Source organism: Lathamus discolor, chromosome 10, assembly GCF_037157495.1.
Source record: "Lathamus discolor isolate bLatDis1 chromosome 10, bLatDis1.hap1, whole genome shotgun sequence".
Lineage (NCBI taxonomy): Eukaryota > Metazoa > Chordata > Aves > Psittaciformes > Psittacidae > Lathamus > Lathamus discolor.
Genome location: NC_088893.1, coordinates 9800922 through 9944701, shown reverse-complemented (window position 1 = coordinate 9944701; position 143780 = coordinate 9800922). Strand labels below are relative to the sequence as shown.

Genomic DNA, 143780 nt, shown 5'->3' with positions numbered 1-143780 from the left:
GCCTCGTGGCTGTGCAGCTCAAGGTGTGCGCCCACAGACAAGAAAGGGGCTGCAGCCAGCTCAGACCTACCAGGAAAGCTCACAGACAGACCTGTATCTTGTTACGTGGCGATTCCTTCTATGTGCGTTTCCACTGCCCATATTGTGGCCCAATGCAGAATAACAGGGGAAAGACAGGATGCCAGCATCCTCTCTTGTGATGCATTCCTTTACAAATTGCATTGTGGAGAAATGAGCACCCCAAGGCAACTTCGGGTGCTAGACAGCAAAGCTACTCACTCACCTCCCCAGATGTGCAGCAGTGGAGGTTATGGCCTGATTGCAGCAGGGGTGAGAGCCACCAGTCCCACTCGCTCCTTCACTCACTAATGTATATTCAGCTTTTGCCACCTTTGTTTTTGGACTGCCCGTCTCTTCCCACACAGCCAGAGTCAATGCGGGAAACAGATTGCAGAGGCTCATTTATTTTCCAAAGACCCTGCTGCATGGAGTTTGCAGCTCTTCAATGGCCACAAAACAACAGCAACAAGCTTGGCAACAGCAAAACACTTCCCTTACAAAGAAACAAAGGAGTTTCAGAGAGCTGCATGGGGTTCATTGAGCTGACATTGCTTGCCTTTTGTGTTGTGAGCTGCAGGGGAGGAGAGGCGCCTTCCCCTGCTGTTATTAATAGACAGGGGTTTACACGACTTCCATGGCTGGAATTACAGGTTTCCTCCCCAGAAAAGGTATCTGAGATCCCCACCTGCTCTTCGTACACTGCAAATCAGGAAACCGTGTGCTGCAGCTTGCAATGGCCACGGTTCTCCCAGCGTCTGGCAGAATCTGGGCTGCCTTCCACATACGCAGCTGGATGCTGTGCAGCTGCATGCACAGTGCTGTCACTGTCACTGGTAGCAGTGGGGCAGGGCAGTCTCGCACCTCCAGCACCACTGGGTGTGCAGCCGGAGGGAGCCTTGAAACGGACACAGGGACTTGTCCTTCTGCTGGGCTGGGATGGGCAGTATGCTGCTGGCTCTGCTTCTGCATCCTGAGGGTGAGTCCCTGGTGTGAGCTGAGAAGGCTCCTCAGTATTGCCAAGTACGAGAATAGCTTTTATTTCATTAGTTCCATCTGTAAAAACACCTTCTATGCTGCATATTTAGTATGTGAATATTCCCCTGGCCTCATCCTGGAAATACAGCACCAAAGATATCCCACTGAAGGGAGCTCTAGCTTTGGCTAGAGCCACTCAGGAGCCCAGGGACAGGAATCTGTTGTAAATAAAGTGTATGGAAACAAAATCCTACTGGCTCTGCTCAGGAAAATGTGTTCTTGTGGTCAAAAGTCTGTTTCAAATGGATTAAAGAGCATGGTATGCCCAGCTGCTTGCAGGTCCTTGGAGCAAGGTTGTGAGTGTCAGATGAAGGTAAATTGACTGAAGAGGCCAGTATGAGCCTTGCAGGGCTGGATGGACCAGGCATGCTCAGTGTGCCCCGGGTGCAGGTGGGGGGCAGCTCTTGGGGCACACTGCACCTCTCTCCAAGGGTCCTTGCAACCCATCACAGCAAGTCCTCAGGGAGGCTGCATCAGGATTTTGCATCAGCCATGGAGCAATGAGTAATGGGGCAGTTTTGTGCCTGAACAGCAAGTCAGTAGAGGAGAAAAGTCTTGTTAGCTGCAAGGATTATGACCTTCCTTCCCCTTTGGAATAGCATTACCATAATATTCTTTATAAGACTGTTTATGGAGAAAATCAAATTGGTTTAGTTAGACTTTAGATGCTTTTATGATCTTGGTGGGGTCATAAAGCCACAGCAGGATATAAAACCATTGCTGATAATTCCTGGGTATAGCCTGGTGCAACACAGTGCAGAGGGGATTACTGTCAGAGTGGCTGTTAACAGCTCTCTGCAATGGGACATGGCTGTTTGTGAGCAGTTTCTGCTAGAGCTGAGAAAGCTGTGAAAATGCCAAAGAGATAAGAGGCAATTTTAATGGGATGCCTTCCCTGGGAAAGGAGAACTGAGGTGGCAACCTCCTCCCTCCCTCTCCTCTCCGGCCCAGAGCAGTTGGGATCTTGCTGGCAGACCTTGCCCAGGCTGCTTGCCCAGATCTGCCAGCTCCAGCATCGCCTTCCAGCCCTCAAGTCAAACATCCCGGTGACCCATCATTCCTCACAGATTTCCAGGGTAGATCAGGGATAACTGCTGTTCTTATTTCAGCTCCTATGGCAAGGCCTTGGGTTGTAAATGACGTGGAGGAGAGATGAGGAATGACAAATGGCATAGTCCAAGGTCAGCTTATAATCAGTGTCACGGGAGATCGGGCTGGCCTCCCACCACCTGCATCTCCTGGTGAGGCAGATGTGAGCATGAAGGGACCACAACAACAGCGGGCTAATTCCTGGTGGTGAAAGGGCTCCTGCTGAGGCCACAGGACCCTTGTCTGCCCCAGCACCCAACTGCAGCAGCCTGAGTGCCCATTTGCCAAAGGGCCTCAACATCTCCCACCCAAGAGGACCTGCCCTCGCATCCCAGTGCTGACCTGCTGCACCCCAGGGTGTCCTGTGTGCTTCACCAGGGCCCAAGGAAATGCCATGCAGCTGAAAGCAAATGTTATCCCTCCTGGTAAGCCAGCTCACTGACTCTTCTCTCTCTGCCCCCTGCCTTGCTGTGAATCTATAAATACTCCGGGAGTGTGATAAATGGAGGATTGCTGCTAAGGCTTTGTCAGCTGCCGGTGGAGCTGACTGTGCAACGGTTAATTATGCCGCAGCAGCAGCCGGACAGGTTTAGATCCTTTTGATGCTCTGAAATGCTCCTCTGAGGAAGCTTAAGGAATAAAGGTTGTCCTGGCTCAGGGGTGTTTGCTTCCCCTTCTAGAAAGTGTACGCGACACTGATTGCTTCATGGAGGGCTGTTCTCGCTCCCGTTGCCTGTTCCTGGAAACACATGCTCTGTTTAATGGCAAGAAGCTGCTTCTGCAGATCTGTAGCTGCAATCAAGCCGTTAGCACGCTGCCCACATGTGCGGAGAGTTTACCCATGAAAGCTTTCCCTAGCAGACAAAACTGGGTTGGAAGAGCCGTGAGCTGCAGGGGATAGCACTGGGTTTTCTGGGGGGAAATAATAAAGGTTAGGGCCAGTTAATACCTCACTGAGATAGCCTGGGAAAGGAGGAATCAGTGGACAGTGGCTCAGGGTAACATAATCCAGCTGTGTCAGGCTTGCCAGGCTGAGCTCTTGTGGGTTTCTGTGTGTCCATCTACAAGCTTCCTGCTCTGGGTTGCTTTCTGGGTTTGCTGTGCCCTATTTCTACTTGTGTTTCTCAGAAGAAAGGCTTTGCTCTGACACGTGCATGGCAGCTTCCAAATTCTTCCACTGAGTGAGGGGCATGCACCCCAGAGCTTACATCCTGGAGTTAAAACTTTCAAAGTCATGGGACAGCTACATCAGAAACTCCTCCTAAGCCACTGGATAAAAACCTCTCCTTTTTTCTGCCTCTCACCCTCACCCTTTAGTGCAAAGTGCCCTGGGTGCTGTGTGGGTGCCCTGTGCAGAGGTATCATCATGGATGACAGATGATGCCCTGGTGATATGAAAGAAAAATCCAGTCAGTGTCTCCAAAGCTGTTTGCAGAGCCAAGCCTGGAGCTGCAGGGCTTGGTCCTAGCCACCCTGCCTGAGCTGGGTGCGCAATGGAAAGACAGGGAGAGGCAGGAGGACAGCTCTTTTGTCCTGGCTGTTGCACTAGCTGTGCCAAGTTTTCATTGCGTGCTCCAAGTTCATTACTAACCTGAGCTCCACACGTCTGCTTAAGAAGTACTTTCCACACTTACTCTTGTAGAAGATTGTTCTAGGGCACTGTAAAGCACTGTTGAGTCCCTGTCACAAACAATAGGCTGCTTTCACAGATACTTCCTCTTGGACTGCTCCTTCCAACTTGATGACTGCATGTGATTTCTCTCGTGCCAGCAAATAAATGATGTTGCTGGCAAAGGATGCTGCCTTCACCTTGCTGGCAGTGTGCACAGGGGTGGGTACCCAGGCACACCAGCCTGTGTGCACACTCACACACATGCACTTACACACCCAGCCTTGCAGGTGTTCCTTCAGGCACAATGCTGCCGCACCACTTCCCAGCCTCAGGTCTCCAAGTCAGGATCCCTGTGCAGAGCTTTCAGCAGGACTGGGCTGTGAGGATTTGCCAGCAGAGCCTGGGGCCTTACTCTGCTGCAGTCACATGGAAAGGAGCCTCCAGCTCCCGTGTCTCCAAGTCCCTCTGTGGTGTTTGGACCCTGCTATGAAGGCTACAGAAGTGATGCAGCCTGAAGGTGAGAGCCTGGGGAGGGGAACGGGACCACATTGCGCTGTTCCCTGCACCATCCCTTGCACGTCGCTGAGCATCCAAACCCTCTTTGCCTGGAGTTTCTTTCCTCCCTCTACCTGCTGTAAAATGGAAGTGGTAAGAGTCACATCCCTGAAGGTTGCTGCCAGGGCTCAAACCAGAGAGCTTTGCAAGTGATGATTTTGGTAGCATTTCCAGATTTTCAGTAGTCAGAAACAGAAAGGGGAAGAGTCATAGCAGCTTTTGAGATGCAAAATCCCCCATATTACTTGACTGCGAATGTGCTCAATTTGTTTTCTCCACGGAATCTAAGAGATGGGTCTTTTCTCAGTGATATGCCTGTGAAAACGTGATGTTTTGATCTATTTTTTAATGACACAGCTCAGTAGCCTCATTTTAATCAGCCACCCAGCACCCCTGGGAGTGCTGGAGAAGCAGAGGTGACATCTGTCCATCAGCTGCCACTGGCCTCCCAGCAATCCTCTTCTCCCCTGCTTACAAACAGCTCTCCTCCAAAGGAGAGCAGATTTACATTAACAGCATGAGTGGCACCTCTTATCCTGGCAGCACCTGGAGCGATAAGGGCAGTTGCATGAGTGATGAACATTAATGTCTAAAGAAGCAGAGCAGCTTCCTGGAGAGGCTCGGAAATGCTTCCTCATGTCTACCGAGGGAGTAAATGGTGCAAAGAGCCTGCCCACTCTGCCACAGGCATAATAACAACCTTTGCATTACACACCCCATACTAGATGCTTTTCTGAGCACTTAACAACCATTTGCCTGGACAAATTAGCAGCTGACACACATGGTAATTGTACCTGCACACTGGGACATGGCCACTTTGGAAACATAGATGTGGGGAGAATCATCTTGCCTCGCTCAGGCTACGCAGAAGTAATTGGGAATGGTAGGCTCTGATGAAGAGAGGACAGAAGCTTCATTCCACCTGAGACAGGTGCCAACAAGTAGAGAGGATAACTCATGGCTGGACATGCCCTGGGGATCCCAGCTCATTGAACAGCCCAGGCTGGCTGCAGGTAGGGAGAGGGTGTTCTTGTACATCCCTGAAAGGGATAGCTGTGCCATCACCCACCACCCACACTGCTCTACCAGGAACAGTCATATCCTGCTTCCCATAGGACCAATGCCACTCCAAAGGGAGGTGCTCTCAGCTCTCACAGAGGGAAAGAAAAGGAGGAAGGACAGGGATTAAATGAGCTGAAGAGGAAAATTACTCTGTGCAAAATCTCTGCAGTGTCCAGGATACCCACAAGTAGCAGGAGCTGCTGATCTCTGTGGTCTCCTACAAAATAACAAAGTCAGCCCAGTGATGGGGAAATCTTTCTGCAATTGCTGGGTTGCTATTGAACTAGCTCTGCTCTTTGCCCTTGTTTCATCCTCGCCTGGAGAGGAATTGAATGGAGTCAATTTGCTCCACTTTGTGTCTGGTCATTGTCTGCCTTTTAGTAAGAAAGTTCGCCAGGGAGGGAGGTAGATCAAAGCACCTCTGTTTCACCACTGCAAGCCCAAGGCCTGCGCCGTTCAGCCAAGGCTCTTTAGTGACAAATAATGCTGCCCTCGGTTATTGCCTGGGAAATGACCAGCCCCACTCGCCTGGTGGTGCTCCCTCCTAGTTACAGGTGTCTGCTTTGTTTCTTGATGTGCCATTAGTCACTTAGAGGCTCACATCTCACTAGCTCTTAGGACACCTCACTGGGGAAAAGAGGTTGGTAGTTCCTCCAGCTCCATGTGGTTTTGCAGCTTCTCTTGAAGACCTGTGAGGACTGCTGAGATAAGCACAGGGCCTGCTCAGTGTGCCTGCAGGCTGAGCTGCAGACACTGCTCTGCTGAAGACCTCAGCTGGGGATACTACAACACTGCCCAAAGCACCGGGGCTGGGCTGGCCTCAGGAGGCATCTCCATTTGGCAACAAGCATCTCCCCAGGGGCCAGGTAGATAAGGATAATGCGTGCTGCAGGCCTACCCAGCCCTGCCATCCACCAGCACGGACAAGCTTGGCACAGCAGACCCCTTATGGGACCTTTTCTGAGGCCAGGGAGCAGCAACACTGGTGCCAGTGCATGTGTGACATCCACACCACCTCCATATGTACCCTGCCCTGGCTTGAAGGGTCAAACATTGCTGCTTCCCTGGGGATTGTTTAGCAAAGAGGAAAGTAGTGTTGGGTGATATGGGTTTGTCACGACAGCCATGGGCCAGCTCCCAGTTAGATACAGCATATTAGGGGAAGAGTAATCCACCAGGGAAACCATCGATGTGCCAGGAGGTTGAAAAGATCAAGGTAAACAAGAATGAGGGAAGAGCAGAGCTCTGCTGGTTTGGCACAGCCAGAGCAGCTCCTCAGGAGGGGGACACAGACTGCCTGGCCACCAGAGACATCCCAGCTATTAGCTAATGAACTGGCTCAGCTGCTGGTGGTGATGACTGGGAGACCCAAGGTGGGAACTGCGTACCAGTGGGACTGAGGATAACACGGAGGGGGCAGGACGGGAGGGGTTGGACACGGGCATGGACATGGATATGGACCACAGCCTGGGGATTGCTGAGCTCCACACTGCTTTCTTGGCAGCCACCATCTGGCTGGCTAATTACTGCATGTTATAACATCCTTTGGGAGTTTGAAGTACTTGTTAGTACTAATAATGACAGTAATAGTCAAGATTAAAATAATTAAGGCAGCAAACTGGAGAGATTGGATGCTCAACTGCACTGATAACCAAGGGGAGTCCCCCTGAATCCTTCCCTTGTTACAAGGTGATGGTCATGGTCCCCCTGCATGGGACAAGGATCTGGGGAGATTTCAGAAGCACCAAACTTCTGTCTCTGATATGATGTTATCTCCTCTTTTGCGGGCTGTTTGCCTCAATTTCTATGAAAAGATGGCAGAGGACAGTGAGTGATGGCCCAAATAACCTACAGCTGCTATCAAATCAAGCTCTGGGGGCAAGTGATGTTCCACAGAGGGTTTAAAGCAGAGGCTAGTGGTGTGAGCTCAGGTAAATGATGGTGTTACTGGGGTTTTATATGTAGCAATAATACAGGTCTTGGAAACTCAGAGAGAAACTTTTCCTTGGTGCTGCCATCACTGAAAAAAGGTGAGGATGAGAAATTGTTTTTCAATGCTCCCCTAACAGGCTGCAATCCCAGCTTCCAGCAGCCATCAGGTGTGTGGTGCAAAGGCGGTGAGGGCAGGATCTCAGGCAGCCAGGGGGTTGCACAGTGTTATCCTGAGGGGCAAAATGGGAGCAGAAAGTGCTTTGTGTTCCTCTGTTTGGCAGCAAAGAAAACCTCTGAGGTTCTCAGCCTTCAGGAAAGCAAGAGAAGCCTCAAAGCAGGATGAAGGTGGTACAGACAAATGGCAAGGCAGGGGGAGCAACTGAAATGAGCTTCATTTGCTTGGTCTAAAATAACCTGAGAGATGGAGGGAATGAACTTGGAGCATGAACATGAAGCTGGGCTTAATGAGCTGAGCAGCTCCAGTTGTTTGCTGACCTTGGCAGCTATGGCAAAATCCTGCAGTTCTGTCAGGTCTTGCAGTTTTGGGGCTCTTTGGTGGGTGCCTGAACAGCCCCTGCTCCTGGGGATCACTGAAGCCTAAGAAGATAGCTGTTGCATCGTTAAAAAAAGTATGTATTCTTCAATTAACACTGCTGCTTATCGTGGCTTCCTTGTGCTGCTCCTTCACTCTGTATCCTCCTGCTGCCTCTGGTGCATGTGATAAGGACCGTATTTCTGTTCTTTGCCTTTGCACAGTGGAGTCCTTGTCTGTGACCTAAGACTGCTGGTATGTCTAATAGTTTGCTACAGGAAAATGAGAAGGCATCAAGGAGAAAAAAAGTATCCAACATGCACAGTAGTATCCTAAGCACATCTTTGAAGAAATTAAATTGGATGATAACAGGTATTTTTCAGAAGCCCTTTTGAGGAGAATGTCTTGTGGAGAAGTTGTAGAGGACATCTGATAAATACCATGTCAGAACTGGGACCTGTGTGTTTGTGGTACAGTTCCTTAGCATTTTGTTTAAAGATTGAAGTTTTATTTCATACATTACATAGAAATTTCCATTTGTAGCCAGTTTTGGTCCAGCAACAATTTACAAATATAAAGTATTTGTACTGTATATTATTAATGTATACTTTATACGTTGCTATACTAAATGTTGCTAATTTTTCTTGTGTGGGATGGTTTAGTGTGAGGTGTCCCTGCCCATGGCAGGGGGGTTGGAACTAGATGATCTTGAGGTCCTTTCTAACCCTAATGATTCTATGATTCTATGATTGATTCTATGATTCTGTGTAGCCCATGGAATTAATGGGAGGAAGTACAGGAAAGGTGCTTTGTTAAGCTTAAAGGCTGAAAAAAGAGAGTCCAACAAGAAGAAAATCTTTCCTTTATTTTCTTTCTTTAGTGACCGAGAGATGTGTTCCAGCAGGTACAATTGTGGTTCCTTTAGAAACTAGAGACAAGATTAAATGTATTCTAAAATACATGCCAAGCCATACAGCAACTGAGACGCACAAAGCAGGTAATGGATAACAGGTACTGAAGTTCAATAAGCAGAGGAGAAATAACAGTGGTTAATGCTGACATCTCAAAGTTGTTCCCGTTTCAAACCGTCCTTGCCAGGGAATCTGTTCATCACTTTTCTGTGTTATGCTATTTTGTTTTTTTCAAGAAAAGAATGTTTAATTGAATCTTTGTGCTTCCAACAAATGCTGGCCCTCTCTTCCAGATCCGTATTTTCTCTAAAGCAGTTGGCAGTGCTAAGTGTCCCCTGCTACTGCAGCTCTGTGCTGTGCTGCCTGGGGTGTGAGCTGGTGGGAGAGCACTCGGGTACAGAAGATTTACTGTGGGTGTTTAAGTCTGGAGAGTGTTTCTTTTGAGACAAGGTAGTATTCCAGGTTAAAAATCAAAGCAGGTAAAGGTTGTTCTGGTTGTGGTGATGCACAACGAGGAGCCGGGCTCACCAGCCACTGGATGGCATTGTTGTTTCACACGGATAAAAGCTGTTGTGGCTGCCCTATGCAGTGCCCTGGGCACCAAGATTCAGGAGCCTCTGTGGTTCCTCTCGCCACGGTATGAAGGCAGTCAGGGCCTGGGTGACACGGTGCACTGACAGACCTGCCCTCGCAGGGCAGAGGGCTTGCGAAGAGCCTGGTCAGTGCCATGCTCAGCTGTCCCCATGGCTGCCACTGCTGAGGCCAGGCTGGTGTCAGCTCCCTGCCTGCAAAGGATGAGCACAGCGCAGGGCACTGCATGGGGGAACCCTTCTATGGGCAGCCAAGGGTGACAGAGGGGGCAACCTTCCTGGGTGCCTTTAGCATCCAAAAGGAGCTAACACAGCTGCTGAAGTATCCCCAGTGTGGTGCATTTAAGAAGAGGGAGGATTTAAGATTTGGGAGGTGAGCAGCCATGGCTTACATCAGTCAGAGGTTAAGGGCTGATGACACATGAGGTGCTCAGACACAATGGAACCCTCTGTGTTTGCTTAGGTCCTGTGCTTACCTCCTATCACCCTTCCTTTCAACCTCACCTGTCCAGGACACTGTGCCTCGAAAGCAATGGGGTCATTCTTCCCCATGGCCCGCTTGTGGGAAGGGAGCATTTTGCCCTTTGCTGTGGGGAAGAGGTGCTCAGCCAGTGTGGAGGGAAGAGCGCAGCGGATGGGAAGGTGCCTGTGGCAGACAATGCTGAGCAGATAACCTTTAAAGGAAAGGAGACGTGCTCCTCTCGGTGCATTGCAGAGGCTGGTGGCATGCAGGTCCCACCTTCACATGCAGGCTGGGAGAAAGAGTATTTGCAAAGGAAATGTTAGACTGGAGGGGTTTGCTTTGCTGGTGGGGCAAGCTCCTGAGAGTGCTTCCTTGAAGCGTGTAGGCAGGTCTGCTACTAATACTGCTTGTCAACTACCTTTGTAAGCAGCTCCTGCCTCTCCAACTTGAAGACATGTACCTGTTCATAGGCTCTTGGAGCTATCAAGATCTCCACATCCTATGCAAGCACCTCTGAAGCAAACAGGAACATTGGTGTATATTAAAGCATTGGCTTCATGAGAAGCCCCTGGGAGTGCTGTGTGAGCAGGGAAGGACTGTTCCCTGATTCTTTCCACATGAGGAATAGAAAGCACCAGCTGAAACAGGCCTGCAGTACACTCCAGTTACAGAAAAGGGCACCTCACACAAGGGGTAATTCGTGCAGGAATCCTTGCTGCCAGATGCCAAAAGTGTGTTTGTAATGCGGCGGGAGGAATTAATGGAAGAACAATTACTTGAGGCAGCAGTATCCCCTCTGGCTGAGGGACTTGTTAACCACAGATTAGGGGAGGCTTGGAGAGTCTTAGCCTTTTCCTCAGGAAGCCACTATAGAGAGAAAGCACAACATTAGATGGACTGCTTTTATTCCCCAAGCACAATAATAACTGGGCTGAATACTGCTGGGATGCTTTATGCTGCTGTGGCTAGACCACAGGCAGTCATTTCTTTCTTTTCTTCTATTTCTCTGTCTTCCTCCCCAGAAGCTGTGCTCACACAAATAACTCTGTGTGTGTAGCCTCGAAGAGGAAGTGCAGCAGCTGCTGCTAGTGAAAGGTGATTTCCTCTTGTTGAGCCCTTGCACCCCTGTGCCCAGCCATGCCCATCACTTAGCTTAAAATCTCTGCTGTGTTTGGGAAGCTGCATAATGAATTTCCCTTCCAGGCTGTGCAGACGTTGTGATGCGTTTTGCCAAAACCAGCATGGAAACTGCAGACAGGAGAAGTGTAAATGGCTGAAGGCTAACCCAGGACAACAAGGCACTACAGGTGTGTTAAATTTGGGTAGGGAATTGCTGGCATTTGTTTCTTGGAAGTGAAAACACTTCATTGTCTTCTGCACTTCTTAGCCCTCAGGCTAGTTCCGCAAATCCCGGCTGTGGCTTTCAGTCGTGGCCATGGCGGAGGACTCCATGTGTCCATCTTGTCAAAGCCTAGCCCAAACGTGGGTATCGCAGCTCTGAGATGGGCAGCTCTAGTTTAACTCTTGTTCTGCTGATCTGCTGCAGATCTCCCAGTGTCATCCTGGAAACATAAGAGCGCAATCACTACAGTGTTTGAAAGCACCGTTCTGGGAAGTGCCAGCCACCGTGGCTACTGGTGTGCAGGAGGATGGCCACAGGCTCAAGCACTTACTGCACTTGTGTGGACATTGGCTGTAACTGTGTGCTAAACACACACGCAATTGCCAGAAAGGGTTTGCAAACCACCTGCAGGCTCCAGTCTGTTCTCTCTTTGAACAGCTCTGAGTAAAGCAGTCTCCTTTTTTCTTTTGGGTTTGGGTTTGTCTTTGAAGATTTTTTGATGGGGAATTAATGGTCAGGAATAATGTTGCTTCACCAGGCAGGCAAAGGACTGAGGAAATAAGTTTTTCATCTCCAAGAGGAGCCTCAGTTTTCCTTCCTAAGTAGCCAAGGGCATCCCAGAGCAGTGCTGGGCTGCTGGCCTTGGCTCCAGCAGGCTCCCACCTCAGTGCTGACCTGGGCTGACCTGGCTGTGTTTCCAAGGCTGTGCGGTGCAGCATCAGTATGCGATGCCCCAAACACCACTGCCACTGTTCCCTTGGTGGGGAAAGCCACAGTGGCAGCCCAAGGTTTCTGGCGCAGAGCAGAGGGTGAACGCTCCTCAGAGGCCAAGGAGGGGGAAGGAAAAAGTTGCTCCCTGGGTTTATTTTTGTTTGTATTTTAATTTTAGGGCTGCTTACAAGTGGAATCGTCTACGTGCTGCCATGGAAACAGCAGCCTTGGTCCCCAGCGCAGCTTGCAGCCATCTGCAAGGGAACAGTTGTTGGCCTGTTTGTTAAAACCATCCGGGGTGCTGCTGGGCGGTGTGCGGCTGGCCAAGGGGAAGCCACATGGGACATGACAGGATGTGCTCGTCGCACTGAATAACACAATGAACAAGTGCCTGCAGACGGGATCCACAATGTCCTGTCTGGAGAAGCGCTGATGTGCAAAACCAGTGTGAATCACATTGGTTGAATGAGTGTTCGAGCCCCAGGAACTGCAGCACATGGCATGTGATGGCACATGGCATTCACGCTTATGGGTTTTGGTTCGTGTGGACCCTGGCAAGCCGAGGTCTGTGCGTGCAAAGTCTGCGAGAGGCCACAGTCTGGGAGCACTGAGCAGGCTGCTGCTTCCGAGGAGCTGGATTTTGACTGCTCCGGTGGCAGACGGAGCCAGGTTAACTTTCTGCACGCAAACCGTTTGACTGAACACACCAGGCCTCTTGGCGTGAAGGCGGTGCAGAAGGCTGAGCATCAGCCAGCATTTGCTAAAACTGCTGGGAAACCAGCTCCTGGCTTTACTCGGCCATGTGTTGGGCTTCAAATCTGTGAAGAAGAGGTTCTGTTTGCAGGCAGTTGCCCTACCTGAAGTGATGCACATGGAAATGAAATGCACAGAAATGGCAGAGAATCTGATCCACACTAACCTCCTCCCTGCTTGGGTGGGACTGTTAAGCCCAGCTTTGGTCTGCCTTATCATGACCTATATGTGCTCTGATGTTGAGCATGTATCGCTATGATTTCATGCTGATGCCATGTGGAAAGCCACGGGAGAGCCCTGCCAGAAGAAGGTGTCCTTCCTCTGCTAGGAATGGGTGAGGGTACAACTTGCTGGCTGCCAGCTCCAGCCTTTACCCTTTAGAGGTCCTTCAGCACCATCAGTACCCAGCTGTGGGCTGGCTTGGGTTTCCTCACCCTTGTCTGCCTGGAAGGCCAGCGCAGGCAGTGTGGAGGCTCAGGACTTTGCCTGGAGTCCACGGAGGAGCTGATTTCTCCCCATTGGCAGGAAGGGGAGCTCAAACAGCCTCTGAACACGTGTGCATGGAACTTGCTGAGCTGAGCTCGCACACCCACAGTCCTTCCCTCACCCAGCAGCTGAGCACAGCCCTGTCTGACACAGCGGCAGTCATTCCAGCTAGCTCATGAAGCCCCTTCATTTCTGCTTGTCCCCCTCTCTGAGACCATTTTCCGCTGAGATCCCCATGACTGCACTTTATGTTTGTGAATATTCAGGGGGAAAGATGGTGAAGCTTTTAGGCTCAGATGCCAGAGAAGACACTTGCTCTCTGTGGGAATTTGCAGTGGTTAGCCTGACTGCAACCATCCCATTCAGCCAAGCAAAGAGGAGAGAAAATACTTGGTTCTCATCTACTTCATCTTCAGAAATATTTAATGAAAGAGGGAAAACAAATTCAGGGGGGCTTGTGGGCATCCTGAGAGTAGAAAAAGAGGTAAAATTAATCCTATCAATAATCCATGATGAATGATTCACTCGGCTTTTTTATTCACAGTTGCATATAGTTATCCTCATTCACGTGGAGATGCAGTACTCATGGAAATATATACAGACTCATATGCATATGAATTATGAAGCCCAGCGAGGGCTCCTACGCAGCCAGGGTTACAGCTTGGTGTAGCGCACACGTGGTACAGGACTGCATGGCCCTCGCTGCTGCTGGGCTCTTTGGAGCTCCAGGAGGTTTCCACACAGCGCTTGGCTCCTCACTGCTTGCATTTTTCACATCAAGTTCATCCATGTGCTCTAGCAGGGATGAGGAGGGGAAAGGGTCTGCCCTCCCTCCTGGCAGTGGGGGTTTATAGGAAGAGGGGCTCCATGCTGCGTGGTGGGAGAGGTGATGCCGGTGTCCCCAGCACTCAGCTGCCTCCACGCAGCTCCCCTGCCCTGAGGCTTCCCTGTCTTCTGCCAGTTTATACCATAATCTGGTGTCTGGTTTCAGCAGTGTGGTCCCAACCTCCCAGCAGCAGCAGCCAGTCTCTCGCAGTGCAGAAAGACAAGCACCCAATCATGCCTTGGTGCTGGGAAGCTGGGTCCTCTCAGCACTGGGGGGAATGGCAGGAGGCAGGAGATGTATTGCTGCTCCCTAGGCAGGTCTTTTTCTTTCAAAACGTCTTTGCAGGAGAAAAGAACCAAGTGGAAAATTTTCATTAGAAGCGGGATTTTTAAAAACCAGTTAAAACAAAATGATGAAAAGTTCTGTCACACTTCTGTGGCTGCAGAGGGAGGATTGAGACGGACCAGGACTCCCAGGAGGAACTGGAGGAAACGCCAGATGATGCTGAAGAGCAGAGGACCCAACCCCATCAGACACTGCTCTGACCTGGGAGTCACTGTGCGAGTGCTAGAGAGGAAAACCCAAAATGTACCCAGAGCAAGCAGCAACGCCAGCCTGGGAGGATGTGGGAACAGACGTGGCCTTACTGGAGGGAGGAGAAGAGGCAGCCTAGGAGGAACAGCCCCAGCACAGGCGCTGCTTTGCATCCTCCCCAGCCGAGCTACAGCAGCATTCAGCACTTCTGCAGGTACCTACGTCTGCTGAGGATGCTTTATTATCAACTGTCATTTCACCTCTCTGATCCTTAAATCCCTTAAATAAAGGGATTATTTAGTAGCTTCCAGCTCATTGACTGTAAATGTGAAATTTGCCTCAAAAAAACATTATTTCCCATAAAAAAAGACAAACTTGTGCCCTGATACATGACTTATTTAATATTCCATCTGGATATTGTGGAATGTTATGCCTGGAACCAGGAAAGAGGTAGGTGGTCATACTTATCTCTGGCCATTTGAAAGTTGGGGCTGTGCAGCTGATGAAGAAAGAGGTTTTTGTAAAAGACAGCTCAAGCCACCCATTGTGGAGGGACTGCCTTGTCCTGCAGGAGCTGCCTGGCCCTGCTCCATCTCCAGCTGGTGATGCCGCGGTTCCCCCTTGCTTTGGTTTCTTCTTTGGTCCTGAGATAATAAATACCTCAAAGGGTTGCTCTGAGAGGGCATTTCAATGCTTACAAAAGAATTTCGTGCCCCTCAGATGAAACTTGCTTTAACGATGTCTGTATTATGAACAGTGGTAGTTACACTGTTCAAAGTGAATGCAAATGTTCTGCTTTAAACCTTAAAGTCAGATCTACCTTAAACTGGATATTAGGTTAATATATCCAGGTAGTGTGATAAAGTGTGGGGAATAAATCAAAGTGCTCTGCAAACAGTCAGGTTTCATACTGTAGATACAGGAGTTTATTTAAAGGCCTCTTCCTTTAGGTATCACTAACATGACCCTCTTCGATCACTTCAGTTTTGAACTTCTTCCCACCTTAGCTCAGGCTGAGCACTCTTATTATGAGTCTGGGAGCCTGGATACGTGGCAGTGCTGCAGCATCCAGAGTGCTCCCTGGACTAAATATGAGTAATGTAAAGAATAGAGGGGGTGACAACAGTGAGACATAATTCTAAGTAAGGACAAGCACCAAATCAGCTGATGCTGTGAATCAGATGTAGACCAGAATTTTCCTCCTGCCTCACCTCTTCACAATCATTTCCCTCACAAAATGGACTGGGATCCAAACTGCTGAGAAATCTGAAGTGTTCAGCTTCTGCATCTGGACTTTTCAGCTTAGGTCTGGGTACCAGGAGATGCTATGGCCCAGGCAGAGTGCTGACTTCAGAGGTAACCTCTCAGCAAGAGTAGAGAAGCTTGCACTTCAAATCAAATAGAAAGAGAGAAGTTCTACAAAATCAAATAGAAAGAAGGCTGAGTGAGAGGGCTGTATCTAATGGCAGGTAGAACCATAAGAAACTTCATTTATTCAGGCTCTCTTTTCAATAAAACCCATCCCACACAACTGGGCAAAGGAGACCGTGCTGTGTTCAAAGGCGACACACAGTGCACACCAAAAAGCTTCTCTTTTAACTTGATTTTATCTCCCTGTCTTATATCTGTGCCTGAAAGCACAACCAGTGATCTAAAGCAGCGGCTGAGTTACTACTGCAGGAGTGAAGGCAGTGAATTCCACTGCATAGTGACTGTGATTCAGTCCTGATGAATCACTCAGCCACTTTTCTTCTCAACTAGATCTTTGGCTTTATTATTATTACAGAAGGAAAAAAGGAGGAGGGAGAAAAAAGAAGAAAAAGCCACTGCCTTATCTCCCTCTCTAATCCTTTCCAATTTTTCTTTTTAATAATTTAATTACATTTTTATAGGCATCCCATTCAGGCTGAATAAACTCTTTGATAATCCTAGAGAGGAACTAGCATTAAAAGGAGATGTGATGCACTATGACCAAAACTGATGACGGCATTGGGGTTCAGCATGACTTGGTTTGGGGCTTCAGGAACACGCAGTGATGGAAGGGGCTTGCACTCCACTTCCTCCATGCATCAAAATCCATTCCCCACTTCATGGTTTGCATCTGATAAAGCAAAGAGAGTGCTGGGATCTTGAGACCAGGACTGCTGTGGAGCACTGGCAGGTAACCCTGCTCTGCTCAGGCACTGCGCATACTTGGATATCTTTATGCAGGGGTCTGCCTTTGTTCAAGCTTCTGCAAGTGACTCCCTTGGCTCTCCAGCCAGCCAGCCCACTCTGCAGACAGCAAAACACTTTGCTGTTGTAGCTATAGATTTTCCCTGGATGGGGAAATGGTTCCGTATACACCTGGAACTCATGGTGTAGATTATTCCTCTCCTTAGCCTATCAGTGTTACGGGCTCACCAAAGGGTCGGGGTGAGGAACTGGGTGGTTCAGAGAGCGCACCCAGGACCCAATGCTCCTGCAGTGGATGGGTGCAGGCTGGGATTGCTGCCCAAACCTCCAGCAGGACACAACCAATATTCCTGCCAGCAGAGCATGGTTTGTCCCAGGGTCTAACCACCGGTGCTAGGGAGATTGGGGCCCAAGATGTGAAGAACTTCCTCTGACTGCGCATTTTGAATCTGCCTCCTAGCATTCCAGTTCTCTAAGTGCACAACAAGGCTGGTGCAGGAGTTTGCTGCAGTGCCAGCAGGAAAGGGAGTGCTCGGTTGCCTTTTCCATCACTCTCCAACTTGGTGGAGCATCTTTAATCCTGACCCATGGTGCTGCTGGTCTTCAGTCCAGCGAAGCATTTAAACACCTGCTAGGAAAGTGCATAAACACATCCAGCTTCAGTTTGCCTGCTCACGTGCAAACTGCAGCATGTGCTTGGCTTAAGGCTCTGCACCCTGATGCTTTCCCTGTTATCAGGCTCATTAGTAGCTGCTGTTGGAGATTCTGACTCAGAACAATGGCAAAGGCAAGTAAGCAGCTTGCTCTAAGGACTCAGATCTTGTGAGAACAGCTACCACTGCTCGTTCTGCGAACAGACATCAAAACACATACATATAAACTCAGTATGAAGCTAGAGGCTAGAATAACGACTTGACCAGAAAGCTCATGTTAGTACTACAGAGAAGGAAATGAAGCAACACAAATTGTTTCAGGAACACTTTAGCTTCCAGTTTTAAATGACCCATCTCAGCTCCACCCAGGCCAGCCCCATCCACTTTGTCCTCGGTGGTGCAAGTCTAGAAAATCCAAACTATGACAAGGTGTTTCTTTGTGAATTTGATCTCAGTTTTACTTTTCTTAATGTTATTCTTTATCTGTCTTTCAGTTACTATAGTGATGAACAAATGCATGCAACAAACCCGAGGCCTGGCAGCCTGGGAAGGCGTGTGTGCTGCAACGGCTGAAAATACCGCCAAAGTTTTGAGAAATCACTTGAAAGATCTTTGCCAAAAATGCTCAGATCTTTAAAAAATGGGTCCTGTCAGATGAGTTGGTGATAAATACACAGCAAGCAACATATACTGCCATTTGTTGGATGCTCTGGTTTCTCCTGCCTCTATACACCACCGGGGATGCACCTTTTCCAGGTGCAAGGACCTAAATTGTGATTAAAGGGCATGAAATGGATTGCTACAAACCAAATTACTTCTCTGAACTTGTGTGCACTCTGGATCGCCCCGTTCCAGTGCAGTTCTGTTCTGAGAAAGGACAGCCTGAATTGCTCACAGTCATGTCCCTCAGGGTGACCCACAGAGCCTGAGAGGTGCTGGGTAAGAGCAGCAGTCTGCCTTGAATCCATGCCATGGATCTCACGCAATAGACTCTGTCTCTTGGAGTCGAACCTGCTGACATCTGTAGCCAGAAGTTACATCAAGATGGAGAGGCCAAACCAAAGGGCCTTGCCGTGTGGATTTGGATTCAATTTGTGAGTTACCCACATCAGCAGTGGCTGTGGGGCACATTTCTTAGGGCACTGCATGGAGTCCACACAGTTACACAGTGGGAATGGGGGCCACTTGTCTCGTGCAGACCTGGAAGCACCGGTGATGGAAGGGATCTAGCTAAGACCCTGGAGCTGCAGCTGAAGCTGAGTGCTGGTAGTTGGAGACACATCTCCTCATTTCCAAAAGCAGGTCTGGTCTGAAATCCTGACTGCAGCTATCAGTAGCAAGCCTCATGTTTACATGAGATGTTTACAGGCACTTTCCAAAGGAGAGGCTGCAGGAAGGCACTGTAGCTTGAAACCCCCAAAACACAAAGGGCAGATCCAGCTGTGGAAGGTGAGCACACCTGGAGATGCTGCTTTTATGCGTGGTCCAAGAATAGGTATTGTAAAAGTTCAGATGACGAGCTGGTTGTGGTGGCCCTGTCTGCCAAGTCTGAGGTTTGTTGAGGATCATAGGGCCAGATTTTCAGCTGCCAAAGCTCTATTTGTGCAAAGCAGCTGGGCTGACAGTGAGAGAAAAAAATGCCCTCGCAGTGCGGCTCCAGTTCCCTTCTGCCATTTTCACACACGCAAACAAACAAGCACACAGCCCCCCGAACCTGGCTTTAAAGGCCAAGAGGAGCATCACGAAGTCTTTGCCGGGATCCAGGGAGATTTGCCCTACCCAAAGATAAAAACTCGGGGACACGTGGCCGGGAGCGCTCCGGAAGGAGGCTGCGGGATGAGGCTGCCGGGGAGCTGCAGAGCCACCTCCAGCCCGGACAGGAAGGGACTCGACGGACCCAGCTTTACGCGGCGGGCGCAGCGGGGTGCGGGCAGCCCCTCTGCCCGGGGCGGGGCGGAGCCGTGGGGCGGGGGCAGCTCGTCCTGCGCTCCCGCCGCGCCTCGGCAGGCAGCGCCGCAGCCCCGCGGGCGGAGAGCGCGGTCCCCCCCTGCACCGCACCGCGCCGCACCGCACCGCGCTGAGCCGAGCCGAGCCGAGCCGAGCCGAGCCGAGCCGAGCTCAGCCCAGCTCCGTCCCGTCCCGCCGCCGCGATGAGGAGCCGCGCCTGGGGAGCCGCGCCGTGCCACTTACAGTGGCTCGGCCATGGTAAGGCAGCGGAGTGCCCGGCGGGTGGGACCGGGACGCGCTCCCGAGCGCAGCCCGTGCGCCTCGGCCCCCGGCCCCGCGGTGGTGCCGGCCGGGACCGCGCTGCGCCCGCCGCTCCGTGGAGCTGCCCCGGGTTGGCTTCGCGCAGCCGTTGGGTGCCCACCGGTGGGGCTGCGGGCAGCGCACGTGCGGGAAGGGAACGGGCGCTGTGGTCACCGCGTATCCGCGTTCCTGGGGGAAGCGGCGCGGCTCTGGGACGGTGGCTGGTGCGGAGGGGGCCGCAGCGCAGGCTGCCGGGTGTGAGGCACGGACAGGCAGCGGCTGGGCAGGAGGGCTGTTAACAACGGGTGTCGTTATCGGCGTGTGTGCCTGCCGGCTCCGATGCCTCTGCGCTTGTTCAACCCGTGGTACTCAGCGAACTGCTTGGAGTTGCCGGTAGAGAACCGCAGGAAGGCAGGAAGCATTGGTGCGGCTGGGGCAGGACAGGAGCCCGGTGCCACAGAGAAAGTTGCCAGGAAAGGAGCCTGGCCGGGATCTGCAGGAGTGGGAAGCTCGGCTTTCATGAAGGTGCTGAAGGAAGCGAGGTGTTTTCCAGCAACAGAGCTCTGGGGGTTCAGCCAGCTCCGTGCTCAGACAGCCATGTCCCAGGGTCCACAGTGCAAAGCTTTCCCTGTCACATCCGAGCTCAGTAGCTGTTCCAGGCTCGTGTTGCTGTGGCTAAGTGTTTCGTCACTGCCGAGTGCCGACCTGTCTCAGACTTACTCCGAAGCTGAGGAAAGTTAGCATCTCTAAGTGCTTTGATTCAGGTACTGGGATTGGAGCCAGTTTGTGGATCTAACGCCAGGAGAGACAGAGCTGTGTCTGAGTGAAAAACCAGTGTTATTTCCCCTACCCTCTCCCTGCAAGGCACCTTTCCTAGCTCCAAAACAAACTTCCCTCATAGAAACTTCATAGAAGGGTAAGTAATTAGAATGTGACGTAGCTGCAAGTTTCTGAGGCTTCAGGGCAGCCAGGAGGGAACTGGGTCCTGCTTTGCCAGCTGTAAGCTCCCAGACAGCAGTGGCGGTTGGCCTGGGCTGTACTTTGAAGTGTGTGATGTCATTATGACCTCATTTCTCTTCTGAAATAAAATATTTTCCTTTTAACGGGAGTATCGCCCTGTGTTTGCTCAAGGAGAATGAGTTTCCCTGTCCCGTGTTACAGCAGCTGACTGGTTTTGCTTGGGGTAGCAAAGGCAAGGTAGAGTTTCTTAGATTACTTGGATTTTGTCATTGCAGTAGTGGAGGATGTATAGCCAGGCTGAGCTCAGGCTCTGGGAAGCAGCTTGGGATTTGCATCCCTCTGTGCAGTACCGCTCCTTGGGGCAGATCAGTGGTGTGGGAGCTGCTCCCACCCTTGCTCCTAGGCAGTGGGGGACCCAGGGACCTGGTGTTCCCATCAGGAGAGGGACCTCTGCGATGTGCGAGGAGCAGCAGCAGTTTTCCTCTCCTCTGAAAAGATCTTCACTGCTTCTGTTCTCCCCTCCCAGCCTGACCTCGGCACTGTCAGTACTGTGCAGTAATGCCGTTGAAAAACAAACATATGAGCGAACCTGTGTGTTTGTTTAAGGAATTAGTACTTACACACCAGGTACGTTTATCTTAATTCCTTAAACAGTCCCCTGCTGGGGATAAACATAAATAGTTTAATTCCTCAGTACTCCACAAACACTGATTTAAAAGTAAGAGGAGCAAGTGCACTGGCTGCGCTTGTTGGCTCATTAAAGCCCTCTAGGAAGTCTCCAAATTGAACATGCGGCTCCTCTGCGCCAACTGTGTTCCTGTGAGTTCCATCAGTGGTTCTCCCCCACCTCCTCCTCCCCGTCCTCTGGAGCCAGCTGGCACACCTTGACTTTTCCACACTCACTCCCCTTTTCCAAGTAATCCCTATCTCCAGGAAATCTGAGGCAGGACGAAGAGCAAGGGTAAGGGTGCCTGCCCACAGGGGTCTAAGTCCTTTGGGTGAGAACTGTCTGTTCAGACCTGGTGAAAGGGGATTCAAGGTGAATTCAAGGGAGGTATGGCTTGACGTGGGTCAGAGGACTGCAGGCAGCCTGTGGTGAAGGGGGTGCCAAAGAGGAGATGGGAATTCCTCTCCTCTCTTCTGGAGAACACCTCAGGTCTCTCCTGCTTTCCACACCCCTGCTCCTGGGCAGGAGGCAGTGCCTGGGGCAATGTGGAGGATGAGCGAGAATACAGATCCTGGTGCTGTGATGCACTGGGACAGAGAAAGGAGCTGAGCATCTTGAGGTGAGAGGACCACGGTGTCCTCTGTGGTGACTCACCACGTTTCTGGCTGTCCCCCACACTGCAGGAGCAACAAGTGAAGGGTATGGTGTGTATGCTAAGAACATGTGAGGAGGCAACATATTGCCTTGCACATCCAACTGTCACACTACACAATATGGAAATACTCATTGTGGGTTTGTGTTTGAAACCAAAACTGTTGTGTGAGTGAGAAGCAGGAGAGTGTTGTCCTCCCAGCACTTACTGGTCCACAGGAGCAGAGAAGCAGGGTAGGATTGTTCCATGCACGGTTCACAGACACCCAGCTTGGGTAGATGGAAGTAATCTCAGTTATTTCATTGAGGAGCCATGCTGATTGAAGCTGCCCAAGGGTATAGCACAAGGACTGCAGTGCATGTTGGTATAAATACTGAGAATTCTGCGTCTGAACAGCTGGAGGGACAGTTTGCCAAGTCGATAGAGCCTCTTGTGTCAGGGCATGATGATCACTAAGCTCCTGAGGGTAAAGAAAATCTTCCCTCATGGGAAGCCTGCTAATTAATTACCCACTTAGGGCTTTCCTAGCACAGCTGCTGAAAAGGACGGTGATGAGTGCCAGGTTAGAGACATCCTCTGTTCGGGTGTTGTCATTCCTGTGCTTCGTTCCTCAGGTAGTCTCTCCAAAGTTTCCAAGTCTAAGAAGACCATTACACAAAATTAAATGGTATAGGTGTTTATTTGGAAGCTGGTTGGTTGCTTTGGAAAGCAACAGTTTTCACTCTGAGCACCGCCTAGAAGGATGCTGAGGAGCAGGGGGACCCTTTCTGCTTGCTCTGCACTGACTCCAGGTTTTCTCCCTGCTGGGCTCAGCTGGTGATGGCAACTTCTACCTTCAGGCCTGCACTTGTGGCTCACACTTGCCCTCAGCTGCCTTTTCACTCATTCCTCCTCTGAACTGATAGAGGAAAAAAAGAATGTGTGGCACCTTTTCTCACCATGCATGGATTATGTCTAGGGTGGAAAAGCAGCGTGGTACCTTCACATCTCCAGAAGGCTGAACGCCAGCATGTTTTCTGCTCCTGCCTCCTGCATGTGTGTGGGAATAAAGCCATAAGAAAGGTCAAAGACACAGTTTAGGATGAGCTGCAGCTCTGAGGTTGCTGTCATGTGGGCACCTTGCTGTGATGCAGTTTATGGGGAAGAGAAGGAAAGTGCGTTGTGGCTTTCACTTTTAATCTCCTTGCACTTCTGTTTCCTGGGGTTCCCTGTTCTCCCTGGTGCATTTTGTTGTGGGGCTGCCTTTTTGTCTGAAATAGCTGGTGGTTGCCAGCATGATCTAACCTTTGCCTGAGCTGGTGCAGAGGCTGGATCGCCTACCACAGGAGCCTTCATGTGTGGGTCATGAGAAAGGAGCGGGATGAGCCATATGCTTGTTCTCTCAGCTAATATGAAACCAAAACCAGTATGGTCAAAGCAGCTGACTTTAATATGGTCTTGTTGTGTAATTCCATTAAATTTATTTCTATTAGAACAAATAATCTAATTCAGGCCCCTCCTCAACCCTAATGCTTTCGAGTGGCTGCAGACACATGGTTTACAGCGAGACACAGCCAGCAGTGCATGGTGGAGAGCAAATTACTCTGTAAGAAGACAAATTGAACTTTGACAATGTTATGTGATTAGGGGAACAATTAGAGAGAATAGCTGGAGGTGCACTCACCCAGGGGCTTGTGTGCTGTGGTGGAGATGGGTGGTGGGGTGGCAGCAGCTCTCCAGGGTGAGTCATCCCTGAGCACAGGGCATAGTGGTGCTGGGTGCAGTGACAGCCCACCCGGCTCCTGCCTCCGGGCTGGGATGGGAAGGTAATGGTGCAAAGGAGCTTGCTGACCTCCTGCGCTGGTGATGCTGGGGTGTTCTTCCCATGTCCTGATGCAGACAGGAGGGTTTGCTTATTCACAGGTGATCTGGGTTTTACAGAGCCATGTCTTGGTTGTGCCTGGTGCAGCAGGGGTTGGATCTGGGCTTGTTGCACAAAGCTGAGCAGGGAAAGTGGTTTTTTTTCTGGGTTCTCCCTTTTGCTCCCAAGATCCCTGGATCTGTATTTCACAGAACCAAGGCAGGAGTTCGGTGTCCTGCCTTCAGTATATGTCACCCCCACCTACCCCACCCGGCCCTCATCTCCTCCATCTGTAGAGGTACCCACACCCACAGGATTGTTTAAAGTCTGTGTAGGTGTAAAATCAGTCCTGCGTGGTCCCGCTCGCACATGCACCCGTTCCCAGCAGCATCCCCACGCTCTCTCTGCCTCCCTCCCCAACTCGGTGCCTGTCTTCTGATCTCTGCCTGGGTGAGAGCCGTGTTCAGCCACACGCTACAAAGCTGAAGCCATGGTCAGTGGCTACTGTTCTGCATTTGCATTGCAGCAGCACAGCCTACAGCTGCACGCACCAGAGCAGCAGGGTAGGGACTTCACCCCAGCTGAGAGTGAGTGAAGCAAAGAGCTGGTGTGTGGTGGCAGCAGGGCACTGACTCCTCCATCTGCTCAGGCTCTCTTTGCTCCGAGGCTCGTTATTTTCTTTGACTCTTTCCCCCTGTTTCGGTTTGAGATGGCACAGACAAGTTCTGCCCTTATTACAGTTCCCATGGAGACAGGTTTGATGCTGTACATTAAAGGGGGTGAGGCACAGTCAGCTCTTGCTTGGGCCAGCAGTTTTGCCATTCATTTGCACTGCATCTCTCTCAGTGGGAACCCAAGCTCAGGGTCCCTGTCAGGGTCTTTGTCTTCAGAAACAAACCCCTAAACCGTGTATGTCCTCCTCTTGTTTGTGCAACGGGCACAGCAGCAGGGTCTGACTCTTGCAGCTGCTGGGCTCTGGCCTGGGGACACCTATGCTGTGGCTTGTGCTGCCAGGCTTCCACCTTTGAGCTTGGAAGTCCTTGAAATGAGTAAATTTCAACATTATCCCTTTCAGCATCTGCGCAGCCACTCTCACGGCACCTCTGAAAAGCTCACAATACTGTCTCCAAGTGCAGAAGGGTTAATTTGAATGGCAACAAAAGAGTTAATGTATTTGATCGTGTACCATGGCTACTTTAACATTAGGAAGGTCACAGATGTCACTTTTAAAGCCTTTCTCAGAGGTCTCCCTAAGAGGACTTGAAGGATGCAGATGAGCATTGGATCCAACAGATGAACTTTTCCATGCATGAGTCTGCTCGGCTGAACAAGAGTGTGTACAACCAGGCCCTTATAGTGAGCTGATTGGCAAGGTGAGATCCAGGCTGGTTTCAAATGGACCACAGAAGCTGGAGAAGAATATTTGTGGCTTCTTTAAGTGATTAGCAGCAGGATCAGTTAAAACCCTTGCTCCGCAGAGCCCCAGCCACAGCCTGTGGTCTAGCATTGTCAATGGCACAGGTGTTATACTCTGCGTTAGTGTGGTACTGCACTGATCTGTGCCAGTGAAAGGGGGCTCATCCATGGAAAAACAGATTCCAAAGCTGAAATTCTTGCCTCCCTGAAGTTGACAGTAATATTATCACTAATATAATCTGTGGATTTTTAAAGCCGGGAAAGGACTCCTGTGATTGTCTTGTCTGCTTTCCTGCCTAGAAAAGAAAGACACAAACAGAAGAAGAACCGTAGTTAAGGAAATGTCTCCGTGATTAATTCTAACATGTCAGATGGGGAGTAATAAAAAAGAAATAAACCAGTTGTTTTCTTTAATAATAATAAGAGACAAAAAACCCAACCCCAAGCCCTGCTTAAATGCTCACTTGACTGTGAAGATTTCCAAGCAGCCCATGTAACAGTGTCTGGAAGGACAGAATGAGGAAATCATTTCAGTGGTTTGACCCCTTCCTGGGGTGAACTCCAGGCTGTTCCTGGGAGTTTTGTTCAGGGAGAAGACACGCGGTCTTCTCGGTGCAGTGCCAGGTGGAGTGTGTATGGGGAGAGAAGAGAGTCAGGGCTTGCTGCTCGAGACCAGACCTGGCATGCTGCACTGTGCCTTGCTTTGTCGGCACGAATGAGCAGGGCACCTTGGGAAGGGAGGTCCTATTCACCAGGCAGATGAGTAGGGACCAGCAGGAAGGAGAACAGGGGAGGCTGTCTTTCTGGTGTGGGAGCGCTCTCAGAGAGGAGCCAGCCTGCAGCCGCCCTCTCCATCCTTCCTTCCCGCTGGGCAGCTTCTTTCCTTCCCTGCTTTCCCCATCCCTGGGGCACTTTGTGCCATCATTCACACAGGGTTCAGCTGAATTCTAAACCAAATTTATTACAAATGTGCATACGCTAAACATTAGAAACCAAAAGGTCCCAGTGGACATTTAAAGAAACACCTGCCTGTATTGAATGAATTCCAGGACTTACTCTGGAGACAGTATTTTCTGGGGTGAAGCCAGGAGAGTTAACTCATTGCTGTGGGGATGCTGTCCACTGGAGACATGGCCTGCTTGATGTCTTAGGAGGGTATCACAGGCCTTTCCTGCCTAACCTTAGGTGAACAGCTGGTATCCTGCTAATGCCAGTGAGAGAAACAGAACTTTGATGCTTCATCTTCTTGCTTGCAATGTGTCAGGAAGAGCACAGCACAGCAGCTTCCCAAGAGAGGTGGGTGCTGTTTGTCCTACAGGACGGCACTCTGCATGCCCCCACTGACAGCTAAAGGTGGAGCAAAGAGGTTCACCTCACAGCACCGTGCTGTGATCTAAAGCCCCAGAGCATGTGTGGGAAACAAAACGTTTTCTTGGCTTCCATAGGCTGCACAAAGCAGTGAATACTCGGATGTGCACAGTCTTTGTGCCTGGAGGAGCCGAATAGGGAGGAAGATGGAGGTTGGATGGGGCAGGCAGCAGGTAACTCAGTATTTGGGGTTTGTAGCATCCTTCTTGAATTTAAGAGATTTCTAGAAAAAGAAATATTTTCCAGGAAAACAAGTTTGGGTTTGTGTTGCTTTTTATTTTTTTAAAAAAGGAACAGGCAGTCAGCATACTGTGGGACACTTGTAAGGTACAAGAGACTTTTTTGGGCTGGATTTGCTTGTGACATGCAGTGCTATGGGTCTGGATGCCACCACTCTGGATGTCACTCTTTGCCCTCACTCTGAGGAGGGTGGGTGAGTATTTGGTAGAAGTAAATGGGACACCCACTGTGCAAGCGCATAGGAGCCAACTGCTGATGCCAGTTGTGGGTGGTGGAAGATGAAGTTCCCTTTCTCTCCTCCTCTTTGCCTTCATCCACTTTCCATTCTGGAGTTATCCATGTTCTTGGATCTGACTTGCAGGTCACGTTGCACATGGAGCTGCTCTCAGACACAGGCAATTCAGCACCTGCAGCTTCAAAAGTCTGTCAGTAGGAGCCAGGCTAAATAATCCACCCTGTCTTTTACTGTAGGGGCATGTGAGAGAAGTGCAAAGTATCTTCCTTCTGGTGTGAGCTGAAGAGCCTTGCTGGTCAGGGATAAATCACAGAATCTGATTGAAAACTAATTGCAAAGATGCCTTTTATGATGCATGGCTTAGAGTGCACTCTGCTTGGCTGCATTTTCTTACTGTTGGATCCCTTTTAACTGATGAAAGAAAACAACCAGCCCTATCTGCACTTCCGTTTATAGTTAATAAAATAAAGCAAGCATTACTTGCACAGTGATGATTAAAAACTAACCAGGGAAGTAGGAAATCAGAGGAAGAAGGGAATTTCCTTTCTTCTGCCCATTCAGCTCAGGATTTCCCTGATCCATTGAGTAACCATTGCCACTGAAGGAAGTAACTTCTAAAATAGAGGAGGAAGGCGGGCTCTTCATGAGACAACATGGTGTGAGACCTGTGCATTACAGTTTGTTGTAAAGTCAGAGCGAAGTGAGAGCAAATATCTGTGGAGACCTATGCGCAAGGTCCTGTGTCCATAGTTGTGATTGTCCTCAGTCTTCCAGGCCCCTTCCATGGGCAGCTCCTGGAACACCCTTCCTAAATGCCGTGCGTGCACCAGAACAATTCCTCTTTGCATCCTCCTTTGTACATATTAAAGTGCTCCAGCAGAGAATAGCACCTTCCTCTGTGGCTCCCTAGAGCATCAGCTCTTCTCCAGCTCCCTCTTAAACTGTACTGACCTGTGAAGGGTATGACATTTTCAGCTCAGTTTTAGGCACTACAGGGACAGCAGGAGGACGAACATGGGCTCTGGTCACTGCAATTCAATGCAACATGCATCTCGGATGTGATGTTTTGGGGATCATAACTTTGGGCTTTGCTGAGGTCTCTATTAGAAACGCTGACATTGGGATTTGAGTTGGTTTTGCCTGGAATATGTTCTTCAACAGTGACTTTAAAGTAGATATCCTGAAATTATCATGGGGGGAGGAGAGGGAGCACAGTGAAGTTTTTACATTAAAATGCCATGACGATGGGGTGCTGATAAACTGGCCTGAAGTTCACCACAGCATTATCATCTGGTGTATAAAATCTGGTTGGTAAATATACACTACATGAAAAAAGTGTCCTACTCAGCAAACTGTGTTTCCAGTGAATTGCATGGGAGATGTCAAAGAGAATTAGGGCTGTATTAAGGGCTAAGTTCTTCAAATTAACTATTTTTTATAAAGGGATTTGGGTCAGGCACTTTTTTCAGTTTAAGAGCTGGCATCATGAATTTAGAACCGACCAAAAAGTGAAGACCTAAGGGTGTTTGCATTTGAAGTGGATTAGTGCTAGCTGACAGCTTGAGTCCTGAAGCAAACCCAGCTGCAAAATGTGTTATTCCAACCTGCTCTACTCGGGTGGGGAGGGAGAGAGCAGAACACTTGAGAATCTTTTTCATTCCTTCGCTCTGTGTTTATTGAAGATTCACTTTTCCTTGAGCTACCAGCTAGTTCCATTAAATTTCCTGTGCAAGGGCTCAGTTCTGACCCAGGCCTATACTGTTGGGATGCAGCCCACCATCCCTTTGAGCAGGTGATGCTGCTGGAGCCTCCCCAAGAGGAACATGGCAGGGGCTGGGACATACAGGTCTTTGGTGGAGCAGGGAACAACGTTTTTTTGTTCCCTGACTTGACTTTGCTAAGCCAGAACACTGTCCTGGTTTTGCTTTAAAGCTAACTAGGTCGCAGGGACCAAAAAGGTGCTTGAGCTGTCTTTAAGAGAGGAAAAGATGTTGGGCTAAGGAGACAAGGCAGGGAAAGCTCCACTGTGCTCCCAGGTATCATTTGCCAGGATGATGCACATCACAATAACTAGGAAAGGTGGTAAATGAAATCGCTGATAGCAAATAATGGCAGGGAAATATGCAGGTTAAAGAGGAAATGCTGCATCTCAGTGCCAGGAGACGGAGACTCTACTAATACCAAAAAAGATTAGATAGAGACAAGAGTGTTGCGTGTGGATTTTGTTTTGGGCTATTATCCTTCAAGATAATAAATGAAGGAAAATGACATTTGGCAAATAAATTGGATTGCAGCTCTTGTACCAGACCTCAGGCAGTGCCTTGAAATTTTACTTAAACACCCAGCTCGGGAAGTTTTCAGCCTGGTTTATAACTTGCAGAGGTGATGAACAAACCTCGAGTGAATGCAGCTCTGGTCGGAGATGGATTCTTACTGCAGTCTAAGCAAGAGACTGGGTAAATAGGGGAAGAGGTAAACTTAACCACAATGTAACAGGAATTAATTCTGTATTGAAAATGGTTTGGTTACTTCTGCCAGTGAAATCCAACACCTTCTGTTTTGGGTATTGCTTGGGAATCACATTTTCCTGTCTTTAAAACATAACCTTTGATGAACACTTCAGAAACTCGTAGGCAGACCACCTTACAAAGTGGTCCATCCCAAATCTCAGCTTTATCATTCAATCATTCAGTTTTGCCATGTGCCACAATCTACCCCAGGCCTTTATTGAACACTAGTTATTTACAGCCTTGCTGTGATGATGCTGTTGTATCAATCTGGTTCTTGCTGGGTCTCCCTGGGCTTAAGTGCTGAAGGCAGAAGGTATGGGAGCTGGGGTTTGCTGGGGTTTTCTGGAACAAGTATGGGCATTGCTGAGTAGTTCTAGGAGAAGGCAAGAATTAAAAGGTGGGGAGGGGGTTGTACAGAGCATGGGCTGAGTATGGATGTGCAGAAAGCTCTGAAACCCCCTGGAAGGATGAGTAAGTGCCAAGATGATGCTCAGCATGGTCTGCAAAGGGGGAGCTCTTGAACACACAGCAGCTTTCTTAGCATCTCTTACACTTCCTAAATAATCTCAGGGAAAATGCACTGTTCTAAAGAGGACATTTCTGAACACGTTTTTGGCAGTGCTGAAAGCATTGCGAGGTGGAGGATGAGAGGTGAACAGGGTACGGTATGGCCTGAAGCAGATGGTGCCAAGTTTAGCTTCCCTGCTCAGTCTCAGGGGTATGGACAAGGCTGCCAGCTTTGCCTTCAATTAAGTCTTCAACTTTGCTTTAACCCAAAATGGTTGAGCTTTTAATTCCAGGACAGGCTTTAGGGTTGTCTCTTTCAAAGGATAGGATGAGGACCCAGCAGGCATCTCACATGTTTCTAGGTTCCCCCATTTGCAGCACTGCTTGGGTGTCAAGGTGTGTGTTCATCCCTCTGAGCCAAGCCTGCAAGCCAGGGATGGTGAAATTTGCTCAGTGAGGAGCCAAGCAGGCTTTGAAAGCTAATTTATATTTCAGGTTACTTTGTAATTTTGGGGTAAATGGGATAATTGCACATTTTGCATTTGATGTTACATAGTCCAGGCCTTGCCTGTCTTCCACCTACAGCCAGTGGCTCTCCAGGGAGGATTTTGGAGCCCGTGGTGGGTGGTTGCTGTGGAGGGTGATGGGGCACAGCCTGTGTACTCCTGTCTTGCTTTGCTATTCCGTGTGCTGCACTGCACCACCAGAGCCAGCACCGCCAGGACTCACCTGGCCAGGAAGAAGGGAAAGGGAAAGGCTTGGGGCAGATGGAGGGTCACCAGCAGCCAAGCGTTCCTGCTGCATGGCACTTTGAAGATGAGGACTGTGCACAATGGAGCAAGCACGCTCCATTGTTTATTATTAGCAAGAATGGTAATGGTGGCAGCAGCTTGACTGCTTCTCTTTGGCTCATCCATGTTTATTCACATTCCAAGAACCCCCTGCCTTACCCTTCTCAGCACCCCACCTGACAGGCGAGCTATGAGGTATTCTGGGATATTTGGCTCTGCAATGTTTCCCAGTCAATTCCTCTCTCTTCCACAGCCGCATTCCTTTTCTGCAGCAAACATCAGATCCTTCACTAATCTTTGGGTCCCTGGACATTTACTAAGAGAGCTGTTGTTTATTTAAAAACAAACACACAGAAATATTAGCAACGAGAGCCCAGAACAAGGATCTGATAATAGGGAACCCAAGAGAGACTGAAAGCTCTAATCTTGGCACACAAAAACATTTTTAGGTGATGAAGACTTAAAAACTCCAGCTAAAAACAACAGCAAGAAACACACCCCAAAGACTTCTGCAAAGAAAAATGGCAAACACAGCGCACACTGATTATCATCCTTCACTGAAGCTCCAGACCCAGGCAAAAATAGCATCAGGCATGGGATGCTGTGCAGCTGAGCAGCCAGCGCAGCGGGGCAGGCCTGCCCAGCTCCACATCACTGCTACCCCTCCAGGGACAGTGTCCCTTGGTGGGGCTATACAGTGACAGCCTTGTCTTTCTGTTCCTGCTGATGCAGCCCTGGCTGGATGCGAGGTGCCCCCAGCACTGATGGGGCCCAGCATGGTCAAGTGAGGATGTGGAGAGGGAAGATGTATTTCATCTGCCCAGCGCTGCAGGACAAGGAGAGGCACATGGGAGGCTTTCTCCAGCTCTCCCTACCCCTTGTCACAGCCTGCACATGCAGAGGTCTGCCCTGGCTGCTGGCCTGCCAGCCACAAGAGGTTGTCTTCCTCCAGAAGTTCGTGTCCAGCCCATTTCAGGTGTACTTTCATGTCCCCATGAAGCATCCACTGACCTCTGTGTTCCAGGGAGACCTCCCCAGCTTGGCAAAGGGAAGAGGGTATGCATTGCATGGTGATGGAGCTCATGGAGATACCTGCTTTTAAAGGAGATTTGCATCTTCCCGTTAAACAGGGAAATAAGAGGTGGGTGGGCAACACTGAAAAGGATTTATAATTTAAATCCCAGAGAATTTGTATGGATTGCTGTGGAGCACAGGGCAACATTATTTCCCTCCTTTTATGGCAATGTTATCCACGTTATCATATTAGATAATATGTTATCCACGTTGCTTGTGGAGACTACGTGGGGAAAGGTCTTCATCCCTTCAGCTTTCCTCCGGCTGTCCCTATACAAGAGCATTACTTAGACAGTGAAAACCTAGCAAGAGTTTAAATTCTTCTGCCCCCCTGCACTTTTCAAACAAGTGAATTAGGATTTCTATGCTACTCGGCTAAAGGAAGGCAGGGGTTCCTTATGTGCTCCACTGCTCTGTGGTTGGTAGGGGGGAGGCACTGCCAGACTATTTGGAGCCTCTTCTCTTGTAAACTTGTCTCCTCATCTATCTGGCCTTTGTGAGCAATGCTAAGCTGTAACAGAAATCATTAGCAGTGCTCACAGTGGTTGAGGAAAGAGTGTGGTCCAGGGAACACTGTCTTCTAAATTCTACAGTAAACAGCTGCATGTGAAGTCACATCTTAATGTAGTTGTGTGTGGTAAAGCTGTGCCCCCTCATGAGGACAAGTTCAGGCTGATGGCACCCAGTACCCCATCAGAAACGCAAGTTGTTACATGCTGTCTCTGAGTTTGTCAAAACACTCTTAAATGGAGTGGGCTTTGTCCTGGTACTATGTGTGCTGGGTCAGGTGTTGTGCATCCTCCAGCCAGCCCAGCACTGTGGATGGAGTACAAGGCTGGCGTAAATGTGGAGTCATGTGCTTGGCCATGCAAGGAAGATGAGATCATGGGCTCCTATCTCAACATCAAGATGCCATTTTCACTGGTGGGAGTGTACAGATCTCGTATGAATGAACATGAAGTCGCAGTCATACATCCAGGCTTGATTATAAATACAGACAGTTTTCCTAAACAGATTTGAAGATCGCACTGCGTCGGGGTTTCTGCTGAGCTTTCCCTAGCACGTGGCAGGCTTCCCTCTAGGGAATCAACCACGTCTGCCTCTTCCACTGGCATGTTGGATGTGCAATGGCCGCTGCAGTGTGGTCCACTCCGCTTGAATTCAGTCATGAACCATGAAAACCTGCTGGAAGTCACTGTGAGCCTGTAGCTCTTGGTGACACATCCTCACACCCCGGCTGGCAGAGGCGCATGCGTGTCATGTCAGGAACTGGGTGCAGAGAGTCTGCTTCCCATCAGCCCCTGGTGGGGGTCAACCTTATCACAACCCCAATGCCCACCTCTCCTGACCAAGAGGTTATGAGGCTGGATCGAGTGCAAAACTCAGAAGTCTCTCTCCTGAGACTTTCCCCGGGACCCATGCTGTATTCATCACAGTAACTGCTAGGGAAGATCCTCACATAAAGATTGATGGACCTGATGATGATGAGCTGCGCTCAGGCAGGAATCACTGACTGCACAAGAAGTGAATGGAAAATGATTGGTTTGGAAGGTATTGGATGGGAAAGGATATGGAAGTTATATACAGAAAGCAGGGAATCAACAAAACCCACCAACTAATGCTGAAAAAAAGAAAGCAAAGCATCAGCACTCATAGAGACGAATGTGATGTGTACTCATACAGAGGAATGTGATGTGCACTCATACAGAGGCCTTCCTTTCATCACTCTTCTCAGGTCTGGGAATTGCATTTTGGGGAAGGTAGGTATGGGAGAGATCAAGAGAGCTCTCATAAATCAGCAGGAGAGAAGAGCAGGGCTGGGGCAGGCTGGGCTCCGTGTCAGCTTTGGTGTGGCCAGATTCGTGGTACTGCTTGTCAGAGGTAGGGGTGTGCAGAAAGGAGAGTGATGAACAGATCTCAGTGTCTGTTGGGGGTAGGAAAAGAAGTCACAGCAATAAAATGCATCAAGAAAGATTTAGGGTAGACCCTAGAATAATCCCCACGTGTACTCCCCCTGGCAGACTGCGTAAGGAGAACGTGGAATCTCCATCCCCAAATGTCATTTACAGCAGGTTAAAATGTAGTTGGGTCTGATTAAACAGCTCCTCAGGGTCTCTCCCAGCACTTTTTCTTCATCTGATTTTTCTCTCCATGACCTAAGAATCTGTTTTACAGCCTGTCTGAAGGGAAACATGGAGCTGAAACAACTGAATGACAGACCCAGCAGATTTTCTTTGCAATGGTTTGTTGTTTGTTGGTTTTTCCAAGTGACAAATGGAAACTTCCTGTGGGAAAAGCCTGGTTTCAGCATAATCTGTATTTCTGTGAAAAAGCCAAGATCACAGAGAAAACTCATGGGGAAAAGCGGTTTACTTACTGGATCTGCTGACTTGATGGTGGTCAGAGGTCTTACTGGATCTGCTAAGTTGGTGCTGATGAAAGGTTTTGATGCTGTTTTCCATTAGGAGTTCTTCCTTCAGATCAAAAGCATGGTTAAATATAATAAACCAAAGATACAGATAACAGGGGAGAAGATTGTCTCAGATCAGTGCTTCCTGCTTCCCTGTACAGAGATAGTTTATGCTTGTGCCATGGGTGTTTTTAAAGGTTATGTTGTAACTGCAGGTGCTCCTGCTCTCCTCCTGAGTGTATCCAGGATGTATATCCGAATACCTCTTGGTCCTTACTCAGCATATAGTTTCCTAGCAGCTTTTTCCTCTGTGAACCCAGACCTTCTGGGAGGTAAAGGAGCAAAGATAGACTTAGTGCATGGGGCGGGGGGGCGTTAATCTTGTTTGTGCTGCTCCTTTCCACAGTGGGCTTTGGCAAAGCCAATCTTCATCCTGCCCTCAGCAGGCTGGGACCTGGCTCTGCTGGGGAGCTGGGGCTGCAGGAGCTGCGTCAGACATGAGGCTGGTGCAGGGAAAGCTGGGGAAGCAGAGCCTGTACGTTATTTGTTCAGCCAAGATAAATGCCGTGATAAATTGCCTTCCACTTCTCTCTCTCCCTGTAAGATGGATGTATTTTTTCTATGTTCACCATCATTCAGTAAGTAGGGAGTTTTTATAAGACCATGTCTCTAATTTCTATCATTAGCAACATATATGAAAACGTAAGGTTTTGGGTAGTCGCCAATCACACCATTTACTGGTTATTGTAATGTCCCAACACTTTCCCTCCTCCTTCACCATCCCAAAGCAATTAGCAGGAAATTCAGCTACTGCCTGAATGGACTCATTTTCAGCAATCTTCCTTAATTCTTTATTTACTGTAAAATAAGCAGGGAGAAAAAAAAAAAAAAGGAAAATCAGTTCCTCTTCTGAAGATGGATTGGTTCTCTCATCACATCTCAGACTATCTCCCCTGCCCTTTCCCCAACTGTATCTCAATTTCTGATGAGCTGCAATGAAAAGCAGGCAGGAAAACATCTGATTGCTGCCCATGAATTCCTCGAGTGAACTCATTTCAGAGGTAACCAGCGTGACAAAAGCTGAGCTATTTTCAATGAGCTCCCTTTATTAGAGACAATGATTTGTACTAAGTGAGCTGAAACTTTGCTTCTGGATCATTTATAGCAGGACCTGATGTAATTTCCTGCCACGCGAAGGGAAAATTAAATGCCCAATCTGTTGCTTTTAATGAGGAAGGTTTTTAGCAGTGTGGACGGGATACAGTGAAGCAGTAGAGGGACTGACTGGTTGAGGCAGGGAGAAGCAGCCCGTTGATGGAGAGGGTGAAGCAAGCTGATGTCCACTTTATCGGCCAGTATCTCCCTTTTTAAACAGAGCCTTGAACATCACTGCTTCAGGAATAAAGTAGTCTCTGCTGTGAGCACAGACATCAAAACCTGGCCTCACAAAAAGGATCTCAGAATCTCACTGACATTTCCTTTTGATGCTCTGCACAGCCGAGCAAACAGTCCTCGGAGTTGTGCAGTCATGGAGTTAGGCCTGAGGGAGCACCTTCCCCTGCATTCAGAAAACAGAGCGGGGATGGGGAGGAAGATGTCTGCGTTGCTGAAAAGCTTTAAGCCAGCTCTGGATAACTGAAGGCTGAGAGGGCTCTTCCCTTCCTGGCTTTCAGCCTGCCCTCCTTACCCTCCACTACGTTCACTCCTCTGCTGGAGCCCAGGATGGAGGAAGAGCACCAGGAGGCATGTTCCAAACCCCCCACCAGATCAACAGTTTGCGTTCTTGTAATGGGATAGCTGAGAGAACTGTATGAAAAAAAGGCATAAATGGGTTAAAAGACGTCACTCCAGGTTGCTGAAGCTCAGAATGTTAGTGCCTTTGAAAACCTTTGGTCTGAGCTGTAAAAACCACTGTATCACCATATTGCTGGATAATTTATCTGTGTATGAATGCTTTATGGGTTTTATGTCCTATGTCTCATGGTCCCCATGTAAAGGTTGGGGGAGTAATTACTTGTTACCTGTCTTCTTTATTACAGAAGATCCAATCAGTTATAAATCCACATTTAAGTCTAACAGCAAACTTGTTACCTATACTGCTTTTGTACGTGACCAAGAGCCACATGTGTATCCAGAGAAGGCACAGAAATGAAACTGGTTTGGGGAAGTAGGTTCAAATGGTGTCAACACACTTGGGATCTCCAAGGTTAAGGGCCAAGAGCTGGGGACTAAGGTCCAAAATTCCAATGAAACACATGCACAGATTGTAATATTCCTAAATCCACAGTCCCTGTGGCTGTCAGTCTCATGCAAAAGCCCTACCTATAGCTAGCTGCACTGCAGGTGATGTAACTTTGATGAGCCATTGGAGTCAGTGTTTACAAGTCCTACAAAAATGCTTTCATGCATCAGTAGGGATGTTAGAAAAGATCTGGGGGAAGTCAGGTGTGTGGGGAGGTTTATTACAGAAGATCCAATCAGCTATAAACCCACATTTAATAGCAGACAGCGTGACCTCCTCTGTCCCTTCCCAGCCTCTGCTGTAGACCATATGGTCTTCAGACTTTTTTACTATTGTTTGTCTACTGTCACAGTTGTTTTAATTGTATGGGGTCTGTAGGAGCTTCCTGAGCTAGCAGAGTGCACTATGCTTGTTTAAAGGCAGCTCCGTTATCCATGGAGGTGTAAGGAGGTGTTGTTTGCTGTACCATGGGCAGGAGGTAGCTGGTGGGCAGGGCAGGAGCGCTTCCTCTGGGAGGGCACAGGGCTAAAGGCTGCACCAGAGACATGTCGCTACTGCAGCTGAGATCAACATTCCTGTCTTTTCATTGTCCTGAAAGTCAGTGAAGAGCAATTTTGCTAACACAAGAAGCTGAAGCATCTGATTCAGTTTGCTGTAACTTGAGGGGGCTGCTCTTTATGAGCATCTTCCAAAAATCTGGTAGTTTCGTGCATTACTATGAACTGATTATGCATCTGAAAAAAACCATTTGAGACAGAACAGTATTGATGCATTCTGCCCGGTTTGCCTGCCTGTCTTTCCTGGGTTGCTGTTGATTTATTTTTCTGGAAAAACAAAAATAAAATTGAAGCAAGCGGCTTAGTTACTGTCAAAGTGTTTTAAGCTCCTGAGCACTAGTGGTTTGTTAGGATTCATGGATTCTTTTGTCTTCACTCCTTCCGTGCTGCTGAGTACAGAGAACACAACCCAACCTAAGAAACTGATGAATGAGAAATGATGAATATCAGTGCTGAAGTGAATATGTAGTGCTTTGTATTCACATGAACCTTTTGTGATGAATACATAATATTAACATCTACGATTATGATAAAAAAGTCGGTAAGTTGATACCAGCACTGATACCAGATCTGTGAGCTACGAGAGTTTCTAAGGGATTTACAGAGAGGTTATGGCCGTAGCACTGTTAGCTGGATCTCTTGTGCTGGTGAAAATCATATTTAATTCTAATGAAGGAAATAGGGAAATTGATGTAGCGGGAGAATCAACACTAGAGTTAAGATTTTATTTGTTTTTTCTCAGGAATAATTTCTTGAAAAGGGAAGTTAGGAACCAGTGACAAAGTGCAGTACTGCTGGAGCCAAGAGATTTCAGGGTAAAATAAACTCTAAGGAGAAAAGTATGTGATGATAAATGTATGTGTATGGAAGGATCTTAAAGGATTGCTGAGAGCAAACAGCTTGTGTGCTGCTCAGGGACAGAAGTGATGGGAAGAGATTCCAGAGGAGCATAGATCAGGCTTTCCTTGGATCCTAGAGAAAATGGCAAGACTTATCCTGAAGAGTTTTCCCAGGAATGACAAATAGGAAGGATAAAAAGACAGAAATGGTAAATTATTAGTCTTGCATGACCGTGAAAGCTTGCTTTGCTTGGAAATAATTTTTACAGATGGTTGTTTTGCCTGTGTTTCCCATTGAGAGACCATAAACTTGTGTCATGAACGTATGACAAGCCTTATGAGACCTTCTCCTTTTCTCAGTTTGTAAGGAAGAGGTGGCAGGTTTGGAGCTGGTATCTAGTAGTTAGATGTGAGAGCACAGTCACTGGAGGGCTGCCATCTCCCGCTGCGCTTGGCAAATCCTCTGTAGAGGGTATCTATTTCTTGACCCTCATTCAAACCTTCTGCGAGGTCTGGTGTTTTGTATTCTCTAGCAGGGACCCAGCCAACTTGTGGAGGCTGATGGCAGTGTTTTCCACCAGCTTGGCTGGGAAGGGAGTGTTCAGCTGTTCTTGCTGACTTCACTATGAATGGTACAACCCAAAGTGAAACTATCTTTTGAACTTTGGAAACAGCTAGTGAGCCCCAAGAAGGGCCTGGTTACATACTGCAAACAAGCCATCCCAGGGTGTACCCTAGCATCAGGATCTACCACCTTTTCAGGTGTTGCTGTACCAGGACACAAAACCAGAAGAGCAGGAGAGGTTCAGAAAGCTTTATGAAATATAAAGCTAACCATATTCTATATGCTTGAAGGAATTGTTCATGAAGGCAATCTCCTTGAGGCTTTTTATCCAATCTCATGCTTTCCAAATGCAGTATGATTCCATCTACCATGGCACAGCATTACTCCTGAGAGCTTGTTAGCCTGCGTATGTAATGAAGATTCTGGAAGTATGGTGGACTTTGAGAAAATGATGGGGTTTGGGGAGGATTAAACTTTTTCCCCTTTGCGTATGCTGCTGTGAAGAAACACCTTTCCTCCATCCATGAGTTTTGGCAGGTCTTTAGGGCAAAGGAAATTGAGGACACTGCCAAGTGCATATGGACTTAATTTGTCATGCTGCCACTCACACGTGTGCCCCTCAAGCTTCAGGTGTGCAGGAATGTGCATTTAGAAACGCAGTCATGGTACTTTGGAACTGAGACCATCAAATACAGTTGGCATAGGCTGCTGAGGCACTCTCCTGTTAGGAATGGTACTTCTAGCTCTATGGGCTGCTGCCGTGTTTAGACCGATGGTGAGACACTTGGTCTTACCTGAAGCTCAGTTGAAGTTCTAAGCTGCCATAGCTTTAGAACGCAAGTATTTTCCTCATGCTTTTGTTTTCCGTAAGATTTTCCAAGGAACACAAGAAAAGTCCTTTTCTCCTGTTATTGGACAAATACAATTCCATTGCTTAGTGTAGTGATCCTGTTTGCTTAAACAGGAAATAAATCTTAGTTAAAAGCCCTCTATGCAGTTGTTTTAGAGCAATCCTCCTCCAAAAAAAAAAAAAAAATTGTTGCTGTCCAGAATCATAGAATCACAGAATAGTTAGGGTTGGAAAGGACCTCAAGATCATCCAGTTCCAACCCCCCTGCCATGGGCAGGGACACCTCACACTAAACCATCCCACACAAGGCTTCATCCAACCTGGCCTTGAACACCGCCAGGGATGGAGCACTCACAACATCCCTGGGCAACCCATTCCAGTGCCTCACCACCCTAACAGGAAAGAATTTCCTCCTTAGATCCAGTCTAAACTTCCCCTGTTTAAGTTTTAACCCGTTACCCCTTGACCTGTCACTACAGTCCCTGACGAAGAGTCCATCCCCAGCATCCCTATAGGCCCCCTTCAGATACTGGAAGGCTGCTATGAGGTCTCCACGCAGCCTTCTCTTCTCCAGGCTGAACAGCCCCAACTTCCTCAGCCTGTCTTCATACGGGAGGTGCTCCAGTCCCCTGATCATCCTCGTGGCCCTCCTCTGGACTTGTTCCAACAGTTCCATGTCCTTTTTATGTTGAGGACACCAGAGCTGCACACAATGCTCCAGGTGAGGTCTCACAAGAGCAGAGTAGAGGGGCAGGATCACCTCCTTCAACCTGCTGGTCACACCAAACAATTTTTTACAGAAGATAGAAGTTAAATTATATTTAATAACAGAAATTTACAAAGCCTTATAAAAGCTTTTCAAGTTAGACAAGTGTTTGTAGCCATAACCATTCCAAAGCACAAGCTAATTTGCCTACAGAGCGAATAAACATTTCAACAGTTACAGCCATCAAGAGCTGTGCTAGTATTTAGTCTGTTTATAGTTGTTTGATCAGATGGTGTTGAATTTGGAAAGATTTTGTTTGATGCAGCAGGGTAAGTTATAGCTGCCACGTGGCTGGAGGGCGTGAGCTGGATGGCAATCAGACAGCAAACCGAGAATGATAAATCCCAATTGTACAGTGGGAGAAGGCTCTGGTAGTTTATTCTGGCATCCCATACTCTTAACAATGGGTGACAGTTCAACACAGAGATTTAATGCCACACCTCAGCATTGCAGGAGAGAAAAGTTCCGATGTTTTGGGTCAGTGACAGGCCCTGACATGGGGACCGTATCTAACTGCCCAGGAGCCAGATATTAAACTCAGCTGATCTAGAGGGTATTAATAAAACTGTTCTGCAACCATGGCATCTAATTTTCCATAGCTGAAAACAAGTCCAGCAGGTGACTTAAGGCCACTCCAAAATGTGGAATCCTGTTTGATACTCATGAAAGGAGAAGACGTCACTTGATGTTAATGCAGAGGTTGTGCAGGCTCAGAATAGGGAAAAGCTGATTTCTAATTCCAGTTCCAGCTGGATTCTGTAGTCCTTGTTATGACCTTTAACCTCCTTGTGTCTGAGTTTCCCCTAGTCCATGTGAATGCAGTACTGTTAACTTCCTTCACTTGCTAATTGTGTGGAGAAGTTCCTTTCTGTAATCCTGAAATTAGTTTAACATAATGTTTATGATTGTCATTATGCTTTCAGTGGTGCTGGAGATAGGAAGAACAGACCAGAATAGAATAGGACAGAATAGAATAGAACAGTATAGAACAGAACGGAATAGAATCATTTCACCCCATTTAGACTAGAAGAATTCGGTTATGAAGCAGGCAGGATGGGGAGGACAGGCTGGAGAGGAGCTGTACCTGGTTTGCCTCTACAGCTCTTCAGGAGAGCATCGCTTTTGTTTGTACTTTTGAACCCACTCTTATGCTTCTTCATTTCTTTCAAACACTGTGGTTCCCTCTCAGATGATTTATTTAGACACATGAAAAAAGGATTGCAGCCACTGAATGGAGGTGGCTGGCATGGGTTGGCTCCAGGGCGGTCAGGCATGAGATGTGTGTGGTCCCAAAGTTGCCTCGCTCTACTGGCACAAACATACCTGAGAGGGAGGTCCTAGTGAGTGCTTCCGAAAGCTTCAAGACTGAACTGATGTAATCTCATGGGCTTGAAGCATCGTCAGAGCGAACAGAACTGTGCAGGCACTCTGTGTTCTGCACTTAGCTGTGTGGGCAGTGAAGCAGTAGTGGGAGAGACATGGGCAGCTGGGGGTGTAGCTGGAGTAGATGCTGTGCCAGGTCATGCCTAGCTGTACATCTTGGAGCAAACAGAATACACTGAGGACAGCTCAGTGTGCACCCAGCCCAGCCCTGGGCTCACCCAGGACAGCACATGCAGATGCTTCTCTTGCACTGACATCACTGGGCTTTTCATGCTATAAACAACACTTCTCCTTGCAGACAGATTTGTAACCTTCCCATCTTGAACATTATACAAAACAAGGAAATAGGTTTTTAAATTTCAGTTTATAACACTTAAGATCTCTGTATTTAAGCTGGCTGAAGGTCAAATGAATGGTGCTAACAGTGCAAGCTAAAATCGAAGCCCTCAGTTCTGCTCCACACAAGCGGCACAACATGATGAAGCAGCAGTAGACATGGGAACTCTAAAATAAAGGTCTCTGCCTGGGCCACTTTCATGGAGGACTTACAGGTTCCCTTAGAGCCCTTTTCAGGCTGATTTGCTGCCTGGCTTGTTTGGTTCCTGGTGCTTCAAGGATGCCAAGGCTGCATTAAACACTGTCATCCCTAGCTTTTGATTCAGATGGATGAAAAAGATGAAAGGGGAAATAGGCACTGAATACATAAATTACTTTCCTAAGGGTGCAGGAGAACCACAAGATAGATATATTGTGATAAACCTGTCCTGATAACAGCAGGTGATAAAGGGAGCAGGAAGGAATTACCCATCCTGTGGCTTAGCCACCTTTTGGCAATAGCAGTTCTTGGCCATGCGTAAGGCAGGTGCACATGCAAACCCTTCATTTTCATTCTTTCCCTGTGGTTCTTCCTCTCGTGTCCCACCCATATGCTAAAGAAGACAGGGACTCCATATTTCTCATTAACATCATGTGAACCAAACCCCCACTGCCTTTCCCTTCCAGCCTTGGGAAACACATCCAGGGAGCGAGGATAGATATTCCTCTCAAGTGATTATCTGGTTTTGTTTCAACAACAGTGACATTTCTTTCCTCATATCCAGGCTGTGTTGTGGACCCTTAAATACTGCAGCTTTGGATGGAAGGAGTCTGGCAGACACATCTGGATCTTCTTTCCCAGCAAGAACATTTATTTTTGGCTAATTTAGTACTTTGCAACTTCTTAGGACAAGTAGGTTTTTTGATTTGCTTTATGATGGGCTGTGTAAGGATGAGTAAAAGTTGATTGTTTCACTAGTGAAGAAAATAAAATATAAAAAAAGATCCTTTGGCAAACACCCACGTGGAAGTTTTTAAAAGCAGTCTCAAAATACTAAACTGCATCTGTAGGCTGCAGCTACTCCACCACCGTGTATCTCTGTACTCCATAAAGGGAGTACAGAATGACAGGAAACCACAGTAGCAACTTTTAAAGCCACTTTTTGTGCTTTTATAAATAGCTACACAATTTGCAGAGCAGTGCTGTATTGTCTCTATGCGCTGCTATACTTGCTGTACTGCCACTGGAAACAAGGAGGGCATTATAGACTGGAGCATGGTACAGATGTGCTGGGCAAGGTGTGAATTCCCCTCTGCATCTCCTTTTGCTTTGCTGTTCCTGGGGCACAATTCAGTCTGTGCAGTTGTTCAGAGCTGGTCACACTTAGACCCCAGCTGATACTACAGCTGGTTTTGTTACATTTCCTGAGACATACGAGTCGCACACCGCTGATTCCTTTGCCCAGTTGTATTGCCTTAGTGGCTAAACCAGGTTTTCATTGCTAGTCTTTGCCATTGCAAAGTCAAAAATAATAAGTAGTGCACATTATTCAGTTAAAAATCTGCTGTTCCCATGCGCTTTCTTACAGGCTAATTTATTTTCTAGAGTATTTACAGTGGTAGCTCTAACTGCCAGAAATCAGAGATTCTTTGTGCTTGGGAATAAAAAGTGGAAATTTCAAAGCCTCTCATAAGAAACATGAGAACTGCAAAATGATTTTTTAGAAGTTTTTTTCCAGGAGGTCAAAATTAAATGGCGTGTGGCAGTCATCCCTGCTTGGATGGTGAGGAGTGGGAGGCTGGGCATTGAGAAGTGGTGGCCAAGTGGACTCAGGGTTTTTCAGTCTCCTGGCAGCGGTAGTATCAGAGAGAATGAATGTGAGCTGGACCTTCCAGCCTCCACAGGAGATGATCCAGAAAGGCTGCGATCCTTCAATCTGAGCACATCACTAGGGAGAGTGGCTGGAAAGCTTGCAGGGCTCGACCCACCAGTCGGTTTTCCCAAATCAACAGTTTTCCCAAAGTGCATATGGTGGGATGGAACATCTGGTGTTTGACGATATTGGTACATTGCCTCTAAAACATCATGTTTGGAACCCCACAGCCTGCTCCCAGACCTGTAGATCCTCAGCACTTCCCTTGCGGCTGCACCAGTCTGTAATTTGTTGGCCAAGGCAGTGGCTGTCCTGCTGTGCTGGTCCCCTTGTTAAGGTGAGAGGCAGGGCTGACCACTCACCAGGTCTGGCTTTAGGCACTGGTGCCACTGGGGACTGCTTACAGCTTCCAGTCGAGGCTAACTGGGAAATCAGATCTGTAAACACAGCTAGAGGAGAGTGGATATTATTTGTTTAGCATGATAATAAAACAGCGGTGGGTTAGTCAAACAGTAATTAGCAACAGGTCATGCTGTAATTAGAGAGTCTATTGCAGTTGGTTACCTCTTACTGAATGCCACCAGTAAGTCATCAAGTATTTGTAGTAAGTAGGAGATTAGTTTAGGATGCAAGCGCTTTCAGGCACAGTTAGGACTATTTGGGAACATGCAGATCTTTTTCTTTGCCTCCCTTTATCCTAGCAATTAACGTAACACAAGGCTCTGAAGTGGCACTTGCTTCTCTCTCACTTGCATGAAATCTTGAACAAAAGCTCCAAACAGTTCTCTTGAGTGATTAAATCTCATCTGAAAGAGCTTGAAGTCTCAAGGGGTACAAAGGAGTAATTATTTTCTCCCTCAGAAGAGGGGAAAGTTCTGCTCTTCAAGCACAGGTTTGTATTTTACATATGCCTTTCTTTTTTCCTTCTTGCTATTTTAAGAGTCAAGTTTCCATAATACTATTGTCTGAACATCAGAAGTTTCTCTTGCTTAGACAGGCAGTGAGATTCTGGCGCCTCATATGTGAAAGGAAAGAAAATACTTCAATCAGTTAACTGCATTCACAGGTTTTTGCTGAATCTTCCTTCCACTGAATGACTTGCTGTGTTTAAAGAATGGAGGACTGAAATCAGTGACTAGAGATGGCAAATAACTACTAGATAAATGCCACGCACATCAGTCTTGGATACATTACTCAATCTTCACACCCTTGGATGCTTCTACAATGCCTTCACATTGCAATTTCATCTTTTCAGTCATAGCTTTCCCCTCCATTAGCCTGGCTGTCTGGGGAAGCTCCCATTTCTGCTCTCTATTCATCAGCTCAGCTCACAGACTTTGCCTCCCAGTAGGAGTGTCTGGTCCTGCTGTGCTGCTTGACTGCGGCAGTCAGAATAAGTACAAGTCAAATATATGCATCTTCTTGCTTGTCTGAATTTGTCTGGTTTCAACTTTCAGCCCCTAGAACATCTTCTGCCATTGGGATTGTCCTTGACTACTTGCAGGACATGCTCAAGTCCTTTTTCAGCCTCTTCTGGGATAAACAAAATAGATCACTCTCCAGAAGCACCCTATGGTAAAAACACCTCTTCCAGTTATTTCACAAGGCTCATGGCATTTCTCCTATTTATTTCCAGCTTTCCAACATCTCTCTTACGTGTCAACATCAGTATGGAGTAAGATACCATAGAAGCCTTGTACCTGCTTTCTCATTCAAGATTGTTCTGATAATTATGTTAGCCAGAAGAGTCAGTAGGCACTTGCATTTTGCTGATGATGAGTAGGAGCCTCATTTCCTTCTCAGAGCTGTCTCTTTCCAAGGCCAAAAATGTCTCTGTCCTGTAAATAGTTCCTTTATTTTGGCTTTCAAATATGTTGCCTCACTTCAGCTGTCCTGAAATGCATACTGTTTTCTTGCAAAATGTATCCAAGCAATCTGGATTGCTCTGTATCAGTATGCTGCCTGTTAAATTTGTCAATTCCCTTGATCTTGGTCACCAGCAAACTCTTAAGTGATAATTTCAAGGGATTTTTTCTTGACATAAGTAAAAAACTTATATCAGATTCCCAGGGGACCATGCTAAATCCAAAATTGTTAGGCTGTATTTACATGTTTGCGTGTACGTTTGAGACCCCTTGCTCTCCTAGGTTTAACCCTGCTTAAGAGTCTTGTGTGGAGTTGGTATTGTCCTTGCTTCTTTGTCAGAACCTCATGTAATACCAAATCAAATGCTTTTCTGAAGTCAGAGAATACAGCATATTTTTACAGCAATATTATTGTTGATTATCACTGAAAATATCAGGATGGCAAATCTATTCTCCTCTAATCCACACTGATTTGCCAAATTCTATTCCCCATCTTTAATTCCTGATGAATTGTATTCTATATGAGCCATTTTATTATTGTGCTAGAAAGCAAGCTTGGATTGATAGTCTTATAATTACTTAGATTGTCCCCTTGATTCTTTCAAAATATTGGTACATTTTTTGGTTAACTTTGACTGTCCAAGTTTACTGGAGATCAAGATCAAGCATGTGTAAAGCTCTTTGCCCAGCTCTCTAAAAAGTCTTTTTTCTTTAGAAGATGCCATTACCTGGACTTGCTAATTTTGAAGTGTCTAGCATTAGCAACTGCTGTTTAACCTTTTGTTTAATATTTGCGGGGATGGAAAAGCTCATCACCACGTAATACATTTCCCCAAAATAGAACAGAAGTGTTTATTAGAGGTGCCTGCTTTTCCTGAATCACTGTCTACAACTCTACCGTTTTCCAGCCGCTCCACCTAACACTTAATTTTTCTTTCCTTCCCAATATGCTCAAAATCCACCTCTTCTGCAGCCTACAGATTTGTCTACAACTCTTACTGCTTTCTGACCATTCCCGAACTTTTCTATGTATCCACATGTACCAGCTTTCTGTTCGTCTCATAGCAGTGTTTTCTGGGTATACCACCCACCTATGACATCTGGCCCATGCTTCCCTGCAGGGCTGTTGGCATGGAGGCTTCTCTGTGCTGCAGGTCTGTGACCTGGTGGTTATCGCTCTCTTCTGTTTACATCTTTTCTTCTGTTCTAGCTCACTGTTTTCACCTATGTTAAAACCATTAGATATTGTCTAAACTCTTCAATGCACACACAATGTCTCCTCATATATTCCTGCTTTTCTTCTGTTTGCTTCTCAGAAATATAAAGAGTTGCCATGATCACCATTTCTTAAGCATTTTCTCTTAGTGATGTCCCACCGTGATGTCCCATATAGAAGTCTTGGCCAAATTTACTCACTCTCACCAAGATGAGGGAATAACCCACAGAGCCAGCTCTGTCGAGTTGAAGCCTGGTCCAGGGTGACTGCTCTTTCAGCACATCTCATCCTCAGCAGGGTGTTCATTCAACAGTCCCTCCAGGGGTAAAGCCTTCTGTATTCATGTCCTGCCAAATTTTCATCTCTTTCCTTTAGGGATCTGCTGATTCCTTGCAGAGCAGGAATCAGGGGGTTGAGGAAGCCTGCAATGAAAGTGAGATGCGATTACCACTCTTTACCCATGAGGGAAGCAATGGCATGGGGTACACTGCAGACAGCCTGACAGAAACCAGCCTGAGAACATTTTTCAGGGAGTAGCAGCTTGAAATGAGCAGAATTTGAAAAATGCACTTGTTCAAAGTATATGTCCTGGTGGAAATAACTGTTCTCAGTGAAAGCATTGCAAACGAGCCACATGACATTTCCTAGCAGCCAGGTGCCTGGTGCCAGACACAATTAGCGTCTGGACAGCTTGTTTTACCTGGAGAGTCTGGCTGATGAGAATTCACAGTCTACCTAAAGCATGCCCTGTCATTCTTTGTTTGGAAACAGCCATTTGAAAGCAGCTTGCCCCGTGAGCTCTTGCATCCTTTTTTACCCTTCCCATCAGGAGTGCCATAAGGCTCACTGCTTTAGCCCATGAAAAAATGACCTTCCAGGCCAACCCTCAAGGTGTCATAGCTCCAAGTTTATTTTGGTTTCTTCACTTTTAATGACCTGAGGAGGATTCAGTGAGTTAGTAATTTAATTTAAAGGAAGCTGAAAACATCAGCAGCCTCTTGGAATGTGCTGAGCTCAGCGTAGTTTGGCAGGGAAAACCACTTCCTCCACATGCATGCTTCCTAAACAGGGGAGCACCAGACCCAACTTCTGCTCAACCCCTGCCAGCACAGCTGTTGAACCCACCCTGCCCTGATTTACAAGTATCTGCTCTGGTATGATACCACCTATTGCTTCCACTTGGGATCATGAGCCTGGGAGCTCATCAGCTGCAGCTGGGATACAGGCTCTTGTTTAAGTCCCATTGCCCTGGGTGGATGTTAGCAGTGCAGGGTATTTGTATGACTGTTGGCACAGCATGGTTAAGTGTTGAGCCCACAGAGGCTGTTTTAACTGCTTTGTACCAAGAAGGATTGCATATTCCAGTTGTTCCCCTCTGACTGCACCAGAGAAGGTCACTGTTTTACAGCTGCAGTATGTAAGTACCTACAATCATCTCAAAGTACTTCTGTTACTGCTATGAAATATTTAGAGCAGATTCTTGTGTAGAGCCTCTGTGCTGAGAATGTATTATAACACGTTCCCTCTCGCATCATCTCCATCTTTCAGAGAAGTAATTAATTAATTAACCTTTTGACTTTCCTTGATGGTATCAGCTCACCTAGAAAAGATGATGGCTGTGCACTTTATCTGTTCTGTATGGATCTGGAGAGCTGTGCAGTCTCTAGGGGACTGTGATTATTTTAGCTTGCTGCACAACTAACTAGCTTTTTGAAGTGAGCCAGAGGCAGATCAGGTTTAAGATGAACGTACTTTGACAGTTTTCTCCCCAGAAGCTGTCATCCTTTAATGGAGTGTGAAGAAATGGCAGCAGAGCCATTAGTCAGGTTGGCTACATGCATCTGTAGTTGGGAGCCCTGGGGATTTTGTGCCTGCTTCATTTGCTGAAACACCCCCTGGAGTCATGGTGTTTCCACCCCTGTGCAGGGGCAGCAGAAACCTGGCTGTGGTCTGCCTGTGGCAATCGAGAAAGTTGCTGAGAGAGTGTGAATGTGGTACAATGAGTTGAACTGTGTGGAGCGTGAATGTGATGCAATGAGTTAAACCAGTGCCCTTGCTAAGAGATGTGTCTGCCGGTAATAGCTTCACACTTGCATTAGTTTACTTGTTTTAACACCACCACCCCCCCCCAGTGTAGAGAGTTGGAGAGGGGATTTGTTTGGGGGGTTTTTTGTTGCAAGGATAGTGCTTGTGTCAGGGCAGGTCTGTTGGCACCCTGGAGCAGGAGAGGATAAGGCCTGTGTCTGTAGGCTTTCATGCCATGAGTTATAGGTTTCCAGCCAAGTCTGTGATATGTCCTCTGCTGCAAAGGTATTTAGGCAGATATACCTTAGAACTTCCCATCAGTCAGTTTAGTCAAACAGAAGTAACAAGGAATCTTTAATGCTCGAGATCTAAAGCTTCATCTAAATTCTTTACACAGCTGAAATCACAGAAGATGTAATTCAGGACAACCCTACTGATTTCCTAGTTTTGGTTATACATGGGTAATTACAACATAGATAACTGGGTCAGGAAATACTCTTGTTTCTGCTGAAGTCCAGGGGTTGCAGGACCATAAACACAGTGGCTGGTGTGTCTCGGCGCTGGGCTTCAAAGCAGGAGGTGATTTCCTGCTTGCATTTCACAGGCTGCAAAACCATCTTATGGCAGCAATAAAAACAAAGCACAGGAATTTTATTCTAACACAATAAAGTCATTGTCATGCATGACCTCCAGATGGGGGGTGGAACATACCCACCACACAATGACCCATGTAGGAAATCGGGCAGGAGTTGAAGGTAGTGCAGAAGATGAGTTACGCTCTGGTCCCTCTGTGCTATGAATGAATCACAGTGCCTGCAGTGCAGTGGCAGCCTTGGAGGGCTCCTCTCTGCAGAGCACGATGAGGAATCTCTCCTGGCTTGCTCATCTGCTTTGACTCACAGTTCTTCTCTTTGGCTTGGGTGATGCAGTGTTACCCAAAAAGGTTTGCAGGTAGGATGGGAATCCAAACAAGGAACAAAATAGGTGAAAAAGGTTCTCCTGCACAGCAGGCAAAGCAGAGAATAGCATCACGGTAGCTGGGAGTGATTCCAAGCTCTCCCTGTGACATTTCAACACTTGGTGGCAAGAGGCAGATGGATCCTTTCACTGCTCTTTCCCTTGGCTGTCTCAAGGTGGCAACTACCAGTGTGCACTCATTAGCAACGCTCAGAACATCGCAGCAGTGTCTCTGTGATAAGATGAATGCCTATGTTAATTTGCGTTTTCCACGGGTCATTTTCTGTTTGCTTTGGAGCAGGTTACCTTTTTAAACGAGTGGCTGGAGCCTTAGGCTGTTGTAAATGAGAGTTTTGCCACTGAGTGACACAGTTGCTGCCCATCGTTGCCTGCAATGTTCTTGTTGGGGTATGGGTTAACCTCTGCCACAAGACCACTAGCACTTGTCAATAAAGTTTGTTTGCAGTAGGAGGGCACTATACTGGCTAGTAATTTATTAGAGAATTGATAAAAGCAAGGATCCTAGGTAAGACATAGAGCTGTCTGTAGGGGCAGATCTGAGTTAGGGGTGGTGCTGGGCGTCCTGTCGCTGCAGGTTACCTTCAGTACCATTACACCACATCAAAGCTGAAAGATTTCCATATTTACTAGCATTTATAGTGTACATTTCTCTGGTGCATAAACAAAGTAAGTTTATTTGACTGCAGGCATAGAAAACACAGCTGGTGCCTTTCTAGGGCATTGGTCTCCATACCTGGGTTTGTGCTGGTGGAGAATAAGAGTAGCTGGAAGGTGTTTTCTAGGGGGGAAAGTTTGCAGTGGATTATGAGGAAGTTTTATGACTTGTGAGCAAAAAGGAAATATGGTAACTCTGTACAAATCCCTATCAAGCACATGCGGGTTCCAGCCCTTCGTGCTGATAAGGAGCACTAACACTGTGGCTTGTCCCACAAACCCATTTGTGACAGTGTCATGGAAATCGTGCCTGCCTGTGTTTCTACCCATGCTTCTGATGCACTTGCTGGGCTTGCCCACCCTTCTTGCCTTCATTTGTTGATCGATATCCCTAACTGTATCTTGGTCTTTAAAAAGACCCATGGTCTCATGCTGATGTTTCTCTTGTCTCCCTCCACTGAAGGTTTGATACTGCAGTCAAAGACTTGGAGTGTTTTGATTACTAACTGATAGTAACTGCTAAAGGTGAGAGCAGTGAGTTGTGAAATTTCGTAATACCACTGTCATGGTAAATAACCCCTCAGGTTTTATAGCTGCTTTCTCTCCTCAAACCTCTTATAAAAATGTAGCATGGTATAGACAAGGATCTCATATAGATGTCTCTGCACTGGAACAAAGTCACCCTTGAACAGCCCATAGAAGCTTTACTGCTGTAAATATCTGGTCCAAGAGAACAGGCAGGCAGAGCTGCTTCCATGTACCCTTTCTAAGGGTACATCCCCTTGTATTGTGCCGTCTGTTAGTATTTTTTTTTTTGATACTCAAATATGGAATCTAAACTTCTGTTTTCTAAAGTGCAGAACAGCTGGGTGCGAGGTTGAAAAGGCACAGAGGTTACAGCTGAAAGGCCGCGAAGGCCAGATTGACATGAAGCAAAGCCTGCCTGTCTGCAAACAGGACAGCACAGGGTGCTGGCTTCTGCTGTGGCCCTCGTGCTACCTGGGACTCTTGCATCGTTTGGGAGCACGAGCCCACTGAACTCAGTGCCTGTGGCTTGGGGTGTCAAGCCAGAGGGTCTCTCTACGAATTTAAGTGGCTGTTTTGAGAAATGACTCTTCAGTGAAAAGAATTTCTTATGTCCACTACAGGTGATGTTGTGCCTCTATTTTTATATTTTTAAGTGCTGTGTTTTGACCTGCTGGAATGCTATGTGATTAAAACCAGTCCAGCGCTCGGTCTCTGCTGACAACCAAGGCACTTCTTATCAGCTTTGGCCATTGTGGGGAGAAAAGAGGCACCAGTGACAGAAAAGGCAAGAAGTGCTGTGGGAGGGGGCAGTGCCTGTATCGGAAATGGGTGGTGAAAATGGAACTATTTTGTCTGGGAGCAAACAAGTTGGATTGCTAGCATTTCCTACTCTTCAAGTGTTGTTATGGGCAGGATATTCTCTTGAAGCACTTGGAGGGTTTTGGACTGCTCTACAGTAATGAGCTAGAGATTATCTTTGGGTTGAGGTGACTGTCACTTCACAGCATCAGTTTAATGTGGTCTGGGAAGATCTTGTCTGGTTAGCCTTTGCTATCAGCTTCTCTCTTTTCTCTGATACTGATGAAGATGGAGCTACGATAGAAACAACAGCCCCAAATGTGAAATATGGTGGGAATTGAGAAACTGCCTTTTTTCTTCTTTTTTATTCAGTCACAGCTTTAATTTGGCAGATGTTCACTACAGAAAGTGAGGCGCCTCTTGAAATCACAGATTCAGATAGTAGTAGCACTCTATGTTACAGTTACTCCTCTGGCCTCAATCAGGAATCACAAATACTGGATGAAAGCTAAATGACTCTGTACTTCCAAGAGCTTACACCCTGAGATGTGCAGGAGCAGTTTCTCGGGGAAGGCTAAACAGGCTTTCCAAACATGCGGCATTGTTTTTTATCAGTCTACTGCTCTGTGTTACCCAACTACAGTGGGTGTCTGCAGGACATCTCTACTCATCATAGGCTGCATCGTCATTGTTGCTGCACACCACACTGCTCTAAAAAGATAAAGATGGCAAAGGATGAGGGAAAGGTAATTTTTTTTTTACCTTACATTTATAAAGAGAAGAATAAAGTTGGAGAACTGCACTGAGAAATCCAATTCTTCATGAAGAGCATGAGACACTCAGAAACTGAATACAGGGGTTTTCTTTATATCTCACTCCCTCCTTTGTGGTGCAGTAGAGCCGAAGGAACAGTATGGTATTAGTCTGTTGGTAAAATGAAATGGGCTTTTTAGACTGCCCAGTCCACCCTAGACTCGCTTCATTTAAGGTGTCACAAGTGATGCAGCACAATCCAGCACTGCAGGCAATGGGGGTGTAAGTGTTCCAGAATGACTCAACTCTTCTGTTGTCATCAGTTCAGCAGTGATAGAAAGTGGAACTAGATGGGGCTTGAGTGGGTTGGAAATAAATTGGATGAAGAATGTGTCCGTGTCTCAGCTAATCAGTGCCTTTCAAAGATGATGCCCTGCAAGACTGGTGTGGCTGTTGCTGTTGTGCAGTGGAACATTTAAATCTTTACTGGGCAGACCAAGTCTACCATTTGGCAGGTGTTGGCCACCAGCTAATTCCTTCCGGTTTCCAAGAAGCAAGTTCTTCTTTAAGACCTTAAAGCCACTGAGTGGTTTCCCCGAGTCCCTACAGCTTGGTTGGGAAGGTACATCAGTTTATCCATCTCCTTGTTGCATTTTCCCTTTCCTACCCCCCACCAGTGTGGAGGTGAGGAGGAGAAGGGGCAGAAGTAGGGGAGCGTCTGCTAAGGTGACTTTGTGTTGTGTCAGGTGAAGGAGTGAGGCACAAGCATGCAGCTGGTCTCATCTTGATAGATGGGTGGCTTCTGATTTCCCTGAATGCCATCAGTGCAGCCTTGCTGAGACTTATTACTGTATTGCTTTTCTCAAACCATAGCCGGTCTCCTGTGCAGTGCTGAGTAGGACTAGTCATATGCATGTGGTGTATCTGTCTTGCTCTTGGTGGCAGTGATTACTGGAGAATAAAATGAGTTCTTGCCTCACAAGGGAAGTCTATGGAGCTGTCATTTCAAGCCTGCTGGAGATGCTGTGCCTGTAGTTTTTTTTTTCCATTAAAAAATGTTGTGCTTTGCTGAAGTGAAAATACTGCCAAAATAACAACTTCAGTTGAGTTTCTCTGGGCCAACGGTTCTTCGCAGAGGCCTTCTTTCGTTTGGTTGGGTTTTTTTTGTTTGAATTCCATGATAGATTTTTGTTTAATTCTGTTATAGAAAATTTCAGTTGTTATTGCCGAGGTCTCCATGAGCACGTGATGGTGCAGATATCGTTAGCTTCAGTGCACATAAAAATTATGACATTTTGCAGAAAAATAAACCAAGATGAGCCCAAACTGGAATTTTGACATACAAAATAACTGCAAAGTTTTCCTTCCATTTTGCAGGAGTTATCACAATTAACTTTGTGCTGATACCTGAAAGAGTAAAACTTCACTGCCTGAATTTGGTCCCTTGTAGTAACCAAAGTCCTGGTGTAGCTTATTGTAGTGAGCTTTTCATTGCAGTCCCTGGTAGCAAATCTGAAGACAGCATGTGTGAGAAGACTCGTATTAATACACATCTGGAGGCTCAGCCTGACTCTCCCATCTGGGCATCAGAGCCGACCCATGTCTGAGCAGCAGCCTGTGCTCGAAGCCAGAACCAGATTGGTAGGAGAAACCAGACCTGGAGCTCCTCTGGGTTCCCTGGCAGGTTGTAAGCAGGGCTGCTCCCAGCAAACGCAGGATGGAAAGGGTCTGGAGCCCAGGAGAGCAAGGCCGTGGGTTTGAATGACTGTTGCTCTCAGACCTTGCTGTAGAGCTCCCAACAGCTCAGGAGCTCTTGCAAGCTGGTTGTTCATGTTCAGGAAAACATGACCTGGCTGTATTGACCTGCATGGCTCCATGTGCCTCACCATCATGCATAACAGCAGAGAAACTCTTTTGTGCTGAAAAGAATAAATACATATGATGGGCTGGATGGCATAAAGGTTGAGTTAGGAGGGCAGTGTTATCTTTGTGAGGCAGAGAACAGCTTCCTAACTGAGTATGAGTAATCCCTTTAATAACAAAGAATAGTACCAGCCCTTCTGTGTGAGCCAGATGTATTTACAGAACAACTTGTGGAGATTTTTATTACATAGTATTGACATCACTTTTCTTTGTGGGGACTCCAATGACTAAAGTCTGACCACTGTTGTGTCATGGAGAGACCAAAGGGAAAGGAAGATTCCCTTTCAAAATCCATTATGGAAAAGCTGACAAAAACTTAAAAAATGTCATTGGTTTCATGTCCTTTCATTAGATGTTCCTTGTATGCTTCATCATATGGGGAAAGATGAAAGTAACAGCCCTTAAAACACCGCAGGTCTCCTGCACAGTGGTGGGAGGTTTCTGGCCGCAGAGGGCTGTGGAGTGTGATGATGTCAATTTATTGTCCATTTAGACCCAGATGTTGCTTTTATTCCATATTTGTGGGGAAAAGAAAATGTTTGCGAGGGGAGAAAAAAATGTTCATAGGGCTGCAGAGCTCAGGAGTACGTAAACTGGAAGAAAAAGTTAATTGTATGCGAGGTGCAATATCAGAATGTGGTCACTGGCTGTCACACAAACACACCTAACAGCACAGTGAGGTGTAGCCGGGTGTTTGAATACAAAATTCCCATTTTTATAAAAATCCTTAAAACCTTATTTTTTTTTTTCATATTTTGTACCAAAAATGTTATTTCTACTCTATAAATAAACCTAAAACAAGTGAAGAAAATACTAATGGAAACTAAACTTTTTTCCTGTTTTTAAGTGTCACACGTGCTGTGACTGAAGGAACAGCGGTGCTGGTGCCTATATAGAAAAGTACATTTTGGTGAATAGGTAAGGCAGCAGTTCTGACTGTGCTGAACTTGTGAGTTTTGCTTGGTTTAGAAAGTTTCTGAAGGTATCTTTTAAACCCCGAAGCTGAAGGGAGTGTGGGAGACCTGGATAGTCCAGATAGGTGGCATTTTGTCTGTCTTCTCGTGTTCCTACCCTCTGCTCTTGCTGGCTTCCATACACACACACAAATTTCCCTTGTAATTCAGAACTGTAACAGGCGTGACTGCAGCAAAGCAATTTCATAATGTCCCACTGTAGCAGTAAATGCTAAAGTCTCTGCTCTTCTGCATGGCAAAGGAACAATTTCCCCTGAATCAGTGTCAGCAGACTTTGACTAGATGTTCCTTGTGCCCTATCTGTGCTATCTCAGCATAAGTTTACTATCGCTATCTTATGTCCAGGTGCTGCTTCTGCCCTGCTGTGAATCCTCTTGGTGGTGTTCAGTCAAACTCTGTGCCTTCAAGGTAAACCAGGATGACAACCTGCTTTTGAAGGATGCTGTAATGCAGAATTACCTAGTGCTCACAAAGTGTGCTGGCAGGCAGAGGAGATGGGTCAGGATCGCATGTGGTTTGACTGCAGTTTATAACGTGTTCTTTTTGGCTTGTATTTATCCTTTTTGAAATGACAGGACAGGGAAGAATATGTTCCTGTCCCTATTGAAACAAAGCAAATTAAAGTTGGAGGTCAGGTAGGGACACAGGTGACTTGATCAGAACCTCTAGACTCTCACCCATATATTTGCAAAATACAGCAGTATTTAAATCACTGGATTCTGCAGTGCCTTTAGAAAACACCAGTTGAAGGCTTGAGCTGTAAATAGTGGCCAAATTCTGAAGGTTTCCACCCTCAGATAAAAACATCTTTTGACTTGAGTAAGTTTTGCTTGTAAAGCTATGTATAGTCTATACCTAGTGAAGTACTAATTCTGGTAAACACTGAGCCAGGCCTGGGTAGTGGGTGTTCATTTGCAGTGTGAACCTGGCATCGTATCTAGGAAGTCTGAGTCAGAAACTCACCCTGTTTTTTCCATTGGGTTAATAGCAGCAAATGCACAAACTCTTTATTAAGATGGTGCATTCATTTCTTTGGAGTCATGATGGAATTTTGATAGAATTAAGAACCCCATTAATATTTATATCTGTGTTACTGGGAGTAAGTACATTTATTTTAACTCGAGCTGCAAATAATTTAGTCCTTTGTAATTACAGCACTGCTATTAAGTATTCATAAGGCTGTACAATATAGTGTCACAGGAAACCTATTTTAATTTAGTGGCAAGTCAATGTTTTAATTTTGTGTAAAAACAGAAACTCATTCAGCAAGCATTTTTTGCTTGTGTTTTTTTTTTTTTTTTTGCAAGCCTTTTATTTTTCATTTATTTCTAGAAACAAGACTTTCAGCTGTGAAAGTCTTTGGTAATGCATAGAGATGGGTCTGTCTGAGGTCATTGGGAGTTTTACCTTGAGGAAGGACAGGATGGTTTGACCAAGGGTATTTATGAGCATGCCACTTCCCACGCCAGCACCCAGAGCTCACTGGGCGCAGCGCGGCATGCTCTGTGTGCTGGTATAATGCTTTGGGTTCATGTCTTAAAATCATTTTTCTACTAACTCATTTGTGGTAGTTAGAGGAAAGATGCTGCTAGTATTTGGGGCAGCACTACACAGAATGGGACCTTTCAACCAGTAACACAAGGTGTCTGCAAAGGGCTGTGATAAATACAGTCTTTGATGTGTATGCATGGTATCATCTGACTTCTGCTTATGCTTTTTTTCCTCACCTCTGTGGAAACCGAGTATTTGACCAGAAGAGTCTTTTCTCTGTGCTGGTGTAGTGGTCCTTGCAGTAGTTTGCTACCTTGCTGCAGTTGAAATAATCCTTTGGGAATCTCTATCCCAGAAGTTCCCAGAAGTGATGACCATGGAGTGTGTTAGAGGTAGATCTTAGCCTTCTAATGAAGACTTGGAAGCTCATAAGAGGGGGAACTTTTTTTTGTTTTCAGTAGAGGCACTGTCCCACCAGGACCTTGAAGCATTCTGTTAGCCCTAAGCTACGTATGAATGGTGGTGTATACACAACCACAATGGGCTGTCTATCACTTCAGCTTGATTTTATGTCTCCAGGCATAGTGGAGTGAGATACAAATATGCCAGGGTAGATAACAGAAAACTGTGTTATGACAGCTCTGCAATGGTATGACTTCATTTGACATGTCTACAAGACTTCTGTTTGCAAGAGAAGCCAGGACAGAGAAGCAAAATGCAGCATATGGGTGTCTTCACTGGGCAAATGTGCATCTGTGAGACAGATCCTGTAACTTACAACTGTCCTTTCTAACTCTCTCTACTGCAGGACGAGGTCTCTTCTATGGACATTGAACTCCCAGCTACCTATGCCTATTGCCTGTGATGGAAGAACTTGATGTTAATGTGAGGTAGGATAAACTACATGGCTCCTCCTATACCTTGTCTTGTCACTAGTGAGCTGCAGGGGGGCAGCAGTTATGTGGGGTGTTTGCAAAGCTACAGGATGCTATATTCTGTTTGTCTGTAGACGAAGGTTTCTTCTCATGCAGCAATGCCTACTTTGGGGTTTCCTGTAGCTTCTGTGAGGATGTAGTGTCATCCTGTTATTTGTGTAAATGTCAGATGTGATCCACCAAGCCCACTTCACACAAGGACATCAAACTTGTGACTAAACCCATGCTGCTGGCCCAGACTCAGCAGGAAGTAGTATTTCAGTTACTACAACTCTTTGTGGAACCGTACACCTCTCTTCTTAAAAACCACTCAGGGAGTATCTGTTTGATGTCTCAGGTTTTTATTTTGGGGAGTAGTTCTTCACCCTTCCCCTGTGTGGACACTCAGGTGGCAAAAACATGGGGAAATGTCTTGGAGAGAATTGGTCTGACAGAGACAGATTCAATGTCTACACTCTGGTCCTGCAAGAAGCCTTTCCCTAAGGTGTCACTGAACAGAGATCAGCAGGAAATGCTGTACACAGGGTTTTGCATCTCAAAAGGGATCTTGTAGTGCCACCCTGTCCTCACTGCTTTCTAGTTCTTGGGCTTTCAGGTTGGGATGTGCCTCTGTGCAAGCCACGACCCATTCTCCCCAGTTGCATGCACAGAGTGAGAGAATACATTTTTCAAAGGCAATTTCTGTTCTTAATGAGCCTCCTCAAAGTGCTGTACTATCAAAGAGAACATCTCTGGTCTTCATTCACCTACTCAAGTGTCAGGAAAGTCACCAGCAACTCCAGGTTGGTGCCTAATGCACACTTAGCAGGTCTCATGTATAACCTGGTAATCAATGCTGAGGTAATATGTTTTGCTTAATGAAATTTGTCTTGCCTTTTTAATACCAGAAGTGTAGTTAAATGTGTAGGCTACCGCTGTTTTTCTGTAAAGGGAATTAAGGTGCTGATGCCAGGCAATTTTCCCTACAATATTTTCCTGCCTGTAAAGACCCTAGAAAAAAAACTTCCATTTCTCACTGTGGTGAAAAAAAAATCCCCACTATACATTTCATCATTTATAGAAGGAAAATGTCAGTTCGCAAACACCAAGGAACACAAAGAAACTGGCTCAGCGGGTGCCTGAACCACAAGTGCCTTGGCACAGGGAGGCTGTACTGGAAGGGAAGTGTGACATTATATTTATCTTATCCTTTTTTCAGTAATGTGTCATTTGCCACACGTGGAGACAGACATTGAGTAGGTCTGACTAAGCATGGGTGTTTTGAAGTGACCTGTTGGAGTTTTGTCATTCACTGTTTGTAGGGACCAACAGATCGTTCTGTTTCTTCTTATTTTTTTAATTTAATTTTAATTAAAACTTTCATTTCAAATTAATTTTTTATTTGGACCCAATTTCAATGTAGTTAATGTTAATAACATAATTATATATTATCTTTATAATTATTTATATTTATAATTATGATAATATGATGTAATTAAACATATAATATAGTATAATGTAATACAGTTGGGTCCAAAACCCACCCAAGCCAAAACCCTACTCTTCCCAAAGTCCCCAAAACCCAAACCCAGACAAAGCTGATTCCTATCAGAGTTGGTCTTTCTCTTCTGATACCTTCCCGTACATGGAGTAGCCTGAATTCAATGAGAAGCGCTCGGGAGGAAGGGGTTTGAAAGCTCCAGGAGTGCATGGACAAGAGCTGCAGGGGGGTTTCCTTTGGGAAAATGCCAGTTGCACAAGCCTGTAGAGAGGTGTTTTGGATAGAGTTCCCTCAAGAGACTCTTTTCCCCTGGAGACTAGTTAGTGTGGCCTGACCCTGACAGGGCAGCGGAAGGACCTCTGAGGGGAAAGTCCTTGTTTGGTGAGTTATTTCATCTGACTTCCCATTTAGATGTTAAAAGAGGCAACACAAGGTATTCCTGGGAATCAGGTGGTGGAAAACCCATGAGAATTTGAATGCTCTTGTGAATCACTATTGGTTCACTGTTCCCAAGCTGTTTGATCAAACACTGTGGTCAAATCTCACTTTGTTATACTTCAGGAATGATTTCTATTCTTTTGTTCCTAGGGCTTTTCCTGAGCTGAACTAAGGCAGTCCTTCATTCTGTGTGATTGGTTGCATAAGCTGACTTTGTGGTAGGCACATGGTTTTATTTTGACTCCACACTTTCCAAACCAGGAATTTTGGGGTTTGAGAGCTTCGCTATCAGCCACCAGTAAGTAGCTGATGTTTCTCCTTTAGCTGCCCTAATTCCAGCTTTTTTTGCTGAGATGTGGAAAACTAAATGTTTTCTGTCAAAGCAAGGAACTTCCATGTGTTGTTTTCCAGAGCTGTACGTGGTGAGCCTGAGAGGTGGGAGCACTGGGGTTCTGCCTCCCCATCCCTATGGGGCTCAGGGATGCTCCAGTGGGAAGGCTGCATGAGAAGGGCAGCAAAGCTTGGGGAAATGGGAGATGTTTTGGCAACATGAGGACAGCAGCAGGCTGGGAGGAGAGCGGGGACAGGTTGACTTTGTTTAGAGCTGAGCCTTGTGGAACAGCAACATTTGGAGTGTCAAGTTCCACAGTCGTCCTGCTCCAGCCAACTGAGATGGCCATGGCCACAGAGCTCTTGCCCTTGACAGGTTTTGATGAGGTGCCCCAGAGGATGACAAGTGATGAGTGGCTTTACATCGCTGTAGCTGCCCGAAGCATTGCAGGCAGCTTCAACTGTACAAATGTTTTATTTCTGTGGAAAGAATTGGTTATGAATTTTGCAAAGGCTGCAGCGTGAGATTGGAGACGCATTCCTGGAAACTTTAGACAGTCTGCTTTGGAGCTTGTATTTGTCGTAGCCAAGGGGGGTGGCAGACCTCATTTTCTTTAATTCTAGAGTAGGAAAATAAATGGCCTTGCATGTATTTGATCTATATTTTATAGAATTTTTAATTTTGTGTGACTTGGTGATTGTTATTGGACACATTTATTATAGGCAGCAGGATAATGAGATACTGTCAAGTGGTTTGGAACGGAAACTCTAATACTGGAATTCGTTAGAGTATGGGGTGGTGGTGGAAGCTATTCCCTTTATTCTCTCCATTTCCAAACACCTTTATAAAGCTATTAGCTGGGCACACTACAAACAAGAGTGCAGCAGTCCTTCCCCCTGACCAGTCGTAGCGCAGTAGGCACATGGTGAGGCTGTTTGCTGCTGATGCTCTCCGCCAAAGGGCAGGTCAGGAGCTCCTGCAAATTCCTTCACTGCTACCCTCACTGGCACAAACCTATTCCTCCATCTGAAGGTTGTGATGTAGCACTTAGAATCTTCTCTTTGGAGCCAGAGCTGGCACAAGGGTTTTAGCAAGCAGGCTGCTGCCCTGCCTGCTCATGACAAAGTGTTTCTTGTAAATGTGTACAAACCTTCAAAACATGTTTGCATTTCTCTTTTTCAGATTTTCTGGTTTGATGTTTTTTTTTTTTTTTGGTGCATTAAGACAATTTCACTTTCATACAAACAGAAGGATTTTGACAGCCTCAGAGAAAGTAGAAGAAGGTTGAATCTCTTTGAGAACAAAAGGAAAATACAGAGATGGTTCAGCTACAGTTTGTTCCACTTCGCCTACACTTGCATTTCAGTGCAGAACAGCAGTAAGGTGAATCTCCCAGTCATCCCCACACATGGTCCATCAGTTCAGATCACATAGCACTTGGCAGGGGGACTTGAAAATTGCATTCCTCTTGGAAGACACTAAACCAGCAGCTCTGCACCACATACTGCAGTCCACAATGAGAACTAACGTTTTTGAAGCATGGGTTCAGACTGTGCAGCTTCCACATTCAGACATGGTGGGGACATTCAGGCAGGAGACTGGGCTAAATCTGAAATTCCAAATATCCCCCTATGTCCTGCATAGTGTGGAGATGTGGGGGCCACAGTACCAACTGCTTCGATTTGTTCCTGTTGTGCCAAATGATCAGAGAAAATAGGCACAGTTTCTGTGTAGAGAAGTTACCTGGCAGCCCATGGACTCATTTCTCTGTGTACAAACCAGGCAGGTGGCTCTTGCAGAGTGTGGACAGGTACATAACAACTCTGCCCTTGAAAACTGAGAGGATTTCTGTGGACCAAGAAGGGCCCCTGCAGACCTTGCTGAGCAATCTGAACAGGGATGGACTCTGCTTCTCTTGGGCCCTTGCCAGTGTAGACGGCAAACGTGCCGTTCACAGGGAGTGAGCAATGGCCTCACTAAAGACTATTAAAGTCTTCATAGACCTTTGGTAAGATCGTTATCATGTCACTATGGAGCATTTGCTGTAGCCAGGAATAATGTAAAGCTTCCCATTGGCATTCCAGCATTCTTTTATCACATAGCAGATCAATCTGACTCTTCTGCATTTCTGGGAGCACAGGTGACTCAGATCCACACCAGTTCTGAATGGTGGGGTTTGCCATTCTTATGCATTTTCCCCTCTTTGAGCTCCAACACTCCTTGTTCATTCGTTCATCCCACTGCTATGGGTGCTGCATGTGAAGCCCAGCATGTCTAGCTCCTGGTCTGCCTCAAGAGATGCTCTGCTGGCACACTTTGAAAACCATTGACTCAAACTTTTGCAAGGGCTTTGGCACAGAAATGCTCTGGTGTCATTTACAGCAATGCAGCAGGTTGGGAAATTGCAGTTATTAATGAGAGGCAGTTCGAACTCTTCTCAAACTACAAACTGATTTTCGTGCTCTGGCTGATGCACCCTACTATTGCATTCTAAATATTGACTGCAAAGTTGTGCTTCAGGCAGCTTTTAAAATACATTTCTGTTAACATTTTAACCCCAAAGGCCATGCTCTGGGCTTTGAGAACTGGACTGTTTCCCACATCCTCACACCAAACTCTTTGTGTAGGTGTGTGGGCAAGCCTTCAAGACTGACTTATTCTCCCCACTGGGATAAACGGAGTCCCATATGAGCTCCAGCACGAGCAGCCCTTGTTGCTCTTAAAGCCCTTAGCTGGGAGGGGAGAAGAGCAGCTGCCTGGTGTTTGCAGCCAGGACCAGGCAAGGAGAGCTGTGGCTGTGCTGGCTGGAGCCATTCTCAGGCTCTTGGGCAACAAGGAGAAACCTCTCTTATTTGAATGGGCACTTCTGAGTGTGGGCAGAGCTGTTCTGTGTAATTCACACTGTATGAAGGCTTGCTGCTTCCTCAGGTGCTGGGGAGAGGCTGTTATGCTCTTGAGAACTAAGCTTTCGAAAAAAATCATGAGAAGGTTCAGTGCAAGTAAATAGCTTTTGTATAAGGCTTTTTATTGTAGCTGTTGGTGAAGGCAGACTCCCTTTGCTAAATCAACTGTGGAGAAACAATGTATTATTTGAATTTGTCCCAACAGTAATTGCTTTTTATTTTTAAGCTGAGCCCCCAGAACAGCAGAATTTTAGATTGATGTTAATTGCTTCCAAACTTGGCTTTATCAGCTTTAGTTTTCTCAGTTTGTTGCTGAAGGTGTTTTTGTGCCTTGAACTACTCTGGAAAACACAGAGCCCTCCAGCAGTACTGCATGGGGTTCATTAATCTTGTCTTGACTTTGAGAAATGAGAAGCAAGGTGGAGGAGCAAGGAACAAGGAATCAGATCAGTTGAATTAGTTGTGTTTGTTTGGAAGCAAAAATATTCAATTATTTAACCTATCTGCTGCTCCCAAAGTCCTCATACAGAGGCACAGTAAACATTATTTCTGACAACAGACCTTCTCAATTATATGCCCTCTTGAATCGAGTTGCATGTTTGAGTGAGTCCCAAATCCAGAGCCCTGCCTGTTGGCCCAAGAGGCTCCTTTCTCCATGGACATCAGGAAGTGGTGCTGTTGATGGCTGACTCTAAGATGTTACCTAAAGCTGGTACACTGGCAGGATGGCTGGCTGCAGAAAGAGGCAGAGGTCTTGGGTATCTTCTCCCCAAGAACCTGGGGAAAACAGGAGCAATAGGCAGCAATGGGAGAGAGAGGGAGTAAAAGATCTGTATCCCTGAAATCCCAGAAGAAGCTAAGGGACGTCCTAGGAGAGGAGTTGGAGTGTGCGCTGCTCCCCACTTCCTTAAGACATTGGCAGCCAGCAATGAGGACTGAGGGGGGTGAGAACTGAGCTTTATTCTCATGTATACAGAAGCTCTTTACAAAACCTGTCCAGCTTCTACACTTTGCGTCATTAAATCATTATCTCAACTTCTTTGATCACATTTCTGTTTAGGTGAGAAATACCAGGCTAAAATGTCATTTAACAGGCCAAAATCAGCCTACAATGCTCTTCTTTTCCTAGTCCCCTTTCTAAGGGAAGATCAGCTCTAGTCCTGTAATACCTGCAGCATCCATCCAGAAAGGTATTTGCTCATGTATTTCTGTGGAGACAGAGACACTGATTAAGAAGATTTCTACAGAGTGCTGTCTCCCCTGCGTGCATCCCCCAGGCAGGAATGGTGCAGTGATCAGAGGAGTACGCAGATGAGGGCTCTGTGTTTTCATCCCTAGGTATACAAGTGGTATGATGTCCTGTTCCGCTTGCTGAGCTGATGTGGATGAGTGCATCTGCTTCAGAGGGTAATGGCAGGCAGAACACACAGTGCCAGAAAAGAGTGAAGTAAAACCCTACAGATCCCTTATGAGGCAAAACTTAACAGTGTTGATTTATATCAGCTGTAGATATGGCCATGTATAAGCTGTGCTGTTGAGCAAAATGACCCATTTTATAAGCAGTAATTTGAAAGGTGGCTGGTTGCTGGGTTTGTTTAGAATCATAGAATAGTTTGGGTTGGAAAGGACCTTAAAGACATCCAGTTCCAACCCCCCTGCCATAGGCAGGGACACCTCACACTAAGCCATGCCACCCAAGGCTCTGTCCAACCTGGCCTTGAACAACACCAGGGATGGAGCATTCACAGCTTCCTTGGGCAACCCATTCCAGTGCCTCACCACCCTCACAATAAAGAACTTCCTCCTTATATCCAATCTAAACTTCCCTTGTTTAAGTTTTAACCCGTTATCCCTTGTCCTGTCACTACAGTCCCTAATGAAGAGTCCCTCCCCAGCATCCTTGTAGGCCCCCTTCAGATACTGCAGGTTTAGCCTCTACAAGTGCTGCAGGGGCAAGTAGGGAATAGTCCCCGAGCTGAGAGCACTCAAGCATGGGGCATTTCTGAATCTGTAGCCATAGACTTTGCAGAGTGTTTCCCATATTCTGACAACGGGTGCAAGAAGAGGGGTGAAGCGGGAGGGCGCAGGGAAACAAGGCATGGTGTAAGGGCTCAGTTTTGTATTTCTGTGCTACCAACCAAAAATCCTCAGCAGCCAAAATGCCCTGCAAAAGAAGTTCTCTGTGCTGAATGCTCTCTACAGCCCAGGCACCACTCAGCGGGAGGAGTAGCTGTTACCAGCCTGGGTGCTTCTCATATTGCTCAACTTTTTTGTCAGTTTCTAGGGAAACTCTTTATAGCACTATATTTATCAGAACATCTTTCCAAACACCTCCGCCAACACTTAATTAATGGAATTTTTAAGCCTGGCACCAGCTTCTGCAAGTTAATAGTGTGCTGCTTTATGGCAGCTGTGGAGCAAGTGGGGCATATATACTCTCTGAAATAAGTTAGAGGGTGCAGAGGGGCAACTCCACCTTTTGCCTCTGTGTGCTGAGCCTCCCCAGGGAGGTAAGGCTGTCATGCAGCCTGCAATGTTTCACTCTGCTTTTATTAGTGTGCCCTGAGGAGTCTGCATAGATGAAAATGCCCTTGTCAAAGAGTTAGGCCGTAAAAAAATAACTTTTTGGTGTATTTCGGCACATCCTTTCTTTAGCTTCAGTGTCTCTGCACAGAGTGGCAGCTAGTGGAGATCTGAAAGAGGCTGTGGGAGGTTGTTACAACAGTCCCAAAGCCTTAGGGTATCCTGGGGCAAGAGCTAGCTCTAGGGCTTGGCAAAAATGCACAGCAGATTGCCCAGAGCAAGAAAATGGGCTGTACCTTGTTGCTAGCTTTTCCCCACAAGAGCTGCATGGAAGGGTAGTGCTGGGCCCTGCAGCACTAGAGGCTTTCCATGACACACTCCTTGACTTTTCAGGGCTGACCCTCAATGTTAGGCTGGCAAAATTCAATGTATCTCCATGTTTGGGATTTCTTGAGCCAGCCGTGCTCAGATGTGGTGAGTAAGGAAGCTGGGAGGGGGTGTTAGGGTGTCTCTTAAGAGAGGAGTGTTGTAGAACTGGGGCTATGTGAGAGACATGGGACACGGTTAGCTGTGTAAAGGTTAATAGGGCACCATATTGACAGAGCCATGTTTCCTCATAGAACAGAGGTGATGATGTGTCTCAGAACAAAACAGTATTGGCTACAGCCAATCTAATCTAATGGCTGGAAATCTAATGGCTTTTGCTCTCCTCTCATTGAGTTGAAATTCCCCGAGTTGCTTTGGGAGAAATGCAGAAAGACAGTCTCGAGGTCCTGGGTAGACACCTCTTCTGGGAATGCTGTCTTGGGTATAGGGCTGCAATGCTGGGAGTTCCGCTGAGCTGTTACCTACTGCAGATCCTGCTGTGATAGTGTGTGCAGCTGCAGAATGGGCCATTCACTGTTTGGGAAAGAGCATTTCTACTATCTCAGATATGAGAGGTGTTGCTGCAAATCATTTTGTACCGTTTACTTGGTGTGTTTCTAGGACCTGCTATCAGGTAGTGTAAATGGCTGTTGATAGACTATTACCCTGGAGCAGAGTGCATCTATGACACAGATAAGAAATGTGCTCCTTTTCTTAGTTCAGTCTTTCCACTATTTATTTTGGCCTTACTGTACCGTGGCAATGAATCATCAGCGATGTGACTCCTTGGTCTGGCAACAGTCAGAGGTCTGAACCTCAGTCACTGGCTGAACTTACTTGCCCCATTGCCCCATCTGTCAACCAAGGACTTGCCATCCTGTGTCCTGTGTCTGCCTCCCAAAGATAGAACACTAAGGAAAAGGATCTGTTGTCTGAACACAAGCTTTGCCATCTGATGGCCAGGAACCCTGTGAGGATGAAGCTTTCAGGGAGTCTTTGGGTGTTTGGGGTGAATCCATTGTAGGGCAGGTCATTAAAGAAAGGGTCAAAAAGAAAAACCCCAACTCAAGGCATGCTGAAAAATGTAGCAAAGCAATCGGTTCCTCCTCATCCCATGGGGAGACAAGGTGCCATTAGCGCTGTGAACTGCTGGGATTACATTGCAAAGAGGCAGTTTCAGTCCTTGTGCTTGTGTCCCTCCATACAACCCAGGCTAGAGGCCAAGCTACCTTTAAGCACCTGCATAGGAGGTGGAGAGGTGAATGGTCTGCCTGTTGCAGGTGACTTTTTGTGGCTGATGAAGTTTCTACTCTGAAATGTTCCAAGCTCAGTATGACCTTATCCAGTTCAAGTCCTTCCCAGGATATGGTGCGTGGACTACAGGGAGAATTTAATCTCACGCTTGACAGATGCCCTTCTATTTCTCACATCTGAGGAACAGTAAATTTGGAAACTTACATATATATGTGTATATATATGTATATCTCCTTGCAGAAAAAAAGGCATTTGAAACAGAATATCAACACTGGAGAGGGCTACTGGAGACAGATGCTGGGTTTCTGGCTCTCTGCTGGTATACCTGTGATAAATGGCCCAACAGCTGACCTTTCTGTTGCACATTGGTATTGCTATAAGCTCAGTGAGGAGTGAAGGAGAAAGAAAAGGGCCCTTTTTGCTTCTAAGGAGGGGTGGGCAAGCTATCCGTCTGTTGATGGGTCAGAGTGAAGGCAAGCGAATTGAGCAGGGCCTTTCCCTTCCTGCAGCACATAAGCTTGTGCCTACATGAGAGCAGAGGAAAATTCATGGCTGTTTTGGGGTCATACCTGTCTTGTCAACTGCCTTAGGTTGGGTACTTACAGTTCATCTCTAACTGTGGCTCTGTGTGTAGGCACAGAGTATTGCCACCTAACAGCAGGCAGATTTTCCTTGCTTTGTCAATGACCCTAAAGTTTTAATGCACTCAGTATCTGCTTGTTTGTTTGCTAAGTGACTTTCACAGCCCAAGCGCCCTCCCTATGGGGATATTGGGTGGCTGTTCCAGCAGGGTACCAGATAGAGGTAAGAGCAGACTCCGCTGGATACAGTGCTGAACAAGAACATGTCTTTTAAAAGAAGTTGGTTCCAGATGTCAGATATGTGTAAACACATTATTTCAGTTGGTCCCCTGTTCTTAGCCTAATCTGGAAAATCACCCAAGCTCCCAGTTGGCTCCTAGAGCTCAGATTATTATTTTCCATCTCCATATCTCCAGAGTTCTATCTATTGGCATCTCAGTTCTGTTCAACTTTGTCTTAAAGGCCAGGACCTGAAAATATAGTTTGTTTGTTTTCAAAGCCTTCTTCCCACAGTGAGATCATAGGCCTGTGGTGATGTGCCAGCTCATTGCTCACGTCAGTAGACTAGTCTGGAGACTTAACCAGGGCTTGCTCTTTCATCCTGGGTTCAGCACTAGCAGCCATTTTTCTCCTTAGTAGCTGGTGCAGTGCTGTGGTTTTGACTCTCAGCCTGGGAACAGCGCTGATAACACCAATGTTTTTAGTTGTTGCTCAGTAATGTTTCTCTGACCAAGGACTTTGAGTCTCATGCTCTGCCAGGGAGGAGGGGAAGCTGGAAGGAAGTAGAGACAGGACACCTGACCCAAACTAACCAAAGGGGTATTCCATAAAACAGCACGTCATGCCCAGTATATAAACTGGGGGCAGATACCCGGAAGGGCTAGATCACTGCTTGGGTGGAGCTGGGTATCGGTCGGCGGGTGGTTAGCAGTTGTATTCTCTTCCCTTGTTATTTCCCTTATCATTATTATCATTGGTGGTAGCAGCAGTGGTTTGTGTTATACCTTAGTTACTGGGCTGTTCTTATCTCAATCCGTGGGAATTACATTCTTTCAGTTCTCCTCCCCATCCCGCCAGGAGTGGTGGAAAAAAGAAACATTGGGGGTGGGGAGTGAGCGAGCTGCTGTGTGGTTCTCAGTTACTAGCTGGGCTTAAACCACGACATCTCATGAGCTTCCTGAGGCCTCTGAGGATTTATCTGGGAGCAGATAAGAAGACAGGCTGAGAAAGTTGGGGCTGTTCAGCCTGGAGAAGGAAGGCTGCATGGAGACCTCAGAGCAGCCTTCCAGTGTCTGAAGGTGGCCTACAAGGATGCTGGAGAGGGACTCTTCGTCAGGGACTGTAGTGATAGGACAAGGGGTAATGGGTTCAAATTTAAACAGGGGAAGTTTAGATTGGATATAAGGAAGAAGTTCTTTACTGTCAGGGTGGTGAGGCACTGGAATGGGTTGCCCAGGGAAGTTGTGAATGCTCCATCCCTGGCAGTGTTCAAGGCCAGGTTGGACAGAGCCTTGGGTGGGATGGTTTAGTGTGAGGTGTCCCTGCCCATGGCAGGGAGGTTGGAACTGGATGATCTTAAGGTCCTTTCCAACCCTAACTATTCTATGATTCTATGATTCTAACAGGTTGTTGTCTACTTAACAGGAAGTGTAAGAGAAGAATAAATACACCTGACAAAAGAAGATAAGCAGGAAGGACCTGATTCATTTATGTCAATTTAGTCAAGAAGTTCTTGGGACTGAGAACTGAGTGGTGAGGAAGCTGCCCAAGAGCTGTGACATGTTCCTGAGCACACCCAGTTAGTGGCCTGGGTATTTGGAGGGCATTTTATTTAAACCACAAGTAGAGGGTGTCACAGGAGTCCAGACAGATTTTGAGTTACTCTGGAGAAAGGAGGCATGGGCTGCCAGAGAAGCTTCTTTGAGGCTTGTGCAGCAAGGTAAACCTCCTCGTTGCTGGTAGACATCCCTGGAAGATTAATAGACTGCCTTTCTTCTTTTGGAATTAAACTGCTTTTGTGGATTTTGGGCCATGCTACAGCAGAAGAATACATTTTTTTTTTTCTTCCATTCCCAAGCAGCTGAAATAGATTTGGTCCCATTACTGTCATTATTTGCAATTTCCATTTTTATGGGCCATAATGGGGATGTGATTTTCAGGCTGAGCTGGCAGCTACAGTGAAACATGGAGGTTTTATTTCTTGCAATTCAGCTACTGTTTACTATGCTTTCCTGAGCCCAGCAGATCTGGGACTAGTCCAGTGCAGTCACCTAGTGTCTTTGTATTGCTTATGTGTTCTCCTGTAAGCCATGCTCTAAGCCCTTGTGGATGCCGTATCCTTGCAGCAATGTGAGGATCTATTTAGAGTTAGTCTTAGGCGCGCACTGTAATACAGATTTCACTGGAGGTCAAAGCTGTAAACTGATTCAGCTAACAGTGTCCCTCACCTGAAATACCTGTTGAAGTTTGAGCAGAAAATGAACTGCAAACCAAAGTAACTTTCTGTGCTCATCCTCAGTTAAAATGCACTGCAGCAGCTTTCCAGAAATGTCACTAATTAAAGTTTTCAGTGCTTTGTGACTGGCAGATCTACTGTATTTCCAACAACCTTGCAGACCCCTAAGCAGAGAATTTAAGCCCAATGGGAACACACTTCCCTGCTTGAGCAGCCTGGCTGCTCAGCACTGCCGGGAACCTGCTGACCCCAGGTTAGGAGCTAGTTTCCCTGCTCTGAAGTGGAACAAATTACACACAAAAGCAAATGGCTGTTGCAGTCTGTTTGCTCTTTTTGAGCCTTGTGTCTCTATGCTTGGTTGGTCCCTTCTCTGACACTTGAAAAAAGCATTGAGTTTGCGGTGTCATTTTATAGGTGTATGTAAGATGCTGGATGCAGGCAGCTTACCTTTTTCTTCTTCACTTGTCTCAAAACTTTACTAATAGGGCCACATGACACAGCTGACGTGCCCAGCCTTTCGTCCTTCTTAAGCTTTTAAACCCTTAAACTGATCCTATAATTCTGCTCTATTTTATCAAATTTCAGGCCTTTGCTTGTTTCCAAGTATAGGGCAATAGGTTTTATTTCCAGTAGGATGTGCCCTGTTTTCCCGTTGAATTATTCTTCTTCTCCCTTCAAAGTTCTTGGACCAGTTTCCTCAATCAGTGGCAGGGAAGCTTATAGACCTGTGGTACCCAGCATATCAGAGTGTAACCTATCTGCAAGTGGTCAGTTATCGAACTGAAAAAGACTTAAAATCAGTCTGCACTATGGTAGTTGGTAGAGGTAACAGCTCACTCCCAATTGTGGGTCAAATCAATCTGTGAGTGCAAAGTCTGTACCTGATGCCACCAGGAAACCTCGAGGTCATTTCACTCCTTTGTGGGGAAGAAAGTCTTTTCTCTTCACATTGTTCTCTTCTGTAACAGCTTCCCTAGGAATCTTTGTCAAGGGCTGCTGCAGGTGAGCATGGTGAGACATTCCTCCTGGAAGCTCTTGCACTCATTAGCCAAAGGAAATCACAACTGAACAAACACTTCCGGAGCTTCTTAGGCTGACTTCAGAGAAATGTAAGGACTTCTGGGTGGGATCTGGGTTGCATCCGAGTGGAATGCTTGCATTCACTATCTACAAAGCAGTTTCAACTGCTTGATTTTCCTGTATCCTGCTGCTTGCCCAGGTTGACATCTTCACTTGTTTATTTGAAGTGAGAAATGTGATGAGGCTTTTGTGGAGAGTATTCGGAACATGCACTTAGCTGGGGATATAGAAGGAGGTTTAAATAAAACAAGAAATCTGAGTGCTCTGTTCTTGAATCAAGGACTTTCCATGTCCTTGCTTATAAAGGAGCCCAAATAAAACAGTGGTCTGGAGCCCAAATAAAACAGTGAAGCTCATACAAAATGAGCTGGTGAACAAGTGAAAGGTTTCTGGCTGACACCTCTGGAACCAGCTTTGCCAAACTCTCATCTTTATGGTAAAGCTCAAATTGAGGTAGCAGAGTTGGAAAAGCATGATCTCTCAAAGGTGACTTCTGTCAAGCTTGACCAATGTGTTTTGTGTCAGGGTACAGGGAACTGGTTGGGCAGTTCAGTAATCAGGGCACTGGAGAACAGACTAAGGAAGCACACCTTTCCCTGGGGACACAAGGCAATCTCTCTGTCAACCACTCCAAGGGGCACACACTTTGGGAGCCGAACAGATGAACTCCACCAACAGTCTTCAAAAAAGAAGTGAAAGTGCCTCCTGCCATCATCTGGTAATGAATGAGCTGGGAACTGGTTTCATGTGGCTCAGAGCCGCACAGGGTGTCTGTGGGGTGTCTCAAATAAAATGTGTTCCAGAAATCAATGTATGATCTTGTCTGTGCCAAGTCTTCCATTAGCAGGGGTAACAACAAGAAACTCTTTCATTCCTCTAGGTCCTTGAAACTGGGAAACTATCCAGGAAATATTAGAAGTTAGACAGCCAATAGCTGTATTTGTCTTTTATTGTCCCAAGCAGTGGGAAAAGTACACAGCCTGGATATTTTAATATACAGCCTGATGCCAGGACTCTTCACCAGTTTTGACTAAATGCCTCTCATTTAACAATATTTCCCTGGCTGTAAATACTCCTTGCAAAAGCAGAGCAAAGCCTTCATGCTTCTTGATTTGAAAAACTTGCAACTTCCAGGCTTTTGGAAAAGATGGGAACAAAGGTTTTCCCTGGTTTTAAAATGAGAACTCAGTAAAAGAATACCCGTAAAGACTAAGACCTTCTACTGGGGTGTTTTCATAGAGTTATCTTTAGGGAAACAAATGTGTGGGCATAGGGCAGGGCTTACTTTTGTGTTATCTTGATGGGAAAACCTATAAGACAGGGAAACAAATGCTTTTAGCCCAGGAGCAGCAGCTCACCCTTAAAGAGAAGTGGGCTCTGCTTGATCAGCTCAGTTTTGCACATAGTTATTGCAGGAGGCATCACACAGGTTTCTGTGAGAAATCTGGGCATTCAGAGTATGTTTAGCATGATTTTTCCAGCTTATGCCTATCACAGAAGAGGTCATGTCACAGGTCTGCATCACTACTCTCTGTTTCTAAACTACTGAGGTAGAGCTTGAGATAGTAGTACATGTATGTGTAATGGTGACATTGTTCATGTCTCTGTAAAGTTCTGTTGTACAATAACTGAATTCCAAAAATTCCTGTTTGAAAGTGCATACTAGATTCTGTTTTCAACATTTATAGCATATGGAAGTGAAATGAATGACAATTAATGGGAATGCTGCTGGGAACTAAAATGCTTCATTAAATCAGATCCCCTGTGTATATAGCTATGCTGTGTTTGTCATTTGAACATACAGCCTGCTCTGTTTAAGATTTCTGTATGTCATGAGATAGACAAGAGCCACTTACCTGGAAAATAGAGGATAATCACACTATTAATATGGAATATATACCAAAAGTCAGGTTTATTTTTGTGCTTCTTTCATCATCTTCTGTTCTTCATTGAACTGACCTGTAGTTTGGAAGATGCAGTGGGCTTAATTCTGAGGAGCAATTCTAATTGGGAACTGATCAAGGCATTTCTGATTAAAGGCATCTTTGATCTTTGGTTTTATTCAGCATTTCCAAAGGAAAAATGATTGTTACAAAATCTCTGCTGCGCTTTGTAGTGTGCCTAAATTCCTTCCTATGCCTAAACCAGAGATTTGACTTTTCCTAATGTTGAGATCATTAAAATAAGTAGACTGCATATCTGAAAAGTATTGTTATGTTTGTGTGAACATGAAAGGGGAATATTCAGGAAGTGAGGAGTGTGTTGGGAGTAAAATGTGAAGACTTGAAAGTATATTAAAGGAACAAAACATAGTGCCAAGGTCCTGCAACTCTGGGTAGATTGTGATTTGTCATTGCACAGGGCTTTGCACAAGAGCTCTCCTGCAGTAGCTGTTAGTGGATCCCAAACAAAGTGATTGCAGCAGCTGCCCTTCCTCCATGTAAATACTGTCATCTGAATCTAATGCTAGTTTCATAAGTTAATTTTATCTTATATCTTAGGTGTCAGTCTAATGGTTTTCAAGGATTGTACTTAAACGCATCAGCCTCGCAGCAATATCCGTTCATATGTGGGTGTAAGTTATGTAACACTTGATCTGGGGAAGAGCAGAGCCAGGTTTCATCCTTTGTTGTATGGAAAGTAGAGACAGACGGGGCTGCTGGACTCCCACCTAACCTCCCTGCAAGGGCAGAGGTCCTGAGGCTCAGGCAGCGCCTTGGAGACTCGCTAGGTCTGGGTTTGTCTCCTACCTCTGTCACACATTACCCATGTAACTATGCAAACTGCTGTCTGTCTCTCTCAGTCTCAGACCTTCACCTGTATGAAGATTATGAAAAGCATCTCATTGTTCAGGATCATTCAGTCCCACATCCAGTTTCCATCTGGAAAAGGCAAGAACTTCTGCTGATGTAAGCTAAAGATATGGTATGGACAGGCAGAAAGCTGGCTTTTTTTTACTGGGTTTGGCTCTCAGAGCCCCTTATGCCTTGCCTGTCAGCCTGAATCTGGGCAGTCTCACAGCCCAGGGAGAATGCAGGGCTGGAACCATAGCTCATGCCCCGATGTCTCCCAGGGTCCCAAGGCTCCAGTGTGCACCCACTCCTGAACGGGAGAATGCTCCTGGCACGTACTGATTGACTGCACAGCCCCCACACAGCAATTTTTACAACATTTAAATAGCCTGTCTTTTTTGCTTCATCTTGACAATTGATTTTAATCAGTATTATCACCTGCCTAAAACAATTCTCCAAGCATTGTAGCATTCAGCCTCCAGGAGATATGTAGGAGCGGAGGTGCGGGATCAGTGATGTTATCAATAGTTTTGTTTCAAACCAGTATAAAAGGAGAAAACCTCATCCCTTCCCACCCACCCCACCGCCGCAATTTATTTGGTTGAAAAAGAAAGCACTCAAGCTAACCATATGACTGAGTTATTTTGATATGTGGAATGCTGTTTATTTCTGGCTTGTCAATACTTAAATTAATTTCAATCTGTTTCTAAAACAGAAGTGAAGTACATAATTGATTTGAATCTGTTAGAAGTTGTCCTGCCATCTGCACAGTCTGAAGTGAAGCGGCACAGGCAATGTAGCATTTGAAGTCACGAAAAGAAATTACATGCTTCTGGGTTAATGCTGACTTATGATTAATATTTTTAGGTGGCAGTACAAAAGAATATGATAACAGTTGGAAAGTCATAGATCAAATAGTATCTTCCCTATTGTCATGTTTCTATACTGAGACATGCATTATTAGGTTTACTCATAAAATAACGTATCCTGATTTTGAAGTGTTTAACACAGCCTCTGGTTTTATGCCTAGGAATAATCAGGGGAGTAGAAAAGAGGAGAGGGAAATGGCAGCTTATTTGTGGTTGAAGGCCACATGATGTCAGATGGATTTACAGATGTCAGCTGGAGTTACAGAGGGAAAAGCCATGGCTTAGTCGAAAACAAAGCGGACCAATTCTTCCATGTATTCCCCATATACTGAGGCCACTGTTAAATCAGGAAAGCTCTTTCACATGCTCCCACTGCTCCATGCTTTTAATCTCCTTCAGTGATGATTACAAACATCCCTTGTTATGAAGTGCTCACTATGGTCCCTGGGTACCTCGAGGAGATGCTCCTCCAGGTTACCTCTGCAGGCAGAGCTATTCCTCTCCAGTTTGGAAATGGGCCATCCAGCCTTCTTTGTATCAGCTGTGCTTCTCTGCCCCCAAAAGCCAAGTCTTATTTGCTCAACCCTCACTCTCTTTTCCATCTTGCACTCCTGCAGGAGTGTCTGCATTACCCAAGGTGCACTGAGCTGTTTATTAGAGAGGTTTTTTCCTGTGGCAGTGCAGGGAGGTCAGGGTGTGATGTGTAACAAAACCAGAGGAGCAATGTACGTGGTCTTATCAATGTGACTGATGTGTGTGGTTTAATTGCTGCATAAAATATGCAGAAGCACTTGAGGTCGTTTAGAAAAGTTGCGGTGTTTACAGGAAAGTAGAAACTGAGCTTGAAAAAATAATGACACTTTTTTTACTCACTTTAATGACTATACAGAAGAGCCTTTTAAATACATCCATGTATGGGTTTTAAGCATTCATTCCACATCGGTATTTCACCTTTTTCCTTAAGTGATTTCTATATTCCTACTAACCAACAATCATTTTGTCTAAATCTCATTTCCTCATAATAGCAAACCCATCAATCTCTGCTTTATTAAACAGGGAAGCATGCTTGGAAGCCAGAGTGCTCAGATTTGATAAAAGATGTTATGCAAACCATTGATTTTAATTTACAGCAATATCCACTTCTTTCATTATTAACAGCTTTAAATTACTGAGACTGAATAATTAACAAATATTCCTACTTCGTGATAGATTATTTAAAAGGCAGATGTATAGAAACATAGCCCAGATGAACATCCTTCCTGCACCCCCAGTGATGCATATGCCTCTTTATTGTTCCCCAGGGGAGCAATGCAACATGGCATGAGAGAAATACTCTTTGGAGAAATCTCCCAAACACTTCTGAAACTATAATCACAGCAAATGCTTTATCGACAAGTGTGCCAGTGTGTGTGTTCCTGACCTGCTGGCCTCTGTTCAGAGCCCTGGCTGTGGCCAGCCAAGTCAAATGATGCAGAACAGGATGCGTGTGCTTTCAGGGCAGGGGTGCCTGTGTACACTGGCTGAAGCTGAAGCACCCCTCAGTCTTTGAGCAGGGCAACATCTGGTGACATGTGGCTCCATGCCAATGCCCTCCCAAGGCACTGCATGGTTGAGTGAGAAGCCCCATCCACAGCTTACCACCCTGGCAAGGTTTGGGGATGAAGGAGGTGTCGCAACCCCTCTGTACACACTGCAGAGTGCAGCTGCAAGGTGCTCAAATAAAGCAGTGATGAGAATTGTTTAGGGACAGCAGAAGAATGGGCAAAGCTAGATAAGACAAACTATAAATCTAACTGAGCCTGGCTGTGTATAAACTAAGCCATCATCATCCTCTTTACCACTGTGCCAGCATGTGTGTGTGCCTGTGCTCACCCAGGACAAGGAACATCTTTTGTACGGCACTGTTCAGTGTGGTTTGACATTCAGTTTCACAGATGCCGCCACAAAGCAATGTTAGCCTATTGTGAAGGCTTATTTAGACAGGTACAATTACAGCTTGGTAGTCAAGGTGCCTTTGATCCCAGCATCCTTATTGTTCCTGAGGTTTTTCATCCCACCTGGTGCACAGCTATAAGGCCTGTGGCTGAGACCTGCCTTTGAAGTTCTTTTCCATTTCACTTTAATTTTCATGGTGTCTTCTGCTACTGAACGTTATTAATGAAGGCTCCGGCACTGGGTTGTGCTTAAAATACTGATGCTTGGCAGGTGTCTGACCTTCCCCAGCTGTGCAGCAGTGACCAGCAGGAGTCAGGCAAGCAGTGGGCCCAGAGCCATGTGTGCATCTCTAGCAGAGGAGATTCACCCTTTGCATCTGTTGTGCATGGTGCCCATAGAGAAGGACCCACTCCTGGCTGCTCATCCTTTTCCGAAGGACTTGTCTGCAGTGCGGGTTCAGGTGTCAGCAGCTCCCACCTTCCTGCCTCCCACAGTCTCCAGTGCAGGATTTGCTTCTGAGGAAAATAAGGTCTTGCAGATCAGCTGTATGTGGGGATGGTTGGGAGAGAGGGAGAATGAATTCTAGCAGGGGAAGAAGGGGCACCTATTCTAGGAGCAGCCGTGTGGTCAGTTCTTTAGGATGGCTTCGAATTTCAATGTTAGAATAAGGAATTAGATGCCAGTTACTTTTAATTTTGAGGAAAGAATCTCTGTGTGGAATTTGGGGTGCTCGCTGGTGATTAAGAAACACAGAAACTGGTGCTATTTTCTTGATTTTGCATTTATCATGTTAGTATGAGACCAAGAAGGAAAGCTGCCCAGAGAGAGTGTTCACCATGTACTGAGAGTTCAAAAGACAGACCAAAGAGAGGAAGGCAAAACAATCCTCCATAAGTTGTTCAACACAAGCCCGCTGTGGTGCAGACCTCTGTGGCATGAGAGAGCATGCAAGGGAGGTACTCCTATATGTGTGTAGGCATTTCGTTTCCCACTGGCCACTGTCAGAATGATGGATTATGCAGTTCCTTTTGATCAATAGGAATTTTATTCTGTCAGATGGGAGTAAGTGTGACTTGGGCCAGTGTAGGCAAATTGCAGGCAACAGTTGCAGTGTAATTGCAAGAACTACAGGCACAAAATCTACTTGTTGAAAGAGTTGTCCAAGAACTAATGAGCCAAGGTATCGGGAAGCAGCGCTCTCCAGTAGAAACTGGGAAAGACACATTCAGTTCAGGCAGAGCCTTGTCAACATTTCTGCATACTCTGAAGTATTTGCCTGGAGCTGCCAGCTTCTTGGAGCGTTAATTGCCCTCACTGAAGCTGTGCCAAGTTCAATAGACACCTTTTCCTAATTAAGTGCAAACTTTCAGATCCTAAATAAAAACATATCTTGACTTTGCCTTTCTCCTATCTTAGCATCTCTAACTGACTTGCACAAAAACAAGTGCTGGATGAAAACCCGTGGCTATGTCTGACTGCTTCAGCATAACCCCAGAGACCTTCCTACCTTACGCAGGACTATTTACTGACATTTGCACTGATAACCGGCAGGCAAAAGAAGCAGTCACGCCTTTACCTCTGGGTTGAGAACGTTCATTCCGATACAGGACAAACCCCACCTCCTTACCTGATACCCTTCACCCTTAGCTACCCATTCCCCCTTCTCTGTACCTCTGTAGCCCACTTTCAGAAGGCCACATGCCTGGCAGCACTAAGGGACATTTTGCCTTAAAACCTTGTAGAGTTGCGTCTACTGTATGTGACATTTATTAATCTTTTAGTTTTCACACAGAAGATTATTGGAATTAAAAGCTATTTGTGGGTGGGAAAAGGTGGGAAAGCACTTGGCGTATGGACGTACCTTTATGAAGCTAGTATATGCAGTTACCTTGAACCTCTTTCCTAGTAGCCATATAATTGCACTTGGTTTTGAGCCTGCATGTGTCTGCCTAGTGCTGTGGTTTTCTATGAAATTAGTGTGAGGCCAGGGCATCTCTTTTCCTGTTCTTTATTTGCTCATGAACAGCCTCATCTGTCTCCCAGTGATGTATTTCCTTCTGAAACATTGAAAATCAAGAAATTCCTAAGGTATTGTTCATACTCAGCATGAAGAGCTCAGCCTCAGCAGGCTGCGATCTGACCCACTGGTGCAATAGGCAGTGGGCAAAAAAAGTGGCATTGCTTTTAGGGCAAAAAATTGAGACTGTGGTTAAGTGGATGTTCTACAGCACAGACTCAGGGTGAGGTCAGTTCCTAGAAGCTTATTAACAGGTAGCAGAGGCAGGTCTTCAGCAGTCTCTAATCTTTTTCAGCTTTGCCAAAATCAGGACAATTCAGAGAGATAAAGTGTAAAAGTCTGGGCTGTGGTTAGTAAATAAGAAATGACCCTGGAGGAAGTCAAAGTCAATCAGAATAACAGTTCAATCTTTCAGTTACCTGCACAATCTCACATTAATCCTGGGTGCTGAATGCCAGCTCTGCATACTGTGAAGAAATTTCCCTGCTGAATTAGTGTCAAATGCTGCTCTTAATGCCAGTGTACGGACAAACACCCGTTCTCACCAGTGTAAAGTCATGGGGAAAATTACACAAGATGGCAAAGGTTTAGGATGCATTTTGTTCTGGATTCATATTTGGAAATAGTTTTAAAAGAAAAGTGGCTCAGAATGTTGTTGTAAAACCTATTTTATGAGGAACTGAATGCTATTTGGTGTGTGCTGTGCGTTACCTCCCTGCTTTGCAGGCTTCAAAAAACCCAACTTTTCTTAGACATTTGACAAGATATTTGTAGAAATGCAAATTTAAAATATGTCCAACATTGTGTTCTTGTGTTATCCTTCCTTGTTCTTTTCTTTCTCATCAAGAAATGAAAGAAATTATGGGCGTCAGGGTAGAGGGATGTCAGGTTCCTTTTAAAACTTTATTTTCTTTTCCCTAATTGTGGAAAAAGAAAAACGAAAAAGAAAAAAAAAAAAAGCCAGACTGCCTTTTGTTCTGTGTTGCAGAGTGAAAGGAAGAGAGAACAAGGGAAAGATTACATAGATTTCAAAATTCAAGGTGTAAAATGCTCATCTTGAGGAAAACCTTGAGAAGAATGGAAAAATGAAAGAAACCCAAAACACTTCTGCAGAGAAAATAACTTTATTTATTGAGGTGAAAAGAGAAGGAAAATGTTTTCATCCCAAGGCTCTGAATTGGAAGGGACTTCCAGAAATCAGGCACAGTTCACTCCAGCCCTCAGAAATGGGCTCCTTCACTGCACACACTGGGGTACCCATCACTGAGAGAGCTGGGTGGCTGCAGGTGTCCTCTGCCTGGAGCCTTTCTGCCGATGAACACAATTCTTGCAGCCTTCCCCACAAACACAAAATCTCTTTATTGGTGGTCCTGGTGGGAAGGCTGCTTTTCTGTGTGGGGATGCTGCTCTCACACTCACAACAAGAAGTGCCCAAGCACCTTAGCACTGCCCGGGCAACCCTCTCCCAGTGCCACTGCAGCTTCTTTTCTCTTCTGTTTCTGTGTGCTCCCCAGTTCGAGTGAGGGCTTTGGCGTAGCGGAGAAGATCGTGCTGCTCACCTTCATCTCTGCCGTTATACTGATGGCCATCCTGGGGAACCTGCTGGTGATGGTGGCCGTGTGCCGGGACAGGCAGCTCAGGTGAGCCCCCCAGCCAGGGGAAATGCCCATCTAACAGGGCCCATGTCCACAGCTGAGGGCATAAACTGTATTGACAAGGGGTGTCTTTGTCCATATATTGCACAACTGCAATGTCAGACCCACACTGCCTCAGTGCCTCTCCATTCAGAGTTACGCTGGGGTGGTGGGATCATTTTAGTATCCATACTCTTCATTTTTAGCACTCTCAATGTAAAGAAACCATATAGAGCAGTGAAAAACAGAGCTAATTCCTTGGAGAAACATCTTGTCCTCTACCCCTCTTCCATCTCAGGCTTCCTAATAAGGCCATCAGAAAGCCATGCAGTCCACGGCCCTGTGGACATGGTGCTGCACTGCTGCAGCTTGGCAAAATGCTGCCAGTGATTTTGGTGGTGGGGGGAGTGTTTTCACAGGCACAACTCCTGTCTCGATGCTTTGCTGCTACCCTGGGAGTTGTCAGACCAACCTCAGGAGCAGAGTGAGATATTCAACAGCCTCTATTCATATTCTGCGTGGGTTTTTTAATGGATTTAATTCTATTTTATTGTTATGATTTTAAAAGTACTCTTCAAGTTAAAATTACAGCTTCAGTCTAGATTCTTCTCAGTGCTTTCTGGAAGGATTTTCTCAATTTACAAGTTGAACTAAAGTTCCCCTTCTCCACCCCAAACTCTCCAATGCAAGCTGTGAGGCTGAGCCATATGCAGAGGCCTGTGAGCATCTATTTGCCTCTTCTGTGTGAGCAGAAAGATGTGTTTATGCAGGGAGCATGGTGGATATTAAGCTATAAAACCCAGGAACATCCAGCAGTGACCATTAAAATGAGGAATACATTAGAAAGAACCATTTAGTGTGATTAAGTGAATTAGACCCAGACAAATCTCTGTCCACATGTAAAGGATGCTGCACTGGAACTATTCTACACCCTAATTTTGTGATCTGTCTTGCAGGAAAATCAAGACCAATTATTTCATTGTTTCCCTTGCCTTTGCGGACCTGCTGGTGTCAGTGCTGGTGATGCCATTTGGAGCCATTGAGTTGGTTCAGGACAACTGGATCTATGGGGAGATGTTCTGCCTGGTCCGGACATCTCTCGATGTCCTGCTCACCACAGCATCAATCCTGCACCTCTGCTGTATTTCACTGGACAGGTATGAACAGTAGAGCATAAAGAATAATTACAGTTGCTTTAAGCTTTTTCAGTGTTGTTGCTCGTCAGCAGTGGCCAAAGGGAAATACGAATCTGCTGGGAACTGTAGAGCAATAAATCTCTCTCAGTAGCTGGTTTTGGCAGGAGGTCTCTGAATTGTCATGAGTATAGAAAAACTTGAAAAGAATGAGATTTATATCAATAGAGGAAGCCAGGTTCTCAGCTGCTTTGCAGCACAGCTCTGTTTGCATTAATGACCCGATATGGCACATTCTGATTTAAAGAAAAGACACCTTAAAGATGGATCCAAGGGCAAGTCCAGTGTTGTGCACAAGATGCTGTTTTAGCAGGGAAATTGCCCTCCATTACAACATCAGGTGCTGCTTACTGCCAGGGGCTGTGGGCAGGGCTTAGCTGGTGCATGGTGTTGTGCTGAACCCCATCTTCCCAGGCACAAAACCATTAAATTATCTGTCTTTCTCTGTCTTGTCAAAAGAATATTTGACATCTCTTCCAAATGCCATCAGAACTGCTCTTCCTGCTGCTAGCAGCCATACAGGCAGATGAAAACCAGTATTCCTAAACGACATTGAGACATATATTACTAGATTATATGGAGAAAGAGCAAAAAGAGCACAAGCACCCCCCCTAAATTTTATGAGCTATTTTTCTAAGGCATCCGTTTGCACATTTCTATTAGTAAAGGCTACCAAGGATAGTAAAGCTGGTGACAAATGTGTATGGGCTCTGTGGAAAATATGGAAAACTTCCTTTTCTTTAGAACTTTTATTACAAAAGTAAGATGAAGCTGGTCTTTAACAATTTATGGCAAACAGTTCTGGTTTACTGTTATTTGCAGCTTTTCAGGGTAAATGGCAGAACTTCCCATATAGAATAGCAAGAGTTTTCACAAGACGAATACTTAGAATAAAACATTTTGACTGGCTATTCTAATAAACAATATTTAGAGCTTTCATTTGAGCTGTGTGCAGAGATTTCAATACCTTTAAAAATGCTATTACTTATTATTACTAATATGGCCAAAATAACCATAATCATTCTCGTCGTCATGACAGCTAATATTTAAATAACACCTTTCATCCAAAGAGTCTGTACACAGCCAGACTTCAAAAGGTACTTGATTAACTACTCTACTGATGGGCAGCATGCCTTTGTTGTAGGACAGAGGGGCACCAGCACAGGCAGCGTTGTATCCAGAGAGAAGCTGATGTGCAAAAGCTACAGTGTGTTTCCTAATCTGGAAGTTTAGATGGCTGGAATGCAGATAGAGGAGGCTCATTATCTTAAAAACATTCCCACTTTGAGCCAATTACCAGTAAAGCAGATGTTAGGCACTGCGCTCTGTATGTGGCCTTGTTACATGAAATGTTGGAATTTGATTCTCCTGGCTCTTAATTAAACAGGGGGCTGTGTAGAGAAGGGGATGTGAAGGAAAAATGTTGTTTTACCCCTCTCCTTCACCTCCTGATCTCTGACAACCACAGGGATGAGAAACCTCCCATGTGGGGTGCACAGAAGGAAAACTCCCCCCTTCCTCCTGCCTGTGCTACCCTCTTGCAGAGCCCTGTCATGCCATGGGCTCTTTCTATTGCTGCCTGCCCCATCAGTCCCCGTGTTTCTGGGACAGCCTTGTCTGGGTGTGGCGAAGGAGTTGGAGACAGTCTTGGTTCTAGAGCTGTTGAAATGTGTGGCTTGGAGAGGATTATAGCTCTACTCTTCCTTCTATGCTCTTTTATTCTCTGCCCAGGGAGTTCTGAATTCTCTCTGCCAGATGCAGAGCGCCATAGCAATGGGCGAGCATCACTGCCCGCAGCAACACATAGAGGATTCCCCTTCTTTTGGACAGAGGGAAACAGGGAGATGAGTCTGGAGACCCCCACACCATTCTCCCATCCCAGGACAATACTTTAATGAGTAGAATACTACATGGAAGAAGGGAATGGCTGTCTTGAAAGAAAGCAGGAGCTGTAACTGTGCTTTGGGGGAAACTAAACCTCTAAGCTTGTTCTGCATGTCTTCTGAGGAGGTTTTGGGAAGGTGCAGACCCTCCTGCACTGGCATCTGAGGGTGGTGGGCACTGCACTTGAATGAGTCCCATATCAGTATCATTCCATTTAGGTGCTCGTCCTTCTGTGATAAAATTATCTTGCTTTTAAGGATTTCTGTTTACCAAGTGTGCATTTGAACCTGTTGCTTCCTTATTTCCTATAAGCATTCTTCCTATTTCTTCAGGAATAAAATGATTCTTTAAAATAGAATGAAAAATGGACATACTGGCTAAAAAGAAACCCAAACCATAGACTCACCAATTCTGGTGCCAAACTGATAGGGGAAATACAGTGTTTAGGGCTCTGAATTTGAAGGTCCCAAGAGCTGGAGATCATCTGAAGTGTCACAGCAAAAAAGAAAAGCAAACAACTTTAAGAAAATGCCTGTAGATTCATCCTTATAAATGCACTGACAGAGAGAAATCCCCCAATATTTGCCATGCCCTCAGTATTGGCTATGGTAGACTAAGCAGCAGTCAAAATGCTTGAAAAGAAGCTGAGGATGAACTCATTAATGAGTGCTGGGTGTGCTGAAAGCCTCTGCACATCGAGGGGTGAGGGAGCAGAGCTGCCTGGGATACAGAAGCACTGCTGCAATCTCTATGACAGCTGACAAACCTGAAAGCGCCAGATGTCAGGGAATTACTTCAGGACACACAAATGCTCTTTGTCTTTCACACGTGTTTACCATACATGAGCTGTTCTTTGCTGTCGGGCAGAGAGAGAGAAAAGGTTCTCCAAGCCGATGGCTGGATGCAGACATGGGTAATTATCACAGCCTTTATCTGTTGCTTGCTGCTTTCATGCTGAAGAATGACACATCTGCAGACTAGCTGCTGAGCTGATCTAAATTTTAGGTAATTCTCTGGTACATTGTTTTTCTTGTTTCTCTTCTTAAAATGGCTTTATTGAGTGCTTGTCAGAGTAATGACCACCACACAATACCATTAGCAGAGCAGTAACAGCAACATCCCTGAGACAGACTGCTTCTCTCTAAAGCACTTGAATTTGCCATAGAAAGCTTTCTCTATCTTCTAATCTCTGCAGGGCATGTATACCTCTTCCAGCCATCCGGTCTTACTGTAGAAGTTCATCTTTGCCACTGATTTGAAAAAGCCAGGTTCTCATCTTAGATATTTCAAAAGGTGTATTTCTTCTCCCAGTACAAGAAGGCACAATTGTGTCTGTGTTTGCTGACAGTGAGTGTCAGCTGAGAGAGAAAGCCCAAGATCTCTCTGTCTCAGGTAGAGGGAAGAATCTCAAGTCAGCTACATGGCTTTCATCACTTTCTATTTGATCAGACACTTCAGTATAAATCTGACTGCGTGCTAAGGCTGCCGGGTTCTCCCAGAACCCAATGTCAAGTTCAGACTACTCACCACGACGCTCGAGGCAGACCAAAGTGCCTCCTGTAGCACTGGCCTGGCTCTCCCGAACTGCTGTGAATGAAACTGTTATGAAGGTGAGTCATTCCCTAGTCATCTTCCTCTCTTAAACCTGTATTTCTTCCTCTTACTGATTGACTAATTAACATGATTTTCAACATACAACTTAGCCATGGCCTACTTGTGTCCTCCTGAAGTTTAACGTCCACCTGGACATCATCCTTGGGCACAAAGAGTACTAACTCGACCAGGAATTTCTATGCTAATTCCTCAGCTCTTTCAAGTCCCAAACAGTCTATTCAAAAGACTTTCTTCCTGAATTATCACTGTATATGTTATTTTACATTTCTGCAGTGCTTGCTCACCAGCATGGTCTGTCAGCCTGGGGAGGTAAATCAGAAAACAGGTTGTATAAAAGCAATTGTTTTCCACCATGCAAGCAGCAGTCCTTAATGTCTGCAGATCCAAAACCCAGTGCCCTTTAGCTAGCAACACTGTCAGGTCTAAACATTCACAAAGACCAATGACATTAATTTTTTAACCTACCGGGCCTGTTTAATAAACCATTTTCCAATTGAAATGAAACATGTGGTCTTTTCCTCTGTCTTTCAGAGGAGGCATTTGGGTAAAAAAATCAGGGAGAATGTAGATACTTTGATTTTGGCCCTTAGCACATCCCTGAGGATGTGCCATGGTTCATTCCTTGCCGCGTTGAGGGGAATATTACACTTGTGCTGTGTCATGCTGCAGGTCACCTGTAGCCAGTGACAGTCCCACTTCACTCCTGTGTCCTTTTCAGAGATTAATTCACTTTTGCTGCCATGGATTTGGCTGCAGTTCCTAACCTCCTCAGCAAGCAGGACAACGACGACTTTCAGCACAGCTTGGATGGAGTGGTGGATACAGAATAATAGATCCATTTTCCATACCAAAAGAAGGCTAAACTCCACTTTTTAATTCTGCCTATTTCTTCCTCCTGATTTTCTTCCTCCTTCCTTCCTCTTCCTGTGGCTGTCCTGGGAGCATCGCTTCCAGGTGTGTTTTGGTCTGCAATCATCCTGAGAAGGGCAAGGAATGAATTTCAGCCTCACTTCATGTCCGTGCTAGAGATGAAAAGTGCAAATGTCCACGCTTCAGCCACATTTGAATAGATACAAGTACAAAAGTTTTCTAAATCCCACTATTTCTTGAGCACTTTGCCAATTTTAAAAATACTTTTCCTTTTGCAAACAACTCAAAGTTGTGCTGTTCCTGGTGCATATCAGTTAAAATGTGGGTACCTGACAGCACAGTCTAATAGTGATTAATGACTTGGCAGAGTAACCATCCTCTAACTCATATGAGCAACGTACCCAACAGGTGCTGTTCACTATTAGGACGTCACAGGCTAGCAAAGTCTCCTAATTTCCAGCTGCTGCATCAAATTCTCCTCTTGGGACTTGGGCAACAGGCTTTCAAATCATCTCCCTCACTTGTCCTGTGCAGACACAGCTGAGATTTGGAAAGGTGTCAGACAGTTTAATTTTTGTGGTATTCTGCAGTCATATCCAAGGAACTTTCAGGTCAGCTCCAAACAATCACTCTGGTATGAGTAAGAGCAATGTGTCTTTCTTTTTCCCTCTTGTCTAGGCTTTAAAGGTTGCTGGCAGAAACTTGAATTTCTGTGACAATTTTTGGTTGGTTTAGGGTTGTTTTTTCCCACAGTGAGAACTAACTCTCAAACAGTGTTCAGAGGGCAGAACAGATGAGGACGTAGTGGTGGATGGCCTTAAGAAGATCAGAGCAGGTAGATGAATGCCTGGGTTTCTGTGTGAGAAAGGATGACTCAGCCCATCCTTGGTGTATTTTCTATCTCCACAGCATCACTGGTCCTGGCAGCTAGGTTGGAGCAGCACTGACAACACTGCTTCCTTTACAGTGCTTTATAGAATCATAGAATAATTAGGGTTGGAAAGGACCTCAAGATCATCTAGTTCTAACCCCCCTGCCGTGGGCAGGGACACCTCACACTAAACCATGCCACCCAAGGCTCTGTCCAATCTGGCCTTGAACACTGCCAGGGATGGAGCACTCACAACCTCCCTGGGCAACCGATTCCAGTGTCTCGCCACCCTAACAGGAAAGAATTTCCTCCTTATATCCAATCTAAACTTCCCCTGTTTAAGTTTTAACCCATTACCCCTTGTCCTGTCACAACAGTCCCTGACAAAGAGTCCCTCCCCAGCATCCCTATAGGCCCCCTTCAGACACTGGAAGGCTGCTATGAGGTCTCCACGCAGCCTTCTCTTCTCCAGGCTGAACAGCCCCAACTTCCTCAGTCTGTCTTCATACGGGAGGTGCTCCAGTCCCCTGATCATCCTCGTGGCCCTCCTCGGGACTTGTTCCAGCAGTTCCATGTCCTTTTTATGTTGAGGACACCAGAACTGCACACAATTTCCCAGGTGAGGTCTCACAAGAGCAGAGTAGAGGGGCAGGATCACCTCCTTCGACCTGCTGGTCACGCTCCCTTTGATGCACTTGTGCTCATTCCTACTCTATGGGTGTATGCTTCTTCTAGCTGGTGTTTTTCTGTGATTCATGTATTTTCTGCTTTCTGTTTGATTTTAGGGCATACGACTGTGTTGGGGTTTTCTTATGGAAAACTTAGTGGTTAATCTACGCTCAGGACTCAGGTTGGAAAGTCATTCTCTTAAAAACTTCAGAGTATTGTTTGAAAAACAAAGTACTTCAGGGACCAAGAGACACTCTCAATCTCATCTGAAGAAGTGTTTTTCCAAGGTGTCAGAGATCTCTCAGGGCTCACTGAGCTGCTGTCAGTGGGTTGTGCTTTTTCATCATCTCTTTGGTATTATAATATATATGAAAGAGTTAACCTTGACTTATTTATTGCACGTTTTCTGTATACATATCCATTCTTTGCACCTATGCAATAAAAATAATTGCACTACATATAAACAGACCAATAAGCTGTGATAGTCTCCAAATATAGTTAACCTGTCAGGAAAGGCAATTTTCTTCTCCAGCATTTGCAGTGCACTTTGCAATGCAATCACTTCTCTTAGTCTTGGGGAAAAACAAAACCCAAACAAAAAAAACCCAATCCAAAGCAAAACAGAGACACGGGTTGTAAATGTCGTGTATCTTGGGGTTAGATGAACATCTGGCAGCTCTGCTCTTCATGCAGCCAAAGCATCTTGCACCCTCTCTCTGCTTCCTTCAGCTCTATTGGTGTCCCAGCCTCTGAAGTCTCCATCTCCGCTCAGCACTACGTACATTGTTTGCCTGGCATGTTTGAAACATTTGCAGATTTGCTATGTAACACATAACAAAACAGACCAAACTCTGTGTTTGTATATGCAATGCTGATCTTACTGGAATTCAAACATACCACATAATCACTGCTAAATAGAGGCTAAAGCAAAGCAGATGTATCCAAAGAGTGTTGGAGCACCAGAGTGACAGATGCTTGTTGCACCATTTACAAACATTAATTAACATTAATGCACTGTTCAGACATCAAATTAGCACAATCCCTTGAGAGAGATGATGTTTTAGAGACTCACAAACCCTGGTGCTCTGCAGTGACAGTCTGTGTGGAAAAGAAGCCCTCTCCCTGTGCAGGGTGGGAGGAAGCACAGTGTGTGTGATAGCACGTGCAGGGGGTGCAGGAGGAGTGCCAGGCTTTGAGTGGTAGCAGGACTAACGAGGTTTAGGTTGTGGCTGACTCTGCTGCCTCCTGCTCCCAGTACTGCATCACATCACTCTCTCTGCTCACCTCTTCTGCACGGCCTTAGAAACGATGCAGCCAAGGCACAGGTGGTAGACTGGCTTGCCAAAGGATGCCTGGACCACGGTGGGGCTGAAGGTCAGAAGCATGATGTCTTTCTCAAGGATGGGGAGAAAGGAGCTGTGCCCAGAAGTGTTCTGCAAAACAACCGGCCAGGGCCAAGGAGAGGTTATTAGTGGGGAGACTTACTAAGTTACAGGTTAGGCTATCGGTAAGTAATGATTAGACAGTTGGCAATCCGATTACATGACATGAATTCCAGCCGTGGTTTTGTAGCAGGCCACAAATCCCCTGTGCCCTTTTCAGCTGGAAAGACATCTGATCTGGTACAGCTCTCGGGTGCTTAAGTGGAGGAACAGAGAGGCCGCATGGGAAGGGGCTGAGCAAGGGCAAAGGCAGCCAGTCCGTAAGGGCTATGAGATGCAACATGTAACTGCAGAGTTACTCGTGTCGGCACTCAGCCTGGCCAGAAAACTGACATGGGGTTTGCAGGATTCAGGTCCGAGAGCATTAAGAAAAATAACAGAGCAGATGGCCGTGGCGCACCCTAAGGGATGCACTGTCCTTTACTAATCTTTACAGACTCTCAAGAAATACGGTAGTGTATTTTGCCACTGTTGTTGCCAATAACCCTCAATACACAGTGACCCACCCGGGGACCATGAGGGAGTCCTCTATCTGCGTTAGGCAATATACGTTTGTTTGTATTACTAGCTAAATTTATCCAGTCCCAATTAACTGTTCTCTTTAGCGTTTTTCTCAGTGTAATTATCTCAACACCAGCAGGCCGTTGTTTTTCTAATAAGAATTTAATTTTGTTACATATAATCGTTTTAGTACGATTTTGTTTCTGGACCAGTGATGCACAACTTTGTTTTATTTGGCGCAGGCAGGGACCGTAGTTTATTTGCTCAGTGGGAAAAAGACGAGAAAGAGCTGTTCTCTCAAAAAAAAATCTAACAATGTGGTTATACAGAGGCCAGAATCTGGCTTCACTGAAATATCAGAAAAGCCGGTAGCGCAGTTTTAATTTCACACAGGCACAATGAATTGAGATCCTAGCTCCTTAGGCTTCATCACTTGGTCAGGATTCAGCTGAAGATTCTGGCCCAGTCTGGATTCACTGAGGGAGAGGAGGAGCGTGCAGAACCATGCTCAGATTTGGGTTTTTGGTGTGCTTCAGAGTAGAGCTCCAAAAAGACAAAGGGGATTTTCCAGCCTAGCACACTCCATGTGTATACTGTGTGCCATGAGGAGGAGTGTCTCTCTTCTGAAATGAATGCCTCTGCTGCAGGAGTTTTCTATCAGTGTGGTTCAGCATCCTCAGCATCTGAGCTGTCTGCCTGGGGGGAGCCCCTCTGCCAGGTTCAGCCTCCTCCTGGCTGGTGGGTTAAGAGCAGGTCCCCTGTGTTGGCAGCTGCTGGAGCCTGTCTGTCTGCTGCTTCTGCTTCTTTAGTCTCTTTTTCCTTAGGAGTTCACAAACGAATCATTCCCACTTTGGTGTTTAAGGCATGGTTGGCACAGAGCCTGTATGGCCATGGTTGTTGCACTCTGACTTTGGGATAGAACTAGTAGCACCCACAGTTCTTCCCTATTTTTTTTATAGATTATTTAAGGGGGGGTAAAAAATTGAGTATTCAGTAAATTTTCCTTGTCTGATTTTGGCCCCAGTGATGACAAAGCATATGGTATATATATATAATTGTATACATGCGCATGACACCAAATGATTTTAAATGTGGGCCACCCACGGAACCAGTCTGTTTAGTAAAGGTGGGTGTGTATTTGTCTGTCTGTGCTCTCTAAGGAGCTTCTTGTAGAGCAGTGTCTACATGCTCATAGCTCAAAGTTGCATTGCAAATGAGGGAGATGCTTTAATTTTTCTCCAAGGGCAAGGAATTATCTAATACAGCTAAGTACATTTCTGTAATGCCAGAAGGCAAGGAAAGAACAGAGGTGTGGTTAGAGCATCACTGATCCTGAAGGGAGAAGCTGAGGACTCTAGTACTGCTTTCTAGAGATGTGCCCAGGGCAGTTTTTCTGCTGCCGTTTGCTTGAGGAGGCACTTTGATGTCCAGGCTGATGGATGACCAGATGTGCTAGCTGTTGTATCATTACTTGCTTCTCTTTAACCGCAGAAACTGGAGTATGTTAATGTTATTGTACCGGCTGGTTATCTAGATTATTGGATCTTTGATTTCAGTCTTGACCACACACACTAGTCGCAAACAGAGTCTCATGGTGTTGGTGCTTGATAAACATGCAGACAGTCACTACCACAAATAGCTGTCCTTGCCATGGACCACAGCTAGAATATGCTGGTGTCAGATCTAGGCCACCAGTGTGTTGAAATGCAGTGCTGTTTCTCAGTCTTAGACTTTCCTTTCTTGTCTACAAGAACCTGGGAACTATAAACTTGTAGTAACTGCAGGTGGCATTGCTTAAAAGTTAACGTGCTTTTCAAGACTTATTTTTCCTGGAGGAGAGAGGCTATGATACAAGAAGCATGCAGGCCATGCATGTGCATGTTATTATGGGATTTTTTTCGTACAGGCAAAATGGCAACAACACCCACGGTTTGCAACACTTACATTTCCGCAAATGCCTTGGACCAACACAGCAGATTCAGCATTCAGCTGGACAAGGCAAGAACATAGCTGAAGTTCATTTTCTGTCTATTTTCTCTTTGGCTTCACAGCTTTCCTCTTATCTGCCATCTCCTGTTTTCACATATATGCAAGTTTAACATTAGGCAAGCTGTCCATGATCCTGCTGCCGAGGAATGTGATATTATGCCTTCTCTACCCAAAGTGCTGAAGGCTGTTAGGTACAAATGTGTTGCTGATGTACAGTTCATCAGGCATTTCTATCTGCTTTCTAGTTTTATGTTTAGCACTGACTGTAAAGAGGAGCTAGCTGGCAGGCAAAGTGCCAGTCCTGGTGGGAAAGGATAAGATATTTTGCTCTTAACAGCTCATGGATAATGTGTGTTTGAGTGGCTGTGGCAGCTCCAGCTGATGATGTGTGTAGGGATAAGGAGGAAGTTGCCCCACAGACTGGGGCACTGGTCACTGAAGCCTGAGCATTTCTTACAGCTTTTGTGAATGTAATAGGGGTGCACTGGCATACCCCTGGAGATGCTGGGAGAGTGCTTATAACATGACAGGTCCACTGGTAGGAATTGATCCATTTGGCACTAATCGGTCTCCCATATCACTGGAAATTCCACTGGATGACCAGGAACATTGCATTCCAGTTCCTTGAGACAGAATTTGGCCACAGCACTGTTTCATAAAGCCAAGGTGACACTCGGGAGGTCACAAATCCTCAGTAGCCAGACATATCTGCAGCAGCCATAAAGGCCACAAGTAAGGCCATAGGAGTGATGGATTTGTTCTTTTGAACCATCTGTAAAATGTTAGCGTTTGAGTCATTCATGTGGTAAATGTCTGATATGGGGAAGTAAAAGTATTATAATAACCTTTGCTTTATGGAGCTACTTGGAAGTTCTACAGCGCCAGGAAGAGATTCTTTGTATTTCCCCTTCAGCAAAGAATGTCACAACAGAGGTGGAGGAGAGGATGTGTTTTGCCTTATCTGCTCTGCTCTAAGAAACAGGGAAGTTAACATTTTCAGGGAACTGCAGAAACACAGTCTTGACTGATAATAGTAAGAATTAATATTTAATTAAACTTGGACATCATATTAATCATGTGTGTATATTACACTTTATATTCATCCATCACACTGTCATACCAGTACATAATAAATAGACTTTATGAGCACAGGAAAACAGCTTTAACTTGAAAGAAAGCAGAAAGATAGAATAAAAAAATGTCTTTATTTCAGCTTTTGACTAAAACTACTGATAATCTTAGCGAAATAATTACTTTTCTCTCAGTGAATAAATAGCTGCTTAAATGCCCAAACCATCATATACATCAAATCACCAGCTACTGCAAAGATTGGTGTGACTTACTGATTTCAGTTAGCATACACAGATTTCTGTCCTCTGACTCCTGGGGCCATTGAATGGAAATCCTGCTGAGCTATGGAAAAGTGGATGGTGTGCTTCCCTGCCTCCCTCAGCAAAATTGGCACCCACACTCCGATTGTGGAACCTTGTTACCCATAACAGTGTAGGGCAGCAGGAGCCCAGCTCGACTTCTGAACACAAGGGAACTCATGGTAGCAGCAGTTAGCAAAAAATCTATCTATATAATCTTTTGACATGTAAGTGGAGGAAAATTGCTGCTGAATCACTGGGAGGGAAGAAATATGAGAGCTTAAGATGTCATTTTTACAGGCATAATTTTTACTCTAATGGCCTTTAATAGCATGTACAAGTCAGTGTAATGCTGTCAGCTGCAGCAGAGATAGAGGTATAGAAATGTAATAGCTCAAACTGCTTGGAAGAATTGTTTTCCTGCTGTAGTTAATTAGCAATGTGTCGTGGTTTTCCTGTTCTGCTTGCTTATTCAACTTTTGAAATGGTAGCTGGTGTCTTGGCTGTTCTTTCCCATTTATTCATTGAATTTCTTCTTTTCCTTTTCCTGCAAATAAGTGTAGTCTCTTGTGACTTGAGTAACTTGCCATCAGGCACGTTACAGGACTCCTTTGATGTCCAGCACTGGGTAGCACTTTGCGTTAGGTATCTCTCTGACAGTAAACAATTAATTATGCCAGCTTTATCTCCGGTGTATTTAGAGTCAGAAGAGCAGTCGCACGTAATGCCAAGAGAAGCACCATCTGTCCTAATAAGCACTAAAAATCATTACCGAAAATACCTGTTTGAATTCAAAGGTCGGCTTATTTCCCGGGGAAAGGAAATCTGGAGAGCAGGGGAAATCCAAATGCAATAAGCTCTAGCAACACAGGACAAGGTTATTCAAACACATTGTGGCTGTCACGATCTTCTAGGGTAATTATCCTAGGAACAAAGGAAATATTTATTCTGTCCTCTGAAATCATTAAGATACTGAAATCTGACCATGATGGTCCGCATTGTCTGATAGACTGAGAAAAATGCAGGTTGGAAAGGCCTTTGGAGGTCTGTGATCCATCTTTCCTCTCGAAACAACCAAACGTAAATCTATTTTCATTTAAGTGGGTCAGTCAGGGCCTTACCCAGTAGAGTTTTGCATATATTTGAGGCTGGATACCATCGCTTTCTCCACTCATGATCCAATGAAGGCAAGCTCCAAAACTAAGTAAATCCTGCTCCTGTAAATTATTCAGCTTCTCCTCTTCCCTGGTGGAAGGAGGGGACAGGAACCAGAGCCACTGACTGCCATGGCTGTTCGTGTGAGCTCCACTAGAGGAACGTTTCACCCAGTGCTCTAAAATAAGAGTTACTGTCAAATGCAATACTTCTTTGGAGGTGAAACTTTTCAGAGGAACAGGCTGATTTCCATGCACACACAAAACCAGGAGGGAATGCAGAAATGATGAAATTGAAATAGTTGAATGCTTCTTTCAACATTTTTCCCCTGTGACATTTTGAATCTTATTTCAGAGAGACTTTAAAAAAACGTTTTCTTTTGACACTTTGATATTATTTCAGCCCTTTGTGTGGAATATATCAACTGATTTTATCAAAATAAAGTAATTCAGTTGATTCCACATGACAAAAAATAAAGTCTTAAAAATTTTGGAAATTCATATATTGTTGTGCCTGTTTAGCACAAAACTTCTGGTTCCTACTCAAATCTTGATGAAATAAATTAAGGACTTCAAGGTTATCTCTCTAATACATGCACATGAACTGTGTACATGTGTGTTTTCACGTATGTCATATTTTAATGTGCTGCTGGCACTTAGAAATCCTCATGGGCACCTCCTCAGGCTAGTTGTCCAGCTTTAGTGTGTGTTTCCTAATTTTATGTCTCTAATTCATGATTCTGCTGACCTCATAAGACAGCAGTGAGGCTCTCTCTACATGCACATTGTACCTTGATGTTGAGGCTTGACTCGGAAACATCTCTGACAGACAATTCATTCCCTTTATAGTTACTGAAAATGTGGCCCCATCTTCATTGCAGTGCTCATATCCTACAGGGCCCCATGTTGCGTAACTTCTGTGCTTGCCAAACCTGGAAGCTACATCTACCAGATTATCGTTATTCATTCACTAAGAAAATGTATTCATCAGGCACATAGCTGAATGATACGTTTAGTTATTTAGAAGACCTGAGAATTTATGGGCACTTCATGTGTCTCTGGACCCCAGTTCGCTGTCACAGCTCTGGGATCATCAGTACTGCCCTGTTTCTACAAAGCGTGCTGAGATCCCAAAATCTGAAGATCAAAAATATTTCATTTGGAACCTGAGACAGACTGTCAGGTCAGGACCGTCAAAAACCTGCAGTAGGATGATATGGTTGCTCATCTGCTAAGCTTATGGGCATAAGCTAATTTCAGATCAATTAGATTTCCAGTTTTAGGTTTGGTACGCCTTCCTGATGTAGAAATCTGCTAGCAAGTGGGTAGCCAGGGACCAAACAAGCAGAAGAGCTGATTTATTATCTCTTTGCAAAGGCATTTTTAGTTCATGGCTATTTGTTATATTGAGAGAAGGGACCTGTTGTACTATGAATATTATGGATGTTTTGGGAGGAGAAAAGAGTGTGCAGGTCATGTCCCCTTGACAGTGAAAAGACTAGATGCCCCATTTGCCCTGTCCTTGTGGCAGAAGGTTAAAGTCCAACCAGACAAGAGGCAGATTTCTGGGAGGTAGAAAGGGAGCTTGCTTATGGAAAACCACACTTTATTTCACTGACATTTTCACAGCTTTGAAACACTTTTCTAATTTGCAATAACAGCTTTTGCAGTCTTGTCAAAATAAATGTCCATTGCAGTTAGGAAACCCCCAACATTTACTCAGTTATGGCTAAATGGGAGGAAGGTGTTCTCATTCATCACAGTAAGGAGGGTGCAGACAGCTTTGTGACTAACTGCAGAGGAAGAGGAGGGATGAATATGAAGTCACTCCCTTGTTCTGCGACCTCAGACAAACTACAGCATTGATTTGTGCCTCATTTTCACTAACTGGAAAACAGAAAACACTACCTTTCCCCTGTAAGGCACTCTGAAACCTTATTTATTCCTGCTGTGAAAATATGCTGAGCTCTTTGTGTAAGAGGCAGTCAATGGAAACCGGCTACAGGCTCATTTTTTCTCTATTTTGAAAGGCAAGAGAAACAACCTGCAGAAAATGCTTTACAGCTTTATTTTTAGAAGACATGGATGTCTCCTTTGATGACTGCTGTTCTCACTTTTCTCCTTGCAGGTACTACGCTATCTGCTGCCAGCCTCTGGTTTACAGGAACAAGATGACTCCATTGCGCATTGCTGTAATGCTTGGAGGGTGCTGGGTAATCCCGACATTTATTTCTTTCCTCCCTATCATGCAAGGCTGGAATAGCATTGGCATCATTGATCTGGTGAGTAGCTAAGGGGGAACACCAACCTGATATCAAATATATTTGGTGCTGTATATTCTTCTTTTAAAAGATATATTCAGAGAAAAGAAGGCAACAGAGGCTGAAGGAGAAACTTCATGTTAGCGATGCAGAGGAGCTGCTGAATTTATGGAGGATTTCCTTAGGAGGTTTAAAATCACTCTGTCCTGGAAGGGTTGATACAAAGAACGGTGGTGGCTCTGGGAGTGGATTTACATCTACTAATCAGTTCAGTGAGCAGTCCTTTGAAAACATGCCAAGCCCCAGCTGGCTCCTGACGGGCACCTCAGGAGTTCTTAGTTCCCCTTGACCTTCTTGCCATGCTAGTGATGTTTGGAGAGCCAGGAAACCCAAACTTCACCAGAAGGGACAGCATTTTGGGCCAATTCTATCAATATCCCTGTCCTGTTGTGAGCCTAGAGGGAGAGGAGAAGGTGAAGTTCCTCTGTGCAAGTCATTTCAGCAGGAGTCAGTTTTCCCTGCTACAGTCTGGCTTCACTTGCAGGATCCCATCTACAGGGGAAGGAGTTAAGAGCTGCAAATATGCTCTCCTTCTAGTGTAGAGATGCAGGAATTAAAAATGGCAAACTGTGAAAACACTTTGTTTAGAAGATCTTGTTTAAAGAGATGTGGCATCTTCTATGCCAAGTCTTAGCCAAGGAGCTGTGAATGCTTTTTGGCTTGTCAAGAGTAACAGGTGCAAGCTGCCCAGCCTCTAGACAAGGTGATAAAGCCAAAATTGCTTCTAGACAATCACCTTCAGGACATGCATGCATGCAGCAAGTCAATGATGAGATCTCAGATGATGGACTCAATCTGCAGACTTCTCCCTCTCAGGCTACTGCCACCAGCCTTGTTCCTGGGATGTTCTGGGTCACCTCCAGCCCAAAGCTTCCCTCCAGCCTGGTCCCTTTCCATTTCGTCCTTTCCTAATAGCCCTGTGAGACCTGGCTGTGTGGAACTTGTGCATCTGTGGTGTAAAAGCACACCCTGAACAGAGCAGTGAGCACTGCAGAAAGCATGGCGGAAAGCGAAGTTACTCTCCTTTGCTGTGTTTTAACTGATTCTCACTGTCCGGGTTGAGGCATGCTCTGCAATGCTGGAGCTGCAACACGGGCTGGTCCAGAGGGCCTGCAGTACCACAGAGCCCACAGTGTGAGCACAGGCAGGAGAGGCAGCAGTGGGCAAGGCAGGTACTGTGGATGGGAGAGCAGAGGGGGTACATAGTGTCAGAAAGTGGTGATGAGGTCTCCAAGGAAACAGGCTGCTGGTATCAGAGAAGAGCTGAACTTCTTTCCTTCTTCTTTGTCCTTGTCCTTCCTGCCCCTGTCCCAGATTCAGCAAAGGCAGTTCAACAAGGCTTCCAACTCCACCTACTGCATATTCATGGTCAACAAGCCATACGCCATTACCTGCTCCGTGGTGGCCTTCTACATTCCCTTCCTCCTGATGGTGCTGGCCTACTACCGCATCTACATCACAGCCAGGGAGCACGCCCGGCAGATCCGGGTGCTGCAGCGCGCGGGGGCCCCCACCGACGGCCGGCAGCACCACCCGGACCAGCACAGCACGCACCGCATGAAGACCGAGACCAAAGCTGCCAAGACCCTGTGCATCATCATGGGGTGCTTCTGCCTGTGCTGGGCCCCCTTCTTTGTCACAAACATAGTGGACCCTTTCATAAACTACACCGTGCCAGGGAAGCTGTGGACGGCTTTCCTGTGGCTGGGCTACATCAATTCAGGGTTGAACCCTTTCCTCTACGCCTTCCTGAACAAGTCTTTCAGACGTGCCTTCCTCATCATCCTGTGCTGTGGTGATGAGCGATACCGAAGGCCTTCCATTTTGGGGCAGACAGTCCCGTGTTCCACCACCACAATAAATGGATCGACTCATGTACTAAGGTGAGTGTTTCTCGGATGCTGCAAAATGCCTGTAGACACAGGAAAGAGTACTTCTCTAGAGTTTTTGTAGAGGATTGGTTTCACTTTGTATTTGAAATATCTGATTAATTAAATGTTTAAAAAGGGAAGGGTGCAAGAGAAGCAGCCAGAAATCCTTAGGGTGCTCAGACAACCTAGTTTTGTAGATGACGGATATGTGTTGGCATGCACACTTTCTCCAGAGGTGTGTTCGGGGAAGAACAGAATACAGAAGCTGTGTATGCATTTTGGCAAGCCCTGCTGTCTGGTCTGGGGGGAACAACTTGAGCCCATAGGGAGCACCTGGGGAGTGCTGCCTGCTCTGTCTTCTCTAGGAAAAAGATCATGACGCCTCCCATTGCCCCTTCTCAAACTCTGCCTTTGGCGGCCCACCAGCCACTGCTGCAGCTTCTGAACTAATGAAAGGCAAAGGGTGAACTTCCCCAAACACTGTGATCCTGGGGCATGTCAGTGGATCTTGGGGGGGGGGGGGGGGGGGCTTGCCATTTTGTTTGGGCAGCTCAGCAATTCCCAGGGTGTCTGCCTCGCACTGTAACCCAGTTAAACTCCCAAACACTGTGGGAGCCTCAGGAGCTGAGCGTGCCTCGCATGGGCTACAGCCTGGTGTTGACAGTTTGGGTCCCAGTGAGTTTGATCCCCACACCATTCAGTGAGTACCACAATGTGCTCATTGCAAGAGGAGAGGGTGTGGACTCTGCACTGTGGGGGTAGAGAGGGGTTTGGAGGTCTCTGTGGTGTGAGACACGCTCTGCTGTCTTCTTATCAAGTGGAGAGGTGGGAGGCAGAGCACGGGAGGAAGGGCGGGAAGAACAATTATCTCCTGTAATATCAGAACAAACTGCAGACTGGATAAAACTAGAGGTGTTTCTATGCAGCTTTCTAGAGGAGATTTGGTTCTTTTGCTAGATGGATTCTTGGCTCTTCACGTGCAGATAAAGGATTTGGTGACTCTGTGCTCAGAGCTGAACCTGCCCAGAGACTAAATTAGACACTGAGCACTGCCCACCTGAGCCTCATCTGCAGGTTTGCTCTAAGCTCCCTTCTGCAGTGATTGCTGGCTTTGGAAAGAGTCCTGAGCTGTTTAATGGATGGGAGATGGAGCAGGACTTGTCACAGCCTTGAGACAGACCTCTCAAGCTTTCTAACTCATGAAGGACACTGCAACATATTTATCTTCTGCTGATTAAAAACTGTTTGGGGGCCATGGTCCTAGAGCTCTCTGTGATGGATGCCTGGCACTGTGCCATGCTCAGCCTGTGTTTCTGCCAGAGCTGTGCTCCCAGGGACAAGGCTGATGCTCCTCTGCTGTGGTTAGGAGGACTGAGGGAGCAGCACTTGTTGGACTCAGCTCTCCATCCTGCAGTGAGCAAGCCAATACCTCTGGCTTAGGGTGAGCCATAGGGATAAATGCTGGAAACACATCCCTGCATGGGTCTTGGCCACTCAGGCCAGCTGGGGAGGCTCTGACAAGCTGAAGTAAATGGTGGATTCCACCATGGAGCTGAGATCAGGTATTCTACATTCTAGCTTCTTGCTCCCACTTGTACCACTCTGGTCCCACACAGAACCTTTCCATGGAAATGTATAGCCATCCTGTCAATCTAGATGTGACAACCATCGTGTTTGTAAGAAGCAAACCTGCGCAGGGCATCCTGTTCACTTCTAGCTTTTTGTGAGTACTTTAATGGATAAAAGCATGTTGCTTCTCTTCAACATACTACACGCACAAATCAGATTGCCTTCTGCCTTTCTGTGTTGCTCCACCTCTGCAGAAGGCACCTGCTTCCTGCTGCCACATCCCCTCCTCCCTCCCTGAATCCCTGGAGGGATTCAGCTCTGTGCATCAGCACTTCAGAGAGCAATTATTTTCTGTTGTCTTCAGCTTTTTAATGGATGAGAAAAGTGTGGCTTCTTTGCCTGGTGCAGATTAAGCACTGATGCTGACAGAGGTGTGGGGATTAAAGCAAACCAACGAACTGTAGGTTTTGGACAGTTAATCTTACTTGAGGAATTTTCATTTCTTCAGAGCTTCTCTCTTAAATGCAGAGAAGGTTGGACTCAACATGGATGGAGGAGAAATTTAGTGAGGTGGGTTCTCTGAAGATGTGCTGTATATTTCTTTACTAGTTTGGATATATAAGGGGTCTGTGTCTATTAAATGGAATAGTGAAACCTTCCTGTATGGGCTGACTTCATACCAACCCAACTGAGAAGCTGCACAGGGGCAGCGCTTGGCTCACACACTTCTTTTCCAACCTCAAAGCTGTTTCTTCCTGACCAAGAACTGCAAATGGGGAGGTTGCACAAGTGGGATTTTACAGCTGGTTTTTGTATCCTGGCGGGGAGAACAGTGAAGAGCAGGAAAGACCTTGTGCTGGGTTCCTTCCGCAAAACCGGCAGAGATTAGTGTTTTGTATTGAGTTGACATGGGTCATTTAGCCTCAGAGGGAGTCAGGAGTAGGTAGGTTGGGATTTTTAATTCCTTTCCACTTCCAATCTTGAGAAGATCTGAACTTCCCTTCAATTCTATCTGTCCAAACCATTCTGTCCTTGCTCACATTTGACTCACCGGTGCATTTCCAAGTGCAAGAATATGCTTGTCACTGTTAAAGCTTAGGCTCTTGCTCTTGGAGGCACCACTTGTGAGAGTGCCTTCTAGGGAAGGGACAGCATTTCTTCTATTCTTCTTCTGATAATTTTAGTGTCGCAATGTAATGACATTACCATTTTGGGATTTTTCACAGTTATGTTAGGAATGGGGAAAAAAGAAGGAGGAACCGAGTGCAATAAAACTCATCAGTGAGAAGAGGCAGATGCTCTCACCACATGCAGACTGAGACCACTTGGGAATCAGTTCTCATTCCTTCTTTCTTTTATAACTTATTTTTAAAGTGATCTATGAAGACTGTGGTGCTCTGGGTGACCCAGCAGGGAGAGACTTTGTACAACACTCCTTGGGCCAGGCCCAACCGCAGTGGCGACGGTGCAAGGGAGGTGACTGCGCAGTGGCTCAACTATGATAGGAGAGTGACCACAGCTTTCTTGTTTCCCTGGCAACCACCTCACTTTAAGTTATGGAGCAGAAGATGGAGAAAGGATTTTCTGTCACCTATTTAGTTCTTGAACTTTCCACCAGCTGGTGTGAGAGACACCCATTTGTTGGGCATAGTAAATCGTGACACAAAATGTGTTCTGAAGATGTCATAAGCAGCTGGGAGATAGGATTTGGTCAGAGTCGAATCTGTGTGTATGATGGGAAAGAGTATTAGAATTCAATATTCAGCTTTGACAGAAGATTTCGGTTTGCCTGTTTTCCAATTTTGCTTCCTGCAAGTGTAGGAATTGCCACAACCCCTTTTTTTACCCCTGAGTATTCACCTATTTCAATCCTGTTGTGTACCATCAACTGCAAAATTCGCTCAGGACACAGGCAAATGGTGAATTGAAATTTGCAGGTGTGGCTACAATTCACACACTATTCATTTTCAATGGTTGAGATTGCAGCTCACATGTCATATACAAAGTTTTGATTCTCTGGCTGCAGCACAAATTGTGTAATTCATTATAAATATTTGCAATTCATAGCTCGAATAACCTGTGGTTTGGAATATCATTCATTGAGAGGACTAGGGAATCATTCTGAATAATGAGTGGATAGGAGAATTTGCAATGAGCACTCAACTAACGTATGGCAAAAATTAGTACAATTATTAATTGCAATAGATATGGGTTTCTGAATGACTGTAACATTTGGTCAGTTCTGTGCACCATGAGAGTGAACACAAAATGCCATAATCATCTGAACAGTTCTGTCTTCCCCTTTAACCATATTGCTTGCATATCTTTTGTCACACAGAGATATTTATGCAACACAAAACAACAAACTCATGCCTTCATGAATCATTAAACTCTCATTTTGCACAGGTGGAGGGGAACTCAGATCAGCATTGCTTGAATTCTTGGAAAAAACAAGTTCTGAATTTTGCCACAGCAAAGATGGAGTTGAGTAACATATATTTGAGCAATGATTGGGGTAGGCAAACTCTGGAATGTTTGAGTCTAGTTCACTTTGGTGCATTCCCCATGTCCTCTCAGAAGTGCACGGTTCAGCACAGTACAGTGTATTGGTCTCTTCAGGGAAAGATACAGTGAGTGGTTTATTTACTTATTTTCCATCAGAGACAGGTCTGCTCAGACGAAGCCGATGCCAGTTTTATTTCTCCGCAGTAAAACACATCCTGATTTGCCTTTTAGAAGAGTCAAGAGGAACAAAGTGAAAAAAAAGCAGCTGCACGTTGGGGGCTGGAAGTTCATTGTCTTCATAAATACAGAATTACATTAATAAGCCAATCAGCCCACACTCATGTCAGCACTCTGCAGGTGCATAAAACACTGGGAGAAGTGTGCAGTAAACCACGGCGTGCAGCCGGCACTCGACGCCAGAGCTCTGCTGTGGAGTCTTATTGGTCCCAGGAGGGAACATGAGTAATTGTGCCAGTAAATCTCCCAAACTGCAGCAAGCTCCGGTGCTTCCTGGATGCTGCTGGAACTGGCAACACAGCAACTCAGGTCTCCAGTTTTTAGAAGTTTAGCAGCTCCATGGCTTATGGATCTTTTGGAATACAAATAAATCCACGCTGGCTGTAGGGAGGAGAAGGGCAGAGCTCCTTGGAGCAAAGGAAGAAGTGATGTGCGCCTATCAGTGATCTCAAGGACTGCAGTTGTGGCTGGACTTAGAAACACAGAGGTTAGTTATTCAGAGCTGCTTTCTGATGGAGCCAGCAGGTCTTTCTCAAGGATTTACTTTCTCAAGTAAAATAACTCCTCCTGTTCTGCCTCCTCCTGTTCCTCTTATCTCTTATCCTTCCTTAGGCACTAAGACAGCCGCAGAGACTGCAGAGCTTCCTGAGGCAGAATAACAGACTCGCTGCCGAGGTTCAGAAAGCCCCAGCAGATCCCACCGCTCCTCCACAGCAGCAGCCGAGGGTCTTGCCCAGCCCAGCACAGCCCAGCCGACAGCCTGGCCAGTGCAGGCTCCCAGTCCTCCGCTCGCGTGCTTCTCCTCCAGCTCTCCTGAGGCAGAGACGTCCCTTGGTGGTTGGCAAAGCTCTCCCAGCACAAGTGCTTCGTTGGCAAAGGTGCATTTAGCCTTAGATGGGGACACACACCTTCGTTACCGCACTTTCCCACGGGACAGAGTGGTGGCCACTGACGCTAGCAGAGGTGTTTTGGAGGAAGGAGGGACAGCGGGCATGGGGGGACAGGTCAGGCACAGCCAGGGTAATATCTCAGACCTCTCTTCTGGAGTCCCTACAAACCGTTTCAGTATCAGCAGAAAAGAATCTTGAGCCCAGATCTGCTGCTGCATGATGCTAAATATTTGCTTCCCCGCTGTTTTCTGTCTTTCTCTCTCATATATGTGCATGGAAATCATGGAGATGCATAACTGGGTAACCCAGAGGGAATTAATTTCTGGGAAGGAGATGTTTGCAGGCTGCCTTATCAGGGAAGTGTTACACTCTGTTGTGTTGGTGATGTTGGAAAGAGTACGATGTGTGACGGCTGCCTTGGGAGCCTGGAATTCAGCTCCAGGCTGCAGCAGCAGCCAGCCATGCTGGGCAAGGAAGGGCTTCAGTGCTGCTTAAGGAAAAAAAAAAGCAATCAAAAAGTGAAAAAAAATGAGATATTTCAGTAAATGCACAACTCTTCTTGGATAAACTTGTAAAAGGCTCTGATCTTTAGCTGGCCTAGGGGTGAAAGATGAAGGCTTGGGTTCAAACTCAGGGTGTCCTACTGCCCTCAGCTTCAAAGCCAGCTATCTACGTTGCTCATTCACTCTGCTAGGCTGCCTGAAGGCTCGACCAAATTAGCTGTAAGGGTAAAATCCAGTATTTATGATTCTTTCAGAGTTTCTGAAGGTGTTTTGGCTTTGCTTTAAGGAGAAATAGGCAAGCAGCAGGTAGGCACCTGGGTGCACAAAATTCACAAACAGGCCCAAGAAGGGAACAAAAACCATCAATAACAAAAATAGTGTTTTAGCCTGGTTTGACCGAGTTTGCAATTGATGTGGAAGTGAATCTTCACTGTGACTTAATTTGTAAACCCGAAGGATGAACGTCTTCGATTTAAAATTGATTTTCCTGTATTTTAGCACTCACTACAACATGAATACCCTTCCAAACCTTTTCCCCTTTACACAAAGTGAACAGATTTCTCTGTAGATGTTCTGTGATTTGTTTTTCTTATCACTAAAGTATCATTTAGAAAAGAATTCCAGTGACAGGATACTACTGCCCAAAGCTATACTGTTATGTAGAACAAAACCAGGTCGTTAGAGTTAAAATTCCTGGCTGGCAGGAACTGCCTGGGAATTTTAATGATGCCGCAAGATGGATCAGAGCTTTGACATATGTTACCATCTTCTTCGCTACAAGTTCGTTAGCCCCAAGATGGATCATTTGGACTTGATCTGCTCTTTCCTTCATTGCCTCATTGCTTGCTGTTTCACGCTGGATTTCCATAGGTCATTTTGGAGGCACGGTGTAAGTAGCCTATATTTTGCTGCGCTTGTGAGCCTTGGAGCAATTACAGGCTGCTAAGTTAGAGGATGCGTGTTGTAATTTCTCCAGCAGTTGCCTTATTAATGGGTCCAATAGGCAAGAATTTCACCCCTTTGTGAATGTGCTGATGAAGCACATTCCCCCTAAGTTCTTTTTAGGAAGTTTCTGAGCTTGAGAAACACAAGAAACAATGACATGCGCCTGCTACCTCCATCCCCTGCAAATTTTGGGGGTTTATGCAAGTCCTTTGTTTTGACAGGGTTTTAGTGGAAGCTCTCTGTTGAGAGATACGAGTAATTTTTATTAGCAGAGAAACTGATGAAATACTGCTGGGGTGCAGCTGCTGTCTTTGCATGTGTTTGGGCTGGGATTTTGGTTTTTCTCATCAATGGCAGGGCTTTATTTTGCTTCATTTTAGCAAATAGCTGCAAACGTTATGTTTGCCTGCAAACCATCATGCTCCTGAGATTGAGTTACTCCGGTTAGCAGGCCTGGTGGAAGCCACTCTCAGCTGACTGTACCCTGCAGGAGCATTATCACATTGCTCCCTGGAGGACCTGAGGGAATGTCCTTTTCTGTGCCTGGGAGGGCTCTGTCCTTAGGGACCCTTCAGCACTTAGCAAGAGGCACAAGAAAAGCTAATGAATTTTTTTGTGCAATAGACATAAATCTTGGTGGACTTTCCTTTATTTGCAGTAGTGTCATTTGTCATCAGCTGTAGGTGCCTGGAAAAGCAATGCTGACATCCTTGGGTGCTCTCAGGCAGCCCTTTTGACCAGTCTTTCACTCTTTCCCTGTTACAAGTAGGCAAGGCTAGCATTAGAATCGTAGAATAGTTAGGGTTGGAAAGGACCTCAAGATCATCTAGTTCCAATCCCCCTGCCATGGGCAGGGACACCTCACACTAAACCATCCCACACAAGGCTTCATCCAACCTGGCCTTGAACACTGCCAGGGATGGAGCACTCACAACCTCCCTGGGCAACCGCTTCCAGTGTCTCACCACCCTAACAGGAAAGAATTTCCTCCTTATATCCAATCTAAACTTCCAGTTTAAGTTTTAACCCGTTACCCCTTGTCCTATCACTACAGTCCCTGACGAAGAGTCCCTCCCCAGCATCCCTATAGGCCCCCTTCAGATACTGGAAGGCTGCTATTAGGTCTCCACGCAGCCTTCTCTTCTCCAGGCTGAACAGCCCCAACTTCCTCAGCCTATCTTCATAGGGGAGGTGCTCCAGTCCCCTGATCATCCTCGTGGCCCTCCTCTGGACTTGTTCCAGCAGTTCCATGTCCCTTTTATGTTGAGGACACCAGAACTGCACACAATGCTCCAGGTGAGGTCTCACAAGAGCACAGTAGAGGGGCAGGATCACCTCCTTCGACCTGCTGGTCACGCTTCTTTTGATGCAGCCCAGGATACGGTTGGCTTTCTGGGCTGCAAGCGCACACTGAAGCCGGCTCATGTTCATTTTCTCATTAGGCATGGCCAATGCAGCATGAGCACTGCCTGAAGGGTGTCACGTGTGACTCTGTGGGTCACTCTGGAGGCTGCTCTTTCCTTGTACAGAGCCACACCAAGGAGAGAAGCCTCAGGAGAGCTCTTCATCCCAAGATGTGAAATATATCAATCAAAACATTTAAGAAGAGTGACTTCAGAGGTGACAAAGAGTATTTCGTTCTTTTGGCACAGCCCCAGGGCTGAGCCCTCTGGGCAGTGCAATCAGAGATTGCTCAAGATGTGTTTTCCGCCCTGATCGTTTCAGTTCAAGTCTCAGTTCTCCATGCCAGCAGAAGCAGCACCGGGCTTCGTACCACAGCCCGAGCATGGCTGTCTTGTTTCTCCTTGCAAAATGGAAACTGAGAGGGGATCTGATTGCTGTCTTTAAATGCTTCAAAGGATAAAGACTGGGAAAGGAGGAGTTATTTGAACTAAGGACTAATCCTGTAACAAGAACAAATGGATATAAAGTGGCCAGGAATAATTGCAAGCATGGAATTTTACAAGCTGCCAGCCACCATGGTAGTGATGGTTTGAAACAACCTGTGTAAAATTAGTGGAGGAAAACGTCTAATTTTTAACAAGCTGAACCTTGATGAATTTACAAAGATCATCTCATTGTACAGTATGACTGTGCTAGTAGGAAGCTGCCTTGGGACCTCATAAACTCCTGCTTTTGCCTTAATTCTGACCCTTGTGGAAACCAGGAGAGCTGAACTGCTTCAGAGCTTGTCAATACCTGCCCACACCGCCTATGTAAAGTCCAGCTTTCTCCTCCATCCTACTGATTTTGCATCCATCAGGGAACATCAAGAGAAACAGAAGTTGTCCCAGTTTCCCAAAAGACCTCATGAACCGGGTTCCTGTGCTTCCTACCATACCATTCCCCTCTGGCAGTGACCGCAGTGCAGCCAAGTTCGTAACCCTGGGGGTCAGCAGCTTGGTATCCAGAGGTGCTTCTGTCACATTCCTAGGATCCAAGTTTGGCAGACAATCACACCCACAGATAAATAGAAAGGAAGGACATTGTCCTTACATGATGGTGTCCAGACTTTCTGATCTAGAATGTGATATAAAAAACTTGAGAAGATGGACTAATGTCTGTCCCACTGGTAAACATGAGGTTATGAAAAGTCGCTCTCAATTCTCCAAGCTAATTCTATTTTATGAGGTCGCAATTTGCAAGAAGTATGATGTGTTTGACTTGGTACTTAGATCAGCATGGAGTGTATTAACTAGATCACCCCCTTGGTTTGTAAATCATATAAACTGCCATCTGCTAGCAGATGTATTTCTAGTCGGGACTTTTCAGGAACAGGTCTTGGTCATAAGCAATTTACTTTTAATCTCCTCTCTGGAGAAAAACAAATAATTGCTGATAACATATTCAGATAGCACCAGATTAGATGACTAACAGTAATACGAGCAAGCAGCACAGGGCTAGTCTGCCCTCTGAATTACTTGGTTAGCTGAGCACAAAGAAAATGTTTCTACAGTTACAGAAACATGGTCTTTATGGCTGTGCATTTTTACAGCTGTGCCTCTTGGCACGCTGAACACAGACCACAGGCTAATACAATGAACAGCCAGTGTGAAACAGGCTTCAGTGCTGAATATCAGCTCCCACTTGCTACTGAGCCTGAAAGGTGAAGGAGGCTGTTCCACAGACATGGAACCAATGCTGCCTGCATACCCAGCCCAGGCAGGGCTGGCAGAGGGGTACTGTGCTCCACGAGGATCCTGGAAGCAATGACATGTGATTAAAGGTTTCAAATAGAGGCTGTAGCAATAGAATCCTGGCAGACAAAGTATTTATCGTCTACTAGAAAAGTAGAGAGACCAGTGCTGCTTGTGCTACATAAGTCTAATGCACAGATGTGTAGCAAGGGAAAGACCTGGAAGTTTAAAGTGCACAAACATGCATCAGACAGAAAGTATTAATTTTTAAAAACATAGATCATAAGCCATGACCACTGATTCTCGTGTAGTTTTCTACTACTAGAAATTTAACGGTTAAGATCGTATTTCTTTGTAATAAGCTCTTTAGTACAAGAACAGGTATTGAACACAAGAATGAGTTCAGGGAAGACCCACAGCCTGTTCGTTCAGGACATACTGGGTGATGACAGGACTCTCTGCTGGTTGAATGGCATGGTCCAGGATGGAGATGTCCTCAGCCCCTTTGCTTTCAATCCGTTGCTTTGTTGTACTAGCACGGAGGGCACCCAGCAGGGAGCAAGTTCAGCATCGCTCTGGGTGCTGCACAATTTCAGTGATGCTGAAATAACCCCTGTTACTTCTCTAAATACATTTCTTTTGTTCCTTTGCTCTTATTTCCCAGTTTCTCCTTCAGAGTGGGTGTGTGATGGCATGTACAGTGCATACAGACATCTCATCTCATTCTGCCATTTAAAGCTAGGCTGGACAAAGTAGTTAAAAATAGTACAGGGAGACAATTTCGTACCAGGGAAAAGGCTCAGACTGGTGAATTAGAGTATAGCACTTATTAGGTCTTTTCCCTTGCTGATGTTGTTAATCTTAGTCAAGAAATAATTTGGGTTTCACTTAAATTTCATTATTCTATAAAAATATAGGAGATCATTAGACCTGGTAACAACTGAACAAAAAGAGTTTTGTTGCTTCTTGAAGGAGCTTTCTTGTAATTTTTTATGAAGCTTTGCCAATATTTACAATCAAACTTATGTTCCAACCTCCCTTGCATGATTTTACAACTTGGCATCAGTCTTCTCCACAGTAACAGCCTTCTAGTGTAACATTCACAAATACTGTGACTAGGAGTTGTGAAGGATCATGAGCAGGGCACAGTGCTATAAATATCAGGCTCAAACAGGAGATATTGGCTGAATCAGGAAGTGCAGGCTGAGATTATACAATCTGCTCTGCAGCATGGAAGATTCCCTTGGGTCTGGGAGTCTAGATGTTCCTCAGCAGTAGAAGTTATCACCATAAAAATAGTTTCGCACATAGCCAAGTGCTTGGATGTGTGTTGCTCTGTGCAGCATCAAACAACCTACAAACAAAAAGATGGAACATCATCGTGTGCACAGCTGTCCTTCCTTCCCCCTCTCCCTCATCTGAAGAAAGATGTGTGTAGTTCTGTATCTCCTGACTTCTTCAAGGAGGTAACAGCACAAGGCCCCTGCAGCAGCTCGTGGCACCCAGAGCTCCTCCAGGCAGCTGATGTGCTGCCAAGGAACCTGAATCCACCCTGGGCAAAAGCATTTGCAATGGTCAGGATGTACATCCAGCATGGCAGTGCACATGGAGATGTGTGGATGGAAAAGCAGTCGCAGCCACAACCGGGCTGATGGGAAGCTGCAGTAAAGGTTTCTTCCCTTCCAGTCCCAGCACTGTCCTACTGTTTGCTCCCCTGTGATGACTGCCTGTGCCCACTGTCCACTGATGCTCCAGTTGCCAAGCCATGAACCACTCATCCTTCTTAGCTCTCTTCCAGCAGCTTTCTTCTCACTGTTGAAGTGCAAAGGTTAAAAAGGAAAACTGGGAAAAGAAGGTGGAGAGCCAAGGCCAGTGCTACAGCATGGCTGTTTGCTTCAGGTAGTAAAAAGTGCACGTGCACTCAAAGCAGCCATGAACAAAGCCAGTGCTGGGGGAGTTTTGGCCCCGTTTTATTTAACAGTAACACAGAAACATCTCCAGGCTTTTTCTGTTGTCCTGTAATGTCACCCCAAGGGAAGGGAGTGGGAGCTGCCTGGCTGTTTGGCACAGAGTTGCCTTTGGGCTCCTGCTACACAAATACCACCAGGCAGGCGGCACCTACCTAATCACAGGTACCAGCCACTTCCCACATCATTTCAGATCCAGACATTAGAGAAAAGAATGCCCACGGCCAAGGGCTGCAAAAGAGGAAAGGAGACTCTGTCGCAGTCTGGAAAATAAAGAGCAGGGTTCGCATCATTAATTGAAGGCAGAAAAGCTGTGTGTGGGTGGGAGCTTATGGCAAGATAGGGTAGTTGGGAACCTCTCGAAGCTGCGCTCACTGCTTGAGATACAGCCCATGCTCTACCCCTGTTGTGGTTTTGGGAATGCAAAGCGTGTCTGTGCTTGCTGAACCAACCACTAGCACACCGCATGCAGCGCACTGCCAGCTTGCGTGGGGGTGGACTGATTTTGTATTGTGGGTGTTTTCTAAAGTTATTGCTGAAACCTTTCTTTGTATTTGTAAATGCAATCAGCTTTTCATTGAGGTTGGGTTATCCCCAGGGTAAGAAGTCGAGACACTAATTTCTTTTCTCTCAGCTGTCATCTATGAAGTCTGGGGTAAGGTTCCTCCTCCCACTCCTTCCCTGCTTTTTCTTTCCCAGGGATCGCTGCTAAATTTAAAAGCTGAACAGTTTTAAGACTTTTTTTTTTTTTTCCTTTTTTTCTTCTGACACTTCAGAATTCTTCTGCAAAAAGGTTAAAGTCTGATGAAAGGGCATGGGGTGACCCTGGCTCCCCTCCCTTGCTCAGCATCCCTGAGACAATGGAGTGCTGATGGCATCTCATTGTGCTGTGCGGGCAGTGTGTGAGCACATCACTCCTTCCCTGGTCCTCACTGACTCCACACCAGTCCCACACACCAGCCAAGCCCTACAACACCTGCCACCAAAGCAAACTGCCTGTCCCAATACAAACCAGCTCCTACAGGGACTCCTGCCCTTGGCTAAGCAGATGCTGGCATATGCGCTGCACTCTGTGTTGGAGGAGGCTGGTACCCTCCTTCATCCAAAACCCACTTGGTTTGCCACTAATCAGGGCACTGCTGAAGACTGGTACATGGCACAAAAAATGACTCACCAGAGGAAACCGAGAGCTTTTGATAAGAGAAAAGCTCTTAATTGTACGGAGTGAAATCAAGATATTTATCTTATTTTCTACAGAGGAAAGAAGGGATTAGAGTTTTAAAATACCACAGTTTCCTCCACTTTTAACAAGGTAATCTCTTTCAATATGTCTCTATATTGGAAAAAGAGATTAGAGCTGAGATAAACCCCTTTTTGTTATCTGGCGTAATACAAGACTCAAGATCAGAACTCTTCTACATCAGTTTGTCTCTGTTAGGGAAGCCAAGGCAATGAAGGGCACCTTGAGCTTGGAAGTGACTGAAATATTAACTCACTTCTGACTATTTTTAATTGCATGACTAGTGCTTTGGGCAATGAAGGCAACTGGTGTATTTTGGTAGGGCAGGAACTCACTTAAGGCTTGCTTTCTAGTCTGAGATTCACTGGGAGAACTCCTTCTGCAGGAAAGAGTGGGGATTTTGTACTCTGTGGGCCATCCAGTGAAGCTGGGCTCAGTCCAACAACCCCAGGAGCTGCCTGCCTGTCATTGCCACCCTGCATCCTGCTCACTCTTTGTATATATCACCATCAAAACCTACGTAACCAACCCCTGGCTCAGCCCTGCTACTCTCTGCGAACCCTCTCTTAATCTGTTCATTGTTTATGAGAAATGGGAACTGACCTTGTTCACAGAAGTTTGGTGATGCAGCTGACAGTTGGAGTGCTGTCAGAGGGTGGTGCTGGAAGGAAGGGTGCCCGTAGGAAAAGCAGAATAAGGGAAGAAGCCACAGGGATTGCGAATCCTGCTGCAGATCGACATTTCCCCTGTGTGCCATTATTGTTGGGTTTCACTTCACTGTCTCTCTGATTCAAATGGAAACTTTAAGTAATTACATTAATTGTTGTCTTTTCCAATTAAACCTCTCTGGTCTTTGACATGCATGACTGGCTCTTATTTCTCTCAGCTTTGCGCAGCCAGTTTGCATAATGAACAGTGTGTCCTCAGCATTTTGCAATCATTGGCCTAGAACGGGAACAGTTTCCACATGGAGCCCTGGAGAGCTCTGACTGTGCTCTCCCAGGGGCTTGAAGAGCACCTCCCTTGCTGCAAAGCCTCGGCACCTACTGCGTTCTCCCATCCGCTTCCCTCCTGTTCAGCATCTGCAGCTTTCCTCAAAGTTTCCTTTCCTCTCTCCTGCAAAAGATGTTGCAGGGAAACAGGAAAGGAGTGCATGACAAAACCAGAAAAGTCATCTGTCTGGTGACACTCATTCAGTAAAGGTGGTCTAGATATCCATATGTTTACTTTCTCATCCTTCTAGGTCTCCTGACAGTAAAAGCCAGCAGCTCCTGTTCTGCACAAGGTGATTTGAATGGTAATTTTAATTGGTTTGGAGGCCTTGATGAAAAAGCAGGACATTAACTGCTGGGGAGAGTTCTAATCTGATTTTTCTTGAGGCTTTACTGATACAAAGCACCATTATTGGGCTGCCTAATTCAATCCCAGCTGTGCTTCCTGAATCAGCAATACAATGCTGGATATTTATTCAGGTTTATGCACCTAAAGTAGAAAGCTTCTGCTGAAAAATGAATTTGTTCTGATGTAATGGTGTTTAGTTGAGATTCTCAACAGCAGTGTCCTGTGGTGGGAATACAGGACAGGCTGAACAGCTGGTGCTGGGACTGGTGCAGTGAGATGTGAGGTGTGTAGGTTATCTGCCTCTCAGCTGCAGTTAGAACTCCGTTCCTTGTTGCACCAGGGGCTGGGATCCAGTGCCTAGAGAGGAGCCCTGCTGGCCATGGCGCTGTGCTCCCTGCAGCTGGACTGCTTGACATCTCCTCCCGTCACATGGCAAAGCCCAGACCTATTGAAAACATATCACTTAAATAACTGAATGCAAGTTAATGAATTACATTTAGGTAAATAAATACATCCTTCATAATGCATGCTGACATACTGAATTTGATTCCAAGCCCTTTGGAACACTCTCCATTCATTCCAGAGGGCCAAGACAGGGCTGAAAACTAATTTTGGTACCTGAATAAATTCTATTACGGACAGCAATTTACTATCCAGCTACTTCCCTTCTGTTTCAACTGCACAGCTCCCCACCAAGATCTTTTCCTCCTCACCAGAGATTAGTGTGTTAAAAAGTCACAGTCTTTTTAGGCAATGTGTATCAGCATTTGCAAAGAGGTCCACATGCCTTAGGGCTAGAAACACTATATAAATCTAAGCAATTATTGTTCTAGTCTATTGTTCCTTGCGGCAGCAGACATCTCTCAAATTCAGGGCTAATTGTTTAAGTGCATTTTAATTTTAGGTTAACTGCTTTTTTCTTTTTAATTTTTCAATAACCTTCTTACTTTCTGAGTGCTGTAGGAGAATTTATGTAAGCATTATATGAACCCCCTGTTGCTCTGTAAACTCACACAGTGGAAATCTTCCCTGTTGGTGTAGTTAAATTTGTTTCTAAGGCTTTTGACAGGTCTGTGGGAGAGAAGAGCCCTGTTATTCACAAGACATTTTGGGCAACTCTTTGATATCTCCAGAAAGGTGTCAAGCACTTTCAGTGTATCTACTGTTACTAGATTGCCTTTTACCATTCTGCAACTTTCTGGATCCTTAACTGTTGCCTGTATTTCCAGCTTCTGGATGGCTTCTGGTGCCAGCCTGCCTGGTTCACACGCTTCATCAAATTCAGGTAGCTGCTAAGCCTGCTGTGAGCTTCTCTGCAGTGCTCCTCCACCTGTGATTTCAGTTCTTAGTCAGCTGGAAGCATTTTTCCATCTTAAACTGAAATTTTCAAAACAGTAAATTCACCATTTTGAGGTTTTGGGGTTTATTTATTTGTCACAGCAAAGGTTATAGTTGCTAACATCTGCTGCTCTGTATGCATTTGCATCTTGAATAGACGACCTGACCTGTGAATTGATACAGATGTGGTTTTGGCTTGGTTTTGCCACCAGTAAAGATGCAGTATTTCTTTATTTATGCCTTTGGGAGTACATAATGTCTTGCAAATACTACATCAACCATTGCATCCAGCTGAGTAAAGCTATTCCTGCATTAGATGATGATTTCCAGTCCTTAGTTCTGCATTACTCTTTCTCTTCTGTGGCTATCACAGGCTGCTTCAGTGTTACTATCATCTATCATAGATGACAGCATTTTTAAAGTTCAGGTAGCCACATTTAGGAGGCAGCTTTGGAACTCATCTTTGGTCTTGCTGCCATGTTATACCTGGCATATGATTCCTTCATTGATCACAACCCTATCAATGGATGATTGTTCTGGATTCTCCCTTTGACCCTATGCCTTCATTTAATCCTGATTAAACTACATCATTTCTCTTGCTTAAAGAGCTCATTGAGCCATACATGTTGCTTTTCTTTTACCAGTGACAAAGTGAGTGTAGACCTCTCCTTTGAGATGTACAAGCTCCTTAGTATCTGAAGTCATAGAATCATAGAATCATAGAATAGTTAGGGTTGGAAAGGACCTCAAGATCATCTAGTTCCAACCTCCCTGCCATGGGCAGGGACACCTCACACTAAACCATCCCACACAAGGCCTCATCCAACCTGGCCTTGAACACCGCCAGGGATGGAGCACTCACAACCTCCCTGGGCAACCCATTCCAGTGTCTCACCACCCTAACAGAAAAGAATTTCCTCCTTAGATCCAATTTAAACTTCCCTTGTTTAAGTTTTAACCCATTACCCCTTGTCCTGTCACTACAGTCCCTGACGAAGAGTCCCTCCCCAGCATCCCTATAGGCCCCCTTCAGATACTGGAAGGCTGCTATGAGGTCTCCACGCAGCCTTCTCTTCTCCAGGCTGAACAGCCCCAACTTCCTCAGCCTGTCTTCATACGGGAGGTGCTCCAGTCCCCTGATCATCCTCGTGGCCTCCTCTGGACTTGTTCCAGCAGTTCCATGTCCTTTTTATGTTGAGGACACCAGAACTGCACACAATGCTCCAGGTGAGGTCTCACAAGAGCAGAGTAGCGGGGCAGGATCACCTCCTTGGACCTGCTGGTCACACTCCTTTTGATGCAGCCCAGGATACGGTTGGCTTTCTGGGCTGCAAGCGCACACTGAAGCCTGCTCATGTTCATTTTCTCATCGACCAGCACCCCCAAGTCCTTCTCCACAGGGCCGCTCTGAATCTCTTCTCTGCCCAGTCTGTAGCTGTGCCTGGGATTGCTCCGACCCAGGTGTAGGACCTTGCACTTGTCATGGTTGAACTTCATAAGGCTGGCATCAGCCCACCTCACAAGCGTGATCCATAGCTTGTTGAACCACTTCCCTCTGCCCTTGCCTTAGGGTGTGGTTCCAGCAATCTATTTCACTTTCACACTCTCTAATGGCTCTCAATCTTTCTACCTCCTCCTTCAGTTCAGCCACCTGCCTGAGCAGGTCATTTATTTGCTCACAGCGAACACAAGCAGTGTCACTGGCTCCCTCCAATACAAGTGCCAGGCTCAGGCATTCGCTGCAGCCAGAGACCTGCACAGCTGCATGTCTGCAGGAAGGCGCAGTCTGGGTACCCACATTAGTACTCACTACAGCTTTCGATCGTGTTGTACTTTCCATCATCTTTGGTAAGTCGTGGGAAACGGGCGAGGTGCCTGAGGATTGGCGGATGGCAAAGGTCACACCAATCTATAAGAAGGGCAAGAAGGAGGACCCGGGTAATTATAGACCGGTCAGCCTTACCTCCATCCCTGGAAAGATGATGGAACAACTTATTCTTGACTCCATCACTAGGCATATCAAGGATGAGGGGGTCATTAAGAACAGCCAACATGGTTTTATGAGGGGGAAGTCATGTATGACCAACCTTATAGCCTTCTATGAGGAAGTGACTAGGTGGAGGGATGATGGTAGAGCGGTAGATGTAGTTTTTCTTGATTTCAGTAAGGCATTTGATACTGTCTCCCACAGCATCCTCATAGATAAGCTAAGGAAGTGTGGGCTTGACGATCAAGTAGTGAGGTGGATCGAGAACTGGTTGAAAGGAAGAAGGCAGAGAGTTGTGGTCAATGGCGCAGAATCTAGCTGGAGGTCTGTGACTAGTGGAGTTCCTCAGGGGTCGGTGCTGGGACCGGTGCTGTTTAATATTTTCATCAATGACCTGGATGAGGGAACTGAGTGCACCCTCAGCAAGTTTGCTGATGACACAAAGCTGGGAGGAGTGGCTGACACACCAGAGGCCTGTGCTGCCATTCAGCGAGACCTGGACAGGCTGGAGAGTTGGGCGGGGAGAAACTTGATGAAATTTAACAAGGGCAAGTGTAGAGTCTTGCATCTGGGGAAGAACAACCCCATGTACCAGTACAGGTTGGGGGTTGACCTGCTGGAAAGTAGTGAACGGGAAAGGGACCTGGGGGTCCTGGTGGATAGGAGGATGACCATGAGCCAGCAATGTGCTCTTGTGGCCAAGAAGGCAAATGGCATCTTAGGGTGCATTAGAAAGGGAGTGGTTAGTAGGTCAAGAGAGGTTCTCCTCCCCCTCTACTCAGCCTTGGTGAGGCCGCATCTGGAATATTGCGTCCAGTTCTGGGCCCCTCTGTTCAAGAAGGACAGGGAATTGCTTGAAGGAGTCCAGCGCAGAGCCACAAAGATGATTAAGGGAGTGGAACATCTCCCTTATGAGGAGAGGCTGAGGGAGCTGGGTCTCTTTAGCTTGCAAAAGAGGAGACTGAGGGGTGACCTCATCAATGTTTACAAATATGTAAAGGGTAGGTGTCAGGATGATGGAGCTAGGCTTTTTTCAGTGATATCCAGTGATAGGACAAGGGGCAATGGGTGTAAGCTGGAACATAGGAAGTTCCACATTAACATCAGGAAGAACTTCTTTACTGTAAGAGTGACAGAGCACTGGAACAGGTTGCCCAGGGGGGTTGTGGAGTCTCCTACACTGGAGATATTCAAGGCCCGCCTGGACAAGTTCCTGTGTGATGTACCGTAGGTTACCCTGCTCTTGCAGGGGGGTTGGACTAGATGATCTTTTTGGGTCCCTTCCAACCCTTGGGATTCTGTGATTCTGTGATTCTGTGTCAAGGTCCCTCTGGATGGCATTCCTTCCCTCCAGCATATCAACCGAGCCACACAGCTTGGTGTCATCGGCAAACTTGCTGAGGGCACACTCAATCCCACTGTCAATGTCAGCGATGAAGATGTTAAACAAGACCGGTCCCAGCACCAATCCCTGAGGGACACCACTCATTACTGGTCTCCAGCCGGACATCGAGCCATTGACCACAGCTCTTTGTGTGCGGCCGTCCAGCCAGTTCTTTATCCACCGAGGGGTCCATCCATCAAATTGATATCTCTCCAATTTAGAGAGAAGGATGTCGTGTGGGACAGTGTCAAACGCTTTGCACAAGTCCAGGTAGATGACATCAACTGCTCTACCCTTGTCCATCAATTCTTTAGCCCCATCATAGAAGGCCACCAAATTGGTCAGGCAGGATTTCCCCTTAGTGAAGCCATGCTGGCTGTCACCAAGCACCTTGTTGTTTTTCATGTGCCTTAGTATGCTGTCCAGGAGAATGTGCTCCAAGATTTTGCCAGGCACAGAGGTGAGACTGACTGGTCTGTAATTCCCTGGGTTTTCCATTTTCCCCTTCTTGAAAATGGGGGTTATATTGGGAACTTCACCTGACTGCCATGATTTTTCAAATATGATGGCCAGTGGCTTAGCAACTTCATTCGCCAAAGTCTTTTTCTTACATGATAGGGATGAATGTGGATGTATTTTCTTACTCCTGATGTCAAGCCATCTGAAATCTGAATACTGTTTCGCTATGAGCCTTTGTATTTTGCAGGCACTGTAATCAGAAAAGTAGTCATATTTTAACATGCAAGATTAGTAACTCCTGGTTGGGGGAACATGTGACTGACACATGTCAAAGTTCCAAGTCTGTTTTCAAATTTCCAGAGACAAAGCATATTCTTCACCCTCTGTAGGGAACGTTTCTGTGATTTCTAATAGCTCGCACTATTAGGTGGTTTTTTAAGTTCTGTTTCTTGTCTAAAAATATGTCTTTCTTTAATTTCTCCTGCTACCTCCAGTTAACTAATTTACTAAAAATTCCTGTCTCTTGAAGTCTATATTCGTGGCATCTTATACACAAAGTCTACATAAGCAGTTAATAAAAAGCAAGTTAACCACCCTCTATTTTATAAATCCATATTTGGATTTAACCCGTGGCCAGCAGGACAAGAGAAGTGATCATCCCCTTGTACTCAGCACTGGTGAGGCTGTACCTTGAATACTTGGGCCTCTGACTACAAGAAAGACATTGAGGTGCTGGAGCATGTCTGGAGAAGGCCAACAAAGCTGGTGAAGGGTCTGGAGCACAAGTCTGATGAGGAGCAGCTGAGGGAACCAGGGGTGCTTAGCCTGGAGAAAAGGAGGCTCAAGGAGACTTTATCACTCTCTACCTGAAAGGAGATTGTAACGAGGTAGGGGCCCCCCTCTTCTCTCTAGTAAAAAGCAATAGGACAAGAGGGAATAGATTCAAGTTGTGCCATAAGAGGTTTAGACTGAGTAATAGGAGATATTTCTTCACCAAAAGGGTTGTCAAGCACTGCACCAGGCTGCCCAGGGAAGTGCTGTAGTCACCATCCCTGGAGGTATTTAAAAGACCTGTAGATGTGGCACTTAGTAGTTTAGTGGTGGACTTGGCAGTGCTGGGTTAACAGCAGGACTCTGTGATCTTAAAGGTGTTTTCTAACCTGAATGATTCTATGATTCTACAATCATAACTTCAAATCCATAGCCTGTGAACTTCACAAGAGGTCACTGAAGCACAGAAAATGTTACTAGCACACTCCACATCAAGTGTAATCAACTGTTCTGAGGTACCAGAATAACGAAAGACAGGCTGTAATGTCTGTGCAAGCTAGAATGAACTTTCCTAGTAATGTCTACTATTCTGTGAGAATTTAACTTCTTACAGACCGGAGGCAACAGGTGAGCAGGAACACATGTTCCTATTGCCACTAGTATAATAGACCCAAGTGTAGAGTGTTTGAAGGGTATTATGAGCTGCTGCTTTACATTAAAAGCTCAGAGTTTTCCTGAGGAATGCTGGGATGTTGTAACTGTGCCCTGGCAGGATCTGCTGCAGGGCTCCAGACCACCAGCAAAGAAGTTTAAGGGTGGACTGATTTGTTTAGATTAGAGGAAATGTCATCTTCTGGAAGCTTTAGAGGTCTCTGCTGGTATCTATGATGTCAATGGCAACTGATAAATCCGCAGTGGGACTCGGCCATCACACTCTGTCAAGAAACGTGCATTTTTTTTCTGAAAGATCATTCGGAGGGAGCGATAACGTGTAAACATCTGGTCATAGAGAGGCAGGCTCCTTCCTCCCCAGATGTCATAAACTTGGCTCAAACTGAGCTTCAGCATTTTTTATGTAAAATGTTTATAAGTTAACTCCAAGTACAGAGGCATTCTGACCCTAGAGCAGAAATGGCTCAGGCACTGTTGGATGCAGAGCTGGCTGAAATTGCTCAGTCTCATACTTTCACTGCAGGAAACATGAGGATTTTTGAGAGCACTCCAACAGTTCTCCCTTCTTCCTGCAGAATTGAAGTTTATCCTATTAGACTGAAGAGTTAACTCTTAGATAGATTCACTGGCATTTTTCCTCTTTTTCTTTCACCATGGGAAGAAGATGTGTTAGCTCTAGGTGCAGCTCAGTTTAGTGTGCTTCCACATATACCAGAGTCAGGGACTCCTACCACAGTCTTCAGCTGGACTTTAATTCCAGAAAACACAGACACAGTACAGGCACAGGTTTTGAAATGAGTTTTGCACAACAGAGTAATCCTTAGAATATAGCTGAGCTGCTTGAACTGTACTGTGCTGCAAAGGCAGAACACTGCTGGGGTCCATCCTGCTTTCTTCCTTTTCTTTGATGCTGTTTTCCCGCACACAAATCAAAATAACCATCTTGCTTTGTTAAACCTTTCTTGGCAGTGACTGAGCCAATAGTTTGAAAGTCAGTCATGTCCCTCAAGGATGCATGTTGATTCTGACTGACGCTTGTTAAGTGTCACTGTCACTAACAGTCTTTGAAGAGATGCTCTTGCAGACTTAACAGAAGGGATGTTAATTAAACTGTTGATTTGTGCTATTCCATAAGCCCATCAAACACAGCACAGTACTTCAGTAACTAAAGAGACAGTACTACAGACGCAGTACTAAAGAGCATTTAGTTTCATCTATAAAGCTCTATTTATTACCGGAGAAGAATGTCAGGTATAAGCCAGTATTTGTTAGATGTTTTTGCAGCAGCCGTCACTGCCTGCAGCAGCCTCCTTAAGTAACAACATCAAATATACCAGTGCCGTGGGAATGCACTCTGAGGCTTATAACAGCAGCTGAAGCACCTCCAAATGCTGCTACTTCTACTGTGAATCCAAGTGCAGCCGGATGTGTTTGCTTTCAAGATCCTTAACTTCGTTTTAGTTCAGAAAGATGCTCTTTCAGGTCAGTTGTTGATTCTTTCGAAGTTAGTAAAAGGCTTTATTAGTGAGTTCATTGAATCCCAGGAGAATTCAGTATTGCAAAGGACCACTGACCCATCACAGTCACTAACTGAGCATTAGCTTGCCTGTACCTGAAAACAGGCAGGTACTGAGGCAGTCCATAGCATCAGCCAAGCATTGGTACAGCATTTGCAAAGGCATCAGCTTACATTTTGCCCTGGAAGAAGGCAGGCCAACATAGCTTGGGAAACACCACTGTACAGGGTAACTCTTTCTGGACTGCTTTCCAGCTCATCTAACACATATATAATGTCAGACTAAATTTAGCTTATTTCATGCACATCTATTTGTATGAATGGAAAAAGGCAAAAAGTTAATTCACATCCCCTTACATCCTGTCATATTTTTATTCCATTTTTGTGCTTTGCCTTTGTGTTATGTCACAACTCATATAATGTGACATCCTCATAGGAGCACTGTCCTGCATTGAAGTCTTTTCCTCTCTCAAAATAAAGTACTGAAATTCCTTTAGCCTCAAAGTCTCCAAAGGTCTGAGTCTTGGCAGTGTTTTTTCTACCACTGAAGCAAAGCCACCTCTGGAAAGACATGTAACAGCTGTTTTAAGTGCAGACCCTGGTAATATGCTTTGGGGTTTTTAAGAACTGAAGGAAACACAACATGAATTTGTCACTTTGGAAGGACTGGAATGCAGCATTTGCTACATGAAACATAGCCAAGCAGGCAAACTCGAGTACTTGTACCTAAGAAAAGACAAACCAAGAAGCCAGGTGTATCTTATGCTAATGTTATGTATGAATAATTTTATCATTCATTAATCTGTCATCAGCTTGGTAGTGCAAAAAACCAGTAATGGTTTACATTAATGTATCAAAGGCACATGTAATATATTCAGTGTGATTCATGCCCTATGGTGCTTTTTTGGCAAGTTTCATAGCACTATAGTTAGTATTTATTAGAAATAAAAGCACTTTATAACACTTTGATAGATTATTTGAGACAAGAACTGAACAAAGCAACTACTTCAGAGGCAAGAAAGCAATTAGGAAAGACACTTCAAGAAGTGTTACCGAGAGATCTTCAAAGAGCTCAGTTTCATACCATTGACAACACAGCACCTGGCAATGGCAGCACTGTCAGCACGGAAGATGGGAACATTTGCTCATCTCCATCCCAGCAGGAGCATCACATCCACCTCCCCAGCAAGGAGATGCACCTTCTGCAGCACTTCGGCATCCCTGGAACTCCCTTGTTATGCAGAGCCCTGTTCGACATCTGTGATCATATGGGAGTGAAGAAAACAGGATACAAGAGCCCACAAAAACAACAGCTCAAAACTTAGGGAATCATGCACTTCAGTTACACACCATTTCTTTCTCTGTTTTTGAAAGAATCTTTGTCCTTAACAAATGTTGAAACAAGCCCATAAAAATCCTTTCAAATAAGCTGTAGGCTGAATTAATTTCCTCAGAAATCTCTCTTCCCCTCTGCATGGGTTCACATGGGTTTGCCTTGGAGAACTGACAGCAAAATTGTGTATGCTTACCTTGGGCTTCTTATAGTCAGCTTAATGGTTGAGCAGTATGGGCTGCTGTGCACATGAGGTAGGACAGCTCCAGAAGAGCGCATCATGGTTGAAGTCAGTGGGTGCGCACACACACACACAGATTGACGAGCAAATATTTCAGAGTACCCCAGACTCAACAAAAGTGCTTTGATTTTCAGCAGTGCTTCTCCCTTTAGCTTCCAGCACAGACCTGGGTGCTGAGCATTTTGGAAGCAATTAGATCCTTGTGATCTGCAAAATGCATGTATTCCTATAAGTAAAAATATAAGTATGGGATAAAACTCTCGTCTTCTCATCTCATGACTTTCTGCTCAGGTTCTTGGAAGTGTATCAGTAATGACCTGGATATATGAGGGGAGATGATACCCTAAGGCTGGAAAGGCAAACATAGGTAGCCTTCACTCCACTGCAGCTAGATTTCAGCTACCTTCTCCTCTTAATTCCCCAAAACTCCCTTTTTGGCTGGGTGTTAAGGGATCAGAGTCCCCTTTTCTGATCCCTGTGAGTTGTTTGTAAGTGGGGGGGTCTGTCAGGGGAAGGGACAGGTCTGCCGAGGATGAGGCTTGTATGTAAGCAAGGACATGCAGCTGAACACAAATCCAGCAGCTCAGCACCCCCATGGGTCAGAAGGGCAAAAGGTTCTCTCCTGTTCATGAATGAAGAAATAAAAGGAATATGAAGTAGAAACAAAGAAGTGACCTCAGGGGGAACAAAGCACGATGTAACTGAAATATTATTTGAAAGCCTGCCTTACAGCGAGAAATTCACAGATGATCTCTTATTTGGTGCCCAAAGGGGAAGCTGGTTTTTAATCAAAGCTTCCAGAGGACAACCTTTAGTATAAAAGGCAGTGAAAAGAGGATCTGGTGGCTGAAAGCTAAAACTGGAACGTTTGCATTGAAAATAAGGCAGAAATTTCTAACAGTGAGGGCAGTTATTTAATAGAGGAAATTATCGATTATAACATGACTTTTATTTTACTTGTATCTTAAGAAATGAAAGATACCCCCAAGGATACAGCTGGTTGAGACATTTAGCAAGGTCCTGTGCTATACACAGACAGTAGGGTGCTTTTCATCCCTGGGGTAGCCCAGGTGAAGAGAACAGCGACATCAGGATCTACAACAGGGACCAACATGGTCCTGTAAATCTCCAGGCTCCTTGCCAATGGGGAAAAATCCCCACTGAAACCCAAGGTAATTCCTAGTTATAGAAAGGAGTAAGCAGCTCTAAACCTTTCTGCACTGAACTGCTGCTGCTTATAAAAGAATTTTTCTTCTCCATTTGCACTTTATCAGGCTCACGTCAGCCACTCAGGAGAGAAGTGCAGACTAGGACAGGAGACTGAGCTGTTGAGTGCATGAAGAGGCACTGGTAATTCTCCATTACACTTCAGAGGACTGGTGAGAGACCAGGAGTATGTTATTCACAGCCCACAGCAGTGTATTTTTAATGCTAGCACCAGGTGCTGGCTAGCAGCCAGGTACAGTTATACCTTTAGTAAAATTAAGTAGTGACTGCTGTATTCTTGTACTGCAGTCTATCAGGGTGCTCGACTATTACTCCCCCATCCAGACTTGAAAAAGCAGACAGACATTTCCAGCATACTGGAGTAGTCAAAAGGTTCAAGGATCACCAGCCAGGGACCTATGACAGGTCCACATTGCCTCCATGAATCATAATATTTCTTAGCAGTGAACATGTCAGTTATCATGGGTAGAAATTAAGTGACATAGTTACTACTCCCTAGACTGCTGTTGAAGAGATACAGGTGGCTTCCTCAAAAGAGGCTCCTTAAACAGACCAATTGGTCTGGTTGGTACTCATGAAATTAACGGGAGGAGGACAATATGTAGCTATCAAATCCCTCCCTAGAGCAATACTGGAGAGCTTTTAGAAAGTGTGCTCAGCAGAGAATTCCTGTGTAAAATCCTATCTGTGAGACAGGAAAAGGACACTCTTGAAAAGCTGAAGGATTCCCAAAGTGTTTCATAAAGAAGGACCCTACCTGGTGGCTCACACAGTTCTAACCCAATTGCTACCACTAGTGTGAAAATCAGTGTCCCTGATTAAGTGGGAGTCTTGGGGATGTAGCTCTAACTTTGACACTATTGGAATATAACTTCTTGGTGTTTAATGTTGGGCTAGCTGGAAAGCATTCTCCTATTAACTACCTGTGTTTTTTACTTTCTCTCCTTACTACATCACTGTCTTTCCTCTTTTCTGCACTAAAAGTGGCTGTTCCTCTGTCTCCAAGCTCCTCCTGCTCTTCTGCGGTAGACCAGCTCCTGTCTAACCATGAACATGCTCTGTAAGTCCTTTCTTTCATTACTGCAGCTCTCTGCGTGTGTCTGTTCTGTATTTATTGTAACACAATTGAAAGGATCATTTGATGTATAGCTTAAGTTCTGTGTAGCAGAAGCAGAAACCTCAGCTGAACGGGGATGTTTCACCCCAGCACATTTAGGGTGGGCTCCTGGCTGCAGGATGCTGCAGATAACATGCAGCAGGAACACTGGCTGTCTTTTGGTGATGGTTGATCTCACTCAAAGGGCTGTTCTACAATAGCACAGGATCTCACCAGTAGGTACCACACAAAGGAGCAGAACAAGATACAGAGGACAGTAACAAGCTGGGATTAATTTCACATTAGGGCTGCATGACACCACATACCAGAACAGAGCTGCTTTCTGTGGCCCTTGGCTTGACCAACCTGTGCAGAAAAGATACAGGACTTCTAATAATTCCTAGAGTTTAGATACAACCATGAGAGGTTCTTACAGCAATGTGAAAAATCCCAGTACCTGCCTTAAGTCCATTAAACCTTCTGAGAGCTCTGAGGCTTCCTCCTCTCCCAGATGGTGTGCAGGGTTCCAGCTGAGTTCCTCCCACGGTGGGACAAGCATCATGGGAATGCTTCAGGGACCAGGCAGTTCCAGACACGCAGCTCCAATTAGCTCAACATTAAAAGGAAAAGGGAATAAGTGTGTAATTGGCTTCTTGCTCAAGATGTTTCTGGAAAGAGGGTAGGGAAAAGAGCGGAGCTCATTTTAGGACCAGGAAAATCCTGGTGATTGCAATGGCAATCCTCCTACCTTGAAACCGGGACTGAAAGTCACAAGAACCGATACTTGATCATCAAGTGACACAAAATGCACCTGGCTCTTCAGTGCCAGACACCCACAGCTGCTCCAGCATCTCAGTGTTACCAGTCCCTCCACCCGCTCTCCAGACCATGCTCCATCCAGGCAATGAAGCCACAGACTTGGAGAGATTATACCTCCCAGTACGTGCAGAACCTCCAATTACCCCAACAAATCTGTGGCAGGCAGGGGGTTTCTCTCCTTTTTCCCTTCAATGCTTTCATTTATTCCTCACTAGGACACTCAGACATTGAAGAGAGGCAGCAGATTTCAGCAGCTGCTTTAAGACAGCAGAGTTCAAAGAGGAGAACTCAGTTTCTGTTTCTACCATCTGTAACTTTCCATAGCCAGGTTCCCTGGGTAGGACGCAGCATATGCAGAGTCAGAGCTGTCATCAGGCTGCAATCTGCTCCCTGTGCTGGTGCTCAACCTGCTTTTGAAGTTTCACACTGCAGAACTCCCAACCAGTGATGGAGAACTGGTACCATCCCTTCAAAGGCTGTAAGAAATAAAGGACATCCCTCAGCAACAAAGGGTTGCCAAAACACCTTTTTGAATGTACTGGAAGCTGCATAAATTGCTAGCTTAAAGTAGACTAACATGAAGTAGGGACCTCAAGCACAGAGGCAGCATCTCTGGCTGAACAGGAACGGAACACGGAGCACTTCTTAGAGAAAAAACTCAGTAACTTCCAGCATCCCTCAGTTGCTGGCCATCACTGAACCTTGGAGGATTAGGAGAAGACTCTGGGGTGTTTCAGAGCCAGTTGGATTATCCTCTGGATATACTTACAGGTCCAAGAGCACCCATGAGGCTCTTTAAAGGAGAGGGCTTCTCACCCTTTGCAGTGTCCAGGGCATGGAGAGCAGTCTCCCTGTGATGACTGCCAGCATCACTCCACACAATTTCATCCACTGTGAGTTCAGTTCCTGTGCCTCAGCAGGCACAGCAGACAGCAGCTCCAGTTTTCATCAATATTCAGGTCCTTCCCCATCCCCACAGCCAAATATATCTAGGCAGGCAGAGAGGAGACAGAACACCCTGTCTCACTTAGGAGAAAGACAAAGAGAAGCACTTGGAAGAACCCAGGTACAAACTCCGTAACTCCCAACCCACAAAGATTCCCTCAGCTGAAATAACTGCCAGTGAGAGCAGGATTAGCACAGCTATCACTGCCTCTCATAGTATCTTTCACATCTTTCCCTCATCTTTTTGATGAGCTCCAGGACAGCCAAGCACTAATAGAGCTCCTTTACTTACCGCACACACTGCAGCACCCAGCAGTGCTGCTCTCCCACCTTTGCTCTTTTATTTCCTCCTCTCCACGGAGGCACTTGGTGCTCATGAGGCGCATTAGGCTTCCTGCTGCCCTACCCATCTCACTGCTCTGTCTCTGGTAACCCTCTCGTGGGCAGGCTCTGCCTACGAGCACCCTGAAGCCACATTTCAGCTATGAAAAGACACTGTTCTACGCCATTGAAGGACACCATAAACAGGCACTATCTCAGTTCAAGGAGAACTCCATTGCTTATGAGCACTCCCAGTGGGGATGATAATTTTGCAAATTACCCCTTTACCTAAGCCAACTGTCAAGGACCAGCCTGTCTACAACTCGTTTTTGCATGTCTGTTAATAGGCATGCACAGAGTGCAAATGCAGCCTCAGGCCATCAGACACTTTCACCATGTCATGTCACCTTCTGGAAGGCTTCATGGGGGGACATAAACTGTGCTGTCACCCAGGGCAACAAGAGTGAGGTGGGGTGAAAGAAGACCTCATTCTGCTGGTCAGACTCCTTTGAGATGTTTCTTTGGAAAGGGATGCAGAGGGCAAGTCGTCCTGGTTCTTCTCAGTTGCTGATGTGCTGCTTGATATTGCCATATGTAAGCAGCCATTGGCGTGGGAGATGGCACCCACAGCACCTTCCTTTTCCTAAGCAGGGGCATTAGCCATAGAAGTTAAAAAATCATCCTGTACTGCATGTATATGTAAATATACTTGTGCAGAATGGAGGAAACTCCACAGAAAATACCATCAGGAATCGGTATGCAACACCAGTGACAAGTCTGGAGGTGATGGGCAAGAACCAAGTTTTACTCTCTCTGGGATAAAATGACCTGAAGGCTGAACTCCAAATGTGGTTTTGCTCACTGAGCTGCTTCCGGCCTGTCCTAGCAGTGGGATGGAGCTTGAAAGCTGACACTCAGACTTAGGTTAGGAGGCTCCTGCAGTTTTTGCCTGAAGCAGGTTCATAACTCTTCTGTATTCTTTGCATTTAGGGATCTGAAAAACTTTACTGGGCATTCATAATTAGATGGGGGTTGAACACAGTGTTCAAAGGTCTAAATCTCAGACATAGATGTCTAACGTGTCTGTTATTCCCTTGGTTCTGGATGTCAGGTGTTTGTGAAATGTCCTCATGTGAGTTTTTGTGTCTGCTTTCCTCCCTGCAGCAATTTCTCCACTGCCATTTCCTATCATATGGCCACATGCTCTTATCCCTACACAAATATTGCTTGACATGTCCATCACTTAATTGTAATCCATCTTGACTGCAGTTCTCCCAAATACCTCAACTGAAGAGAACAAGAAAATGGTGATCTACATTCTCCAGATGTGTGTGCTGCTAACTCGCTTTATGGTGCAATAATTAACTCTGTCTGGAACAATCCAAGCTAACTGAGGTGTTGTCAAATCCTGTGACCCACTAACACTTGAACAGAACACCTCTCCACTTGCTCCACTTGATTTTCCATAGTGTAGTCAATTGTGTCTATGCTAAACAGTTACAGAACCTTACCAGTCTGGTCTGATAGGATTGTACACTTCCCTGGTTGAAGTGAAAAATACCTTCCTCCAGCTCAGGACAACAGTGAGAGTAGCTCAGTTTCAGAAAGAAGCAAAGACAAAAAAGCCAAATGCCACTGGCACAAGCCAGTTCACACTTCTGTGAATCGGAATCATAGAATAGTTAGGGTTGGAAAGGACCTTAAGATCATCAAGTTCTACCCCCCCCTGTCATGGGCAGGGACACCCCATCCTAGATCAGCACAGTCCAGTGCCTCTTATACTGCTCTGCTAGCAACAGTCAGGGATCTGACCCCATGGCTTGGCAGGCTCCTTTACAGGATGGCTCCTGCTATCCTGGTTGTGAAATGTGCAGAGCTGTATTTCACAATTTGATGCTGATAAGGCCAGTCCTTATTTGTCACAGTCTTTAAAGTCACCACTGCTTTCATTAGGGTCTGCAAAAAAACCCCATGCAGGCTGCCAAGGCAATCTCTGAACCATATAATTCATTGGGAAGTGAATTTAGCTGTTCCAAAACATGAAATTGTGATGAAATGATAAGCCCTGGCAGGCTGTAATGATAGAGTTAGTTAAGAACAGTACTTCGGTTGGGGCTGCCTCCCTATTTAATGTGGATTACTCTCTTTTGTTAAGGAGGTGGGTGACTCTGCCTCAGTGTCACTGGTGAAAGATAATGAGAGGTTCACTTTGTCAGTCAGAGCGGAGCTGGAGCATCGGGGCAGAATGAACCTGCACTACAGTGTTTTGGTACGAGTAATTGCTGCTAAAAAAAAATCACTCTGGGAGGAAGCTACATTTGTGGAGTCCCCAAATGGATCTCCACGGGGTTGGTCAAAGGGAGAAGTCTTCCAACAGATTCATTAAGCCATTGCTGAGCTTCCGCGATTGCCTACAGAGCCAGAGAAACACAAAAAACACACTCCTACATTCCTGATCCCTTAAACAGTTATTTACAGAGCTTTCACAGCTTGCATTTTCTGAAATACAACAGAAAGCAGATCCATAGCTCCCCGAAATTGTATTCAAAAAGGAGGATTGACTGTGCTTTTGAACATTGATTTCATAAAACAGTGCAGCACCTTGTGTAATGTATTCCTTCACGGGCCAAGTAAATTCAAAGCCTTGCCAAGTCTTGTCTTTAAAATCAAATTAAAACTTAGAAAATACATGCTCAAAACTGCAGATGTTTTCTTTGAGACTGTGTTGTCCTTTAGAACCCTTTCTATTATAATGTGAATAGAAAATAAAGGTGTTTATATATTTCTGTAACTCAACTCCCTAATGCTATTTTAGCCCTTGCATTAACCTCGCTCTAAACCCCTGAATTACTCCTGATACCATCCCTAATTGTTAAACTGAAGGCAAAACATGTACATGGTAGGGGCACTCTGTGTAGGTGAGGATGCAGAGCTTAGAGAGAGCAAGCAGCTACTAAGAGTGTGGCAGTAGTCTTCCGGCCAGCCCCATGAGCCACTGTCACCACGGCTCTGGGCCTATTTAGGATGGGCTAGAGAGAGAGCTGGGATGATAAAACTGCTTATTGTTCCTCTCTTTTTGTCCTTGTTTATGTCCCCCAGTGGATTTCATCACAGTTGTTATTGATGAGATACTCAGTGAGGCTGCAGAAAAGTTATTTGAGATCCTGCTGGGGTTTTTATGAGGCTTAAAAGCACTGAGAGGAAAGCTGTCAGTGCCCATCGTAGGAACACCCCTGGTTCAAACACTTCAGACATGAGAAAAAGTTATTTTCAACTTGTAACAAAGAACTTTTCTCACAGTTACACTTGGAGACTGCAGGCCACTGCCAAGGAGAAGGAAAAGTTCGTTTTTCTCTTTATACCTACCTTAACAATGCGTTAGTGTAATAACGATAATCTCTGATAGGAGTTATGGCTGCAGTCATAGGTTCAGCAACGCCAGTGAGGGGCTGCACAATTTTTCAAAGCGTAAATCTTTCCATTTTGAAACTGCTGTCAAAGAGCAGCTGGAAATACCCAGCCTAGATCTGACTTCCGGCTGGAAAGGGCAATAATAAGGATCAATGCTTCATTGCAAGCAGCACACTGGAATTAATTGGAAAGTGGATATCTGGCAACTTGCTACGTAGGTGCAGTGTGTGCATCATGCCCTGAGAATGCCACGTGCTTGTTCTCCAGGAGAAATTAACTTCCAAAGTTGTGCAGCATTTACTGACTAGTCCTGGAGGGGAGTGCAGTGTTCTTCCACTGCAACACCTTGACTTTAATCAAAAGTGAAGGAAAGAACAAGTTTATGGGGGGAATCAGGAGAGAGAGGAAGGCTTTCACTTTTTCTCCTGTTAAAACACAGGGTAAAAGAGGAAACTGGCACATGTGCAAGTGCGTGTGCACGTGGTCTTGTGTCACTATGTTCCATTTGCACCACTGCAACAGCATCTGCAGGGAATAGCATGCTGGGGACCCTTGCTTCCTTGACTGCCAACTGCAGCAGCAGCAGCAGAAGACCATGCAGGTAGTGCCTCCTTGTCTTTTCCTCCAGACAACCACAACAGGAACTTCAAGGGTGCTTTTCCTTAAGATGGCAGGGATTTCTCAACCAAAATCGAGCCTCCATTCTCGTTTATTTCAGCTAACGGCCTGGGAGTTGCACTGTGTTTAGCAGGACACTTGGGCATGTAGAAGAGCAGGGTCCTGCTGCAGAGTCACATCCTGGGGACCAGAGCTGCTGCACCATGGTGCAGATGGCAGCGCCATTTTCAGAGCTATAAACAGTATCATTGTCATAGCTCTTTGAATGGTACTGCCATATGTACCGGAAAACCAGCATTTATGCTTGTGAGGGCTTTGGGCCAGCTGGATTTTCTCCCCATTTGGATGAAGCCGATTCCTGAAGTATCAATGAAAGCTGCGTGCTGCTTTGGAGTAATTCACCCCCAGTACTTATTTTTGAGTGTCAAAGGATCGTCATGTTCTCATCCGCCTCCTAACCTGCAAAACCCAAGTGTCCTGCACGTGGAGAGATTGCTGGTGCTTCCAACCTTCCCTGCTCAGTTCAAGAGGCAGCAGAAAGTTCGTGGAAATTTTGATAGAAAACCAGTCAGGCTCTGCATGTTTTTCTGTAGCAAGTATGGTATTTTTATGGCAAAGTGTATTTGACTGACTGTATATGTCTGGGTGGGCTGGTGAGTGGGGAGAGAGAAAGTGCTCATTTTAATCTTCAGGGGTGCGTACCTCACCTTGCTGCCACTGCAGCCCACATTGTGCTCCCCTTCATTTGTGCTGCTGAAGGAATAACAGCCATGTGCAGCAAAGTGAGAAGACCATGACAACAAAGGATGCTACAAGTCACACTGACGAGCAGCACAGAGCCCAGCAGCGCAGCAATGTCATGGCCATGCTGCCCCAGGAGCTCAGGAGCTACAGCCTGCTCCGAGGAGTCCCCTGCCTTTGCTCAGCTTTGTCCTTGCTGCAAGTGTTTTGCTGTAATGTTCAGTTTCTTGCTGACCCTGCTTCTTTTTGGCAAGGAAAAGGAGGAGGCCAGCAGCTCTGGGCGTTGTGGAGGAAACAAAGTAGTACAGCCCTGCAAAGATGCACAGGCAGGTGGTAGGGAAGGAAGTGTCCTGTTTGGCATGAAGCCATTGCAGACACCGAGAAGCTTCTCCAGGAGCAGTGGTCCTTGGGTACCAGATTTCCCTGGGTAGTTGATCGCTTTTGAGAGATGCCTTAGACCATAGACCATAGCTGAGGATGCAGAGAAGAGCCAGTTCTCAGAGAGTACATGTTTATAGAAGAAGAGTGAAACTGTAAACTCTTCTGGGCTGTGGCCAAGCCTTTCAGCTGACAAATGCCAGGTATCTCTGTTTAACATTAGTCTGATGCCTACTTCAGAAGAGCCTACAGAGATCTGAGAGCTACGGAACTGGGCAATGTGTTTCTGATTCTGTGTGTGTAGTACCAGCAATAGACTGTGATGACTAATGAGTCCAGGCATTTGTGACAAACGTGCAGTTTACTTGGCCACCCGTTTGGAGACATATTCTAAGACCTAATTAATTCTTTCAGTTTCTGGATTAAACTATTGTGCAAAACATCCCACCAAACAGAGAACATTATATAGTATGTTACTGTAATTAAATAAAGAGTTAACTGAGCTCAAGAGATGCCCGCAACACTTAATTAAGATTAATTAAGCAACATGATCTACAGCTGGAGAAGATGAAACTGTGCGATTCAAAACTGGGCAGACAAAGCGGCTGTGACACATTGAATTCATGGAGGCACATACTGGGAACATGCTGCTCAGTGGCACTGCCATGGCAGCCTCACCAGCCAGGTTCATCGAATGAGGTTGTGTTTAGCCCCTGAATACACCCAATTTTTTTGGCCAAACACAGGCATACACATTAAATTGCTCGGACCTTGGCAGCTGGAGGCTTGGTAGCACAGATAAAGCACTGCCAAAATATACACAAGACTTCCTTTACAAGCCCTCCCCGAGACAGCGGCTGGATAAGCGTGTTCTTCATTTCTCTGATCTTTGATAGCAGCACAGTTTGTCTGTGTAATAGAATTATCACACAGCGGCTGTACGAAATAGTTGAGAGAAATTAGCATCTCTTAGCCTATTCTAAATGAAAGGACAATTCAGCAATCTCTGCCATCAGCTCTTACTTCAGGGGAGAAATCTCTCCTAGAGAAAGCAAACAAGAGAATTATTTATTCTGGGCAAATTAAAAAAAAATAAAAAAAAAATAAAAAGGAAAAAAGTCAAAGCCGGTAAGCCAGAGATTTATTATTTTCTACAAGAAGTGGGGAATCCCTGCCCAGGAATCCCCATGTGACTTACTGCAGTGTCTCACCTTTTCTGCTTCAGCTGAGATGCTCTCTTGCAATGCGTGTGCCGTGCCCAGGCAGAAATCTGCAGCTATTCTTGGATCTCCTGGTACATGGGGCTTTTTTCTCAGCTTCTGGTTTGCAGACCTAATGCCCATACAGTAGATCGTCTCAATAGGTGGCCTCTCTCCATATTTTGTTTCTCAGCCATGACAGCCTCATTTCTTAAAATATAGCTGTTTTGTTAAGCCATGCATCCTCCTAAATATTCTGAGGTCTCAGTACTGCAACGTCCTGGTGGTGTGTCCTCATGGCTTATTCACGACCGGTTTGGGAATTCCCACCAGAGTTAAGGGGCCGTATATTACCACGTTTTGTAGCTGAAACCGTGTTTTTCAGACCGCCGTTAATCACTGTGAGATCTTGCTTTGGTCTTTTCAATCACTCAAAAGATGTAAAGCTCAGCAAGAAAAAACACTCTTTGCAGCAATATAATCTGCTGAAATTACTTTCATGTTGGTAACTGAATTGCTTTTTTGGATGGTGTATGAGGTGATGAGTCTATCTGGAGCCACCAAATCTGTGGTCCTGTTCAAAAGGACTGCTGTAGAAACACAGGGTCAGTACAGTTGGCATCTCTGCTTGCTAAATAAGGCTTATATTTCAGATAACCCATCCTACAGTATTAAGGAAAACACTGAGAGATCTGGCTGGAAGCTCAGTGTGGAGATCACGATGTGTAAACCCATTTGATAGGTCTGAAATAGGAACAGTCTGGGGCTGAAGTAATGAGGTGAGCTGCTTGTTACATGAATGACCTTTGTGACTGAATAAAATTGCTTGTCATTTTAGGGTGTCTGATCCTAAAACTGTTGAATTTTCCTGACATAATTGGTGTGATTGTGCACTGAGAACTGTGAGCTTTGTGATCATCACTCTTCTTCTAATCCTTCCCATGACCATGCAGGTAATTACTGAGGTGTCCTGGGGGCTGATTGCTCTATGGCTTCCAGAGAAAGTAAGAAAGTTGAGGTTGGCTGCTTTGACAAGGTGGCAGAAGCTGCAACCTTGGGCCAGTGTCTTCAGCATCCCAAGTTCTTTAGATTCTTCTGTCATTACCTGTTGGTGAATTGTAAAGAAGAGAGAGCAGAGAGCTCCTGAGGCTCTATCCTTGCTTTATCCTTACTTTACTGTGGTGTACTCAGCCCAGAGGTTTTAACTAAACTCACCTATCTGCAAGCTTCAGAGTCAACAAGACGTGTCATGAAAATAGGTGTACCGAATCCTGTAGCTGGTGCTCTTCTCTCCTCGTGAGCAGCTGGAGTAGAAACTCAGAGCTCTCAGGGTCACATCTAGCTTAGAAACAGGAACATTAAACCAGGAGCTCAGTGTTGATATTCTCAGTATGACAGGGGATGTTTGGAAACTTGGAATTTCATTGCTGTGTATGACTGAAATCACACTTCTCAAATGTGCTCATTAGCCAAGGGTGTGACGATGCCCTCCCCAGAGAATACTTTTCTCAGATATTAGTTTCAAGATGGCACAGTTCTGGATGGAAACCAGTGCCACGCTTTAGACACCCAAAGGTAAATATTTGACTTTGCTTATAACAAGTGATTGCTGGCACAAGTGAAAGGCTTAGAGGCACAGTGTGTGAAAACCACATGCTTTGGCCAAATCAGAAATCTCTATTCTAGGATAAAGCATTTCACTTTTAAAAATAATTGGTAAAGTCAGAAGTGCAAGCAAGGGATTTAGCCTGGGCATTGATAAAATAATAAAACCCCAACATCAGCAAAGTCCAGCACACCTCCTAGCATTTCTCTCCTGTAAGGGCTAATATGCCTTCATATTTTTGTAGAAACAGAGATGAGTTTGCATAAAAAGAGGGGAAAACATTGCTGTGTTTTATACATGTAGCAAGTATGATGCTAATCATGTGCGTGATCTTTTGCTAAATCATTGGGCAAAGCTCATCTTAGATTCCCTCAATGTAACACGAAGTAGGTACAAAACTGTGGTTATTTCCTAAGGGTATGGATGAGTGATTACTGTAGTTGAGCCAAAACTTAAGTCAGTTACATTTGAAACTTGCTAGGTAAAACACAATTTTCTGTTCCATTTGCTACGTGTATCATTGCTTTGCTTTTCCTCAAGAAGGGAACAAACATAAATCTGAGCAACGTTTATTTACCAAAGCAGAAGCTAAGGCAGAGATTTATAGACTATGTCATCTTCGCTGAAGCAGAAAATAGAAAGGCCCAAGAGAAGCCAAGGAAGGGCATATTACAACTTTCAGAAGTCTGGACTTACTTGTTTGCTTCTGCACTTTAAATTTGAAGGCAATATAAAAAGCAATGCACAGGTAGGGCCTGCAAGCTTTGTGAGTCCTGAAAGATACTCATCTCTGCAGAAGCACTAAAAAAAATCACGAAATAGCAGAAGTAGTGTAGTGCTAACAGCTGATACATGCAAATAAAGTATTTACACATACAGGTACAAACACGAAGAGACACAGGGAGCGGGTGATAATCCACCAACTTATGCCAAGGCTTAGAAAAGCTGCAGCATGTTGGTCTCAGTGATGCATCTGAAGTACTGTACAGCATAGGACTGTGGTGCTCTGGACACCAGGTCCATAGGTTGAAGCGCTGGGGCCACCAGTGAGAGACTCATTATGCGAGAGGGGAAAGAAATAGCCCCTGTGGTTAGCCTGGCTGAGGAAAACCAGCTCTGCCTGGAGGAATCGACCTCCAAGGCAGCACATGCAGGTATTCTCAAAGTTTTAAGCCCTTATCTGAAAGTTCCCAGCTTGTTTTCCTAGATACGTTTGACTGACAGAGCAGCATTTTCTCTTTAAACCCTCGGGCAGCAACAGCCTCTGAGATGCCGTTAGTTAACAAAGACACAGCAGAGCTCAGCCAGGTAAGCAGACGTCTCAGGGGAAATTCTGCATGGACATGGTCATGGTCCCACCCTGTAAAGCAAACCTGACCAACACAACCTTGTTGCCTTAGGCTGAAGGGCCTAAACCAGCATAAACTGAGGAAAACCACAGATGGGGTTTTGCTTACTTTATGTCTGGTTTTGGTTTTACATTTTAAACATTTTTTTGTTTAAATAAGGTACTGATACTTCTTGTGCTGGATAGACTATAAAGAAATTCCTAAAGTCAGCTAATAGCAGTTCTCATGCAAATAGAAGTTTCATTTGTGGATTGAAGGGAAGTTTTGCTCCTGAGGCTTGCTGGGACATCATTCTTCTTCCCAGGCACCTGTGCTTGGTTTCTTGTTCTGTGGAGACTGCTTGTAGCTGTGCTAAGACGAGTGGTCTTGCTGCAAGATCTGATGACTTTGGGTTTATCTATCCCATCTGAAGCAAAGCAGTCTCTCGATTCTGAACCTGTATGATATTTAAAACATACAATGTTTATTGCCACAGCACAAATGACAAGTATGTTTCTGATCTATCTTGACAGCATTCAGATTAAGGTACCACATACTGTTGTGGTTGTTCTCTGTCATTTGCAGGTGTAACTATGAATTTTGACTTGAATGCTGATGAAAATATACATTCCACAGACCCATTCCAACAAACTCCAGAGCTTCATATATGCTTAAAGGACTCAAACTTGGCTGAGTCAATCTGAAGACTCATTATTCATAAAATAATTATTTTGGGTTTTTTTGCCAGCATTTCACTTTACATCAAGTGGAATAAATGGAATAAATGATTCGTTTCACCTGAAGCTAAATTTCCCCTAGAAACTGAAAGCTAAATTGTGTCATCTGGGGAAGGAATATGACTTTATCAGCCATACACCCTTTATTGTGTGCATTTCTCCCAGCTGATTGCCACATATTTTGATTGCAGTAGTTACCTCCTCCTATGACCAAAGTCAATACATTGATCAATACTGCTCTGAAGTGTCGTGTCCCAATCTACAAGGCATTTGTTTATCAAAGGTTCTCAAAAGGGATTGCCAAGGTCTCTTTCCAGTTTGTGAAAGCCACCAGAGAATAAATATCTGCTTTGATTATGCTCCCTAGTTTCTTGGATTCCCTTCACACTCCCAAAAATTAGAAACTGTTGCAGCTATGCTCTTTCTGCTTCCAATTTTTCCGTCTCCTGACACTTGGAGAAGCATCCTTGGACGTGCTGTTTTCAAATGTTCAGACTGAGCTTGGCGTTTTTCTTTTGGACCTCTTCAGAACAGATGAGGTTCTGCTTGCTGTGATCCTCAGATAAGAAAATTTTTTTAGGTCCTTCTTGCACACAGAAGTTCAGAGGGTCCCTGAGCCTGGAGGGAGCAGTAACTGGCATCACTCATACAAGACCCTTGCTAGCAGATGTCCAGGAACTACTCCTGTTGCGATTGGAAAGGCTGAAGTCAGATAACAGGCTATTATCACAGGATGTTTGGGGATATAGCTAACAGAAAATGAGGACTCAGCAACCTCTGAATCATACTGAAATGAAGGAGCTGTCAAAGGCACCTCCTGTCCTCCCCAGCACACTCCTGAAGACGATAGAACCTAGCTGTGAATTAGCTCTTGGCAGGGAAGGTGGATGAGCAAATGAAGCATCATCCTTCCTGAAGAACAACAGGGGAATGGAAACACAGTCACCAAGGAAGATGTACTTACTGACTTATTTTGGTATTGTTTTTAACCAAGCTAAAAATGAGGATAAACTGTCTATGAAAGTGATATAAGGAACTAGTGTTTGCAAGCTGGGCATATATAGAAACACAGAGTATGATGTGGAGCATGGAGGGTCTGCTGCTGTCCTTTGGTGCATTGAGGAAAAACATGGTGTGCACTTACCAAAGCAAGATTGCATGGAGGAGAATATGAAGATTTTACTCAAATCAAGCACCCACTGCCAATGTCACCATCTGTGGTATGACATTTAATCCTAATAAAATGCTTGCAAAATAACAGTAGCTATAAGCACAGCTCAAAAGTTTGCCAATTGTAATATTTTTCATAATACGACGTGAAGTTTTACAAATTCATACCTAATAGATTGTAAGAGAGAAGCAGTCTAAGTCAGGATTGTCCTAGTTATGCATATCATAGAAATACAAATTGAAAAACCTTGGCGGGGGAGGGAGGAAAGAGGAATGGCAACTCCCATTCAACACATCATAGTGAAACTTGGTGCTGACTACCTGACCTGTCTTTCCCTGGGAGCAGGATGTGTAGCGGAGAAAAAGCAGCAGCTACTGTAGCCAAAGAAACTTTATGTTGAGTTAGAAGTTAAGATAACCTAAACCAAAGTAGATAGTACTTGAGATGTTAGAGGCACTAATGAGGATCTTTATTATTAGTTTTGATCTTAATACTGGGTTCTTTTATTCCATTAACAGAAAATAGGATTTTCGTATCTTACCATTATTTGCCTTAAGATATTTACAGTTTCACAACACAACTTTCAGGATACCCAGAAGATACCAGGATACCAAACCATAGATGTTGTGTGGGCACGTGTGTGAACTGGCCTTACGAAAGGCATGAAAGGATGATATGTAGCCCGGTGACCAGAAAACTTACTGGCAGGCTGTGGAGTAGGAGGGAACATGCGTGAGCCCCAGATGCTGTGAGGGAGTTTGTGATAGTTTGCTATGCAGAAAGGAACTTAAACTAGTGACTGACATTAACAACATGCATGTGCTATAAATTGTTATAAAACATGCAATTCTTTATAGAAAGTCTTGTTTTGACACAAAAAAGTTCTGTTATTGCACACACAAAGTAGGCACATGAAACAATGAAGAATTTTTTTGCCAAAAGATTTCAATAAACTGCAGTTGTCATTTCCACTGGATATGTCACTGCAGAAAAGCCACCCATTTCCCAGACACCTACAGTTCTGACACTGTGGCACATTTGAAGCCTGACAAGCAAAAGCCAGTGTTGGGTCTGATGGCTGCTGGTCTGCGATACATTTGGGAATTGCGGTATCTCCAGTGCACAAGGAAACCACTCCAAGTGTTTTTGCCACTATTTCATTCCACAGCTTTGACGAATGGCTTGTGGCTTTTTCCTAGCAGATGAAAGATCTAATTGTGCCAATTGCAAGATCTCAATTTATTAAAAGCCATTCATTATCTTTCATTTGAATATTCTTAATTGAACCTGCTTGTACTTCAGTAATTGAAACACCTCACTTAAAAACCAGAAGCCTATTATGAGCTGTCCCATCTGCGGGTAGTTATAAACCACTCTTGACATGCTGTTGCTGTTGTGTATTTCTAACATAAGTGAGTACTTCCAGGTACTCTCCTAATTATCAGATTGGGCCTCTTATGAATGTTGCATTAATTATGGTGCAAAAATGAACTGTGAGCCAAAATCTGCAGGTAATTAGAGCATATAATGTAGTGCCAAAGTTAACATTAATGAGAAAGAATTGGAAATACAGTTAATGGGAAAAAAAGGGAAAATGCCTGTCTTCTGCAGCATGACATTGAATGGCTTCACTCATTTGCTTACTTGTTTACCCTGGTGTTTATAATTAGCAAATGGATTTAAATCACTGGAAACAAATAGCTCCTTTGTTGATTGTAAGGTTAGCTTATTTTCTGATCTTAATTGCCCAAGTTTTTGTTTCTGTTGTGAAAACATTAACTCTTACAACATTAACAAGTTGAAAATCTGTCATGGAAGAAGTCAGCATCTCTGCACTGACTCCATCATCTTGGTTGCATCAGCACATGAAGTAGTCTTTTGATGAAACCACTGTAGAAACACCCTTTGGATGGCCAAAATTAAGCTGGATAAAGTAATGGCAAGTCATACAGCCCTATCAGCATAGAGGTGGCATGGGGTAGCTGATAATCTCTGTTGTAGCTCTGATGCATCCACTGGACTTGTTAGAATGAGAAATAAGTACCTTTCAGCCCAGGTGCCTGGGGACCCTCCTGGTGATGCCTTCTTCATCCCCTGGTTCACTCTGACATGAGATCCAAGGCTGCTTCTCCAGACTTTGTTCCAGCAGCTGTAAACAAAAAGCAAAGCAAAGGAGGCTTATTTTTCAATTATGGCACCATATGCTGCTATTTTGCAGTAGTCAAGTTCAGTGCTCAAGGTGAGGGGCATCTTCAAGCCCTCCAGCAGGGTCAGGAGGGGCACTAGCTAACATCAGCTTTCTGTTTAAAGATCCACAGCGCTGCTCAGCACCAGGAGCTGGCAGGGGCAGAGCTGGGGGTGGCAGCTCCCCAGCAGGTCTCCATGAACAGGGTGGAGGGGAGCTGGGAGTTGTTATCCCTCACACATCCCAAGCTGGGTGTTTTTCTGCATAGGGGTGCTTGTGATTCCCATCCTTGCACCCAGCCAGAGGTGAGATACAAACTGATAATCTTTCTAGTGAGAGCAGAGTGTGATGCATTTGGGATGTGCTGGAGGAACGTGGCAGCTATTGTTCTGACAGGATTACAACTGCTAATGGTATAATGAGGCTGATTATTTTTAACGTGAGTTTTGCTGTTTAAAAGCTGCCACGTTTGACAGCTCTGGAAGGCACAAGCACCTGCTTGAGCATGAAAGGGAAAATGCAACCGGGCCATGGGAGCAGAAGGGCAACAGCAATGAGAGTTTTGTCAGCTTTCCAGGAAACAGAAACTTCATTCTCAGTTAAATGTTGTTGCTTCGGGTCAGGCAACCTCTTTGGCCACAGTGATGGTGTGTTTTAGGTACGTGGTTATTTGGTTTACTTAAGGTTCAGTTGAGCCTTGTTGGTTCATGTCTGAAAAGCCACCAGGCCACCAGCATCCCAGTGATTCTGGCTCACAGAGGAGATCTGGTGACCTTCTCCCAAAGTATTAAATTTTCCAATGGTAGCACTGCTTTATGCTGACAAATTTAACCTGTCCAGCTGCTTGCTACTGAAGGTTTGGTTTCATAAGACAAGAACTGGGAATTGGGTAGGCAGGAAAATGCACAAGCTATACACAATATGCTCCCTGAATCACGTCCTGTATTTCTCACCTCTTCCAGGCCCCACTCAGACATTGTTTGCTGTTCTTACTTAAAAACTTACTAATAATCATCTCAGGCATGTCATAGTAATGTCCATGTTACAGTTAATAACTGTCCAACAGTGACAAACATCAAATGAATGTTCAGAGCAATCTCCACCATATGCAATGTAAAATAAACTAGTTCAGTGCTGGTTTGGTCAAACAGGCACAGTGCCTGGCGAGGCTCATCCGTTCCCCTTGTCTGTAATCATGTCAGGTAAAAGTGAGATGCTGAAGTTCAAAAGAGGACAGCAGTGTTACCTGGTCAGCAGAAGAGAGGACAGCTGTGGTGGGTGCTGCTCTGTGCAAAGGGAGCATCCTGTCCTGACGCCAGCCCAGCATCACAAGCACAGCACTGCAGAACTGCAGTGAGACCATTACAGCGCAGGAGGCTTCAGCCTTTTGAGTAAGAACTGCTAAAAGAACTAGAGGAAAGGTGGAATCTAATTATTGTGACAGCAATGAGAAACAGGAGGTCCAAAGCAAGCTCAGCCATCTCCCTGTTTTTACTTCTCCAGCCTGAGAGCATCATTACAGTCAGTGACCCAGAGGCAGGATATTCCCAGCCTCTGAGGGTGCGAAGGATTTAGTAGAGGAAAGAAGTTCTTCAATAAATAAACCACCTTTCCTACAGATTTAGATTGCTCTGTCCTGGGAAGCATTTCTGACGTTTTAGTATTGGAACAAACTATTTTCATGTGATTAATTGCTGCTGCTGGGGCACCATAGCCCTGAACCAAGCTATGATTTAGTTGTAGAAGACACATTCATATTTGAAATGACACAATGCTTGATCCAAAGAGGCTAAAAATCTAAAGACAAAGCGTACAGATTAAGTATTATTACCTCTATTTTATCCACAATGAAAGAAACAGCAAGGCTTGCCCACAATCAAATAGGAAAAGCACCTCTGAAGTCTTGAGGTGACCTGAGGGCCCAGTAATCTTCCATCAACAGTTTCTTAAAATAGCTCACTGAAGAACTTAGCTGATCTCTGTTCTTATTAGCACACACTTAGCATTTGTCTATTTGCTTAGCATTAAAGTAATGTACTCATATTCCTGTTTTTAACTTTTTACGTCTATCAAGAATGTAATTATCATCTCAAGAGGTTGTTATTCAATACAACAATGAGCCATTATAACATTATGAAAAAGGTTTTAGCCAGTACCCAGAGATAATGACATAGAAAAATATGTTCCTTCAGCCCTATTTTTTATTGAATTTGACTCTGTTTCTTTGCTGATCTATGTGAAATGCCTTGGCTGACTGAGGCCAGGCTCCTAATTAGTTATCTTCATTAATCAGACTCTCTCCGATCTATTTCCTGTGCCAAGTGAGGGGTTGTGTTTAGCACTCTACCAGAGGGACCAATATGATTTTCCTGCATTCACTGAACAAGAGTCTTCTGAGCAAAGGAGCAGTGTGCTGGGACTTAGCTGTTGAAGTAGCTTTAATGGGTTCCTACAACTTTTCTTAAACCAAACTCATTAATAGAGCCTGGCAATAAAAAGAATAATAATGAATACTTGCAGTTTGAAGGAAACAAACCGACTGGGTCAAATTCAGCAAATGTTTTCAGCAGGAGAAAATTAAAAGGAAACAAGATGCTGAAGTGTTTTGACATTTTATTTCAAAACCATATTTCAGTTTATTATTTGCCTGGTCTTTTCAAAGGAGCTAAACATCCTCCTTAAAGAAGATATGCTTCTAGTGTAAACACACAGAAATAAATGAACTGGAGGGGATTTTGGTCTTGTTCTGCCAGGAAAATAAAAACAAAAAACATTTCTATTGCACATCAACCTAAAACAGCAGTGCCTGTGTGTGGGTGCAGTCACATATCCACCAGGCATTACCTGCACACTTCTGCTTTTGGACGACATCCCTCACGTAGCTACAGTGACTTGCCTGAAACTATACAGGAATACATGGCCCATGTTTGACTGAGGTGGTCTGGGAACATGTCCTGGAGCTTGCAGGTCATTAGAGCACGTAGCAGCCAGAGGTGGCTTGTAAGAGCAAGAGAAAAGGCAAGCTTCAGGTGGGGAAAACATCCTTCAGGAACAATGCAACAATGGAAGAATACAGGAGAGAAGTAAATGTATCGATAGATGCTTTCTTTGTTTCCTGTGACTTGTCAGAATCAAAGAAAGTAGTTTTTTTCCTCAGCAGCTTATTTCTCTCACTCAAGGGCTTTGCTTACTTGGAGCACTCTGGTAATTTTAAACTGAGGAGGCATGTAGAAGTCTTATAAAATGTACTGAAGGCTGGATTATGTGGGCTGGAGACAGCTGGTTTTAAAACCTCTAGCTGAAATTTAGTAAAGAATGATGAGAGCTTAGTTCCCGCTCACAAGGTCTGAGCAGCAATATTTGATTTAAAGATAATTAAGATATTCAGCATAACTGCTCAAGAGTGGAAAAAAATAAACACTTGTCATGAGATAGAGACAAATTTGTATTTACATTTGGCTACAAAGGACTTTAAATTCTCCATTCCTGTCATAGCCATATAAATAATTTAGCAATCCAAATGTTTCTCTCAGATCCAAATTTTCACCATTTAGCTGCAATGGGAAAACTGAACTTTTGATTTTACTCATGTTTTCCCAAAGGGCTGCATCATCTCAAAGGAGGAATGATCCACTGCCAGGTGCTTCTCTTTGTCTAAAACATTAACCAATAAGCTAAGACTAGGACAGACTTCAAATTTGGCTATGGCATTTTAAGAACCTAGGAATATTTTCTCTTTGGTGCTGATGCTGCTTGAGAAATCAAGACCAGCGACTAGGTGGGTTTT

The 143780-nt window shown here is 45.5% G+C and overlaps 2 protein-coding genes and 1 long non-coding RNA gene across 5 annotated transcripts in view; all 3 read left to right on the top strand.

The window, feature by feature from the left end:
• LOC136020072 (sulfate transporter-like) overlaps positions 1–1283 on the top strand; it is a 6220-nt gene extending 4937 nt beyond the window's left edge. For both annotated transcript variants that reach the window (XM_065690798.1, XM_065690797.1), the window contains one exon: positions 1–1283. This exon is cut by the window's left edge and continues 2549 nt beyond it. The gene's annotated coding sequence lies outside the window, so the exon portion shown is untranslated.
• Positions 1284–7355: 6072 nt separating this feature from the next.
• Positions 7356–13350, top strand: LOC136019884 (uncharacterized). Of its 2 annotated transcripts, XR_010615105.1 has the most exons (5): positions 7356–7443; positions 8758–8874; positions 10864–10936; positions 11045–11148; positions 12073–13350. It is a non-coding gene; the product is annotated as an uncharacterized LOC136019884 (long non-coding RNA). The 2 variants fall into 2 exon arrangements; XR_010615104.1 differs by lacking the exon at positions 10864–10936.
• Positions 13351–47986: 34636 nt separating this feature from the next.
• HTR4 (5-hydroxytryptamine receptor 4) lies at positions 47987–103203 on the top strand. Its single transcript, XM_065690767.1, has 7 exons — positions 47987–48127; positions 57643–57724; positions 80308–80433; positions 81384–81584; positions 96113–96266; positions 97620–98188; positions 103100–103203. The coding sequence occupies exons 2-7, from the start codon at positions 57699–57701 to the stop codon at positions 103104–103106; spliced, it is 1083 nt and encodes a 360-aa protein (XP_065546839.1). The 5' UTR covers positions 47987–48127; positions 57643–57698; the 3' UTR covers positions 103107–103203.
• Positions 103204–143780: the final 40577 nt, after the last annotated feature.

Coding starts and splice junctions, on each gene's coding strand:
- HTR4 (XM_065690767.1), top strand. CDS start 57,699: ATGGAAGAACTTGATGTTAATGTGAG. Junction 80,434..81,383: donor TGCCGGGACAGGCAGCTCAG/GTGAGCCCCCCA, acceptor TCTGTCTTGCAG/GAAAATCAAGACCAATTATT. Junction 81,585..96,112: donor TGCTGTATTTCACTGGACAG/GTATGAACAGTA, acceptor TTCTCCTTGCAG/GTACTACGCTATCTGCTGCC.